General features: G+C 43.7%; 1 protein-coding gene across 6 annotated transcripts; it reads left to right on the top strand.

Moving 5' to 3' along the window:
* The first annotated feature begins 26,163 nt into the window (after positions 1-26,163).
* LOC119177290 (inactive peptidyl-prolyl cis-trans isomerase FKBP6) lies at positions 26,164-109,372 on the top strand. Of its 6 annotated transcripts, none has more exons than XM_075878351.1 (7): positions 26,169-26,450; positions 26,983-27,066; positions 41,822-42,047; positions 52,403-52,533; positions 80,658-80,907; positions 92,116-92,546; positions 101,601-101,717. In XM_075878351.1, exons 2-7 carry the CDS (start codon positions 26,993-26,995, stop codon positions 101,608-101,610), a joined length of 1,122 nt encoding a protein of 373 aa, XP_075734466.1. In that variant the 5' UTR covers positions 26,169-26,450; positions 26,983-26,992; the 3' UTR covers positions 101,611-101,717. The 6 variants fall into 6 exon arrangements, with proteins under 6 accessions (XP_075734468.1, XP_075734466.1, XP_037284641.1 ...); XM_037428744.2 differs by lacking the exon at positions 101,601-101,717 and adding an exon at positions 108,945-109,372 and having other exon boundaries at positions 26,173-26,450; XM_075878350.1 differs by lacking the exons at positions 26,169-26,450; positions 101,601-101,717 and adding exons at positions 37,643-37,743; positions 108,945-109,372.
* Positions 109,373-109,981: the final 609 nt, after the last annotated feature.

Below are 109,981 nucleotides of genomic sequence, written 5' to 3'. Positions count from 1 at the left end.
CATTACTGGCTGATAGCCCCGCCGCGGTGGTCTAGCTGGTGGCTAAGGTACTCGGCTGACATGAGCTTCCTCCATGTCGGCTGCTGACCCGCAGGTCTCGGTATAGAATTCCGGCTGCATTTTTTATGGAAGCGAAAATGCTGTAGGCCCGTGTGCTCAGGATGTGGGTGCACGTTAAAGAACCCCAGGTGGTCGAAATTTCCGGAGCCCTCCAATACGGCGTCTATAATCACATGGTGGTTTTGGGACATTAAACCCCACGCACTGATATAGCTACGCCTTTCCTCTGCACTTTCGATCAGCTTCATGCTTGACGAAATATATTCGTAACTTTTACGCTCACTTTTACGCTCTATAATATTTCTAGTAAAATAGAGCTGTTGTACGTCGAGAAAGGTTCAGACGCAGCTTGGCAAAATGTGCTTTATCAGGCAGGTCTGGCTAATGGCGAGCGGCGTGCGCGAGCTACTACAACAGCCACCGATCCTCATCGTCTTCTTCATTGCCAGCAGAGCGTCCGTTATTCAGATTCATTAATTCATTACACTAGGTATTTCACATAGAAACTTCGCTCGGTGAAGGCACGCAGTCAGCGTAATCTTGACAAGTGTTTATATTCACTACAAGACAAAATTTACTTATGTTTCACAGTGCAGCAATCACTCAGTGAGCTCATGATATGCGCGTGCTCAACTCTTACGACTACATAGCTCAATTTTCCGCAATATTCAGACTATAACAATCTCACATTACAAAACTGCTATCCCCTTCACACAACTCATAAGAACACCAAGGCTATCTTAAATTTAAAAAAAACAAGACATAGCCTAAATTATCATTTTTACAGCCTTTCTAGTTGAAAGAGAGTGGTCACTTAGTAATGCCTTTAATCAGGCCGTGAAATGTGACATTTCCACAGCCTTATGAAATTCCCTAGATTCAACAAAAAAAGACGCCAGATCTCTAAATGAGGTAAAAAATCTCGAGATCTTAGGATAAATCTCTAGAGTTGGCATCACTGCAACTTACGGAACACAGTCAGGTTATACGAGTTGCGAAACTGCAAAATACACGTCCAAGTCACAGAAAAAATCGGTAAACATCGCTGCTTGAGCTGGCCCATAAATACACAAAACGCGCAGCTTGAAGGATGATAGGACAAAGCCATTCCGTCCAATACAGCCATAGAATACATGGTGATCGCGTGTTTAGAAAAAACTGGTGACCGATTTAGAGTACTTGGTACTCTACTATAGGAGAGCACTAGGTCAACTAGGCCGTCCCGTGGGCCTCACACTGAAGAGTGTTTAGAAAAAGTGGGTAACGATTTTGAGTACTATAGGTACTCTAGTATGGGAGAGCTTAAAGCCATCACGTCGCTGTGGCTACATAACAAAATGCTTTATGAAATACACGACAGATTCGCCGGAGCAAGGAAGTAATCACTATCTACATACACGTTTGTAAAGCTAGTATAGCGACAGAATATAAACAAAAACATTTATCTGAAATAGATTGTTACATTAGTCTTTAGCAAAAAGCAGAAATAATTCGGCCAGAAAATGTAAACTTTTATTTGAGAATACACATAATACTTACTTTAAGCATGCTTTGAAGAATTCCATTAGCACTTTTTGAAAACGAGCATTTGTCTTCTCACAGAATCCATGTGGGTAACTTGAATCAGGGGAAGCTTTCGCCCCGCTTGTTCCGTAAAGATCGCCTAAGTGCACTACTTAGGAACACGTGTTGAGTTGTTTATCCTCAGGAAAGCCTGTTGCTTGATAGCGCGTGTGTTGTTCTTGAAGTTCGTGTGCGCGCGGATGGTGTCTTGCCGGCGAGGTGCGTATGATCGTGTACTCCTGTCACGCTGTCGCTCTCCGTCTGTTCCGGTTTTTACGAACATCGAACGTATCGAGATTGCTGGTTGCTTTGTTGCTTTATCTGAAGGGCCTGGCAATTTCTGAAGTCGATCGCGTTGGCGAACTCTTTGCACGTGGGTATATGCACTTGAAACAAGTAGCGAATCTGAACGAGGCAAGCTTGCGCTCTGGACTTCGGGACGTCTGTTTACAAGTGAACACGCTGCGTAATTAGTGCGGGGGCAGTTGAACAGTGGGCTGTTGGAGGTCTAATCCCGCGTACATTCATGCATTCCCACCACTGACAAACATACGTCCTTAACACGAACGAAAGCAGCCTTGCTATACTCACAACATCCATGAAGATGTATTCTTGTCACTGTATGTCCACACGCTACCAGTTTGGCGTAACAGGCAGTTGCAATTATTTTAGGTTACCAGCTCACATCCAAGGACGTGCTCAGTTTTTGCTTTTTTTTTTTTTCTGCCATTACATATAGTTCACGTGTCCTATAGACTTCTCGCATTACAATCACAGGCACGGGGCACTTTTGATAACGATCAGGGTCGACCTGGGCCGCATTTTTTTATCGCGATATACAATCACTGTTGCTACTCGGTTCAAAATAATCCGGATCGAGTTTGGCGTAGCAGATCATTTCAATCGCGATCCGGGAGCTAGATCACTAGTGCGCAGATCGCGATTAATAGTGACCATGAATGAACACACAGCACAGTTCAAGCCTTACCGCGATAAAATTTGCCCGTGTGACACGACGATAAGCGAAATGCTTTCGTTCATGCCAATTTGCTGAACACCGGCCGATACATAATTACAAGAAAACGCATCTGGTGCCGTCTTTGGAAGCTCTCGAAGCGGTAGAAGGAAGTAAAAACAAGCACGGACTTTAAGTGACGGCACGGCAGGGCTACACATCTCCTCGGCAGATCATGTGCACCGCACCGTCCGCCAGCAACATCAACTAACCTCGTGCGATAACCCCGTAAAAATAGCAACAATTAAGCTCGCCTAGGGATTAAATGCCATCGCGCACGGTCGGAGACTATATATGCAAAGCGCCTACCACAAGTGACACTAGCGACCGACAACATTCTAAAATGAAGGAGGGAAAGGGTGTGGCAGTTGTTTTTCTACTCACGCGGCAGGCATCTATATAGAGGAGGCGTTGACCCGAGTTATTGAATGATATGAATTGCGAAACTCCCCATAGGCTCCATGTATCAAAACAAGAACACGTCATTAGCCCCCTTGTGAAAAAGGAACAAACTGTCTCGTCATCTGTCAATTTGTATGCCTACTATTAAACACATTATTTGTTTGTATTGTTCTCAGGCATAGAGTTTCATACAATAATGTACTATTGTAGGAAACTCTATGTTCTCAGGTGACGCAAAAGTCAGCTAACTTTTGAAAATTTGGGCGAACCCACGGAGGAAGGATCCTTTCTCCGTGGGGCGAACCGCAGAACATCTATATACTACCAACACCTAGTAACCAAGAAAGTTCTATAAAACGTCTGGAGTGGCAATCCCGGCTGCCGCCAACGGGAGCAAGTGAAGCCGCCGGCGGCCATATTGCTAGAGGAAAAACAGGGCGGAATGGCCATAGACCGCAATAGAATACGCGCGTTGCGCGCGTCGGTTTACAGTTCTACGATAAAAAAAAAAAAATGAGACGGAAACCACTTTTAGGTTACACCAATGAATAAATGCCTCTTCTTCTTTGTTAAACAAATCATTTCACGGGACCATTGTCAACTGCACGCTTTCAGATCAATCTGTTGTCGAGGGATGCTTCGCATATCGAGCTTGCTGGCGCACTATTGCGGTGCAAAAGGGTTGAAGTATATATTGGGGTTTTAAGAAATGTGCCTGCAGATACTCAAGATCAAGGGGAAGGTGACATTTGCTCGCCTCTTTCATATATGTGCTTGTGTGTGTGTGTCGGCAGATTACCAGACAGTATATATAAGGAAGTTGATATAATTAAAGCTAAAGTTAGAAAAGATAGGTAATTAAGTAAACTGGGAGTCACCAGTCATTTTTCTATAGTTATCGAATTCTAACCAATTTACAGGCGGAACCAATACAGAAGCACCGATGTCGCGTGCAACCGACAAACTCCAGGAGACATACCCCTAGTGAACGATTGCAGTGGCGTTAGTTATGCATAACATTTATCACCTTCCGTTGGCGACGTGTGTTGTCATGGCAAGCGCAGTCTTCAGAGCCTATAAACGAGGTAGCTTGATGGTTGAAGTATGCCACTCACCCTGGCAACTTCGTCTATCGGCGTTTTGCGTTCGGTTTCATCGGCAAAATAGAACGGATTTCAAAAGTTCGTGTCTCATCTTGTTTCACACGCAATTGCTTATTTTTGTGACTACATTCTATTGAAGCTACGTCAAAGAGGTAGAAACTGGCAGGTTTTTTGCAGATGCGCTTGAAAAGCAGGAAAAATCGAAGGTGCACTGCCAGGCCGCAGTCTGGTTGTCTGCCCCGTTCTGTCGAAGCAGCATTCGTCTAAGTGAATAGAACAGACGTGGTCACCGTCCGTAGCCCTCCAACTATTTCTTCGAACAGCACGTTCCCAGGCAGAACGCAGCGCACTGTCTTTTGGAAACCTGTAACACGAATAATCACGGCATGGCATTAATTGTTCTCTACGTTTGCTAATTCCTCGATAAATATGCATGCACGCCGTCAGTCTTGCCTAGTAAAACAACACCAGAAAACTTGAAATTCAAAGGTCATTCAGACGTCCTACTCATTCCAATGTTTCATAAGTGCAGCCAGACCGCGAAAGTCCTTCGTTCATAAACTTAAAACACAGGGACAACGTCGTGTCAGCGAGCATTTAAAGCTTCAAGTTACCTTTCATATAGCTATACACATGTATTAGACGCATGCACACCTTTGATATTGTTTCTAATTTAACAAAATACGCGAAAAAACAGGTGATCCTCAGCGAACGAAGCGAGAATACTTACACGTGCAAAGTGATCCCAGGCGTATTCTTGATGCGATTCGTGCAGCCATAAGCGACGGACAAAGTCACCATGGCCTTGTAAACTCTTTAACTGCTTTACAAAAGCATGTCACAGTCTCCAAACGCCACAGCGAGGGTGGAGCTAATAGGCGCGCTTTGTCGTCTGCTTCCGAGTCTTTCCTTTTTCAATATGGCGGCGACCGGCGTCACTTATCAGGGCGCACCTCAACTCCAGAACATAGAGTTTTCTACAATATTTTGAGAAACTCTATGCTCCAGAAGACATAGTATAGAACCTCCTTGCAACGCCTTCTAGATTTCCTGTGCCTGCCGGATTATTGCTAGTCACTTGAGAAGCGGCAGTCATTGAAGCTACGGTGGTGGCGCCACTCAAATAAGGTGTCTTCAAATAGGTTTTAACGTTTTTGGAGCTTACATGCAACAAAAATAACTTTAAAAAGTTCTAAAAAGACGTAAATGTAATTAAATTTAACCCTACGTAAGTGACGCCATCATTCAGCAAACAACTTTTTAATACAAGGCATCCTCTGAAATTAGTAGCAAACGCCAAAGTTGCACATCTCAAAGGCTGAGAACAAAGACTCTTATTCCTACGTAGGCAGCGCCGCTGTAGATGACTGACGTTTCGCGATGATCCGGCAGGCACAAGAAATCTAGGAGGCGTTCCTCCTTGCTAGTAACCACGGAGGAAGGAAAGGTAACACACGAGATGGCCCTCTGTGCACGATGGCATTTCATCCCTAGGCGAGCTTAATTGTTGCTATTTTTACGGGGTTATCGCGCGAGGTTAGTTGATGTTGCTGGCGGACGGTGCGGTGCACATGATCTGCCGAGGAGATGTGTAGCCCTGCCGTGCCGTCACTTAAAGTCCGTGCTTGTTTTTACTTCCTTCTACCGCTTCGAGAGCTTCCAAAGACGGCACCAGATGCGTTTTCTTGTAATTATGTATCGGCCGGTGTTCAGCAAATTGGCATGAACGAAAGCATTTCGCTTATCGTCGTGTCACACGGGCAAATTTTATCGCGGTAAGGCTTGAACTGTGCTGTGTGTTCATTCATGGTCACTATTAATCGCGATCTGCGCACTAGTGATCTAGCTCCCGGATCGCGATTGAAATGATCTGCTACGCCAAACTCGATCCGGATTATTTTGAACCGAGTAGCAACAGTGATTGTATATCGCGATAAAAAAATGCGGCCCAGGTCGACCCTGATCGTTATCAAAAGTGCCCCGTGCCTGTGATTGTAATGCGAGAAGTCTATAGGACACGTGAACTATATGTAATGGCAGAAAAAAAAAAAAAGCAAAAACTGAGCACGTCCTTGGATGTGAGCTGGTAACCTAAAATAATTGCAACTGCCTGTTACGCCAAACTGGTAGCGTGTGGACATACAGTGACAAGAATACATCTTCATGGAGGAGAATTATTGTTGTGAGTATAGCAAGGCTGCTTTCGTTCGTGTTAAGGACGTATGTTTGTCAGTGGTGGGAATGCATGAATGTACGCGGGATTAGACCTCCAACAGCCCACTGTTCAACTGCCCCCGCACTAATTACGCAGCGTGTTCACTTGTAAACAGACGTCCCGAAGTCCAGAGCGCAAGCTTGCCTCGTTCAGATTCGCTACTTGTTTCAAGTGCATATACCCACGTGCAAAGAGTTCGCCAACGCGATCGACTTCAGAAATTGCCAGGCCCTTCAGATAAAGCAACAAAGCAACCAGCAATCTCGATACGTTCGATGTTCGTAAAAACCGGAACAGACGGAGAGCGACAGCGTGACAGGAGTACACGATCATACGCACCTCGCCGGCAAGACACCATCCGCGCGCACACGAACTTCAAGAACAACACACGCGCTATCAAGCAACAGGCTTTCCTGAGGATAAACAACTCAACACGTGTTCCTAAGTAGTGCACTTAGGCGATCTTTACGGAACAAGCGGGGCGAAAGCTTCCCCTGATTCAAGTTACCCACATGGATTCTGTGAGAAGACAAATGCTCGTTTTCAAAAAGTGCTAATGGAATTCTTCAAAGCATGCTTAAAGTAAGTATTATGTGTATTCTCAAATAAAAGTTTACATTTTCTGGCCGAATTATTTCTGCTTTTTGCTAAAGACTAATGTAACAATCTATTTCAGATAAATGTTTTTGTTTATATTCTGTCGCTATACTAGCTTTACAAACGTGTATGTAGATAGTGATTACTTCCTTGCTCCGGCGAATCTGTCGTGTATTTCATAAAGCATTTTGTTATGTAGCCACAGCGACGTGATGGCTTTAAGCTCTCCCATACTAGAGTACCTATAGTACTCAAAATCGTTACCCACTTTTTCTAAACACTCTTCAGTGTGAGGCCCACGGGACGGCCTAGTTGACCTAGTGCTCTCCTATAGTAGAGTACCAAGTACTCTAAATCGGTCACCAGTTTTTTCTAAACACGCGATCACCATGTATTCTATGGCTGTATTGGACGGAATGGCTTTGTCCTATCATCCTTCAAGCTGCGCGTTTTGTGTATTTATGGGCCAGCTCAAGCAGCGATGTTTACCGATTTTTTCTGTGACTTGGACGTGTATTTTGCAGTTTCGCAACTCGTATAACCTGACTGTGTTCCGTAAGTTGCAGTGATGCCAACTCTAGAGATTTATCCTAAGATCTCGAGATTTTTTACCTCATTTAGAGATCTGGCGTCTTTTTTTGTTGAATCTAGGGAATTTCATAAGGCTGTGGAAATGTCACATTTCACGGCCTGATTAATGGCATTACTAAGTGACCACTCTCTTTCAACTAGAAAGGCTGTAAAAATGATAATTTAGGCTATGTCTTGTTTTTTTTAAATTTAAGATAGCCTTGGTGTTCTTATGAGTTGTGTGAAGGGGATAGCAGTTTTGTAATGTGAGATTGTTATAGTCTGAATATTGCGGAAAATTGAGCTATGTAGTCGTAAGAGTTGAGCACGCGCATATCATGAGCTCACTGAGTGATTGCTGCACTGTGAAACATAAGTAAATTTTGTCTTGTAGTGAATATAAACACTTGTCAAGATTACGCTGACTGCGTGCCTTCACCGAGCGAAGTTTCTATGTGAAATACCTAGTGTAATGAATTAATGAATCTGAATAACGGACGCTCTGCTGGCAATGAAGAAGACGATGAGGATCGGTGACTGTTGTAGTAGCTCGCGCACGCCGCTCGCCATTAGCCAGACCTGCCTGATAAAGCACATTTTGCCAAGCTGCGTCTGAACCTTTCTCGACGTACAACAGCTCTATTTTACTAGAAATATTATAGAGCGTAAAAGTGAGCGTAAAAGTTACGAATATATTTCGTCAAGCATGAAGCTGATCGAAAGTGCAGAGGAAAGGCGTAGCTATATCAGTGCGTGGGGTTTAATGTCCCAAAACCACCATGTGATTATAGACGCCGTATTGGAGGGCTCCGGAAATTTCGACCACCTGGGGTTCTTTAACGTGCACCCACATCCTGAGCACACGGGCCTACAGCATTTTCGCTTCCATAAAAAATGCAGCCGGAATTCTATACCGAGACCTGCGGGTCAGCAGCCGACATGGAGGAAGCTCATGTCAGCCGAGTACCTTAGCCACCAGCTAGACCACCGCGGCGGGGCTATCAGCCAGTAATAGAGCGCCCACTTACACACCTTCCGCTTTGTACTTACGTCATCTGAAAATATTGCAACAGGGATTGCAAATGTGGAAAATTAAGAATAGCGCCTCAGCTGTCAAGCTGCAAGTACAAGAAAGGCGCGACAAACTTGCGGTTGACCGAATGATCACATCTATTCTTCAATGCGAGTGCAAAGCGAATTCGACGTGCAAATCCGTCTTCGGTGGCAACAGGTGCCATTTGCAAGCACTTTGTCACAGAGCACACTATCTTGATACTTTTTTAAAACTCAATTAGTCTGAATAATGACATTAAAAAATATAATCTAAGAATTTTCCTTGCAATCTAGGAATGTTTTGAGGATCAATCTAGAGATAAAACGCCTCCATGGGTTGGTCGTACGTGCTCAAAACAGGTGTTCTGTGGCTGAAAATGCTCGTGCCACCCGGGACAGCAGAGGCAGCCGCGTGCTTTATGATCTATGATAGGATCTATGATAATACTCACTGTAGTCCTCTACTGTTTGCAGACAGGACGGCAGTATTGCGAACCAAGAGATATCGGGCCAAATACAAAGAGTGTAGACACGGTATGCAGTGCATGTGGAGAGGAGGAGGAAACTGCCGAACACTTGATAATGTTCTGTAGAGGACTTTACCCTATAGTTTAGGATGATGGCGCAGAGTTTTTCAAAGCACTGGGGTATTGTAGCTAGAAAAAAAGGTGTCAGCATCTCCCGGCCCTCGCGGCCGGGACGCGAGTTTACAAAGGCGAGCGGATAGACCCACCTACAATGCACTGCGCCAGGCGCTCTTACGAGGCTCTCGGAAGCTGCGCGCTCATTGGTTCGTGCGTGATGTCGTCAGCGAACATGGCTGCGCCCGAGACGATGCTGCAGGCAGCTGCCAGGCAAGACTTCGCGCATGCTGTGTCTGCTGAGGCGATCTTTATCGAGAAAAACGCGTTCCGAACATTCGGAGGGACGCGTGAAAACTTCAAGTGTGCCGAGAAACGCTGTGAGCGTGCCTCTACCGAAGCTGCACTTCACTGCCGCCGGCAGTGATGGCCCGATTTCAATGACTGGAGGAGACACCAAGAAGTGGACCGTCGTATCCAGTAAAGATTAAGTAGACGTTGAGGTGCTGGTTTCGATAAGTTCTTTTTTGCAGTTCCGAACAGAGCCATAAAATGCTTGCTTACGAGACTGTCGGTGCGGTCAAGTTCGCAAACGATGCTCGCGCAGGCACAGCTTCGGTTACTACGCTACCCAGCGCGAGCACGACTATTGCTGCTGTTGCACAGTGGATTTAGTGCGCATAGACTTCAGTGGAATAAACTTAACCACAACAAAAAAATTAAACTGCAACCCACAGCTTTGAGTGTTTGTCAAAAGCTATAAAATAATAAAAAATACGCACCCGTTATATGAGGCTTCACCGCAGAGCTGCTATGTATTTTGGGGAAGGCATGTCGGAATCTTTACGCTCGCGTGCCGAGAGTAAGCATCACGTTGCAAAAAACTGCAGTTAGTGTGGGAAATAGTGCAGTGTGTACATCAAAATGCAATCCGGAATCGCTAGCGGTTTGAGCTTGCATTCTTTACACGTAAATTAATTGACAAATGCCCTGTGAATGAAGAGAATAACCAGCTGCAGCTAAGTTGCACGTAGTGTTAAAAAATGCACCCTCCTTGGCATTCCCTTTTACAGAGAATGCATGTTCGCGTAAGGCAGATGAATTATGATTGTGTGCCGAGTGCACGTGACAGGGAGTGCTACACTAGCTGTAAGGCTGTGAATGATCAGTTGATAACCAGCTGCAGTTGCACGTAGTGTTAAAAAATGCACCCTCCTTGGCATTCCCTTTTACAGAGAATGCATGTTCGCGTAAGGCAGGTGAATTATGATTGTGTGCCGAGTGCACGTGACAGGGAGTGCTACACTAGCTGTAGGGCTGTGAATGATCAGTTGATAACCAGCTGCAGTTGCACATAGTGTTAAAAAATGCACCTTCCTTGGCATTCCCTTTTACAGAGAATGCATGTTCGCGTAAGGCAGATGAATTATGATTGTGTGCCGAGTGCACGTGACAGGGAGTGCTACACTAGCTGTAGGGCTGTGAATGATCAGTTGATAACCAGCTGCAGTTGCACGTAGTGTTAAAAAATGCACCTTCCTTGGCATTCCCTTTTACAGAGAATGCATGTTCGCGTAAGGCAGATGAATTATGATTGTGTGCCGAGTGCACGTGACAGGGAGTGCTACACTAGCTGTAGGGCTGTGAATGATCAGTTGATAACCAGCTGCAGTTGCACGTAGTGTTAAAAAATGCACCCTCCTTGGCATTCCCTTTTACAGAGAATGCATGTTCGCGTAAGGCAGATGAATCATGATTGTGTGCCGAGTGCACGTGACAGGAAGTGCTACACTAGCTGTAGGGCTGTGAATGATCAGTTGATAACCAGCTGCAGTAGCACGTAGTGTTAAAAAATGCACCCTCCTTGGCATTCCCTTTTACAGAGAATGCATGTTCGCGTAAGGCAGATGAATCATGATTGTGTGCCGAGTGCACGTGACAGGGAGTGCTACACTAGCTGTAGGGCTGTGAATGATCAGTTGATCAGTTTATGAACAGTTTATAATCTGTTTGCAGCAACTTGCTGAGAAATTCCTTGGGCCCTTTGGAACACTGCTAGTTTTGGCTCCATGAAAAAAAGAAGAAAACATCATTACACCTCAGGCTGACAGGTAATGTTTGATTTGTTCAGGTTATGCTAACATTATTGCCATAATTATACTCAAAGGTGTAACTAACAAAATGGCACAATGCTATGCTATTGACACATATTTGTTATGCATTGTTTAAAAAACACATACTCAAATTTTGGTGATCTTGCAAAAGTTAGTTCACATTTTTCTTTCAGTGCACACTAACCTTGGCCTATCGTACAAGTTGCTAACAGGTGGTATGTAAAAAGACTGCACATAATACAGAGACACATTTTCTTCTTGTCATCATTTCTAACTTCTTTATTTAATACCTCAGTCCTCACAGTTGCTTATGCGAGAAATCATTTGTCTTTTGCAACTGCTTAAGCTTGCTTCACTTCCGCAGCACTTGTTTTCTAACCTCCCCGAATGATAAAGGGGTACTAACTGCAAAATTTTTTATTTTCTTGTGGGAAATGAAAGGCCCAACCTTCAAGGATCTAGAAAATGTACTGCAAAGTGCGAGTGCACTCTGCAAAAGTAATAACAGTATCATTTTAAAAGCTAGTTTTCATATCTACAGTGCCCTGACATCGTAACACAATATGAGCTCCTCGTCATGTGCTTGTGTGAGAAATCGTGAAACTTGCTCGGCTGCTACGCACCGTGGCTCCATTGCCAACCCACAAGCAGTAATTTTGGCAGATTTTCTGACGCTGAGTGGCCGTTTTGGTACCTGATGTCATCACAACTAGCCAGATCGCAGCACAAAGTCCCTAGAATTGCCTGATGTGCCATGGGAAACCTGACTTTAATATAAGAAATAATATATCTTATCACGATTTCATTTGCTTCTCATTTGCTCAGAGTGATCTTTGTATCCATAAAATTCGCATGGCAGGGTAAACTCACCTTTGAAAAGTACTCCTTTAGAATGTTGGCTGTGGAGGCCAATTCGAAGGAGTTATTGAGGCCAATGTATCGGGCAATCTTTAAATGTCCCTGCTGGCTTGCCATTTTGACAAAAGAGAATGGCCTTCTGTGACTCGCTGCTGAGTTTTGCAATTCTTTCATCGCTAGCACCTAGTCCCGAACCTCAATTCTTGGTACAGCTATATTCTATTTTTGGCCGATGTTCCTTTTCACTCTCTTTCTGTACTTAGCTTTACCCTCTTTAGTTCCCTCTTCTGTCAGGCTGATTATCATTTCAACTCACAGTCACGTTGGTTGGTAATTAAGTTGCTTTGCAGGAGCAGTCAAAAGTCAGTTCATGAATGTTTATTTTTGTTCTTGTTTTTTTTCCCCACTCCTGCAATAGTTTCATTGAAGCTGCAGTATGTAAAAATGCATAAGAAGTGTGCACCCAAGAGATGCTTTTTAGGGCTGTGCACGATGAGCTACGTTGTTTAAAGGCAGCTCTTCCATCCTTCAGGGAAGTCTGGACACATGCTGAAGTATTACAACATGTCTTAATTAGCTGGCTTCACTAGCCCATTAACTGCTGAATGACATGGAGCAGTGAACCTGAGCGCAATTCGCTGTTGGTCTACCCGTTTATTGGGTTGATGACTCTGTGAATCTGGTTCACTGTCTCAGTAATACTGGCTTTTTGTTAGCCATCTTTTAATTTAAAAAGGATATCAGACTGTTGGTATGGCCTTTTCTGCATTTGCTGCCACCAACCATTTACAAACCATAACCTTTGGATTTTTTTTACAAAATTTTCCTAAGTCCATGTGAGTGACCTCCAACGGTGCAGAAAAGTGCTGTGGTACCATATGTTGAGTCAGCTGCCTAAACTTTACTTTATTAATCTGGCACTCATATGATTATCTTGTTGTTTCTTCTTTTATGCCAGATCATGTGAACTGCTTGGTTATCTTCATGTATGTCCACTGGATGCCGTCATGACCGCCCAAATGACAGCAGTTATGATAGAGATTGAATATTTTGTAATTAGTATGGATGGCACTGTGATCAATCCTGCTTGTGTCAGTTTTAGAGCTTCAGTTTCTTCTCAAAGCTTGACAGCATTTACTGTTTCACACGTCAGCTAGCGGGATCCTCAATACAGATACTGCACCACCGTCTTTCGTGGAAGCTTCTGGGTGCCTTTAGGATGGCCGGTGCTTCTTTCTTTGTTGTCGTGCAATTCACTCTCGCTTTGTTAAACGTGTAGCTGTGGCAACCAACCACACAAAGTTAGAAACTACTTGGCAGTCTTTCATCTCGCTATTAGAGTATCGCTCCTATTCACTATTGTGATTCATGTGTATTCAGCGTAAATGGTAAAGCAGTCTAGTAGACTTAATACGGGATTATGTCACATAATTTTTTTAACTATGCAAACCTCTCTCTGCTTCCATTCTTTGCGTTCAGTCTTTGATTTAGCCACTTGTGCAGCTGTCAGTTTCATACTCGATGCTATGCCATCTCTGTGACTTGCTCTGTGATCTTGACAGACCTAAAAGTGCAGACTTCTTCGCATGCAACTGTCCTAAAAAAGAACTATAAATGTCGCTAAACAGCAGGTTGCTGAACTCGAAATTTAAAACAATTTTGTTTTATCCTCTCTTCTTCTAGGCTGGCCCCTAATAAATGTAGATCAGTGACCGGAGCTTGGATGCTGCAGCGTACTGCTGCTCGGCTCAGTGTGGACAAGTACTGCAATAAGGACAGTATCTGTCTTTGTGGACTTTTTCTGAAGGCGTTTAGTACACATAATTTCTCATTCTGCTTGACAAGAAACTGTTGTGCAACATAACCTTTGCTAACATTTGAAAATGTAAAATGAATCCATGAATTGCCAGAGCAAACCTGCTCCCATGGAGACTTCATATTTACTTTGAATAAAAAAAATCGCAAATACAGTTTGTAGTGCTAGATGTTTTCACCTTCACTTAACCTAAAACAAGCAAAGTCTGGTCTGTTAGGTCATCTGCAAGCACAGTTACACCACAGTACTGTCTGTCATCAGAGGTGAAATCAAAGTCGAACCCACCTCAACTTTTCGAGGGCTGGGTGTACTTTCCACTGCGCAATGACTTCAATTTCTAGCATGTTCATAATCCTTGAATTGAAATGCTTTTTGCTGGTGATATTTTAAACTATTAAAATTCCATAGGGTAAGCCATTCGGTCTGTCCTGTCAATTTGTCTGCTGTGTTATGGCTATGTAGGTCAGTTGGTCAAAAATGTTTATGTGTTGCAAAAAACGTAAACGAATATGTGTTAGTATATACAGAAGGAGGTCCCATAGCACAAGGCTTAAAGGCTCCAGGCTCCTGTGAAAAATATACATGTTAATAACTATAAAAAAATGGCAACTAAAAAGTGGCAAGTTATTATGATAGAAATAAAGACAAGGCATACTTGTAATGTGAATTCTAGCTAAAATGGTAATAAAACAATCTTCAGTAATTATACATGGCTATGAAAAAAATGGCGGTAGAATATTGAACAAAAGGGACTTCAATTAATGATACACCAGACATCCGAAAACTTCCTAAAAATATTGAATGATAATTGTTTAGTGCATAGTGGTATTGAATTCCAAAAATGTATGGCAGAAAATACGGTAGTGTGTTTGCCGTAGTTAGTGCGTGTATGTGGCAGTAAACAATTGTTGTTAGAGGCGAACCTGGTGGAATTAGCGTTTACCAATTGAAATTTTTGTAGGACATTGGCTGTTATGGAAGCGTTAAAAAAATTAAATAGAAGAATCCTCAGTGTATGTTTGAATAAATTACTTACTGTTAGTACACTATGTCACTGAAGAAGCGGGGGCACGCTGGTGAATAGAGTACTGAATGTTAGTACACTATGTCACTGAAGAAGCGGGGGCACGCTGGTGAATAGAGTACTGAATGTTAGGATGCGAATGGCTTGGTTTTCGAGACGTTGAAGTGGGAGGATATGAGATGGATAGGTGTTGGTCCATGACGTGATGCAGTAGGTAATATGACTGTGGATAATGGCATAGTATAGCTTAAGCAAAGTTGAAGCATGGTCATTCTTTAATTAATGTTCTGATACCATGAGCTATCCTCTGTTTTATAAGTGAAATGTGATGATAGCACTTTAGATGAGCATCTAGGAGTACTCCCAAGAATGTGAACTTAGTGAAACAAAAATGTTTGTGGCTCTTGATAGTAATAGCCGGGGTAGGTGAAAGAGCATTATGACTCAAATGGAAGATAATGAACTGTGTTTTATTTGTGTTAATTCTTAAACCATTAGCTGTGCACCATTTCTTTAATAATAATGGTGTCCAAGGACTTCGTCTGTACAATTATAAGAGCTCTTTACATCCCATTGCCAATCTGAGAAAATAGGGGACCGCAAGCAGGCCATTGTGACCAGCACGTCATTGCTGTCGTGTATTCAAGACCAGAGCCCTACACCAAGAACGTTAATGTTAATTTCTACCGCTCGTTCCCTCCCATTCTTCTTTCTCTTTGGTTCTCCTGCTTGTTCTCGCTCTGTTGCAATCATCCGCAACAATTGCCTCATTTGGAAATTTGTTTAGAAACCTTCACTCGTACACCATGCTAGACAGCTTGAGATGCAAGCTGCTTTAAGGATCAATGGGCTTTGTCACATAGTCTCCATCAACAGTGGCACTTATGTACTGCTCTGCTTCACCAAATGAATTCACAATAAAACAAAAAAAGGTAGCTGTTAGTAGTAGACTTCATAATTTAGCAGTTGTACTTCTGCACATTTCTAAAAAAGGAAATTTCAACTTTCTGGATTTATAGATGTAAACACCTTTGGAGAGACATAAAAACTAATATTGTCACGTGGCCATGATGTTGAAGACTGCAGTAGTCGGCGGTGTTGAGACCAAACTTTTTATTTTAGCGAAACTTTGCCTGAAGTATGGAAAGCCAAACTACAAGCAATACATAGTCTGCCCTAATAGTGGTAAACAGTGCGTCGGGCATCAATATTCTGACAAGCAGTACAGTGCATCTGCTTTTATACAAGTGCTATTGAAAATTCTGGGGCTATTGCTGGTGGCTGCGTAAGCACTAGACTATTTGCGTCCTGTCCACAAACTTAATAGTGTGATCTCAAGTTATCACGGAGCTCCTGAAAAACTGCTGCGCCGAGTGTTGCTTAGAGTCTTTGTGGATGAAACCCGACTTTATCGAAATAAAACACACGTGGCAACACGCATGTACTTAGTTGTCAGGCTTGTCAATTATTTGATAAATTTATCCCAAGCAAAAAGATATTTTTATCCTGAAAGGCCAAAAAAAACATCTGAATATGGCGTGTTGTGCTGCATGTGTTATTGCTGTGAGAAATATATAAAGCAATTCACATACCTGTAATAACAATATACGTGAAATTCACATTCCCCAAGCAGTTTGCAGTGGCAAATATGACAGCCTCAATTAATCTTCTCATATCCAGAATTCTCTGGCAAAAACAATTAACATATGGCATTTCATTTTTTTATTTCAGGACAACATTGAAATGTTGATGTGAGGTTTTACATTTGTTTTTATTATTGTCTTGCAACAAAGCACTCAGAGTATGTAAGCATTTAACTCAACTTTAGCCAGAAAATGGATGCTTCTAAAGCTTCTCAAAAAATACATTTTATTGATACTAACAATTATAATTTATCCAGGTTGCCACTCGTGATTTTGGCAAGAATTTTGCCAATGTATTGGCACTCCCTGCATTTTCTGTCTGGCATGTGCTGAATATTAATATATACTTTTTTTGTAGTTTGCTTAGTTGAATTTATTCCTATCTCAGCAGAGTTATTTGTGCTGTCTGACCTTGTGTTTTTATCATTATTGCACAAATAATGCAATAATAAACAAGTAAGTTCTTATGAACAGGCTTATGCTTAGTTAACTGATGTAAGCTAAGAGTAAAAAAGATGTGCAATAAACTGATCCTTCTTGCTAATAGACGGCAAGATTAAGAGCAGCTTTCAACAAATCCACTTATGTTTTTACTTGCATTGCATGTCACGAATCGGCATCACTTGTAGCCAGGTGCGTTTTCTTTCTTACATTTACATACCTTGAGGCATGTGCAAGGGTGTGTTCAATGAGAGATGGGATACAGCACAAAAAACAAAAACCACTAGTGATGTTTACAGATGCCCAATCACATTCACACAAAAAGATGGTGGGTCATTGGTAGTAACAACACTTCTAGGGGTGTGCAAATATTTAAATAATGGACCAAATAACATTTGCTAGTCAAATTTAATTGTACATACACGAAATAACCAATATTTAAAAAATAATTAGCCCCGATGGGACAACCTTGAAGCAGCAAAACATGGGATCAGCTGAAGGTTTATTTTCTTTTTGTAATCCCTGAACTACCGCAATAAATGCAGCTCAACTATTGGCAGCACAATTGATTCTATAACCATTACCAGATAAAGCATTTTTGCTGAAAACTGCACTTTTACTCAGTTTTTTACTGTGGTTGAACTGCATCACATTAATCCTTTCCTGTTTTCATCATTTAAGTTAGGGACTATGACTGCAATTAGCTTCACGAATGAAAACACATGCCTGTCTCTTGTTCACGTAAATTGTTCTTACAGATACAGCTTTCAATACTTGATTTTTACATGCTCTCTGTGCCAGGGTAGATGTGATAATTTTGCCTGTTCCAATAAATCTTTAGCTGAATGCATGGTGTTCGGTTCAAAATTGTTTAGATTTTACGCTGAAATTTTACTTAAAAGCTGGCAACAGAGTTTTAACTTGAATAATGGAGTTGCTGAGGCGTTTTTACATACGGTTGAAAAGTATTTTGAAGGCTCTGGTCGCTGCTGTATACAAGCTTATCACAGTTTTCATAGTTGTAGTATTATTTGGTGACAGCTCGTGAATATTTATTTTAAATAAGCTGTTTTGAAGTTCTAGGATTATTTTTAAAAAGGTTTCCTTTCTATTTGAAAACTAGCAGAAGAGTATTGGTTAACTTAAGCATTATTTTTGGTTATACCATTATTGGATTCATATTGAATTCGCTTTTGAAATTTACTACTCGCAAACCACTTGCTTGCGCGCGCCTGTAGTATGACAGTGTTCATGCTGTCAACGCTTCACCGCTCTACATGCATGCATCGCGGTGAAGTGAGCAAAAAAAAATAAACGCTGGTTTAAAGCGGGTTTTTTACATGTACAACATACAGTAGATTTAGAAGTGTATTTGGCCTAGAGGGAATACGCTGTCACCCGTGTCCTTCTCTTCTAATAATAGCGCGGCCTCTCGCTCCTCATGTGAACGGAATTGCTTGGCGTATTGATAGAGTGACGCTACGAAGACATTCGTTTGCAGGTCTATCGAGAAGCTGCTACAGATATTCGTGCTTCTCATATGGCATCGCTATCATAATCAGTAGCGGTGGCATTCACTACGAGTAGCCTAAGATATGCCAGAGTGAGTGCAAGCTGAGCGATCGAGTGACGTGCGCGACGTAGGCACTCAAGTGTTCCAAAACCGGCTCTTTGAGCTGCAGCAAAGTTCATTTTGCCGCGGAGCGGCGCGCAAGTTGCCACCGTGATCGGTCGAGAGCTCTCGCCAGCTGCTAGCGCGGCACTTTTAGTCGCTTGCTCGTGTGCTCTCGACTTGCAAGCGCAGACATTGCGCTTGCAAGTCGCAACGTCTGCGCTTTGCCTATTTGGACTTGTTCTAGATCAATACGTGCCAATGTGATCATGCCACAGTGATGGATAAACAGCAAAGACCCAGACAACACTCGATGTCCTGAGGTCGTCCTCATATAGTACAATCGTCCTCGCACAGTTCTCATTGACCTTTGTTCTTACTGAGGACGACACAAGCTGGTTTTACCCGGAAACGTCTTTTCGAGTGCTTTCTGAGGACAATAATTTATACTGAAAAAGTAATTTTAAAGACGTTTTGAAGAGGACAAAGGCAATCCACTAGCACCGGTTCAAACGTCTTTTCGAGTGCTTTCTGAGGACAACAATTTGTCCGGTAAAGGTCCTGTCAAGGACTTTTAGGGGATGACAAAAGCATTGCACTGAGCATTTACGTATAATTCCTCAAGACCGTTGCGCACTAAGTACTAGATGCATTTCATATGTGAAAACTTTTTCCACGCGTATGTTTCATGCAGTCATAAAGTTATTGTATATTTTCGCCTCGTTGGTTTTTTTTTTGGCAGACATTTTGAAATTACACGTTCCGCTTAATGAGACACACGTAATTAATTGGCTTAGGTATCAAACCTGGCATTGTGAAATGTCCTCTTGAAACAGGGTGTTTTTAAATGTCACAGCCTTAAATTAGTCATTATACGCCGCTGTAGCGCGTAATAACAAACTAGCAGCTGGCAACCATTGACCATGCGGCATAGAGTTTCCCAATATACACTAGAGGGAACTCTGGTGTTAGTGTCTATTGGAGCTGCGATGCACGGCACTTCGGCGAGCATGGGAATGATGGGTAGTACACACATTTGTCTAAACTTCGTACTTCTGGCCTGCATTTGGCTCCGTGTGTGTTCGTGTGGCTTGAAACTATTTTCTCACGAAACAAAAATCAGCAAATGTTCAGCGATTGCGTTTCACAACCTTATTTTTTTAGGTTTACCATTTTTATTCAAGTCACCAAGTTGAAAAGGGTTCGTTTTTTCTTTCAAAACAAAATCAAAACACAGCATTAAATGAAGCCGCAAGTACGATTCGCCGCCCGCAAGTACGAAGACTAGGCAAATGTGTGTACTACTCATCATTCCTATGGTCGCTGAACGATCGCAATGCCAGAGTGCCCTCTAGTTAATTTTGAGAAACTCTATGCCACGCGGCACTATTCTGGATAGTCAAGTAGCCAAGCCATTCCAAACCAACTGACTGTCAAAATGGAGTCTGTCAGGGAAGGTGCAGTGTACTAGTGAAGGTTCGTGTCCTTTGCAAGCATGGTTAAAAGTGAGATATGTGTGAAAGTGTAAGTCGTAGGTGATGATGGGAGATAAATTGCCATGTTGATGGGTGCACTGCGCTGCCCAGCGTTCAGACTGGTCATGGATGTATTGTCACCAGCCGACCGCGGCGAGGTGTGGTCCAAAGCAGCCTGGAACACCAGCCAATTGCGATCCATTGTGCTTTGAAGCAGCCTGGTCCAACGTGAAAGGATCAACTTCTGCATCTGACAGATGGCCCGACCTCGGGCAAGTCAAGTCAACGCCCGTGTGTAGTGTACTGGTAGGATGTCAGAACGGAGCCTTTAACACTAGTGAGTGCATCGGGCATGATACACGTGGTCATGAAGACACTGTGTCAAACTTTCGAGGAAGATTACAAACGTGGTTAATTGAGCTGTGTTGACTGCTTTGATACTGCTTTTCTTTTTTTTAGACTATAAGGGGACTCTAATGCCTTATAAAGCTGCCAGTTGTGATTAATTAGGTAAATAAACTTCAGTCAACAAACTTTGTTTGTTTTACTGTAATAGTCCAGCACTGTCACCACTCTGTTGATTGACACAGTATATATAAACGAGACCTCACAGGTGTTTTTCTTTTGATGTATGGAAATATCATGAAAAGAAGTAAATCCTAAGTAGTATCACCGCCCACAGTACCGAACCGGCCATGCTATCGTCGTCCTGAAAAGATGCTGAGAAAGTCCTGAAGTGTTGTTTTGAGGATGTGCTGAGGTTGTTATGCGTGTGCACAAGGGTACGGGATTAGTGCCATTCTAGTACCATAAGAGGAGATTCTGAGGGCGTCATATTGTCCTCACGGAGGCATACTGAGGACGTCCTGAGATTGTGTTCGTGTTGTCTGGGGACACTGCTTTGCACCTGGATGCAATGCAGGATATGTTTCGCCCCGCAAACAAGGGAAGAAAGCTTATCTCTTCTCTGCTCTTGCCGAGTATGAACAGCTCAAGGCTTGGGAGCGTACGATTCCTCGCGCTGACTAATCACTGGAAAAGAACTGCGTTGTGTGCGAAGCTCATTTCGACGAAAGATTCATCGTCCGTAGCTACAAGCATGTTATCAACGGGTTCTTAGCAACTTGGGATGAAGCTGCACCTAAGGGGGGTGGATTCCTGAGTGAATCAACTGCCGAAAAACTCCGCGTCACTCTAACCAGCACCTAGCTTTTCCACCCGGCACAATGTCATGAAAACCTTGGGCTATAGATACTTGATGACGTCTCGCCTCTGCCAAGACACGCTTAAAATCTTTTTTGGAATTCTGAAGCAAATGTCTGACTCGAATGATCACCCTCTCCGACAAAATTTTTGATCTCTGTGAATTGCCTCAATTTTTACAGTTTGGCAGTCACCCTCCAGTGGAAACATACCTTCTGGAGTTCTGAGCAGTCTTCTATGTCAGGACGCATCCATAATAATAATATGAAATCGCAGAATGAGCTGCTAGATGTGGGGTGCCTCAATGAGGTTCATGAAATTATTGTTATTTGTGAAGCCCTTCCTGACCACATTGATCTCATTAGATGCAAAAGTGACTCCCGGATCACTTATTACGTCAGTGGCTATGTGGCCCGGAAGATGGTGAAAAAGACAAAGTGCAAAGAATGTAGCAGGTTGTTGCTCTGAGAATTCCTGCTTGCTTCCAGCAGAATCATGCCTTCTGTGCCCATCCCAGTCCCTAACAGACCTGGTCAAAGCTATGGAAGACGCATTCACATATTGCTTCTATTTTAACAAGCTGAAAAGTGACAGCATAACAGACCTTACCTATTGTCTGTCTGTGAAGAGGTTAAATATGGTTGGCTGTGGACACCACAAACTGGAAGTGACAAATGAGATAATTAGATTAATTTATTTACACTGACCAGACGGCATTGTCTCGTTGCTAGAGAAAATGCGTCCTATAAAAAAAAAAGAGAGATAGAGAGTGAAAAAAAATGAAGTTCTTGAAGTTTAGACGATTGTCTTGTTCTTGTTTACATTGTTACAATTCTCCCATTAACAACTGTGATGCCACTGTCTGGTTGTGTTTCACATATGCAGAAAGCAATTTTTTGTGAACTGATTTGTGACTGTATTTATGTTTGCAAATCGAATCTCAATGTCTTATGTGTCTATGTATGCCTATTGTATCATTGTATATTTACTGTTCTTTTTACTTGCCTCATTCACTTGCTTTGGCTGAGTCTCGTATAACTTGCAGTTCTCTCCGACCTTAATGCATATGTCGTGTTTATTTTTCATGTTGTTTTTCGCTTTTGTGAAAATAAATGTCTTGCTTGTAAAATTAGACCTTGATTGCGCAAGTCATAAAAATAATGGTTGCCGATACCTTTACGTGCATTGAGACTTCACAGAGAATACTGCGGCACCAAATTTGAAAATTGCACGGGCTTTGTTTTGGTGTCAAGCTCACGTCAAGTCACTTGACTCTCTATCTTCTAAGCTTCGTAGCTGATATAGTACGAAGTGAATTGAAAACACTAGTTTCCAGTGCCAATACATGTTGTAGCGTGTCGCCTGAATTGTGTAGGTAGACTTTGTTATAATCTACTGGGTAGCGTGAAATATTTGCTACAAAAAACGACTGATACTCGCGCGTGGGCGCGCCCGGGGCATCTCGAAAGCGACTGTAGCGCCGCCGCATCCGGATGAATTCTCGCTCGCTCTCCGGCGTGCCGATGCTGACACCTCTCCTTCTAGCATGGAGGAAGGAAAGCCTTCCTCCATGAGTGTGATGAACGCACCGGCTAGCGCGTAACGCCTTGGGAGGAAACCGTCAGGTGACGCTGGCACACGTTTGCACGTGTGCAGCGAAAGTGGAAAGGAGACAAAATGAGCAACTACAGGAAAATTTTCATTCAGAAAGGCAAAGAAAAATTGCTACTAAACAAATTGAGAAAGTAATCACTGAGGATAATAAAACTGTGTGGACATACACAAATCTAATTAGACTGTTTGGGCTAGAGCTTGCTAAGGCACGCGACAAGTCACCCTGGAAAAGAAGACACAAACCCAAGAGTTGGCGGGATGAGGAAGTTAAGAGAGCCATAGCAAAACGTCAGGAAGCCTCTAGGAAACACAGACATGCTAAGCAAAGTAACGGGGTGAACCGACAGATGATGTTGAAAGAAAATGGAAAATCTTTCTAAGATCTAGAAGGGAAGCATCCCTCCTGATCAATGAAAAGATTAGAAGAAAGGGTGCTCAGTGACTGGCAGATGTACATAAAAAGGACAGAAAGGCAGCTGTGAAATTTCGAAACCATCTAAACTCCCTAAGAAATGAAACAAACCTAGAGCAGAGGTTTATAACTACAGCTCAAGGTGCTAGGCTAGAAAGATATGAAGCTATTGAATATATAAGAACAAGGGTGACAGAAAAATTTCAACAAAGAAGTGCCTTATGCACCACAATAGACAGGGATGGATAAAGTGGCACAATGGCTCTATTTTCACAACGAGAGTGGGAAAGGGCTGAGAAGAGGGTTCCAAGTAGTACATCAACTGGCCCAGATGGCATTCCAATTATGCTGATGACATTGGGTCCGAAGTCTAAAGAGACTTTGAGAGAGGCAGTGAGCAGAACAATAATCGATGGTGAAGTCCCTGATGGATGGAAACTTAGCAGGATGAGCATGATCTATAAAGGAAAGGGGGACAAAGCTGACATAAACAACTACCGTCCTATAACAGTGACATCAGTGGTCTACAGGCTGGCAATGCAGATTATAAAGGAAAAACTGCAGGCATGGATAGAGGATGAGGGGGTGGTGGGATAACTGCAGAATGGGTTTCGGAAACACAGGAGGTTGGAAGACAATCTGTTCTCACTGACGCAGTGCATCGAAATAGCAGAAAAAAAACTCAGGCCCCTGTGGCTAGCATTTTTGGATATCAAGGGAGCGTACGTTATCGTGGTTCAAGAGGACTTGTTGGGAATACTAGACACACTGGGTGTGGAAGATGGAGTCACTAATCTTTTAAAGGAAATCTATAAAAGTAACAAGGTAGTTATAAAGTGGGAAAAACATGTATCCAAGCCCACAGAAGTGAAACGGGGACTTAGGCAAGGGTGTCTACTGTCACCCTTGTTATTCATGATGTACCTACAAGGATTAGAGGCGAAATTAAAGGGAAGTGGACTCGGCTTCAACCTCTCTTTAGTCAAACAAGGAAAACTCATTGACCAGGCACTACCAGCATTAATGTACGCAGATGATATTGTGCTAATGGCTGACAACAAGGAAGATTTGCAGAGATTGATGAACATCTGCGGTGATGAGGGAGATGGGTTAGATTTCAGATTCAGTAAGGAAAAATCGGCAGTCATGGTTTTTAATGATAATGAAGGTAGTGAGCTTAGAATACAGGAGGTCACGCTAGAGATAACTGATAAATACAAATATCTGGGCGTATGGATAAGCAATGGGACCGAGTACCTAAGGGAACACGAAATATACGTGACGACTAAAGGTAACAGGAATGCAGCAGTGATGAAAAATAGGGCACTGTGGAATTACAATAGGTATGATGTTGTGAGAGGAATATGGAAAGGGGTCATGGTTCTTGGGCTGACGTTCGGCAATGCGGTCTTGTGCGTAAGATCAGAAGTTCAAGCAAGATTAGAAATTAAGCAACGTGGTATAGGTAGGCTTGCTTTAGGAGCTCATGGGAATACACCAAATCAGGGAGTACAAGGTGATATGGGATGGACATGATTTGAGGGAAGGGAAGTTAGCAGCAAGATAAAATTTGAGAAGCGATTGAGAGACATGGGTGAGGAGCATTGGGCTAGGAAGGTTTTCAGCTACTTGTACATGAAGAATGTCGATACAAAATGGAGGAAGCGAACCAGAAAATTGACTGGTAAATACTTAGAAAACAGCAGATGGCCAAACCAAAGAGAACTATCAGTTAAGAAGAAAGTGAGGGAAACGGAGACTGACATGTGGAGAATTGGCATGATTAAGAAGTCCGCACTAGAGATCTATCGAACGTTTAAGCAGGAAATTGCCAAGGAAAGGATCTATGATAATACTCGGGGTAGTTCTCTACTGTTTGAGGCCAGGACGGGAGTATTGCGAACCGAGACATATAGGGCCAAATACGAAGGGGTAGACACAGTATGCAGTGCGTGTGGAGAGGAAGAAAAAACCGCCGAACGCTTGATAATGTTCTGTAAAGGGCTTCACCCTATGGTTCAGGATGATGGCGCAGAGTTTTTCAAAGCAATGGGGTTTAGGGACAGGGAGGGCAAAATAGACTTTAAGTGGGTAAACTTAACTAGAAGGAGGTTATCTGATTGGTGACTAAAGTCAATGCACGAGTGAAAATAAACCCTTCACTGCAAAGTACGAATCCTCAACCTCACTATTTAAAGGAAAAAAAAAAAAGATAAATCTAATGGTTACTTCACTAAGTATTACGGCTAGGTGGCGTTAGCCGCCGCCCGATCTTAAGGGTACAGCCACATCCATCCATCCATCTATTCATACGGGAATCAACCACGCGCGCAGGCAAGGTGACACATTTAAAATATATTTTATTGCTCGTGTGTGGCCTCAAATGGCCACCGAGCAAATATGTTAATTAGCTTCTGGAATTACGGCATGCCTACGTGGGTCCGTCACTGAACTGAAATATCGACAGGGTGCCGAAATTGAGCGCTGCTCCGTGCCTTCTAGCCACCATAACTGGGGTTTAGACATGGCTATAGTTATAGCGCGAGAACAAAACGACGACACAGAGACAAGAAGAACACGAAAGACACGAGCAGTGTGGGAACTTGGGCTAGTTGGTATGGCATGACGATAGTTTTAGCGCGAGAACAAAACGACGACACAGAGATAAGAAGGACACGAGCGCTCGTGTCCTTGTCTCTGTGTCGTCGTTTTGTTCTCGCGCTATAACTATCGTATGGGGTGTAGGGACAAATAGACTTTAAGCGGGTAGAATTAACGATAAGGAGGTTATCCGATTGGGGGCAAGGCACGAGTGAAAATAAACCCTTCACTGCAAAGTACCCGTCCTCAACTTCATTATTTAAAGAAAAAAAAAGTATATCTCTAAAATTTTGGTTCACTAAAGTATTACAGCTAGATGGCGTTAGCCACCGCCCGATCTAAAGGGTACAGACACAGAACACGTACAGCCACATCAATCCATTCATCCATGCTTGTCTTTCCTGTTGGTTACTACCACGTGAAAGCGCTCTGACAACGGCACCACGTGAAAGCGCGCTTACTGTGGTCCACCGGCAAAGTAAGTGGATGTTAATTTAACCTCGATAGTATCCGTGACATAAGTGCATATAAGATCGGGTTCCTATCATTTTTTTTTTCTTAATAATGACTGGTATTTTTTTTTCTCGTCAAGCATTCTTCCCGGGCGCCGAGCATGTTACGCGACATTGTTTGCGCTAACTAAAATGTGTTTCTTTTGTTAAATTATCTTTTCTCAAGGCTTAATTATGAAATTGGCAAGTGCTGCAACTAATTTCGCCTTCTCACAAGCGATCACAAGCCAGCATCGATTGCTTATTCAGCGTAGCTTCACAGATACATACTAAAACTCAGATGACAGCAAGTGTATGCTTTTGTTGATACGTGCGCGTTGTGCGTGATTTGACATGTCGCCGTAATAGTTGCTATTTCGGCTGTTACGTGTTAAGATGAACTTGTGTGGGCTGTCTTTAATCATTTGCGCTTTTAATACATTTTCAGGAATCTACTCATTTACGTGTGATGCGCCATTTGTGATAGTATCTTGTGGCGTGTGTTGTGCTGTTATCCAGGTACTCGGTCATGGAGAAAGACCTACCAGAAGAGGTAGAGCTGGAATATGTCCGCTCCGTCTTGAAAGAGCCGTTGACATACGAGTGAGTTGTGTTTTCTTTGAAGCTCTTGACTTCCAACACGAGAACGCGTGACCGAAATAGTTTTAGAACAACGGCACGCAAAGCTTAGCGTTTGCGTTGCGCATGCGTTTTACGCTAACGCTACGCCCGCAAGCTTTGCGTACGGTATTTCAAAACTCTCATATGATCACTGTTTGGAATAACAGATGGCTGAGCTACTTGGTACATATTCGTGTTGAAATACTGGGCGTGCAAATATGGACTAAAGAGATGTGGACTAATATGGACTAAAGTACGCTGACTAGCCACTGCTGAGGCCAAAGTGACCACATTCCGCAGAGTCCTACGTGAAGGGGGGGGTGGGGGTGGTGGTGATTGAAATGACTGAAAAAAAATATAACTCATAACTCGTACAGAATTGTAACAGCGGAGCTGTATTAGGCTTGGAGTGAGTCTACGTAGTGTATGCAAAGACTCGGGCGTGTATGCACCAACTGAGTACAGCTCGGAAGATGCGACAAAAATCGATGAAATTAGAGGAAGCAAGTGGTGGAAAGCAGTGGGGAAGGAGGTAGAAGCCTCCTTCCCCACTGCTCTCCACATATTGTTATTTAAATAACATATGTTGGGTTTAATGTCCCAAAACCACAATATGATTATTAGAAATGCCACAGGGCCGGGCTCCATAAATTTTGACCACCTGGGGTTTTTTAACGTGCACCTAAATGTAAGCACACGGGCCTCAAGAATTTCCGCCTTCAAAAAAAATGCAGTCGCCATGGTCGGATTTTTTCGGGTGAGCAGTCGAGCACTATAACCACTGGACCACTGTGGCGGGGGTTAGGGAAGAGGAACGTTTAGTAAAACAAGAAGTGCTGAGGCTAGTACTCTGGAAGGAGAAGGAAGGCGAGCGTTAAGAGAAAACCCTGCTCCGTGAAGTGAAGCTTGGAGAATAATTAAATAAAATGCAATACGAATTCGTGGCACAATTTGTACTCTGGTACCCACGGTCCATAGGAAAGCATCATAACAACTTGGTCTAGAGGTAATAGCTTCATGCATTTATGGTGATCATTTATGATTGTGTTGATATTGTTGAGAGAATAATAAAATATGCAAAAAGAATGAAATAGAGATATAAAGAGAAAGGAATAGAAAGCAGATCATACCAAAAGGGTATGGTGACCCGGCTAGTTGACTGCGACTGCAAGCTGGCTTTTGGCCAAAATGATAAAAAAAAACTACCTCAGCTGCTAAATCAGGTTGTCTGTTCACTTTAGCTAAAGTGCAAAATGGCGGAGAAGAAAGAAGGTACAAATGCTTATTCGTGCATGCCGAGACATTTGATGATATCTATAAATCCGGCATGCATGGGAGTCTGCGAGAGAAATAGCTTTTAAGGCATTTGATTTCTTTATGCAAGTTCTTGGATAATTGACTCATGCATGCATGACCACTATTATTTATGTGCTATGCCTCAACCAATTTGTGCATTTCTTCATGCCTGTGCGTGTACAAAACTGTGCATTCATTGAATTTCTGCTTGCATTGACACTCCACAATGTAAAGATAGATCAGGGGATGAGCCTCTGGTTAGCGATCTTTTATAATTCAATAATCTCGTTAACACAGCTGCCCGTGTGAATTAGGCCGGAGTGGCCACAGCTAAATGGAACCTTATATGCCATACCTGTGTGGCAGTTGGTGAATTTCTTGGTGTGTTTTACAAAACAAATGTCAGTCTGCTTCTAGTCTATTACTCACTCATTCTTTCTCCACACTGGCATATATCTTACCTAGCTTATTGGTAGCCATGAAAGCAACATTAATGCTATATGTACATCTCACTGTCTCAGCCTATTAGGTATTCAGGTAATGTGAGTAATATGCACTTTTTTTTCTGTTGCTTCCTGCAGCCGTGCTCAGATTCAAGAGAACTGACTTTTTTCATTTTCAGCAACAGTGGTCGCTGCAATGTAATAACAGTCACTGAATTAAAAACATTACTGGGCTGGGAAAGATTAGCCGCTTGAAGGAAAAACTTGAGGCTAAAATGTTTCCACCGTATTTTTTATAATCAAACAGAAATTGACAGTCGCACCTAGAACCATCCTATGTTTCAGCTAATCCTGACCACTCCAAGACAGTATACGCATTTAGTTGCTACACAAATAATTTTTCCAGGTCTTTTTTCCCACAAACTGTACGAGATTGGAACGTGTTACCGGAAAACTATGTTTCTATATATGATAATCATGATTTTTATTTGCAATTGTGTTTATAATAGTGTATAATTGTCCTAGTGCTTTTTATTTTTTTTAGCTTTCTGTTAATTTTGAACATGCTAATCTACCATTTACATTGATGGTGACTTTGTTGTAGAATGTCATGCCAAACATGTTTCCCCTGTGATAATGCCTTTGAGACAACGCAGGTATCCTGTAAATAAACAAATCTAAAACATGCGTAACTGCGTGCTGGTACTCGTTTACTGCTCACACAACTTGGAAGACGGAAGACAAAGGGCCAGTTAACAAACCTGAGGTTCAAAAATTGTAATGAAAAAAAATATGTGCACGTTTGCTATTTGAACATGTCACCACAAGAATTTTGCGAAAAAGTGCTGTAGTAAGGATGTTACAGGGGTTAGAACATTCGTTTCAGCTGGGTTCAAATTCTCGTATGGCCTTTCCACCCACCTCCGCTATAGGGAGGTGAAGGCGTAGCCGTCGTCGTGACTCTACCCACTTTGGAAACGTCACCAGACGTCAGGAATACGTCACTGATGCGCGACCAACGATCGAGCAGGACTTCCACCATGAACACGTGTCATAGCGGCATAGGGAGGAAGCGTGGTGCGAGGAGCATATTTCCCCTTGCGGTAAATTAGCAAGATGCCTCTTTATCTCGAAGGCTTTCGTTCTGGCAGTACCACTTCTCCTGCTAGGCTTGGGCTTTACAAAACAGCAGAGGGCAGCACAGGAGAATGAAACTGTGGAATGCGTGGTCAAAACTGCATCTAAGGTGCCATTTCGTAGAACATACGACCATTTGGTGAGCTCCTGGGTGACATGTCAAATTGCCCATAGGCAAGATTGCGTCACTGTGCGTATGAGAGGGATTGGTCAGGCAAAGGAAAGAGACGCTGGTATTGCTTTTTGAAATGAAGGGTCTGCATGGCGTGCAGCGGGAAAGTTCGATCAATTGCCGCAGTCTCCTATGCGAATTGCCAAGCTTGTTTGGGGGCTGTTAAAGGGCCTCTCACCAGGCCCCATACCGAATTTTAGTTAGACAGTGGAAGTTGTTGGGTGTTCGATGAGGAATGTATTGCGACAAAAATTTTTGGAATCGGTTCATTACGAGCGGAGAAGACAGGTCTTTTGAAGCTGCGTGAAACGAGGGTGAGAGGAGACGAGCTCGAAACCCTTGCCGCTCCTCCGCGTAGCCTTCGCAAGCCGAACCTCTTCCCCACACTCTCCGGCGCCCGACCAAGAGGTGACGTGTCCGAACAAGCCCAGCCCCCGTGCTCGCGAGCGGCGTTTCTTTGTTGACCAGCGTTATTTTGTGGTCTTCTGCCTGTTTCTACGGGATTGTTTGGAAACGCTGGCTTAGACGCGGTAGAATACATGAGCACAGAGAGTGCGCGAACGCGTAGGAGCGTTCCACGGCGGTCGTCTGCTCAATGCGCTGACTGAGGGAACCCGAATGCATGTGAAACGCTGGCACATTAGCCCCACATCTCGTAGCATTCCATGGGAAAAAAAAGTAAGAAAAACGTGCAAAATTTTTTATTGCGTCTCATTATTTATTTCAAGTTTTATTAATCTCTTAAAGCAACAAATACATAAACTACGCATGTTGGGTTAAATAATTTTTGCCATGTTACGTGGTATACTGTTGACAACGTCAGAGCAGAGTCGTCTACGTAGAGGACCAACGTGACCGCAGTGCTGTGTACGTAGGGCCATTCCTACGCCCACGTCATGCCCTCATTCTCTACGCGTGCGCCGGTAGAGGGGAGGGCGGGCAGCTTTCATCTTGAAATTAGACCCATTTCCGCGGCGCGTAGCGTTGCAAATTTTGGCAGACGTGACCATGAACGCCTCGTCTACGCATTGCGCTTGTCAGCTCAAAATTGTCAAACCTGGTGAGTGGCCCTTTAAAGGGGCGGGGGTCAGAGCCTGTTGACTGGTCCTGTAATGCACGAGTTTGTCCAGCGAGGTAACCACGAGTTCAAAGTCATCACCACTACAAAAATATCAAGTAATTGTTCACAGAGTGAAAAAGCTTAATAATATAATTATCTAAACCAACCTATAAACATTTGGCATTCTTGCTAAGGTATAAATTACTAAGAATCTAAGCAACCTTAGTACCAATGCAAATCCGTGATTGCCCATATTAACTTCCTTTCAACTTGCCAGTGTTTACTTTGAATACATGATAAGGAGTTTTAGAGAAGCTCCCGTAGGAACACCATTTTTCGATAAAAACTGTTACCTGTACTTGTTGAATAAATGCGTCACGAGCTCATTTTAACAATCATTTATGCTACGGGGATGCAGAACTGCTTAGTCTCATTAGGTTTTTCAGACCACTTTTATGTGGGTTATTGTCTGTCCTAATTCAGTTTCTCTCCGAGAACCCCTACAGCAGTGAAGCTTTTAGTGCAGATGTAGAAGACCTTTATTACTTCTTGCTGCATAAGGATTATTAAAATGTTTTAATGACTGTATTAATTAAGAACAAGTGCAAGAAACAGTTTTTACTGATAAATGTGGTGTTTTCATGGGGGCTTTTCTAGAAATCCTTTCCATGTATTTAAAGTTGACACTGGCGAGTTGAAAGGAAGGTGTTTATGTGCAGAAATCAGGAGTTCGCATTGGTTCTAAAAATGCTCCGACACCTTAGCAAGACTGACAGAATTTCAGATGGTGCCTTCTTTAATTCTATTAAAAATGTTTTTGATTACGTGTGAAATTATTTCATTTTTGTAGTGGTGAGGACTTTGAAGCCATTGGTTACTTCGGTGAGCAAAAAGTTTGAATTATATAAAGGAAGGTTGTACTTTACTTAAAAAAAAAAAGTTAGGATGACCTTAATTTTAGGTCTGGCAGTCCTATGCTGTCAATTTCCCACGGGGTGGGTGCCCTCCTGAGCGACTACAACTTTGGCACCAGGCTGGAAGTACACTTGTACCTATTTAACCGGTAGGTACCTGGCGGCCCCAATTCTTTGCCTCCCACAGCAGCGGCAGATGCTCAACTATTTCACCGAGGCTGGGGTGGGCTAAGGTACACCCAGGGGTCTTCACAAAACCTTATGGGGCTACCTTTAGAGATTAGTACCCAGAAACAACAGTGCCAGGTCGGTGTACTCTTCTACGAATTGGGAAAAACTTGTGGATTCTCGGTCGGCCCTGAGAATCGAACTTGGCGCCTCGTGCATTGGAAGCAAACACTCTAACCAAGTAGCCACCGCTGCATTGGGATGATGAAATGCAATTTCTAGACATTCCTTTAGCATTTCAGAAGAACCACGTATGGTGGCAATATTCTCCTAGGTCTTTAAACCACTGTGAAACTTCTTACCGAAGCAGTCTAAGGTTCTATAAAATGGTATGACCGTGCCATTCCTTAAGTATTGTTTCATCAGGTCCTGTGAGCACAAAATGAGTCCCAGCTTTAATGTGCAGGTTATGTGTCTTTGATATGTTTGTTATCCTCGTATTGCAGTGGCCGCTGTGGCCACTGTTGCTGAATATTCAAAGTTCTTTTAGTTAAAAAGGAAGCTGAAAAGGTTTTAGAATTTGTTAATACTTTGTGGTTAGCAAGGACTGACGTTATTCTAGACAATGTCGTAATTTTCTTTTTTCTTTTTGTGGTTGCAGCAGGAGCTTTATAATATACGAAAGAGAAGTTTGTTTTGCAATAGTAGACGCAAGCTCTGGCTGCATTGCACCCACTTAACAAGGTCGTGAAGTGCCTCGACGTGTGCGGGTGGCACGGGCATCAAGGCACCCTGCTGGTCACACTGCGTTGAATTTAGTGGCACCATCTTCAGGATCTTTGCAAAGCAGAACCTAGTCGCGGAGCAGGTAGTCCTTGCGATCACTCACCTAAAGTGTTTCTTGCACTGTGGTTGAGGCGCAGGAATGAAGGAGTGTGTCTCATGGTTAAAGGCACCGACAAGCAATTGTTATGGTGCCGGAGTTTTTTTTGCCACGGGAAGGTTATCATTCAGGGAGTCTAATCGTGAAATGGTAAAGTGTGAAACACTGCAAAACATTTGGGATTAGAATTGTTTCATCTCCGGTAGATGTGAAGTCGTATACTCGCATACTGCTTGCGATGTGCGTTTTTACTTGAAATGTTTGAAAAAACGTCGGAGGTGGTTTAGGGGCCCTTTAACAGTTCTTTCTTACGTAGACTGCTACATGGGCCGAATTTATAGGTATTGCCTTTCATGCCTGGGTATGCGCAGACACATTTTTTTGCCTTCTTTCTTTTCCGCCCTTGTGCTCCTTCACAGTTGTCAATGTCTGTTTGTGGTGTCGTATGTGTCTATGTTTTGCATCGCCTATCTTAACATGCTACCAGTTGCCCTTAAGAGTTGTCTCATTTCAGTAGCATCTAGAAGCATGGCCTTGAAGCTTCTTTGGCCGCGCGTCATTTTGAGCTCAAGGCATTCACTTTTGCAGAGAACACGCTTTTGATCTCAACTGCCATTTTCGAAAACGATGTAGAATGGTTTCACAAATTCTCAAAAGCAAACTTGGCAGACATTTTTTGTGACCTAGTTTGCTAATATTATGCTGTTTGCTAATATTATTAATAATATTAGTTTGCTAATATTTGCTAGTATTATGTTGTGTAAAATATTGCAAGTATCTGAGAACAAATTGCAATATGGGCTCTGCCTTTCGTGTGCCTTGCAGTTTGCAACCCTCAAACACTCCAGTAAATATTCTTTAATATATCAGAAATAGATTTTTTTCTGGTAAATAATAAACCAAAAACAAGGTAAATAATTGTTTCTACTAAGTGTGCTCTATATGGGTCACTGTGGTTTTCTCCTAGCAGCTGGGAGAATTCCTGAAGAGAATGTAAAGCGAAGTTACCAGTATCTGATAAAAATATTACTTATTGGTGAGCAGGCAAAAATCCTCCGTGCACGCAACCTTGTTTGCAATGAACACTTTCTCAAAGCATGGTTTTGAACACTCAGTAAGCAGTGTGCGATTATTCAGACTACCTAGTATGCACCTAGTAAAGGTAGCAGTCATAGGTGGTTTTGCCAGTGTTTGCCATTTTTTGACAACATTGTGCCTTCACCAGAAATGTACTATAAAAAACTTCTGGGTATGCTTGTATTCATGTGCAGCATTTCTGGTAGCCGCCGTTTCTTTTGCAATGATTTTTGTGGTTGAAAGGATTTTACCGTAGCACTTGATGCCCAGGCATTGCTGTGTAGTGGTTAGGATGCTCTATGCGGTAATTGCTTGTAGTGCGCTGGTGCGGATCACAAGAATTTCGTTGGCTAACTCAGCCAGAGATTCCAGTGAGGATGATGAAGACTTGGTCAGAATCATGTGCACCTTGTGGAAAGCACTGCAGGAAAATTTCTCAAAGTGCGTTGCGAGATCTGGCGCCAAGGTTTGCATGCAGCGCAATAAGACAGAAGGTTTACGATCACTGTTCCTCTAATGTAAGGAGTTCCTGCAGTCGATGTTGTTTGGTGTCGGTAGGGCACTTGATGAGCGTCTCCTTGAGATGATATAGAGTTGCGGCTGGAGGAGGGTGCAGGACTTCACGAACGACCGTAGCAGTATGAGGCAGGAGTACCCTAACAACATGGTTATGCATGGTCAACTGTGAAGGGAGATGATTACGATGGAACAATGACTCCACGATGATGAACCAAAGTTTCAAGTTCGATGACCAGCACTCTGGGAGCTTGAGAGCAGAAATTTCGTACTCCTGGGGTTGTGGCGATGATGACTATACCCGATGAAATGTCATGACTAGAGACCAGAATTTTAGGCACGAAAAAAGAATGTTTTAGATGTCTATAATAGGCCCTAAAACTGCCATTTAGGCATAAATAGGCATTAAAAGCTATCGTGTATGCATATATAGACACAATTCTTAATTGCTTCAGTAGCATGCTCAGGACAAATATTCAACTTCTAACACAGCAGGCAAATTTTATGCTCTAGGAAAGCTAAATTTATATTTTCTATGAAAAGGAATAGCAAGAAGCACAATCATTTGAATAGATTTAGATGAAAGTGGAGGTAATTTGACATTGTGGGAAAGGCTATGAAAACAGTGACAAACCAGTATCATCTCAAGGTTTTCAGCCCTGAGTTGTACTTGCTTTCAGTCAGTATTTGCTTTTATGTGAAAAAGAACGCTCAATGTCCACTGGGGTTAGTGGCGCGTACTTGTGGCCTAGCACTTTCAGTGCTTTAATTACATACAGAATACTTGAATCAGCACCACTCGAAACTTTAGACATTTGCTTTAGCACATACAATCTGCGATTTTTTTCCAAGGCAGATTCAAGCTTTGAGGCAACCCGGTCAGCGACGGGTCTATTGGGGACAAGGTGAACGTTTCCTGCACGTCCGAAAAAAAAAAAAAAATGGGTGTCCTTAAGCTTTCTCTTTAAGCGGTGAACGCGATATCGATCCTGTCCCTGATGCATACTTCCGCCACTTAGTGCATACCTTTATTGCATGATGATACTCGACAAGTTTAAATTGTGGACTACTATACAGTATAAACGATAAAGTTGAAAGTGGCTTGTGTCAGTGAAGCTTTCACATATGGCTGCATTCTGTGTAATAAGTGCATGCAAGTTCTGTGCATGGCAGTTCACAGATGTGGATATAAAAATAACAAAATGAATCTGTGTGCTCATGGAATGACCACAAAATACATGTTATTTGTGCAGATTCAGGTGTTATTTAAATAAATTGGCAGTTGCGTAACCAATTTTCGAAGCTTTATGCCTATGCGTGTTTCAGAGTGGGCTTCAAACTTAAAATATTGTTAACCTTTCCAATTTCTTCTCCTCAGCTTCTCGCATGAACCATTTCTCGATCGACGAAGTAGCGCTGTGATCTACTGGTCCATTGCCTGAGAAGGTCATTTTACGGTTTCTCTTTATTCCGCATTGCTCGGCACACTTCCAACAGCTGCCGTTATGAAAAACATAAATGCCTACAAAACTTATCTGTAGGCTGTAGTTGGCAGCATTAGGCTAGCTTAGTTTCGGCTGATTAGCGTACATTATAGATACACTGTACTCTAGCCTCCCAAACACAACCGTCGAGCTGCACTGCTCTCAAACATAGCGACGGGGATCTTCAAGGGGCAGTGGATACATTAGCGTTAGCCTCTCCTCGCTTCGCTACAGTACACTCTAGCCACGCTCACGCAACCATGCTGCACTACTCTCGAACCAAGCGACGGAAATTTTTTAGGGGGCCTACTAGTGCTATAGGGGCTAGCCTCGCTTTTCCTCGCTGGGGTACAAGCCCCGCTCACGTAAAAGCCCGTTTAAAGAGCGATGTTGTCGGAGTGCATTGGCAGAGTCTAGATATACGTTGGCTGTGGCAGTTCGTCGACTTATGATCTGATTTCGTCGATATAACACAGTGTATGCGTGCATTGACCCTACTTCAAACCATAATCGCACCTTACCAGTAGCTAAAAACATCAACGAAAAAAATAGCGCGCTATGCACGTGTTGTCGTTAATATGGCCAGGCCACACCAAGTGCTTCTTGTTTTCCTCTATATGAACAGCTCATTTAAAGCAAAATGTTTACTCGACAAACGTGAAAAGGCATTTATAGGCACTGAAAAGCTCATATAGGCACGAACCTCAGAATAGGCACTAATTGTCATAATAAATACGTGATCAAAATGTTTGCCATTCCTTAGTTAGGGTTTATGTATGAAATACGCTCGAAACGGACTCCAGGAAAAAAACAGGCATTTTGCCTAATGTTCCGTCCGGTCTTTAGTCGTGACCATCTGACTTTTAGGAAGGGCTACGAAGACTGCAGTGCTCGAGTTCCTGGCTGCTATAGGCCAAGTGAAGTGACTAAGGCAAGTGCAAATCAGGAAGCGAGAGCGATGTAGCGATGTCCAGGTCACCAATTTATGGAAACAGGCAAACTCGTATCAGGACTGTGAGACCAGAAATTTGATATTTCATCTGAAGCCATTTTAGTCAGACGTGAACCAAAACAGGCACAACTATCTCATGCTTGGTGCGTCGGCATCGTCTTCTCCTAGTTGGATTCTTGGGATCCGCACTAGCGTGCTATGTGCTCTTGCAAGCAGGAACATTCAATATTCCAAAAGAACAACTGGAATGCGGCTAATCAAAAGTGATAACTTGACTTGCATGAAAAACTTGTATGTTTTGTCCTCTTCATTCAAAGCAAGTAAAGTTAAAGGGACACTAAAGAGCAAAAGGATTTTTTTATGTTGTAGTAAAGTACAATCTCGTTATTCCGAAAATGCCACTCTCGGGATGACATGATGCTTGGTAAGTGAGGGAACATGCAATTAATATTGCAGATGGAGACGCCACCTTGAGATTACCGCACCAAACACAGTGACGTCATAGATTGCGAAGTTGTCTACTGGGTCCTGCGCAGCTTCTGGTCGATAAAAATGAAGTATACATTGTCTTGTCATCTGTGGGTGCCATAGACCTAGCATATGATGTTTCAGAAAATTTCATTGAGCCAATGTTGGAAAATACTAAATATGTTGTTTGAAATTTCTGAACTCACGGTGAGGTTTAGCACAAAATTAAAAAAAAAAAAGAAACTTCAACCTTGATTTTCTTCGCTAATAAGGAATTTATGATAGTAAATCATGTGGCATTAGAGTTCTCAGAGTTTAGTTTGTCAATCCAAAATACGTAATTGCTTCTATTTAGTGTCCCTTTAATCCCTACTCTAGTGGCACTGATGCTATGCTGAGGCATTAGTGAACCAATTGCAATCCAATTGCAAACAACAAATTTTCCTGCACCTATTCTGTGGAAGCCACTGTCATGTGCGCATGCCAGATCACAGCACTTTCTCGTATTTGGGAAAGCTGCCTGAGGCTGAAAATTAGTTTGAAACTGCTTTCTCCTCATGATTATAGACACTGTTTTCAATGTTCACTTTCTGAAGCAATGTTTGAGGAACATGCAAGGTTGCACTCATAATGTACCATCACGCAGTATATCTTGCTGTTATGGTGGTGCCCGCAGTTATTGTTTGTTATCGAGTAATTAAATTCAGTTACATTTCTTAACGATGAGAGCAGTGCTAACTAGATCATTTATATAAATGCATGTTTTCTGTAAATGCACATTTCCTGTATATGCATGTTTTCTGCAAAATCTGTGCCACCAGACACTGTGAGGATGTGCTAATCTTGCCATCAGCAGTCATGTTTGGTTTTTATCGAAGAGTGTAGGAGCACACAGATTACAATGAAATCTACATCCATCTAATGCATTCGCGATGTGCTCATGAGAGCGCAAGAGCAACCCAGTCGGCCTGGCAGCCTAACATAACGAGTATGCTATGCATTGTTCCTATCACACTGGATGCTTTAGATTGGGATCAAGGATAATTGTATTCAGTCACTATTGAAAGTGCCCAGGATACGACACTGGCACTATAATAAGTGGTTTATACGGATGTGGTGGGCTGGAACAACGCTGCTGAACATTTTATGCAAGTGCTTTGAGCTTACGTTCACTAAATGCAACTTGTACCATTGCTATACATTGTGCTAAACATGTGTAGGGGGTAGGGTGAAAGATAACGGAACAGTAGAAACTGCTGGACCCATTGAGCAAACAGTACTGGAAGCCCCTCACCACGTTTCCTGGGACATGCTGTTCAGCTGACACCATTTTCTTTGCTAACTGCAAGACTGTCTGTGCTGGTACTCTGGTACATGGGCAGGTTTGCGGGTTGGGGCTTGTTCCGCCTGTAAGGGTGTGTAGAATTGACGGTTTTGTATCCACCAGTTTTGCCAGTTTGTATCATCCAGTTTTGTATCCGAAACCCCCTGGCATGCTCAGCCCATGGAGGCCACAATCCCACTCTCCACCCTGGTTCTAATATTGAACACCCATCTATTCTTCAGGTGCGTGCAGATACTGTGCCACCCACTTTATTATATTCTTCCAGTGCTATTCTGAGGCCTCCTTTGTCAATTGCAAAATCCTCCCTGGAGAAATAGTTGTAAGAACATAATCTTGACTTTTGCAATCATATGCTCATCTTTCGAAATGCTCTGAAAATTGAAATGAAGAACAGTGCTTGGCAGAAAAATTAATTGCAAGCCACATGGAGGAAACATACATCAGGAAAGGCCCCGGCGGTACATTTTTCGAAATGGAAAGGGCAGCCATCTTCCTTTGCTTCTCTAATGAGCTTGCCTACGGCAGATGGACGCAAGGCTGGAATATTTAGCGTGACAATCCGCTGACAGTGAGCACTGCTGGGGCAGTTTAGGCAAGATCCATCAAACTTTAAAAAATGGCCATGAAACAAATGCGGCCCCGCTTCTTTTAATGGCCTGGTGAGCAAGATGGTGGTGAAGATTCATGCTTTGATTGCATGAGAAAGTGCATTTAATACTTGCTGGCATGCTGATGTTCACACTCACATCACAGATTCAGAACACAATTTAGAAGTCCACATACAGCGTGTAGACACACCTTGTGTTAAACAAGATGGCTCTTAGAAATGTTTGTTGCGAAATCCATTTTCTTATTTTCCAGAAGCCCAGAGCAACCAAAGATTCTTTGCACAGTTGCGAGAAGTGACCGTTTGGCCCAATAGTCCCAGTAATTCTTAGTGAAAAAGTAACAACTGCAATGCAGTGGGTTTAGCTTGTGGGGATGCTATCATCTCCTGTAATGTTTGCGCTGCGTGGTGCACACGTGTCTCGTGGATAGGCCGCGCTTAGGTTTAACAGCTACCGAGCGGTAGGTTGCATCATGCTCTCACGCAGGTTATGGCTAGCGCGGTAGCACAATCCAGCGGAGAGATTAGGCCGGCGGACGAAAAAAAAGGGGGGGGGGGGGGGGCGAGCCTTGGCGTCTGGCGGCTGGTGTGGACAGACACCTTCTGCAGTGAGTCCATGGGGACAGCATCGTGCGTTGTCACCCGTGGATTCCTCGTGGTAGGTTTACCGTCGGCGACTGCAGCCTATCTGTGAGATACACGTGCGCCACATGGCGCAGACGATTCTACATGGGGTGATAGCACCCCCACAGGCTAAGGCATCACCTAACCTTTCCTTCCTCAATGGCTTGCCAGGATGCAGTAAGAATTCCTGACAATTTGTCACGCCACTTCCAAAAACCAATCACTGACTGACTGGATAAGTTGTTTTGAAAAATTCTCCTGACTGCTGGGTGAATAGACGCACTCTGTTTTATGACTCTGTCGTAGTTGTGGTACAAAGCCCCAAATTCACGCCAATTTTTAGGTGATGTTACACCTGTGTTCTTGTAGACGAGGCATGGATCAACAGCTGGTTTCCTGAGCAACTCTATTCGTATAAATAGGTGAAATGTTATCTTACTACTGACCTTCAGAATTAAACCAGCACTTGCTTGTCATAGTTGGCAAATATAATGTGGCATGAGAAATAGTAAACACCACTATTCAATGCTTTGGTCCATCTTTGCGCACTTACAGTCACAGAGTTGGGAAGTGATTATCTGTTAAAGGGGCCCTGGGACACTTTTTCGTGTGCACTGGAGTTTGTGTAGTGCTGAATACTGAGATGAACACAAAAATATTATTGAAATTGGTGCACGCAATGAAAGTTATTAGCCTTAAAACTTCAAATACATCAGCAGACGACGAGAAAAAAACGTTCCCTTTCGCATTTCACTCTCCCGCTGACGTCAAAGGCCGTTTCCAATCACAGCCAGCCTCTTACAGAGATTTACCGGACAACTTCCCTCATGGTGGCTATTTCGCGTCACTCATAGCATAGTTTTGCAATTGTTTTCACATTTTTATATTTAAAAATGGAAATCCTTTGGTATCTAAGGAAGTATAAGGAGCACTTTTACGATTTTAAGTGCACAATAGTGTGGCCTGTCTGAGACTGTATGGACAGTATGTGTGAAGATTAATTGGTAATGATCAAATTTATAATGTAATCGTAACTGCTCACGCATTTATTATAATTTTCTTTGTGACTTGTTGCATCGAATCTCAATATGCACGGCCTAAGTTGTCACTGCCACATTGTGAAAGGTCACTTCTGATTACAAAAATTGCTGTTGCTTGTTGCCCTAGTTAATGATAACTTTATATAATGTTAAAATAATATTATAACAGCTATGTTTTAGGCATTTCCACTCATCCAACGATAACGGTGCATTTTACTGTTTGAGAGGAAGCCATAAAAACATACTTAATTTGTGTTGTAGGGCCTCTTTAATGCAATTTTTTCGAAAAGTGATGCACCTATGCATTCGTTCCCGGTTTGAAGAACGTGTCTGGCTGCAGCTCACATTGCTACACTTTATTGTTGCTAGTACGTCTGCCTCAGTTCATTGTTAGTGTTCTTAGTATGTGTTTATTACATGTGGCTGAAAATGCAGAATAAACTGGCAAATCTTCCGCTCAAGTGAGAGGTAAAATAGCACTGGATCATTATTTTCACATCATATTGTGGTTTTGAGATGTTAAACCACAGATATTATGCTCCTTTTCACAGGAAGGTTCAACATGGAACAGTATTTGAAATAACGCCAAAGCCAGCAAATGAGGACAAGGAAGAAGAAGAAAAGTCAACGTTTGAACCTGCTAAACTTATGAAAAATTTGCGCCTTGACTTGTTGGGTGGAGATGAAGAAGACCCAGACTCTGAAATAACCCTTCCATTTGAGAGGATAGCTTCATCTATGCAGCCCATCACAAAAGATAGAGGGGTGCTCAAGAAAGTAAGTTCATTGATATGTGATTAATTAGTGATGAAAAAAGTATTTTAAATTTATTTGAAGTAAATAAAACAAATTTGCTATGCATTGAACATGAGCAACAACAGGCTGCTTCGGCATTACTTCTAAGTGATTTGGCTACTTGACTTAGGTGTACATATCTGGTTGTCTGTAGGGCATACTCCACTGTGAGAATGCGTGTGTGTCAACTCGTTGGACTTCACAAATTTCATGAAAGTGTGAGAAAGTTCTGCTGATCGCTGTTTGAGCCATCTGCTTCAGTCGAAGGATAAGAGATGTACTTGCTTCAGTCAACTTCATGCAGACAAGTTCCTGAAGCAGGCACTGTTGGCTACAGGAAAGTTGCTAAAAAAATCCATCAATTTAAAAAAAAACATAGTTTATCAGTATTTCCTGTGGTATGTTTGTTAATTATCTTATGCTGCATTTAAATTTATATCCTTTATGTAACGTGTGTTTCCCAGGAGAACGATGCACTTATATTTTAAAAAAGGAGATATTCTGCTGCTCTTGTTGGCGTTCTTCATAAGCCTGATGCTCCTCAGGCATTCTCACAGTACACAATTGATCTATACTTGCAATACATGATCACAACAATATAGCGCCAAGACTCAGCTTTTGTGGTAAGACAAGTACAAAAGGTGTTTTGCGCTTTCTGCACCTTATGTGGTGTTGCACTGCTTCCGGAATCGCCTCACTTTTGATCGAGTGATGGGGTTAATTTATGACATGATTGTCTGATGTCATGATGAAATCACTAATTCTAGTGATCTGTGTTGTCAGATGGTGACTTCATGACGGGATGTCATCGCTTGCTTGCATGAAGTCACGTGGGAGCCTTTTGGTATGCAAAAAGACACTGCGAAATCAAGAAATCAAGCCAGTGTGACATTAAGAGCTCTGCTGTAAAAATTTTGTCAAACAAAAAATGGAGTTTATTTAGAGTTTTGCTGAAACGGACCCACAGTGCAAAAATGGTGAAAATCTATGTAAATACGTGTTCCCCCAAGCATACGTAGTGTGCCTTTGTGACCTATAAATCTAGCCGGATGTTTTTGAATACAGGGATTACTTGTCATTTTCACCTCAGAAATTCAGTCTGAAACTTTTAAATAGAGGTGCACTCTGGTTATTTCTAACTATTTATGTGGGAAACACCTACATGAGAGTAAGAAAGCAAACTTTTTCTTACAGTAAAAATGAAGCCAATGCAGTGTTTTTGAAGCCTGTATAATCTATGTGTGCATGTATTTGTTACTCATCAAATAACCCTGAATGGCCTTATATTGTCACTAATTTCCAGTCAAGTATGCTGCAGCAGCACTGGGAGAAGTGTGTGTCAAAGCAGATGATGTGAATGCACCCTTTGAGAGGGAATACTTGCAATGAAGTCTTAGCGCTGACACTGCTTTGCAGGGATTCTACCCACACTGTTATACGCCAAATGCCAGGTGTACAAAAGTGCAGGCCTGGCGTTTTTTTTTTGCTACCACAGCATGAATAAAATTCATTTGCACTATTATTACAATTTGCATGCATAATGTGGCTTGAGTGGCAACGGCTAATCTGCTCCAAACTTCGAATTTGCCTGCGTGAAACTGTTTCGATATGAAATTTTACCTTCTCCAAATTCCTCCAAAACAATATCACTGTAGCCAACAACCCTTGGCGCACATTGGATAACAAACCCATCTGTTACTACTGTCGTCTGCTTGGCCATGTTGAGCGGTTCTGTCGCCGGCGCTTCCCTCATCCAGGTACCATTGATAAAACCTATGGCTACACCCACACAGATCCACCACAGATGCTGCCGCTCCATGCTGCTTCGGACACTCCTCTACCGAGTCGCCGCGCCTTCAACCCACATTGATGTTCGCCTTCACTGATGCTTCGGCGTGCACGATCGGTCCAAACGGAAAACTGACCATCGCAGTTCCGGGGGCAAGAACTGCGCCATCGTCGAACTCTACAAGGCCTCATTCTCTACCCACCAATGAAATAACTGTGTTTATTGAAGGTGTTGCCGTTCAAGCATTAATAGATAACGGAGCTGCCGTGTCTGTATTTAGTGAAGCAATGTGCCGCAAGTTAAGAAAAGTCATCATTCCGCTTTCTAGTCTCTCCCTGCGTACGGCAACAGTGCATCACGTAAATCCTTCTATGACGTGCATGGCTCGGCTACTGATACAGGACGTTCTGTACATGGTTGAATTCATCGCGTTTCCGCGCTGCTCACACGACGTCATATTAGGCTGGAACTTCCTTTCCACACATCATGCCGTTGTTGATTGTGTGCCAGCCGAACTAGAATTATCATCACTCTTCGACGCCAATTCTAATAAGCCTTCTATTTCTCGTGTTGTCACCGCGGAGATGGATATCCCACCTGTGTCTTCTGTTATTGTGCCGATCTCGTGCGACCATGCCTCTTTTTTGAACGTCATGTTCACGCCGTCAGAAGACGTCACTTTTCGAAAAAACGTTCTTCTACCTTTTCCTTTTCTGATGGTTTAAAACACTTGCGCCATCATTTATGCCACGAATATTCTTTCAGTACCAGTCACATTATTCTGTGGCGAATACTTCGGCCTTCTTGAGGACATTGATTGTGTTTGCACTAGTCAACTGCCCGATCACGCAACAAGCATTCAGATCACCAGTATTACTCCCGCTCCCATGTCCGCCACCTCTTCCCTGGACGCCTTCCTTGCATCGATTGATTCGAACCTTTTTGTTGTCCAACGAAGCCAACTCTTGACACTTCTCGACCGTTTCTGAATGTCTTTCAACTTCAAACAAATCAATCTGGGCAAAACATCTGCAATTATTCATCGTATTGACACTGGCACCCACACAGAATTGCGTCAGTGTTCATACTGGGTCTTTCTCGCCAAACTCCAAGTTATTGACACTGAAGTGTCTGATATGCTCAATCGTGGCGTCATACAGCTGTTCAACAGTCTGTGGGCCTCTTTGGTGGTACTGGTCAAAGAGAATGATGGGAGCATCCGATTCTGTGTTGATTACAGCTGCCTTAACAAGATCACGTGCAAAGATGTTTATCCGCTCCCCAGAATTGACGACGCTCTCGACTGTTTGCAAGGAGCAGAGTTCTTTTCCTTGCTGGATCTTCGATCAGGATACTGGCAGGTACTCATGGATGAAGGTGACCACGCCAAGACTGCGTTTGTAACTCCGGGCGGCTTGTACGAGTTTAACGTGATACCGTTCGGTCTTTGCAACGCCCCTGTCACCTTCGAGCATCTGATGGACAACATACTTCAAGGCTTCAAATGGCAGACGTGTCTTTGCTATCTGGACGACGTCGTCGTTTTTCCAAAAGACTTTGATACCCATCTTCCGCGCCTCGCAATTGTGTTGGATTGCCTCACAGATGCTGGGCTCGAACTAAATTTGAGAAAGTGCCATTTTGCCGCCCGGAAGCTCACCATCTTAGGGCATGTTGTCACCAAGGATGGTGTTCTACCTGACCCTGGAAAACTTCATGCTGTCACCCATTTTTCGAAGCTATCGACACTAAAAGAGCTCCAGAGCTTTATCGGCTTATGTTCATACCTTCGTCGATTTGATCATAATTTCGAATCCGTCATGGCTCCTTTAACACAGCTACTTTCTGACAGCGAGGAAATTTCAGCATGGTCCTCCGATTGCAATGACGCATTCGCGAAACTACGTCATCATTTGCTGACATCTCCACCAACTCTCCGTCACTTCGACCCAGATGCCCCTACCGAAATCCACCTCGACGCTAGTGGAGTCGGCCTTGGCGCTATTCTTGCTCAACGCAAGTCTGGCTTCGACGAGTACATCGTTTTTATGCCTGTCGCCCTCTTACTAGGGCCGAAGAGAATTATTCAGTCACAAAAAAGGAATGTCTGGCCGTCGTTTGGGCAATCACAAAATTTCGACCCTATGTCTATGGTCGCCCATTTGACGTCGTGAGTGATCACCATGCCCTCTGCTGGTTATCACCACTAAAATACTCATCTGGCCATCTCGCTCATTGGGCATTACACCTCCAAGACTATCATATGCCTGTTGTCTACAGGTCAGGCCACAGACATTCAGATGCCGACTCTTTTTCTCGCTCTCCGCTTCCCCATGAACATGGAGGTGCTTCTGTTTCCAGCCTCGATGCTGCGGCACTTTCGTACACTGACATGCCCTATGAGCAGCGCCAAGACGCTTGGATAGTCTCTATGATAGAGTTACTGTCTCAGCCGTCCCAAGTTACCGTCAATCGTTCACTGCAACGCACAGCTCGACACTTCATCATCCAGGCTGGACTCCTGTACTGTGTCGCAACTACCTTTCCGACGGCCGCTAATGGTTGCTTGGGATTTCTCGCCACCTACGTGCCAATATTTGCGACTCCTTTCACGCGGATCCTTAATGTGGCCACGCCAGTGTGATAAAAACGTATGCACGTTTCCGGCTGCGGTACTATTGGGGCGGAGTGTACCGCTTTGTCTAGTATGTACATTCGTGTTCCAAATGTCAACGCCGAAAAAGCCCACCGCACATAGCCAATGGACAGCCGTTGCCTTGCCCCTCCTGACCTTTTGACCACATCGGAATTTACTTCTACAGTCCCCTTCCCTACAGGCCTCATGGGAACCTCTGGGCAATTGTTGCCATTGATCACTTGACACGCTACGCTAAAATTGCTGCGCTGCCAGAGGCCACATTACGTGAAGTTGACTTGTTTAGCCTTCACAATCTTGTTCTACGCCATGGCACGCCTTGTGAGCTACTCAGCGATCGCGGACGTACGTTCCTCTCCGAAGCCGTACAAGCCATTCTGCGGCAATGCAATGTTGTGCATCGGCCAACCAGCGCGCACCATCTGCAAAGTTATGGAATGACCGAACAGTTTAATCGCTCACTGGGCGACATGTTATCCATGTACGTGTCCGCTGACCACACCAGCTGGAACCACATACTCTCCTTTGTAACTTACGCTTGCAACAGCGCCACTCAGTCTACAACAGGATTCTCTTCGTTTTTCCTCCTCTACGATGGCGAACCTTCCTCATTCATGGACACCATTCTCTTGTATTGTCCGGACGCTTCGGAATTCACAACTCTCTCCAAAGTCGCCACCTATGTAGAAGAATGCAGGCAACTTGCACGTTCTTTAACCGCACAAAATCAAGCGTACCAGAAGGGCTGTCCTGACAAAAACCTGTCTTCGCAGTTATATTCGCCTGGCACTTTGGTATGGCTTCGGGTTTCCTCATCTGTTCTTGGTCTTTCCATCAAGCTACTGCTGAAGTACGAAGGCCCCTATGGAGCGCTACGTCAGGCTTCGCCGGTTAACTATATTGTTGAGCCGGTTCAACCATCGACATACCGATGCCGTTGCGGCCGCAAGACTGTTCATGTCGATCGATTGAAGCCCCACTACGACCCACCGGTCCTACCCGTTCCATAGGTCGCCAGGATGGCTCTTTTTCTGGAGGCGGGGGGGGGGGGGGAGTGATTTGTAGCATTGATATATGACACAGGCAGGAACGCTAGCGAAAGAAGAAGATGAATGTTGTTGCTGCTCGCGCTCGCTCGGCTTGACAACTGGTCTGTTTTACCTGGGCGTTTTCCCCAGTAAACGTGTCTTCGGCTCACCGCTAAAGGTGAACTATCATTAGGCATGCTTCAAACTGTTCTAATATTGAATTTAACTTGTTGAAAAAATTGCCGTAAAATGACTTTGAGCAGTCTCACCCCTGAGTGTGCCGCTTTGCTTTTTACCAGACATGAAGCCCTGGTGTTTGATTGTATACATGATGATGAGAATAAAGTTCATATTCTATCAAACCTTTTTACTGTCTCCTGTATTATGAGAGCAGAAAGGACTTTGCAAGATTTATATTGGTTTAAAGATCATCATCAGTCATTTCTCGCCGTCTGCCACAGCGTTTACGTGTGTTTTTGTTGTATGCAGTTGAGTATTTGGCAAATCCTAGTGACCCCATGGCTTACATGAGCTCACTGAGATATTACATGGTGGCCTGAAAAATACTGTCTAATCGTTTTATGTTCTGGTTACCTTGTCTGGTATTACTTTCTACTATGGTTATCATTAATTAATGCTCTATTAAAGCACTGTATGGCATGACTGAAATAATAAAAGTTAAGATCTTCGCTTCTAAAGAGCATTCGGCTTTAAACTTTCTTGTTACTGTGAGATGAGTTCAAAAGGAAAATCACATTTATGATATTTTTCTTTCTTTCATGAACCTGAAATCTTACCACACCTTGCATGTTGGAGCATAACTGACTTGCCATAGTCATTGTATGTGTGCTTCGTGTTGTTAATTTGCCTTTGTGCTGCAATCTCCTAGTCTCATGGTTAGCTCATCATTGAGCAACCATGCCAGAAATGAGTTGCTCCTGCGCTGGGGTCTCAGACCAAGGCAAATTTTCGTCTATCAGGAAGTTTTTTCTGAGAAACTAACACACCTTTTTTCACATATGTCCTTTGTATGTTTGTGCTAGAAAAGGGTGGGTGACAGTTATTTTCTGTCAAGGTTAAATTTGCAAGCACCATCTCAAACGCAGTAATTGTGCAAGTATCTCATGTCTGTATCTTGAATGTTTGTCATCTTGGAATCTTGTATCTGCATAACATTGCAATTGCAAAGTAATGTTGCATAGCCTCGATTTTTGAACAAACTGGTGAAACGAACTCTGCTCACATACATCCCGAGGGGGCTAATATAAACATGTGTTCATGCTGTCAGATGAAGAAAAGTAGCTTAAGAGCACAGCTGTTGTGTCCCTATTCCTGGGATGAGTGTCGGTGCCCTGGCCAAAACCGAACAAACGAGGAAATGAAAGATTTCCGGGCTTGTGCACCTCGGGCCACGTGACGCATCTTGTTTTGCTGAGCCTGGTTGTATTTCTCTGGAACCTTCGCTGCTGAAACAGAAAGTAATAAGCAAATTAAGGTAAATTAAGAAGAATTAATAAAAATAAGAATTGACATTGTTGATTTACGTGCTTATTTTTTTGGTTACTAATGTGTAATATGATATTTTTTATACTTAGATGGTAATGCTATGTTTAACTTTATTCTTTAGATCTGAAGGTATTGCTAAGGGAAAAAATAGTTCAAATAAGAACTAATTTAATGGTACAGCTGATATCGAACTTGGATATGTAGAATTATTCGCTATATTGAATAGTTGATAAATCTCCTTGAATTTTCCCTGCAAAAGTATGGGACAGTTGCACACGTATAACGAATTCCCACAGAACACAACATCCGATGTATCAAACAATGCGCCAGGCCGAAGCCCAGAAAGTGCATTTATTCTGACAAAGAGAGCTTATTTTTCGGCCATGTTCTAACAAGGTTCGATCCCTTCTTGGGAGCAGGTGTCGAAAAGGTGGTGTGATTCATTGGTTGCGCAGCGTTTGCGAGGGCACCGGCACGTGATGCGCAATCTGTTGTTGGTGGTAACGCGTGGGAACAGTCCAAAGGGGCTAATTGCCAAGGGCACCAAAACCAAATGAATGTGAAGTGACTAGGCGGCCTTGTCACGTTGTGGGCATTTCCTTTCTTATTTGCTCATGTATGATGGCATGCGGGCCCAAAAAGTATGGCGTTCGATATCAGCAACCTAGTGACATATTTTTGGCGTTTTCAGTTATATAGTACACATCTCGGAGACATTTCTTCTTGCTTTTTTGCTTGCTGCTACAAAGCCTGTAGTGTCATCGCCATCACCAAGATAACAATGGTTGATTACATGATCATTTGAGTTCTTGTTTGTGGACAGCATTGTCACTTTTAGTTTCTGCTCTTCAGTAGTTCTTGCTTCATCGAGCTGAATTTTCTATCGGAAATGGAACTAATTGTTCTATCACTCGTAGCGATAAAAATGATGACTGGTGTATGGAACGACGTCAAGCAAGGAACTGTCGGGCAGTTTTCTCGTTTGCTTAGGTGACAGGTGACAACCTAGTGCACGTCATCTTAGCTGACAGCGGCGTACGGTGCCTTCTGCTATTTATTAGCATTTTCAGGTACCACCTCAGACCAAAGTGCAGAAAGTGCCTTCATCAGTGCAGATAATGAAGTCGGTTTTTAACTGCATCGATTCTGATATCATGGAGGAGGTTGCCGGTGCCGTGAAAGTGGACCTGTGCGGCTCTAAAGATGCTAAAGCTGCTGCTAAACATATTACTATGCTAAAGAACTTAGATTGGTGCTCACTGTCAATCACCACTTTTGTGGCTGAAAGAGCTGAATTCGCTTAGTTTGAAAGCTTCAATGCTCAATTAATAACAATGACTTGAAGAACATGATGACTTGCAAGAGGCAAGACAAGTCTACAGACTTTTTTCATGCGAAATAAAGTGGAGAAACTTGCGAAAGAAGTTGTCACCTTTTCTTAAGCTCACTGTGTGCGAATCATCATGTTAATGCTTCTCACGATTTCCGAAAGCCATTCCGAGAGTTGCAGTGCATTAATATAAGTCTTAAATATGCATATTTCTTATATTGAATTATCGATATATCGAACTGTTTTGCGATTATCTTTGCACTGAGAGAAACAATGTCTCGAATAGAAATAGTTGGTCTGTGAAAATGAGTTTAGTCTTACAAAATCTGTGCGAGAAATAAGCACAGGCAAGCCTTTGTGTTAATTGTTCATTCTGATGTAATTACTGTGATTGATGCCCGAGTGTTGTTAGACGTCTACAGCTCTCATTTTTGCGAAATACTTATTTTTTGTGAAATAAAATGTACAATGCTTGTGATGGGATGCAAATGAGGGCAAATTAAAGGTACTTTTGTGTGTTTGCAAGCTAGCTGTTAGTTAGAAGCTGCTGGTATTGCAGGGTTAGTTATAAAATTAATGTGCATTTTATAGGAAAAGTAGATTTATTGATTGAACTTGTACAGATAGTTGAAATTCTTGAAGATACTCTCCCCCACATCAGTAGACCTGCAAGGCGTGTCTGCCATGCCTCAAAGGTGCCCTGAAAGTCTTCGACGGGAATGCTTTTCAGGAGTGTTGTCACATGCTTTTTGATGTTCTCACGATCTTACAATGCTTGCCTTTCAGCTTTCTCTTCAGTAGGAGAAACAGAATAAAGTCACAGATCCAAGTGAGAACTGTAAGGGGAATGGGGGACCACTGGGGCGTTGCTCTGGGTCAGGCACTTAGTAACGATGGAAGGCGGGGGACTGGGGGGCATTGTCATGGTGGAGCTTGACCGTGTCCTTGATGTCAGCCCTCACGCACATGATCTGGTGTTTTAATCTTTTGAGCACCCCCAAAAATGCAGTGTTTATAGTTTTTTCCTGCGGTACAAGCTCAATTTTCTAGATTCTCGTTTGACGGTCGCAACGCAAAACTTCAGGCACATGATTCACATTTTCATCGTTTCTGGCGGTAGGGGCGATCGCCCCCCCCTCCCCCAAATCGTGTTAGCAACCCCTTTACCTCTCTTCAGTGCTTGCCGTCCACCTGCTATCCTCAATTAGGACAAATGAGCGGGACCACTTTGAGCACACGTTAAAAGTATTTGTGCTCTGAGAGAGTTTTTGTGGTATTAAAAACAAAAAATAATGACCACGCCACTCTTTCCAATGGTACTGCAAGCAACCGCCCCTCCCCCCCTCTAAAATGACTGGCTGGATCCGCCCTTGCCTTATTGACACTCGGCTTGGACATTTCAGCATACTTTAGGTCATGAGATGAATGTACCACTGCATAATGCTATTGAGATTTATGTTATAATAAGTGAAATCAAGACGAGAACCTTCTGCTTTTGTTGGGGTGTTATTTCTGGATGTTTCTAGTATATAGCATTGGTATATTGAGAAAGTTTAAAGTGCAAGCGTGGAAATGCTGAAGAAAAGGCATAACAGTGGGGAACGGAAAGCAAAGAGAGACGACATGAGAGCAGAGTGCCAACTGATTGCTCACGACACAATGTAAACGGCGGGGGGGGGGGGGGGGGGGGTTAATTTTCTAGGCTACTATTCCATGTATTCCTATGGGAGCGGGGACTGGGAACTTTAGATCTCCCCCCCCCCCCCCCCCCCTTGTACATATATGTTACAGGTAAAATATTTTATCTAGAAGACATCAGTGATCTGACACATTTCAGTTGAATGTTCGATAGAACAAAGGTACAAGTTGGTAGTTATTGCTCGTGTTGTCCCTTTTTGTTTTTCAATCCTCAATCGTTACACCATTCCTTCAGAACTTCCGTCATTGCACTGCAAACCCTTTCAATGTGCACTTTAGCCAACTAGCCCAAATAGCGGTTCATCTTCAATAGTATGGGTTCTTCTGCAGGTATTGAAGTCAGGTGTTGGGCCCGTGGTGTCACCAGGCAGTGGTGTATGTTTCCACTACAATGCCTACCTGGAAATGGCTGATGAACCGTTTGATTCCACGCAACTGCGGGGCCGTCCCTTCCGCTGCCTGTATGTAGTCTTTTCTTAAAGGTTGTTGATTAAGGGGAGAGGCTACACTTGATGGGCAACTTTTTTTTATTTATCTATAGATCTGAACGAAATTTTCTCAGTTTGTGTATTTCGATGTGCATATTCTAAAAATGTAATTACTTTTTTGATAGGTCAAGTAGTTTACAAGATACTTCACAATCAATGTAAAACCTGGGTCCTTTGTTTGCAGCCTAATTAGCATCTAAGCAGGAAGCACCAAAATACTGGGGACAGTGTAGAAACAATGTAGGATGTTTAAAGAGTGCAATGTGCTATAAATAAATTTTTTGGGCCAATTCAACAAGAATTAGAGGACATCACTGTTCAGAGAAAAAAAAAAGCTACCTTTACCTGTGACACATGCGACCCAATTAAAAAACTTTTAGATCTGTATATTGCTTTCAAAATAAGCATATTGCATACTATATGCATTTATCTTTCTGGCAAAAAAAAAAAAGAATTATGCTGATAGCTCGAATAGAACAGAAGTTATTTTCCCTCCAACTTGGCAATGTGCCAAAATTGATGTTTTGAGAAAATGAGGAAGAATGTTTCATAACACCTTTATTGAAAAAATACTAATAAAATCTTATGAAAATGCACCAGGGGTATAATCTGGATGCATCCCATCCTTATGCTTCTTCTTGACCAGCTTTCTCAGACTTTGGGACGCTTCTATTTATTTGAGGTTGCACTCTGACGACAGTCCTTCTCCCTAGCCCTCAGGTATGTGCTGCTGAATATCGTGATGTCCAGCTGCTCTAGAATTGCAGCATATGTATTGACACTGTCCGTGTTGAAGCACAGCACAGCTTCTGCAGCAGCAGCTTGCACAGCAGAAAGAGAAGCGTGCTGCTCCTTTAATACCAAACTCCAAATCACGGATTGGAGGCTTTCGTGTGAATTCTGAGTCTTACCTAGTTGGCATCTTGTCTCACTGCTGCGCCACTGGACTCCAAAAAGCGCTCGATTTTTCGCATTGTTGCCGACACCGACGAAAGACCCTCAAGTGTGGTGGTTGTCCTGCGGGTGTGTCGTCGCATACTTTACTGGCATTGATTACATCAGCGTCTACCCGCACACGGCCAAAGTTGACATAGCGCACGCTGTCAGGAAGGCTCGTGCCTACGCACTCTTCACTGTTGCCGATAGCATCGGCGCGGTCATAATTCACAAAGCGTCCGCTATCCGAGGAAGCCGTCTTGCACACTCCTCCATTGATAACATCTTCAGTACACAGGCGGCCAGCGTCCACGCCGCGCACGCACGAGGAACCGTCTTTGGTTACGACGGCGTTATCAAACAACGTCAGCGCTTGCTTCCGCGACACAGTAGCAGCACCATTGGGCTTTCTGCCTTTTTTCTGTGAATGGCGAAAATGATGCTGCGATCAGAACTTTTTTGCGCCACCAGGCATAGTGAGACGCACAAGCACGTTAGGGATACAAGTTGCGATACCGTCGCAAGGGCGATACCCTTTCAAAATGGCGGCAGACACTGCGAGGGAGTTTTCCTGGCAAATCGGGAAGTGCCATTTTGTTCACGTGTGTCAAGCAATCAATGGAATCACGTGCTGAACGTATTTTTGATTTTGCTTATTTTGCTTTTGCTAGGGGCACATAGTTGTCTACTCTAAAAGAAAAAAAAAAAAGCTATAAGCGCGAGCTTTCCTACAAGACCAAAATGGCTCTGTAGAGCACGTAGTTCGCGTGCTGTTGGCGATTGAAGTACTGCTAGTTTACACTACAGTATAAAAGTCCGCTTGCGCGCAGTTGCTCTCTTTATGGGTTATAACTTGAGCAATAAGAGGAATTTCGGAGCCAAACTTTGCTGATAGGTGCGGAAGGGCATCGGCAACACGAAAATGATGACAGGGAAAATGCGGTTTTTGGGCTGATTTTTCGACTTCTAAGTGCCATGTCCCTTCTTAAAAGGAATAGAAAAAACAAGCATAGTGGGTGATAAATAAAATAAATTTCCAGAAATTTGGATTGGGGAAATGTTTATGTCATCATATACGTTAGTAAAATTGTCTCGCTTAGTTTATGTAGCCCCGCTGCGGCAGTCTAGTGGCTAAGGTATTCGGTTGCTGACCCGCAGGTCGCGGGGTCAAATCCCAGTTACGGTGGCTTCATTTTCAATAGAGGCGAAAAGCTCTGTGGACCCATCAGGGTTGCAACAGCTGCATCAATTTGATACGATTCCTCATTGTTGTGCCGAGTTGCGCCAAAGTCATGAAGTTTGCTGAAATTGCACTACGCTGCGCCAGAATGCCCAACCCGCCTCAGAATCGTCTCAGGTGCCCTAATTTCAGCAAAAAATCGAACCAAGCGCACAGACCCTTACTCATTAGGGAAGGAAACTCGAGAGGCAATCGACCAGAATATGTATAAGGGAAGTAACAATGCCTCGCGCCCATCGTTACGCTGACCACAGTGGATACCTATCGATGAAATGGTGAAACTTCAAGCGAAAACAAATGTTTGTATGTATATATATATATATAGATGTGTTGCCGTAGCCATTAAAGGTACGAACACACTAGCGGCGCCACACTCTCCCGCACACCGCTCGCGAGACGCTGCTTTTCTCTCTTTCTCCTGCCGAGCGTCGTGGAATTTCTGCCGCCAACGGAGTCGCTTGCTGGGCTATGTTTGCCACTTATGCCGGCTTCCACGCAAGCAAACCACTAATGAGCCCATGCTTTTCCTCCCTTCCTTCTCACATCTGCGGTGCCTCCTCACCCATGCCTTTTTCTCTCTCTGCCTGTCGTCGAGAAGAGAAGCCGCGAGCCGGCAGCTTGCAGGTGGGTGCACGCGTCTCGACATGTCCATTCTTGTCTCACTTTTCCCGTGGCGCCGCCAATGTGGACAGCGTGCCGCTGGCTGCCGAGCAGAGGCACCAACGGGCAGGACGCCGCCGTAGCATGCTTCCCACCTGTGTGTTCGTACCTTAACGCTTCGTGGGAAATATGAATTTCCTGGTCAGAAAATGAAAACGCTGTATAGAATGTAAGGAACGTATGCTGCGTTTTCCGCTGCGAACAAGGTTGACGTGCGGCGAACACCGTCGTTGCCAGCCGTCATGTTGGTTTCCATAGCAATAGAACATAAAACATTTTTCTGGCTTGAAGTTGCGTCGTCCCGGCGGCAGATATCCATCGCTGGACCAGCAGGTGCGCGCCATTGTTACTTTATCTGGTCGAACACGCCTTGCAAGTGAGCCTAAAAGTTGTGCCTTAAACCTAATCTCACCACAAAATAAAGAAGGGTTTGCTGGGGTTGGGGGGAGGGTGGTTGTAGCGGTTCAAAAATTGCTTGGCCTTGTTCAAGCCTGCGCAAAACGGCGCTTGAGCCATCTTCGCCACAGTACACTGGTGTCCTGCGGAAAAGGCTAATAAGCTTTGTATGGGGCTGTTAGTGGTAGTCACGGAACACAGCACATTTTGTTCAATTACTCATGCAATTATGCACAGCATAATTGAGTACTCCTATGATCACTGACATCTAAAATAGTTACTGGCAATCATTTGGAGCAGCGAATAACATACCTGCGGCCCTAAAATAAAAAAAATGTGCATCAGTCTTTTTTTTTTGCCACCCTTACTTTTCGGTTTTACGAATCTCCGGAATTTCAAGGTCGCCAGCTTAGCAGAGCCTTATTTGAATTCACAGAGTCTCTCAAAGGGTTCAACAGGCGCAGTAAATGCTCGTTTGGACTCCATCATTGTTTGCTCTGCGGTGTAATTCAGAATACTTATTTTATTGATATAGCAGTGCTTGTTCACTCTGCACAATTAAGGTGGTTGAATGTTTTATGCCCAATTTTCTTTTTAAATCTAAGCCTTCTTTTTTATAGTCGTACAAATTTTGTCTTTCATGATAAAAATTTTTGCATTTTTCTCACAACCTGCTTCAAATTTGGATTTTAGTGCTCCAAAAGTAACATTTGGTGCTCCGAAAATTGCTCCAAATTTATTTTAGCTGTTGCACCCCTGGCCCGTGTGCTCAGATTTCAGTGCACATTAAAGAACTCTAAGTGGTCGAAATTTCCGCAGCGCTCTGCTACGGCGTCTCAATCATATGGTGGTTTTGGGACGTTAAAGCTCTCATATCAATCAAATCGATCAGTTTCTTATGTAAACTTTTAAGTCGGAAGAACGTGTTAAAATCTGGGAATGTCCTTTCCATTTATGTTAAGTGAATGCTATAAGTCTGTGATGGTTGTCAAGAAGGTTAAACAAAAACCATGTGTTATTCAAGGCACCCATAACATTAGTGGAAAACTCCCATTTTTAGCAAAATGTTTCACTAGTATGTTATAACAGGGCTAAGTGTGTGGTACTGTACATAAACCAAAACTATGTTCAGCCAGTTGATTTCTCACATTAATTTACCAGTAGTTTTCGGCAAGCACTATTGGAAAGAGTGCAAAATAAATGAACATATGCCGACTTGTAACCAATTTTAACAAGGGAACCTTGAAACTTTATTCCAGTATTCAGGATGCTAAGGGCAGTGGTAAAAAAGCCTCTAATGGGCTTTACTGGAACCACGACTTCTTATAAATGGGTGGCATAGACAACATTTTTATTGCAATGAAGATGTACAAATTTAGCAAGCAGTTTAGTGACAGTTTATGCAAGTCAAATAAAGCATGAAGATTGAAGACAATAAGCTTCAAAGGTTAAACTGAAAAAAAAAATACAAATGATTGTAATTGTTTCTTATACATATGAAATCAATACTAGACTGCAATGATATAAGAAGTACAAGATTAGCACCAGTCAAATTGGGCATGGGCCCATGTGATAAGAGACAAATGTTTTGAAAGAAAAAAAAAAAAACTTCTGTGTAATTTTACTCAGATGGCAGATATGGCATTCAATCTAAACGGCAAGAGAAAGCGAAAAATTTTTTGCTGTAGTTAGTGCGCCTGCGTGCGATAAACCACGTGTGATTGAGACAGGTGTTATGATTAACCTTGTGGTGGTTTAGGACTGCAATGGTTCCTAAAAAGTTGTTGCCTTTTAATCCTGTGCGGTAACATTTCACAAGCATTACGTGACAGCAATCTGGCAGTAATCTGGTTCAATCTGGTTCTGGTTGAGTAGGTTCATGTCCTCAAATATGGGAGTGGTGTGACTGCAATAAGAAACATTTGCTATGGCCTGAACAATCCTTTTCTGTATGACGTGCAATTTGCGGATATTTGCTAATGTTGTCGTACCACAAACCAGATGACAGTAGTTAACATGAGATAAAAACAAGGATTTATAGATGAAAAGTTTCACTGTCTTAGGGGGTGAGAAATGCACCAGTGATATTGTGGCTGAAATCCTTGATATAGTGCCAGATACCTTTTCAGTATGTGCGTTCCAGAACATGCTCATTGAAAATTATTCCAGGGCACTTAATACGCTGTACTATCTGCAGTTCTGAACTACCAAGTTTTAATGGTACATGACAAGGGGTTTGTCTATTTGTCGGCCTTAAATATACAGCTTTTGTTTTGATGTGTTTAATTTTAAACAGGTAATGCTTGTCCACGTGGCCAACTTTGCCCGTATCTCATTTGCATCATTGAGTTTTGATCATTTTTTCAGCAGTAAGAAGCAAGGTTGTATCATCAGCATATATAATACATTTTACCGACGTGGCAATATTTACAATATCATTTATGTATATTCAAAAAAGATACCTCCTGCTGCAAATACATTAGGTATGATTTATTTATTTAATGAGTTGTAAGAAGACACCTCAAAAGCCATAGTGTGCACATTTATTTAGCAGTGTAGTATGATTTATTGGGTCAAATGCCTTTGAATAATCTACGAAAATGCCTAACGTGTGAAGTGCGCTTTCAAAAGTGTTTAGTATAAATTCCTTCCGCTATAAAAAAGCATGTTCGGTCGCACGGCTTTTATAAAACCAAACTGCGAAGGAATGATAGTGTGGTGCTTATCTAGTAAGGAAACCATGCGCTTTTGAATTAGTTTTTCCAGTCCCTTTAAGCCGGTAATTGTCAAGTGCATTTTTATCTCCTCCTTTTTACAACACAACCACTTTTGTAACTTGGAACTTATGTGGAAAATTCCGTTGGAAAAAATGAAGATTAAAGATGTACTTCAATGATCCAGCAATGATATCTTAAGTGTTTGATCAGATTAATCTGTATATCATATGCATCACAGCACAAGCTGTTTTTCACAGACGAAAAAGCATTTGGAACTTCGCTGGTTGTTGTTGGCGCCAAAAATTCCAAACTAGAATAGGCATAATTGTGATGAAATATTCAGGAAAGTGTTAATTCATTGGTAGAATTCTATGGGACATTAGTTCTATCCAATTCTGCTCAGTTAAAGCATGATGCTTCTAATTCGATGGTTTACTGTGCATGTTGAAAAACACTTCTGGAGGTGCACCTGTCTTCTTATGTGTCCTTGTGTATATGTGCATTGAAATACCGTTGAACCTGCTTACAACGAACATTCATATAATGAATTCCTCGATATAACGAAGTTTTTCAATTCCCCACCGTTGCTCTATAGAAGCACATGTATTCGCAACCTCTATGTAACAAAGTAACAGCGGGAGGCAACCTTGATATAACGAATTTTACCACAGACAATTTAGGAATTTCGCTTCGCATTTTGGCTTCTTGGTACGAGCGGGCATCTTCTGCGGCTGCCGTGCCGTCGACGAGGCAACGGCGGCGCACAAGGCGAGTGTGGGTGTGCGCCAGGCGGTCAGGCGGGCCTGCACTCCACGAAACGGCGTGGCCGCCATTCTCGCCACTGCGGGCACATTCGCGAGTGTGCCCCCCTCCCCCCCCCCAACTCTTAACCGAATCAAAACAAAAACAAGAAAACTACTTTTGCACGGTGGCAGTGCCACGCTTTTAGTTAGCGTCACATATGTGGGGCCATGTTGCCTATGGAGAGCGCTTTACCCAATAGCTTTCTGCAATATCCGTGTTTGTGTCCTTGACGTTCGCTCTTCATTTTCGACGCCGCGCGCGCGTGCAGTTTCACTGTGCTTGCATGGTGTGGCCTTGACGACGTTCAGCCTTTTTTTTTCTTATTGTGATAGCAAATATATGGATAGTCTCGGCTGAATTTTGTTCTTTCGCTACCGCCGCCATTCACTGTATATATATATATATATATATATATATATATATATATATATTTTATGAGACCACGTCTGGTACAGCAGTAACCAGGTTATCTTTTTAATCCAGACGCACAAGCCAGAGAGCCAGCCCGCGTGACATACGATGATGATCACTACAATGGTTTGGTCATACAGATGAAGATGAAGTACACAGTCAGCTATTTTCCCCCCTTCGTGAAAGAGGGCAGCAAGTTAGAAAGGGTTGGCATGCCGAATATATCGTTTCAGTCGAGAGATGTGGGCGATCTCGGTGTGGCGGCGACGGTGATCAGGAGCCACGTTGACAGGAGCAACGCGATAGTTGGCTTCAAATGTTCGTTCCAGGACGGTGTATGGACCGAGATATTGGTGAAGGAATTTTTCGCCGAGCCCAGGTGCACGAACAGGTGTCCACAAAAGGGCTTCGTCGCCTGGGCGGAATACAACTCGACGCTTTGCATCACTGTCGATTTTTCTCTTGTCCTGAATGGTAGCAGTGTTGGTGCGGGCAATTTCACGGCAGCGGGCGACACGAGCGGCGAACTCTTCCGGGAGAGATGAAGATGGATTGGAAGATGTGGACAAAATGGTGGTGTCCAGAACAAAAGTCGGTACACGGCCATACATCAGAAAAAAAGGGCTGAAATTCGTCGCACGCTGTATGGCAGTATTATATGCGAACGTGACGAAAGGAAGTATAGTGTCCCATTTTTTGTGATCCGGTTGAACGTACATAGAGATCATGTCGGACAAAGTTCGGTGAAAACGCTCAGTCAGACCATTAGTTTCTGGGTGATACACTGATGTGGTCTTGTGGATGGTGTTAGAGGCCTGGAGGACTTCAGCAAGGACATGTGAAAGAAATGTCTTGCACGGTCACTAAGGAGCACACGCGGTGCGCCATGTCGTAAAATAATGGCGCAAAGGAAAAAATCGCCTACTTCAAAGGTAGCACCAGACGAAAAAGCTGCCGTCTCCGCGTAGCGAGTAAAGTGGTCTACGGCAGTAACAATCCAACGGTGACCGGCTAGCGTAAGCGGAAGAGGTCCGTATAAGTCTGTGCCCACAAATTCAAAGGGAGTGGACGGGCACGGCAGTGGTTGCAATGGCCCCGCGGTAAAAGACGTGGTACGTTTTCGGTGCTGGCATGAGGCGCAGGAAGCGACGTACTTGGTGACAGAAGTGGAGAGGCCAGGCCAAAAGCAGCGAGTCTTGAGGCGGTCGTAAGTCTTGTGGAACCCTAATTGGCCAGGTGTCGCATCGTCATGAAACGCTTGTAGAACTTCCAAACGAAGTGAGCGAGGAATGACGGGAACCCATTGGTTACCGAGAGGATGGTAAATTCGCCGACATAATGTTCCATCTTGAAGCTTGAAACGGGCAAGTTTTTGTCTTAGGCGGCTGTTTAGAGCACGCGATCAGCCAGTGAGTCGATCGATGATTGTGTGGCAGTAGGTATCGGCATGTTGGAGTGAGGCCAGGTCTGTGGACGAAAGAAGGTCCGCTGAGGCAACTAACTGTTCCGAAGAAGCAGTCGTCTGTTTGGTCACTTTGCTGGTGGTGACGAACATATGGAAGGTGACACTTCGGTGCTTTGCGAGGGCGGGCAACGTGACAAAGCATCGGCATCTTGGTGCTCTCGACCCGACCTATATGTGACGTTGTAGTCATACTCTTGCAATCGTAGTACCTAACGGCCAAGGCATCCTGACAAATTTTCGAGAGACGATAACCAACACAGAGCATGATGGTCAGTCAATATTGTGAAATGCCGGCCGTATAAATAAGGGCGAAACTTTTGTATGGACTACACAATGGCGAGACATTCTTGCTCAGTGATGCTCTAATTTTGCTCAGCAGGTGACAGAGTACAGCTCGCGTAGGCCACGACTTGTTCTTCGGAAGTGTGGTTCCGCTGAAGAAGGACAGCACCGATGCCAAGTCCACCTGCGTCAGTGTGTAGCACAGTAGGTGCTGCAGGGTCGAAATGGCGAAGCACTGGCCGTGATGTGAGGCATTGCTTGAGGGTGTGAAAAGCGGCTTCGCAGTCATCCGACCAGACAAAAGGTGCGCTTGTGGTCAGAAGTTTGTGCAGAGGAGCCGCAATAGTAGCGAAATCACGTACAAAGCGGCGGAAATAGGACCCCAAGCAAACGAAGCTGCGGAGGTCTATGGGTGTGGTTGGTGTAAAAAAGTGCATTACCGCGGCAACCTTGTTGGGATCGGGCTCAACGCCATGTTTACTGACGACGTGACTTAATGTGACTTTTCCTAATTTCGGACAACCGTGTCCTCACCACCGTGGGGATGTCAGATTAGGCGCTGATGAAAACTCTCCATGACCACGGTGACAACATATCTTCGGAGGTCGGCTCGTAACACGCTTCCATCTTGCACCGCGCTGCGAGTTCGCAGTCTGGTAGCTTACGCGATTTCGCGGCACCATGTTGGTGCGTTGAATGCAATGCTGTGAAGGCGATAGCAAAAAGTTGTAATGTTATAAGAAGTAAGGCCTGCAGCCAATTCTTTTCGATTCAATATCGCAGAACTCGTACAAGACGCTGGTGTGAGCAAATACGGCCCTCCAGTCAGAAGTGCTCGTTCAAGACCGGTGGTTTACTTTTTGTTTGAGCATGCCACGACAGTTCTAACACGCGGGAGATGTTATCTTATGCAGTTTCCAGGCGATATGGGATGTGCCGGCTCTTATGATCTCTGCTTCAGCTGCGCTCGCGCGCTTTTACCCGCTCATGAAAGTTGCGATGCACCCGTGCGTGTTATGGAACGTGGCGGCGACGGCGAAAACTCGCCGAGAGTGTCCATACAATTGCCATCGCAACAGCAAAGCAGTTTTTTATGTGTTTTTGGTTAGTTCTGCCTTCAGTCCCCCTTTTGTTTATTTGTGCATTTATTTTTCAAAATTTCAGGCCGAACCTACATATAACGAAATCCTCTTTATAACGAATTTTTCCGGGAATTTATCGATTTCGTTATATCTAGGTTTAACGGTTGTACAAGAAAATTAATATGTTCAATATCACCCAGCTTTGACATGTTTTAAATAAATGAATGTTGGGCTAAAATTGTATAATTGAACATCATCTAACCAGGTGTCCGGGTGCGACATCTGAAATAGTGCGCGCTTGCTTGCATCCAGGTTAGCTGTTAACATAGCTTCAAACGAAATTGTTGTAAAGATGATCGCCTTTTTTGGGGTGCTTCAAGGTGGAAATTTTCTGTCTATTTGTCTGTCTTTCTGTCAATTGATTCAGCCACCCGAGCAAAAATTTAATTTTTTGCTGAACAACCTCCCATCCTTAGCTTGTAGGGCATGCTATTAAATATAGGCTCGACGTGACAAACGTTTCATTTCAGAATCAACAGAATGTGCGAGTTGGCAAGTATTTCATTCGTTCATGTCTTGTTCTATCTATCGTTTCAGTCCTCACCCCTAGGCGCATCTTGTCTCTCTGTCCACTTATCTCTGTATAACTTACTTCACTCTTGTTTCCTTCATTTTTGTCTGTCAAGCATGTAGTGTACGTGGTTAGCACACTGTAACGATGTCAACACTTGCTAAAACTACAGAAGTCTCGGCACTTGTCTTGAACCTTTGTTGGGGGTAGGAAGCTACTTTAGATGACATCAAGGCTACACTTTTCTACACTATGATGATATGGTAAAAAAGTCAAGCTAACAACCTAGATTGTGCGTAGTTTCTAGAGTTGCACCAATAGCCAATTTTTCGGTGCAAAGCGAATTCGAATATTGAAGTGTGAGTGCGAATAAAATAGAATATTTTTCGAATACTTCGAAGTGAAACTGCAGAAAAAAGTTGGAGAGGGTTCATTAGCATATTCTCATGAGATAGCAAGATAAAAGTTTCTTTTCTCTAGGTTGATCAAGAGGAGATGCTACTCGAAGATTTTTTTTTTTTTTAATATTCGCCCTGGAGCAATGGAACTTGAGCTATTTATAGAACATTTTATGCCGGTTTCAAATATATAATTAGTTTTCTTGCAAGTTGCAAACATTTAGTTCTACTACATGACAAAGTGGAAACCATAGGTCTTTTACCCCCCCCCCCCCCTCTTTCCATCACTAAACTTCCATAATTTTTTTTGCCATGGATAGTTCATGATGTTTCTAATAAAGTGTAGAATGCAGAAAACTAGTTAGCAATACATAAAAAAATATGTAATAGAGGTGAATAAGCTCATATTTACTCAATTCTAAGCAACCCCTTTTTTTCACGATCACGATATTATACGCTAGGGGGGTTGCTTAGATTTAAAAAAATCTAAAAATGACCGCACAGCCCCACCCCATTTTGCGACAACATATCAAAAAGGTTCACGCGAAAAATCACATTTAATTCTAGAAAAAAAAAATGAAAAGAAAAATAGGTTCACACAGTGAACCCACTACTTGTGTATCAGGTCAGTCACTATCACTGCCGCTCCAGTCCATCGCACTGCTAGAGTACATCACACCGTTCAAGCCGTCGCTCTCCGTGTCCCACGGCAGATCGTCTTCGATGCCGTCCAAGTTGTTCGTGATGCAACATGTCTTGAACGACTTCGCAACAACGTCGACTTTGATACATTTGAAATCCATGTTGCCACTGCGGATGGGGATGCTTTCTGCAACTTTCCCTTCCGCGTTCTTTTCCGGTCGAGGTTCCGGATCCATTCTTTATACTCCTGTCGAAGGAGGGCCTTGAACGGCTTGTTTACCGAGACATCCAGGGGTTGCAGCACTGGTGTCATGCCTCATGGAACCACGACCAAGGCGCAGTTGCTCTTTAGCAGCTTGGTCTTCACACCCGGGGTGAGGTGGCCGCGAAAAGCATTTAGGACAAGCATGGATCACGTACCTGAAGCTTCCCCAAGCAGTGCCCCAGGGCATCGCTGCCACACAACCTGGATCCAATCTTCCATTAGCTCGACTGTAATCCATCCTTTCTCATGGACTTGAATGATGACATCCTTAGGAAAACACTCAATTTTTGGCCTGTTTTTTCTCTTCAAAATTATGTAGGGCGGAAGCTTGCGGCCGTCAGCTATAATGCACAGTATGACTGTGACACGCTGCTTCTTGTACCCTGTCTTCACCCTCACTTCCCGGGCTCTTACCTCGTTTAACGGTGCTTGCTCTCAGCATATCGAAGAAAATGGGTGTCTCATCGGCATTGCTGATCTGGCTGAAATCGTAGCTGTTGAGTCTGCGGAGATCTAGCACATGTTGCTGAAAAGCAATGAGTTTGTTATTAAAATCAGTTGGCCGCTTTTGGCATGTCGTGGTCCGGCGTGTCAAAGAAAATTCATTCCTTCGCATAATGCGCTCCGCCCAGCTACGGCTAGAACTGAACACGGCGCGACGAGTCTTCATTCTCCTCGCGATCTCCATCGCCTTCGTCTGTAGGGCATCGGCAGTGACAGCGAAGCCCTTGTTTCTTTCACTGCAAACTCGCAGACTTCCTCTTCGAGTTCAGGGTGTCGGCCCTTGCGCGATCCCGTAAATTTCTTGCGAGTCGTGGCGCCCTTGAGAATCTAGTCCCGCAGGTTCCTCCACTTGATGATACTGGCTCGGTCCACGCCGAATTCTGCAGCAGCACTGTGGTTGCCATTGTCCTCGGCAAACGTGATCGCAGCTTGCTTAAACTTCAAGTTGTAGGATGCCTTCTTTGCACTCATTCTGACCAATGTCAGGGCTATTGAGAAACTGACAAAGATTTGTGCGCACACCAACCGTCAGCACAACCTGTCCGTACCTGCAGATGGGCCGCCGACTCTTGTGCTGCCATCTCTTGTGTAAACCTAGGAACATACGACATGGCGACTTCCGAGATTAGGGATGAGAGAGTGCATTTGGCGGCCCTGGCTGCGCCATGTTGGCAGAAAGAAAAAAAAAAAAAGAGGGGTGCTTAAATTCGCAAACAAACTTTTTTGCAAAATATTTATAATAACAGGGGGGTGCTTAGAATCGAGTAAATACAGTAATAAAAATATTGAAATTTAAACATGATAATTGCATTTCTCATACTTAGGAAAAGGTTTGGGTAAAATTTCATGCATATCTGAGCACCAGAAGTGCCCGAAAAAGGAAGGGTACTTTGAAAAAAAAAAGGGGGGGGGGGGGGGGCGAAATCTGTGTTTTGAGTAAAAGAAGTTTTAGAGTTAAAATTGGGTGACTATTTATGAAAGGTGTCATTCAATGCGATGAAATTTGCACACAAAAAAGAACAATTCTTGTAGTGGCCACTGGTCGCTACTATGTGCCGGGTCACTGCCACTAAAATGCGCCAGCACCAGAAGTTGTCATTAACGATAGAGCACTGCCCGGGCCCAGGTCGGCCCAGGTAAGGCATTTTTGGATCGCGCCCAGGCGGACAGAGCTCGGGCCCATAAGCTTTGGGCTCGGGTCGGACCTGGGCCTGACTCGGACCCGTATTAGGCCCAGGTCACCATGCAAGACTACTTTAGGTGAGTGAACCCCAGGACTATCCGCTGCCCAATAATGTTCTGCTTTGCAAGCAGCCCGAGAGAAAGCGCTACAAATTTTGCTCCGGCTTCCCCCCCTCTCTCTCAGTCTAAGAAAGCCCCGTGACGTAGAAAAGTAGCGGTGCTCATTTATCGTCGCCACAACACCCTCGCCGCATCGCGAACCTCCTCTCTTATCACCCCCTCTCACGGTGCCATTCTATGCGTGTCGCGTGGTTGATATCGCGTAATAACCTGGTTTTCTCACATTTGGAAACCGTTGTACATGTGCCGGATGTGCTTTGCAAATTTTCCTAGCAGCCTGCCACAGTCCTCAGTCCGGCGAGCCATCTATCAGCATGCCGCCAGCGAGAACATAATCAGTCTCTCCCTGCCAACTCTCGCTTCACGGCGGTTGCTCACCTAAAGTATTCTTACAGCGTGACCGAGGTCTCGTATATAAGGTGTTTCAAGAAATGGATCATCATGATGATCATTAGGCTGACTACGCCCACTGCAGGGCAAAGGCCTCTCCCATGATCTGCCAATCAATCCGGTTTTGTACTTTCCATTGCCACGTTATACTACCTGCGAACTTTTAAATCTCATTGACCCACCTAGCTTTCTGTCTCCCCTTCGTGCATTTGTCTTTCCTGGAAATCCAGTCAGTTATCCTTAATAATCAGCAGTTATCCTGCCTACGTGCTACGTGCCCACCCCATGTCCATTTCTTCTTCTTGATTTCAACTATAATATCCTTAAAAGGGTACCGACACAAAAACTTTGGCCTCGCGTTTTTCGGCTGCAATGTGTTGCTGGGGGCCTGTTAGTCATGACACGACACATCGTTTGTTGTAGCACGCGACAGATACCTAACTACAGGCCCCTCATTATCGATCAGTTTCAGTTTCGGTTTGAGAGAGCTCCAAAAAACTGGGTGAAACTGTCGCCATCTAGCGTGTGCAGATCTTGAACACGTCACCACACAGAACTGTGACACAGTTCCGCACGGTCCGCATCATGAATTACTTTCGAATAGGAAATGGTACTGCAGTGTCACCAAACACAAATTTTTCTAAGCGTACGCCATGGCCACGCACTCGCAACCAGCCATCGAAAAATATAGCCAGTGGGTAAAAACGTGGTGAAAAAAAATGGCGGCTATGGCGTCATCATAACTTGTTTTCTTGACTGCAGCATGGTGACGTGAGGGAAGTAGGGGGTCATCTCAGGGTCCCCTTCGATGGTGTCAATGGCGCGATGGAGTCAAGGGCTCATGCAAACTTCAAGATTCTTTTAAAATAATTAGATATATTGTCATGTATATGCTGTTTGGGTTTGTTCTTTTGTGCTGTTTAACTTACCGAAGAGGCTCAGGTTACTTAAGATGCTGTGGTTGGGGGCTTCGGCTAACTTAGACCATCTGGAGTGCATTGCATGCACTGAAATCAGAAAGTACATGACATCTGGCATATTGCTGCATCGGTATGCTAGAAGTTTTTTTCAAGAAACTCACAATATAAGTTTCCATCATTCCATTGAGTGAAAGACGCTCTTGCATACCGTAAGGAAAGGTTTGCCTGGAAGTAATGCTGCAACAGCAATAGTACACTGCTAACGTTATATAGTGTATATGAAATATGCACACTTGTATTTAGAGAAACATCTTGAATATGCAGATACACTCGCATGCTCTCCACGTCTTTTTCCACCTCATCAACATGACTTGTGAGTCCTGAATGTCTCCGGCGTTGTTGTTGGCACATTTTGGTGCAAGATGCAAAGTGACTCTTATGGCAGGTATTCCAATAAATTTTTTTAATGCAAATGCATTTTTTAGTCGGGGCATGTCAGGCGTCTGCTGGTCTCTGCGCACCGGCAGGTGTTAAGCCCAAACTCCATAAGCGCGAAAATGCACGCGACAGCGACGAGCGACGCTATGAGCGACGAAACAGGGCGTTCGCGCGACGTGTCGCGTGCTCGTTTTCGCGCGATCGCTCGGTTCTCCAGATTTGGAAACCGTCGCTCATCGCCCGGAAGTGCTGGGCTCAAGCAGCCAATAGCGAGAAACCGGAAAAGACGAAGACTACATAGGTGCACGTGACCCTGCCCGAGTCACGTATGCGCAACAAGAAATAACGCAATGTTTATTAAGCATGCGCATATAAAAAATGCTGCAAGGCAATAATAAACACTTTCCGTTCCATTACACAACAATATATCTTATTTTTCAATTGAAAACCGCTCGCTACCCGGTTTTCTTGGTGCGAGTTCACGGCCTCATGCCAGCAACAGTGGAATTCGCTCGCCGAAGCCGTCGCGTGAATGAGGTTTGCCTGCGCTAGCGACTGATCGCGCGACGCCGATCTACGTCGCGTCGCTCGTCGCTGTCGCGTGCATTTTCGCGCTTATGGAGTTTGGGCTTTATCTCTCCACTCTCACTGCCTCTCCCATAGCAACAGCTGCTGGCGCACGGGCTTATCCTCGCCCCAAGCAACCGGAGCAGGTGGTGCAGGCGGAGTAGCGGAGAGCAAGTGGAGAGGAGGTGCACGCTCAGGCTTGCGAGGGCAATCTCCACACACGCGGGAGCTCCGCCGAGCTCCCGCGTGTGTGGAGAGTGCAGGAGAGAGTAGGTGCAGTGCTCCGCTGCTCCTTCTCTCTTCTCTCTCTCTCCTCCCTGTGCAGCACTCTCCCGTCCGCTCGCTCGTACGTATATATAAATGGAGGGAAGCGTGCTCTTCGCTCTCGACTGTTTGCTGGCTGGTGAATGTGTAAATATATGGTTACAGTACAAATCCTCGTCTCATCATTAATTTACACCATGAAAATTACTACGCTGTTTACTCTCTTGGCGCAAGTGATGAATGCGCATTTTTTTGCGATTTCCTTCAGGGAGGTGGGGGCAATTCTTTGTGCTAGCAAAGCAGTTGCAAATATTTAGCACGTGGCAATTAGCCAAAAATGTTTACCATTTTACGAGAATGCCTATCATAGAGAACAAATTTTTGCCTATAGATGCGAAGCAGCTCTTTGACTAGCCTGTGTAATGCTGTCAGTCCGTGTTTTCGTGCCAACGCGTCGCACCACGTTCCCCCTTCCCACAGTTGTTGGAACGATGCCAAGTAGGTCAAGTCGTAGCTGCAAACTGACGTCACTCTCTCTCTCACCCGCAGCAGCTGTCAGCTCCTCCCAACACACCTAGGTGGTGTTGCTCCTCCGCCCACTCGCAACACACTTCTCTTTCGCTTCACCATCTCCACCGCCCGCAACGCTTGGTCGCACATCGAGTGGAAACACTTTCAGCTTGTTTATCTGCGATGAAAATTACTTGAAACCCAAACCGCCTCCCGTGTCTTTGGGTTTCAAAGAAACGTTTACTCAAGTAATTTCGCTTCAAACCGTTCTTCCAGCACCAGCGTCACGCTCGTTTGAGCCGAGTGAAAGGCGTGCGCACCATTGCTGCTTCGCATTCTATCAAATTTTCTTCGTGGAGTGTTCTATAATTTTTTTACGGCCACCTGCGTGTTTTTTGTAGTTCCAGAGCAATGCATAACGCAAGTGTTCTCATGGAGCTCGAAAATGTGGAAGTACTTCCGTGGGGGAAGTAAAAGCTCTATATAAGGAAGGTATTGATTATGATGTTGATTTGCTGCTGTACACCTTGAAATAGGGGGGGGGGGGGGGTGTATAGGCACGGGTGTATTGGCACCTTTTACCGCATAAATGTACGAAAGCTCCTGCAGTACCCCGAGTTCAGGAATTATTTATCCCTTCAGAATTTCTGCTGTTGTTGGATATTAACAGATAAGTAACACACTTCAAAACTGAAGACATGAGCCCCTACTCTTGTAAGAAAATTTAACATATACAGGTTGCTCGCGTTTAGCTTATATTTCCTTGGTATCTGCAGAGGGCCAACTGTCGCATAGTTTTGCAAGCTGTACAGTTGCTTCGTTAGGAACCTGAGGGGGCCTCGTGTTATGCACTCAACATGTTTGTTAAAATTTCAAGAACGGCTGTCGCTTGTCTCGTTGAAGCATCTCTGGCGGACATGCAGCTTCCTGTTTATTCTCCACCTTTTCTTCACATCATATTCATCACTTTTTCTTTTCTGCCATACATCTTCATCTCCTACATTGTCGCTGCCGCGAGCTGAAAGCCTACAGCCATAGCCCCACTTTGCTGTCCTGTTCACACCTAGGCGTTCGGCCATCAGCGAGTAGGCAACCTACTCTCCTGCTTCCGGACCCTGAGGGGGATCGCCCTTCCAACACCCGATACGCCGCATTCGACCGGGAGCACTAAAGAAGCTGCCGGCTGGTTCACTTCATCGCTTTAATTGACCAATGTTTTGAAAACCCCGTGTACAATCTTGTTTTAAGGCTGTAGAAAATAGCACGCTACATGGACTGAACAGACAAAGAAGGGTAGTGGGACCGAGGCTTGTCTGTTCTTAGACTGTTCGAATGTACGCATCCGGTTCTTGGCCAATCCCCCTTTGTGGGTGGGCGCCACAGATTCAAGGAACTTGACTTGTTGCCATGTTGTGGACGGCACTGCGCTGAGCGCCAATAAAGGCTCCAGAGAGATTCCCCACGTCATTTTTCATGCTGAAGACTCGGGAAGCGAGATTCCCCACGTCATTTTTCGTGCCGAAGACTCTGGAAGCCGGCATTCATCTCCCCGAGCTGTTGCTTCTGATCATGGACATCTTTCTTCTGCCAGACTGTCATGGAGCATGCCAAATGCAAGCGGGCACCTTGTTGAGCCCAGAGTACAAGTATTGTCGATGAGGTGAACCACCTAATCCACTCTACACTGTTTGACTTGTCAACACATCACGTCCTCCACAGCCAGTCAAAAGACGGTCCCAACAAAATTAGCTGCACTGAACGCCAAGCTGGATACCTTCCTCACAGACCAGCAAGTAGCAGAAGACTATGAATCCGTCATAGAATGCAAAGGCGCTGCTATCGGTGCTTTGGCCCTGTTCAAGCATCACATGGGCAGGCTCAAGGTTTCCGCACTCCCTTTGACGGCAGGCACACCCACCTACAACCGCTGATGGAGACCCGCCAATGACCTTGGCAACGGACACGCCACGATGTCAACGTGACTTTGGCACAGGGTTGCCAAAGCTTGAACTGTTGTGCTCTCACGGCAGCTTAACTCGGCGGCAGCTGTATTGGGACATGTTCCGTGACTCCGTTCATGATAACCTGAGCTTGCTTAACGCGGATCGGTTCCACTATCTAGTCTCGCTACTTGACAGAGCCGCTGCTCAAGCCGTTACCAGCATACAAGCCACAGATTAATTGTACTGCGACGCACGCGACATATTAAAACAGTGGTTTGGAAATACGAAGTGGATTGAGCAGAAACATCTTGAATGGCACCGCACCCTGAAACCTGTTTGGTCGTCGAGCGATGTGTTAGGCTTACGGTTGTATGACGAGGTTCAAGTCAGAGGGGATTGCGAGCCTTGGGGCGCAATCCATAGCAGCGTACGCCATAGCAGCGCTATGGCGTACGCTGCTATGCTGAACGAGGTACTGCTGAAAGTCATTCTAGTATACAAACAGGAGAGCCTGGCGTCAGGTTCACTCTTAATGGACGCCAGCTGTACCCAGTCTTTGCAAAAGGAGAAGAGTCATCTGCTTTAATTGCTTCGAATTGAAGTGGATTGTCGTGAGAGAAGCGTACAGGTTTCGACTTCAAGTCTCATGAACCATCGTATCGATACCACTCAGAGCTTCCACAAGCCTCCGCCGTCTCCGGCTGCCAAGGTTCTCCAAAATAATACAAATATTTATTCCACGTTTTCTTTGCGGCAACTGACCATATTACTGAAGATTGTACTAGCTACTTCAGTGTAGCAGAGACAGCGGATGGTCGTTGCTACAAGTGTACCACCAAAGGACGGCTGGCACAAGACTGCTGTCACAGAATACAATGCAAAGTATGCAAACGTCATCGTGCATCTACAATACACACCGTGGGGACAACTGAAAGTAAATGTGCAGAAACCAAAAGTTCTTCTGTCGTTGCTATGTATGTCGGTATGAATGGCATGACTTCTGCGCTCCTCTGACGTTCTCCTTTGGACTTTTCGCACTTGGCTGATGACACTGACGCATTGCTATTACGTACATGGTGTTTTGGACAACGGTAATCAAAGAACATTTCTACGAGAAGACATTCACAGGAAGCTCAAGCTCACTCTTATACAGGAGATGGATTTGGTCACAAGCACGTTTGGACATCAGTTGACAACCCTCGAAGCTCGAGGGTTGTCAGTGTTAAGCTTTGTAGTCAACACGACAACACTTTAGTTCACATAGAAGCTGTCGTCGCTCCTTTCATCTGCGGCGAGGTCATTGAATCTTAAAAGACGAATAAACTTAATGAAGTCATTACTCCAGAAGGTAAACCATTTTACAGATGCAGTCCTTTTTCCGAGCCTCACCTGCGACCCCTCTTCGAACGGAGCATGTGAGTACCCTTCAATGTCAAACTTGAAGAGGCAGTTGAAGACAAAGATGCTCTTGGTGTCAGCTCTCTCTTCGACAACGCGACAACTTCAGAAGACTTCAACTGGCCTGAATGGCTGCCACATTATCAGTATTATACACAGGTCAATTTGGGTAACATGCATCGACGCTGTCATCGTGGTTGCCGCCTTCATGGCACTCTCGCTGAGCTATGTGAATGGTTCTGGTCACTAAGACGACACCCACATGTTAAACAACTCGCAGTAATATTGATTCATGCGTGCGATTTTCGCTTGGTGCTCTCTCAACTGCTACAACACCTTTCTAAAAGACAATGTGTGTTATGATTAAAGCTGCTTTAAGCTACCAGTGTCTACAGTGTTGTGCCGGTGGCTGCAAGGGGAGACTCTCCCGTGAAAGCGTAAATTGTCATCATTAAACGTGTGCCAGTTAGAGCAGTGCACATATGTGAAGTGGCATTAAGGCTAACACATTTCTGAAGGCTTTCCATCTTTTTATCGCAGTTTCATATTCTGTTAAGGAACTAACGCTCGAGACAGATAGTCGAGAACTGAAGTCGAGGCTGTTGAAATATATCATTTTAGGACGTCTGTACACTCGTGCAAATAAAGTAAATATTGTAGCTGAGCATTATGCATTATTGGGAGGATTCGTGGAAGGATGATGCAGACTGTAAAAGGCTGCTGCAGAGAATATTACAGAAATGTTAATGAACTTATCGGGGTAGAGAATGTAGAAAATCGCGCGCGACACAGACTGAAGAGACGAAGAAGGCTAGAAGGGCAAAGGCTTGTTTCTTCTTGGACTGTTCCGATGTACACCATGTTGTGGACGACACTGCGCTGAGTACCAGTAAATGATTTAGAGAAATTTTTTCACAAAGACGTAACTTTGATGGGTTTCAGAGGCTGAAGGCTGTCATAAAAAGACAAGATAGGCATCTTCAGGGAACAATGAGGATGCATGCCTTGCTTGCTTGTGGGTGTGGCTCGCTTTGACAGATCCATGGAACTGCAGTGGTGGCGACTCGGAGAAGGTTGGGCGAAATAACCATCTTGTTTTGAGCGTGAAAGCATAGTATACGTTGGAGAGCTGAGGAGTCGACACGCAACTTTATGTAACGCTGCTCAGCCTAGCTTTAATTTATGTAATGCTGCCCAGCCTGGTGTAATCCTGTCAGAAGTAGCCAGAGCGTGTTTTTTCAATGGCATAGCATAATAAATGATGTTTGCAAGAGACTTGTTATTTTTACTCAACAGTCCCAACTCGCATGCAATTTATGTAGACTCAAGCTCTAAATGTCTGCCATTATTTCCACTTTATGAGGGTAGTATATTGCTACGTAGCTATCGCATGAAGGGTGAACCATTCTGTGGACAGAAGACGATAAAGAGGACTGATTTGCTCGCTCTGTGTGCTGCGCTCCGATTTTATCGGTGTAAATACACTGGCAAATGGTCACGTCCCGTCTCATTTTACGTAACATATTTGTGGTGGAGGTGCTGGGTACAGGGAAGGATCAACGGCGCCTGGGAACCCTCTACTGACGCTGCCCACACACCACAGTCTCATTAAAGTAAAAGTCGACAATGTTCCTGTTTTTGCCCTTGTTGACACAGGCGCCCACCTATCTATTATGAGCGCACATCTACGCCGTCGTTTGCAGAAGATCATAACGCTCTCTACGACTCGGGCTATACGTGTTGCCGATGGCATCGCTGTGGAAGTCGTCGGAATGTGCACTGCTCATGTCAACATTGCTGGTCATCACGCTGTAGTCCTTTTTGCCGTACTAGATCGTTGCCCCCATGACCTCATACTAGGCCTTGATTTCCTCTGGCCACACTCGGCTTTAATTAACTGTTCTTCTGTCAAGCTCAGCGTCGACCTTCCCCTGCTCTCTGATGCTTCTGAAAAGCCCGTAAGCTGCTTGGGTCCAACCACTTTTGTTCGCTTGCCGCCTCGAGCTGTGACATACCTCTGTCTGTCATCGACCCTTCCAGTTCCTGACGGAGACAACATTGTTACACCAATCACAGACGTACGACTGACGCACAGTGTTACAGTGCCGCATACCATCAACACCATAGTGGACAACTGTGTGTTTTTTCCCCTTCTAAATTCCTACTATCGACTACTGCACCTCCGCCGAGCGAATACGCACGTGATGCTGTTGCTCATGCCGACCACGCACGTCAGATTGCCCGGTATAGGTTGTTGGCTTCACAAGCAACCCAGAAGGCTCTCTACGACAGCAAACATGTCGACGTTGACTTCTCACCTGGTTCTCTAGTTTTTCTCTGGAGCCCAGTTCGTCGTGTTGGATTGTCAGAGAAGTTGCTATCTCCGTACAAGGGACCTTATTGTATCATACGACGGGTAACGGACGTTACCTATGAGGTCATTCCAGTCTCTGGGACCAACTTTTCTGCAAACACCCCCGTAGTCTACGTCAGTAGGTTGAAACCATACCACCCTTCTTCTGAAGAACACGTATAAAGTGCACCGAGCCGGTGCTTTTACAACCGGGGGGTAATGCTACGTAGTTATCGCATGAAGGGTGAACCATTCTGTGAACAGAAGACGACGAAGAGGACTGGTTTGCTCGCTCTGTGTGTTGCGCTCCGATTCTATCAGTGTAAATACACTGGCAAATAGTCACGTCTTGTCCCATTTTATGTAACAATACTTTGTAGTCATTGTTTAAAATGCAAAATTAAGATTGTTCTAATAGCACTGCATACATGAGATGACCAGCTATGACTATAATTATATTTTAATTACACTGTAATTATTTTGCGAGAGTGTGAGAGGCATAAATAACTGAAAGTATACATAGTGTACCAGCGAAAAGTCGTGACACTGGAAGAAGTTCCTAAACACTCTCTAGAATACATCTTGTGTGAGGCAGGTATTTTCACAATAACCGAAGAGTGGACAGTGCCTCGTTTTTGGTCAAGGTATAACAGGCTGAAACGGGCCGGGCCCAAACCTTTCGGGCCCGGGCTGGGTACAGGCCGTATTTCAAGGCACTGGGCCGGGCTCAGGCCGGTACCAGTACGTGGCACAAATGACGCGTTTTTTGCCACGTACTGCCACATACCGGGATGACATTGCCGTTATGTCATCCCGGCTAACTTTCCTCACTGTGAGTTCTCTCGATCTCACAAGATTGGCACAGATTGCATGCGTTGCCGCATCACGGACCTTCCAGCTAATGGCTTTGAATGACCTATGATTCATTGGCTATTGCAACTAACAAATTGCCGCAATTTGAACCAGCTGCTCGTAGCCAATTCCTACAGAGTGCACTGCCACAACATCTTTCACATTGACAGTGTAGTTATCGTGCGAGCTACAGCTTTCTTCATCCATAATGCAGATAAACACACGCGAAAAGCGTGATTCAGCTGTGCTGCTCGATGAGACATGGACCCTGCAAGAAGTCTTCACAGCACACACAAGCGCACAGCGTCCAAAGGCAGTCCACGATCTGTACCACATGATTTAAAAGTCAGTTGCGGCACTCGAAAAAGGCATTAGAAGCGTGCTTCTTTTTATTATTTCTTCCACTGGAGCAGCGTGATTGATTGATGTGTGGGGTTTAACTTTCCAAAACCACCATATGATTATGAGAGACGCCGTAGTGGAAGGCTCCGAAAATTTCGACCACCTGGGGTTCTTTGACGTGCACCCAAGTATGATCTCACTGGCCTACAGCATTTGCGCCTCCATCGAAAATGCAGCCGCCGCAGCCGAGATTGGATCCCGCGACCTGCGGGTCAGCAGGCAAGTACCTTAGCCACTAGACCACCGCGGCACGGAGCAGCGTGAGAAACTGTCGTTATTTAAACAGTGAGGCTCGGCTCTTCCCCTCATGCGCGACGATCGAAATAATGAGCGACAGAGCCTAATCAGCGGCAAACTGCTCGAAGACTGCACACTTTTGGCTTATGAACAGCCACTTTGTGCTCTTTAGATGCAATTTTAAAGCATTTACAATTGAGTCTTGACATAGTTTTTTTTTTCAACACACTAAAGGCACTAACTTTATCAAAACAGCTGTAAGCAAAAGATAGGTAATTTTTTTTTTGAAAACTAACGTTCTTTAATTCGCATCTCCCCTGTCAGGGTGGTGTTTCATAGTTGTCATATCAAGAAAGAAGCAATGCACAGGCCGAATTGTATTTATGTGCACCCATAGTAACAAGCCTGGTTTTATTTTAACAAGACTACGTGCCACCCTTGGGTACAGAACAGTAGACTCAACAGTCGCACTCTTACATACCAGATGGTACTACACGTGGCTGTGGTTTATTGTTCCTCTCAATGCCCTCACAGGAATGCTGCTGTGTACTTTTGTTATTTCATGATTTGTGCGACAGGTGTCACCGCTGATGTCTTTGCAACTCCTGCTCGCCCTCCTTGCATAATCACTGCATCCGTTCCCCCTTGTTTTTACATTTTTGTTGCATTTCATATTTCACGTGACTGTCTGCCTGCCTTACATCGCCTGAGCAACATATGTGAGGCTTAATGTTGGGTACGCCTGAACCGACTTTCGGCATAAACACGCATGGGTTAGCAGTAAAAAGAATTCCATGGTAGATTTCGGGTGTCCCTATGTTACATTTTCAGGTTTCAAAGCACTGAAAAACTCCTTTGCGTTTTGATAAACTTCCTGATTCAGAAGGGTTTAGTCAGAATTTGAAACATTGTTGTAGTAAAAAATCATTCTGTATTTTGTGTACCTTCTTCTGTCTGCGTGTGGTTGCACTGCCATTCCATTATGAAGTACGACCAACTAGCCTGAATTGGTCTTCTTATACTAAAAAAAATTCTCATTCGTATGCCATTTTTGGGTCCTTGAAAAACACGTAAGAGGCCCTTGAAATTTCTTGAATTTCCTCTTTTGAAACCTGTGCGAACCCTGTTTATATCTCTCTTTCTCTTTGTATTCATTTTCCCATGCTCCATTCCATCTTCCTCCTTACTCACTTGCCATGGTGGCCTAGTGTTTATGGTGCTTGAATGAATAGCTGCAGGTCATGGGATCAAACTCCGGCTGTGGCAGTCAAATTTTCGATGGAGGCAGAAACACTTGAGGGCCCATGTATTTAGATTTAGGTGCACATTAAAGAACCCCAGGTGGTCAATATTTCTGGTGCCCTTCATTACAGCATATATTATAATTGTATGGTGTGTTCTTGGGACATCAGTGCCCAACAACTATTATTATCCCCCTAACCCCCACATCTCTCCATCTAACACTTCCCTTTACCACCACCTTGCTGTATTCTACTATACAAAGTTATGCTCTGTTCTGCCAGTGTGCTTGAATGGCAGAGTGGTTAAGATGCTCACATTTGGCTCGTGGGTCGTCATCATCATCATCAGCCTAACTGCGAGTTTAAATCTTGCCTCAGCAAAGAGTTTTTTTTTTTGCCAAAAAATTTTCTCGTTCTCATTTTCTTTCTGCCTTTGTGCTTGTTCTATTGCCCATGAGTTTATTTCATACCTCGCTGAACAAATTGGCACATTACTTCTGGTAGCGAAGCAGACGACGAAGAGGAGGAAGGCAATGAAGAAGGGGATGATGATGAAGATAGCACCCAACCTCAACCTTAACAACCCTGCTGTAAAATGGAATATAGAGGGGTGCAACAGCTGGGCCAAGTATGCAAATTGAATACTATTCTGTTTGTACCGAACTGAGCCAAAATCATAAAATTTGCCGAAATTGTGCCACGCTGTGCCAAAATGCTGAGCCAGCCTCTAAATATTCTCAGTTCTGGTAATTTCAGCTAGAAACGGAGGCCACAATCACTACCTGCAGTTTAGGCATCATCAACCTATCCAGGCCAGCAGACCCTAAACCACGGAGTAAGATATATGTTCTTAAGGTGTGGTGACTTGAAGTCAGTGGTTCCTCTGGCCACTATACTTTAATAAGTGAGTATCTGTCCCATCTGTCTGCTATCTGCAGCGGGTAACTATCGGTGAGACGATGGTACTTCAAGACAAAAATGAATGGCCGTAGCCGTAGTGCTTCATGAGAAATATGAATTTCCTAGTCGGCAAATGTGGCTATGGCATGTTGGAAACAAAAGCTAGGAGCATGTCCGCATTTTCCACAGGCGAACAAACTTGACGTGCTGAGAACGCCATCGTTGCCACCTACTGTGTTGGTTGTCATAGCAATGGCACATAAAACGTTTTCCTGTCTTGAAGTTTCGTTCAGCCAATTGATACCTGGTGCCACTGCCAAACCAATGGACGCATGCCGTTGTTACTTTATTTGGTCAAATGCGCCTTCCGAGTGAGCCAAGGAGCTGTGCTCTAAACCTAACCCCACCGTGAAAGAGAAAAGAGGGAGGGGGGCATGGGTACGGGTTCCAGAATTGCTTGGACTTGTTTCATCCCATATAGAATGTTCCTGAGCCACCTCCACTGCTGTACACTGGTGTTCTGTGGAAAAGCATATTAAGATTTTGAAGAGGCTGTTAGCATTAGTCACGGGACAACGCACATTTTATTCATCAATTACTAATGCATGTGTTTGCTGCATATATGCAGTGCTAGGATGATTACTGACGACTAAATGTGTTACTCACAAACATTTTGAGCAGTGTATGATGTTTCTGCAACCCTAAGAAACAATGAACCCTACAGTGCGCCAGTTCTTTTTGTGACCCCCACTCATTACAGCTTTACGAAGTTCACGAATTTCGAGGTCGCCAGCTTGGCAAATCCACATTTGAATTATCAGTCTGTCAAAGGATTTGACAAGCACTGCAAATGCTAATGTGGACTTCATCATTGTTTGCACATTGGTGTGGTTTAAAATACTACCTTGATTAAAATAACAGTGCCCATGTTCACTGTGCACAATTTTGGTGATGTTGAATGGTTTGTACATATTTTTTTTCAGAATGTAAGGCTCCGTTATGATGCGTCTCCAAATTTGTGATTTTGGGATTAAAAAAAAAAACCACCGGGCTTTCGAGGAGCCTGTTTTAAACGCTATTTGGGTAACTGCTACAAGCACACTTGTAGGGTACCTACAACGACATAAAACATTCTTCAGTTCTTTCTTCGGTGAAGCATGGTACCGGCTACACACTTTCAAGGAGTTTTGTATAATTGTTTTATACTCTGACTGACGACAATGAAGAATTATGCCTAGCGCTATTGTTATAGGTTGTACCATTCGACAACCCACCCGTTACGCAATGCGCATTGTGTAATGCCTGGTGTTCCTTTGCTGTTCTAAATTGCTTTATTGCATATAATAATGTGATTCCTTTCCCGGCATGAAGCCTGCCTAAGGTCAGTTTGACACGGAGTTAAGCACCAGGGTAGCTCAGTGGTAGAATACTGGACTGGCATGAAGAGGACCAGGGTTCGAATCCCATTGTGTCCTTGGTGTTTTTTATTTACATAATTTTTCTTACTTTGCGTGATAGTGGTTACGGATGCCGGCGGCGGCGGCGGACAACTACAGCACATGTGACCCATGTGGGGATCTCATAATAGCTTTCGCTATAAAAAATATAAGTTTCTTTTTCCTTCATCTGCTCCATATTTAGATTTTTATGTTCCAAAAATAACATTTTATGGTTACGAATTGCTCCAAAGTCTGGTTCGGCTGTTGCATTTCTGAATATATGGTGCATTTATATGGAGTTCATCTTTTTCATTTCTAATAAACTGGGAATCAGAGCGAAAAAACTGGTTTTGTTCAGGTTCGACACATGCCAGTATTGCTCTGGTTGAAGTTCGGTATGGAGGAATAAAAAATGCCTGTGGGCTTGTTCAATCAACTGTATCCTCTCTTTCGGTGATATGTTGTTGAGTGCTACCCACTGGCACGCACGTAAAAGTTATGACATGTAGAGGGACAGATTGACTTTTGGTTATGCACAGCTTGAAAACATTGCTGTGTTTTTTTGCAGGTTGGGTGACATGATCATCCCTGGACTCTCCTTAGGAGTGGCCACGATGCGAAAGGGGGAAAAGGCACAATTTCTGGTGGAACCACAGTATGGGTTTGGCCGTATGGGCTGTCCACCACGCATTCCAGGCAATGCTACCACCCTGTGGGAAGTGGAGCTGCAGTTCGTAGTGACTGCCTTGGATGAAATTGAGCTGAAGAGCTTCATGCAAGAAGATGAGCGGCGCATGCCTTTCCCCGAACTTCTCGAAGTAAGAGTTCCACTGAACATACACACCTTATGTCTTCGGGTTTCTGTTTTTTTTTTTTTTCGTTTCTTTTTAAATGTATTTGGCCTGAAAAGGGGACTTAACCCTCTGAGTTTTCTGCCGTACATGTATGGTGGCGGTTTTCTGTCCTGCAGTGTCCTTACAGTGGAGGTACGTTTTCAACCCTTCGCTTGAAATTTTGCGTCATAATCGATGGATTACTAGTCTCTAAGAATAACTAAAGTAGCTTAAGGATCATGGCTTTTGGACATAAAGAGGGGCTGGTGCAGTTCTTCCTCTAGAGGGGCCAAGGGCACATCAGTTCAAAGTGACGCAGTGGGAAAAGTGCAAAAATACAAATAGTATGAGAAATAGTGATGAGTACAACAATCTAATACACCTTATGTCTTCGGGTTTCTGTGTTTTTTTTTTTTCGTTTCTTTTTAAATGTATTTGGCCTGAAAAGGGGACTTAACCCTCTGAGTTTTCTGTCGTACATGTATGGTGGCGGTTTTCTGTCCTGCAGTGTCCTTACAGTGGAGGTACGTTTTCAACCCTTCGCTTGAAATTTTGCGTCATAATCGATGGATTACTAGTCTCTAAGAATAACTAAAGTAGCTTAAGGATCATGGCTTTTGGACATAAAGAGGGGCTGGTGCAGTTCTTCCTCTAGAGGGGCCAAGGGCACATCAGTTCAAAGTGACGCAGTGGGAAAAGTGCAAAAATACAAATAGTATGAGAAATAGTGATGAGTACAACAATCTAATGTGTTGCAAGAGGCATATTTTCACGGTGTCTGACCGTATAAAAATGTACAGTATATAATCTTTTAATACACGAAAGCTTGCTTCTGGTGGCAGCGTCACTGCAAACTGTGGTGCTAAGCAATCACTTCTTTTTTTAAAGAGTGGCACACTAACCTTATAGAAGACTGTGCAACGCCATTGTGTTTATTCACGTTCTGGTTGTTTACCTGATCGGTGCTTGGTGTGAGGTCAAATGCACTTGAGTCTGTATGGTGGTCCTGGATGCTTCAGTATGCTTGACCTGCTGTGCCAGTGATAGGCAGAATGAAACTGTTTTGAACTACAGTGGGGAAAATCTATAGTTTCCAGCAGAACACACTAGAGGTGCTACTGCAGCTTCTGGGAGAGGAGGCAGAGGCAAAGGGATAAAGTTGGCACTACTGTATATTTTTATGGACTTAAGCGCTCACTGGGAGGTGTTGCCACCGCCTTGGACTAGCGGGAAGCATTGGAAATGATTTTGCTATTTTCTTTCAGAGATAAACAAAACTGATTTTTAGCGTCAGCGTGTCACAGGATCCGAGGCAATGCTGGCGGGCAGTGCCCTTTCGCGGTTTCAGTTTTGCTGTGTGATCACACTGGAGGTGCGCAATAATTAATTTCTGTCTTTATTGGCACTCCCATGGAGGGGTGGTAGAAGTCAATTTCCATCTTTATTGGCGCTACTGTTAGCTTGTTTATCACCGGCTCTCACGAGGTATTCTCGTTCACCGTAACTACCAAGTCTACTGCATTTTCTAGTGTATAAATCGCACCTTCGTATAAGGCTCACCCCTTTTTACTGCTTTTTCGGGAAAAGGGATGTATAAAACACACCTTTTTGACAATGTTGATTTTGACACTGTCAACATAAAACACAATGGCGTGTGTTGAGTGTGTTCATTACGAGATTCGTTGTTATGCACAGAATTGAATATCTTGAAACAGCAGTATAAAACTTGTAAAAAACACTGCCCTGAGGTGCAGAAAACCAATAATTTGACGCCTTCGGTGCACTGTCAAAATTCGTCCGTGTCGTTTGGCAGCATTGCGGGTTTGCCATTGTTGGCCTCTGGGTAACTCTTTTATGTGGCATTCAAAGCACCTTGGAGCACGTCATTGTAGTTATCTGTACAGAATTATGAAGGCTTCGTAGAAACACGTAAGCAACGATAGTGTCACATGTTTAACACCGACACACACTCACATACAAAGTGTAAATAGCAACCGGAAGCCAGAAGCTGTGACTGCTGCAGGGCTGGAGTGATGCCTTACAGGGGAACTGATGATGATAATGAAGTGGTGCTTTTGTTTCTGTAACTGGTATTGCAGGTGCTATAACCTTACAATCAAACATTGTGGTGTCCTTTATTTATATATTGCCACAGTTCGGTAGGTTTAACTATCTGTTTAAGAAGAAACGATTTGAATAATACAATAGTTTGTGTGATGATTGCGGCTGTAATCTCCGTGGTCGTCGCAGTGCTTGAACAGCAAGTAGCTGACATCTAAGACCGCACCTGCGTCATTGTTATAAAAACATGAGATTTTTTTTTATGAATGCTCTTACGCTCATTTTATCATACCATCAAAGGGAATATCTACATTTTGGTCTCACAGAATTTCATAACTTTTTGCGTATAATATGTTTCGTTGTGCAAGATTCTCCAGCAAAAATATCGAAAAAAAGCTACGTCTTATACACTGAAAAATTCAATACTCTGCCCTTACTCTGCCCAAGGCAGCCACATGCAGAGGAGATGCTGTGTGTTCGCCAGCAGGACTAGTTACTCCAAGAAGAGAACGGAGATGTGTGTTATGTGTGCGGACAACAATAATGTGCTGTGTGTAGTTTCAAGGACTACCACGTTCTGAAATACAATTGAACGTTTTGCCAGTGTGACTAATGCTGATACCAAAAAACTGTCCATTAAAAAAAATCCCTACTTTACTTAGTTTGTACATTCAATAACCTCAATAAAGTAATTTGATCACCTGGGAAAGTTAGTCTCAGAAAAATTTGGCACTAAAAGGGTTAAAGAACCCTTGAAGTCATTCAAATGTCAAAATATATATTTTTCACTCTCAAGAGGTGTAGCCAGTGCTTGTTCTTGGATGTAATTAATATGCTTGCTTTGCTGTTGGTGTCCCTGATACTAAAGCAAGCGAGAATGTATCATTAGTAGAATCATCATCATCACTGAATTGGAACGGAGCAGCTCTTTTTTTTTTTTCACTTGGAGATGCTATGAGGCTCGTGTTTGTCTTGCACTGGCTGAACAAAACTGGTTCTTGCATGCACAACTTTTCAGGGTACATGTGCTGAATTCTGTTTTTGCCTCTTGCAAGGCAGAATAACAAAGCAGCAAATTTCCTCAGTTTGCTGATTCATAAATGTGCAGGGTATCATACCAAAGTCGATAGATGTTAAAAGGAAATCTCCAGACAGAAATGGTTGATAATATATAGTTGTATTGTGTTGGTTGTGGCATTGGATGGCATCCTTTAAATTATCTTTGAGTTTCACAGCACTGTTATTTATTTATTTTTATTTATTTATTACATACTGTAGTCCTATAAGGACCAAGCAGGAGGGCAGATGGGAAAGTTACATGTATCGCATGGTAGCGGTGAATACATATCAATTAGCATGTTTTGGTCATACACACGAACAGTATAGATATATAAACAAATACACACAAACATACACTTATGCACACATTTTCAGGTAAAAAAAAACGTTGCACAGTGCAAAACTCATTGTAAACTAGAAAGTTGCAACGATCACACTGTCTCTAGGTCAAGCAAACAAAATCATTATACAGTAGAAAGTTATGTGTTAACTAACATTCAGTGTTTTTTTCAAAATATGTACAAAATTTATGTTAGAGGACCCCTGACTCCAAATTTGGAAACTCAGGATGCTTGTGTTGTTTGATAGTCTTGCATGCGGGGCCACCTCTGACCATTTATTAGTGGGGAGCGTAGCCTAGAACATATTTTAATGTGGTTTTAAAATAAGGGTACATGCTCTTCCAAGTATTCAGGTGCAATCGACATTTTTTGTGGTTTCACATAGACTGGGACTCCCCTTGTGATGTTGCAGGGTTGATTGATATTGATATGTGGGGTTTAACGTCCCAAAACCACTATATGATTATGAGAGACGCCGATGTTGCAGGGTTAGCATTTGTAGGGTGGTGCCGGTCGGGGTATTGTGCACACCCTACAAATGCTAACCCTGATGTTGCAGGGTTAGCATTTGTAGGGTGTGCACAATACCCCGACCGGCACCCGGCGAGGAATATTGTTCGTCACTCCTTTCGGTCACTTGTTGGGCTGCTCTCAGGGTGATTTTGGCTGCTTTCGCCAGGAATGCTTTTCTTTTTTCTGAGTGAGACGCACTCAAAGAACCCGCATCGCTTCATTCTTCACTGCACGTGGGTATCCCTGTTTGAAAACAGTCTCGGGCGCTGCTCCGTTGGGGGCGCTAGTTTCTTAGGGTATTAAGGTGGGCATTTCAAACTGACGGAAAATTGTTCTGAATTAATGCTGCTAACATTAATTATATGATGCATTATAGCATTTACGATATAACTTCGGCATTACCAGACGCAAAGCATCAAATTACTGTAAAAACTCGCAAACAAAACTTTCGCTGTCAGGGTCTTTAAGCAAGATCTATGCACAGCCTCGAGAGGAAACTGATAAGTATCATGGCACCGTTTCCTTTAATTTGTAGTTTATCTGTTCACTTCACATAGTGTTGCTCAGGTCAGCGCATTATCCAAAAAGTTGACCAGTTTAGCTTAATATATCAACTGCAATCCTTGCTTAAATTTCTTACCAGCAGTTCTGAGAATTTTTATCTGTATCAGGTGTACATTCATTTCCTAACCAGCAGTTCTGAGAATTTTTATCTGTATCAGCTGTACATTCATTTCCTAGCATCAGCTAATGAAAATATTTTTGCAACACTTTCTGTTCGTCAAAAATTCTGAAATATGTAACCAAAACATTGGTTAACTCTTTCTTTACTGCGCAAAAATGGTTCTTTTTCATATGTCTCTGCAAGATCGCTTTTGCCAGTTTGTAAAGTACTCCAGCGAGCATTGCAGCATACCAAACTTTGCACAATGAAATGCTCTTTCGAAAAATTATATGCTGTAGAGCAACAAAAATATTTTAAAATGAATAAAAAATGTGAGAACTGTGTAATTTTTGGTTAACTGGTAAACAGTGCAATAAAAAACTATATATGCAAAATTATTCAAAACAAGGAAAATTCAGTATATACATTTTGTAGATAAATGACCCAGGAACAGTATAAAAAATAATTAATGTTGTACAAAATGTTTCTCAGAATCAGATCCAAGGTGCTGCTTAATTGCTCGTGCCTTGCAGTGATTCATTGCATGGTTTTTCGTGAGGCACAAGTGAACTCGTACAGTTTCTCGGTAAATTTTTGTTGTGTTGTGGTAAGAGTCTCCAGGTGTCCCAATATAGATGGATGCCCATAAAGTGAATAATCTCTCAATAAACGAGATGTCCACTGAACATCGTTATTTTAACTAGCGTCACCTCTTTCCATGAGCCACCTCACTTCATACAGGTTGGCGTTCCAATATATGCATCCAAGAATATTTCTTTGCATTTTTGAGCATATCATATTTAAAAAAATAGACAATATCGCACACAGTTCTAAAACGTTTCTCACTACTCCGTAGTATGGGCCAAGATGTTCTCCGGGGGCCTTCTTGTTGTTAGGAGGTCTGAAGCTGGCGCCAGCACACCACGCCAAAGCGAAGTGTGGTCCTCGCACATAACCAGAGTAGCTTTAAGAGTGTGCACAAAGGTCAGAAACTATGCGCACATGCAGCGGAGGAATTAACTTGAGGATGTAAACAAAACAAACCCATGAACGGCTGCGGATGTCTCAGGCTGATGCAAAACATCTTTGCCATAAAACTTCAAGCTGAAATGCGATCGTCCTTGAACTCTAAGCTCGCCCTCACTTAATTCAGGTGGGGTACCAAGACAGTTCTGAGCAGCGCATGCGTTTTGCAGCGCTGGTGTGTACCCATGCGTGCGAGACGACGGCGTCATAGGAGCGACTAGTGACACTAGATGAGAATCTGTGTCTGATATAGTGATGCAAGCAAAACCAAAGCTGCTGGAAACTGTCAAAGAAGGCCGCCTCGGCTCTTTAAACACATGGTGGAACTTTGTAAATATTTTTATAGAACAAATGTTCCATGAGTCCTAGGAACAGATATCTATTGAATAGCTGGCATAAACTTCTGGCAATAATTACTGCTCAACATTGTGAAATTGCAAAGCTGACACTTTAATAATTGAATATTTGGCTTGCAAAGATTCTTATTACAGAATTTCGATGTTACTGTAGCATAATCATGAGGGGCATGCACTTCTTTCAAGTTCGCCAGCCAACTGCACTTTTCCAACAATACACGCACATTGGTTCGCTAAAATGTCTCTCAAAAATTACTATGTTGCCAAAACGGGCAAATTCAAATTGATTCTGAAAGTTGAGTGGCTGGACTAACTGCTAGAAAATGTTGGGTGCACGAAAAACAAACCTAGCTTGTCAATATCGACGATCCAAAAGCGTCAATCAGCAGTGATCGATTTGAATAGGCGTAGTAACGAAAGAGTTAATATGGCTGCATTTCTACATTTTCCGTGCCATTACTTCAGTAGAAAAAAACACATCACCGTATTAAGGAGAGATTCGGGCTTAAGTTTTAGACATGCTTAGAGATGGCATTTGACTTACCTTTGACATTATTAATTTGTATGATTATGTTAAACAATCATCGAAGCTTAGTCATTTAAGTTTGTATGGTTGTTATTTTAATGTTATGCCCTCGTGAGGCCCAGTGTGCAATATATATATATATTGCACACTCGTTCTTAGTGCCAATGTAGCGCTGCAACTGCTGCATTTACAAAGCCCTTTTGTTCCATCTGGACGAGAACGAGAGAATTCGAACGAGTGACAAGCCTGACGAAGCACGTTCAAAGGTGGTGTTCACTCTGTCGAGCACGTTTTATACACCTTCATACAACCACCACCAAACTCTGTTAAACTTCGTCAATGGAAGTCTCCCCTAGGGAGTTCGACGGAGATGAACTTGTGGCAGCGTCACATGGCTCTGACAAGATTGTGTAGTTGCCGCGAGGGGCTCACCCGGCGCTGTTTTATTTTTGCAGAAATATCCTAATTTCATCTCTAATTGCTTTTCTTGTGAATCTTTACAAAAACATGCTATTAAGTATGTCTGAAGCGAAGAAAGCATTAAAAATTATTTCAAATGAAAATGCATTCGCTAAATGTAGCAATGCTGGCAGCAACGCTGGCAACCTTATGCCTAAAATGTTTGTTTACAATTGTGCCGTGCTCTACAACTGGTTGTTTTGAAGCCTATGTACAAAAGTTCTTGTGTTTCCTTGCCTCGTGAGTGCAGATTTTGTCTTTATACTGTATACTGTGCTGTGTCTTCAACTGGTGACAATGATGCAGCGTTGTCAGTCGTTCCTCTCACAGGCAAACGCAAACACTGCGACGACAACAACGGCACACACGGACGAAATATCCAAGCTCTACACGCGAGGCACAGTGTCGAGAATAGCTGCACTCCGGCGGGCGTGTATATATGTGAAGAAACACACGTTATGAATTATTACTGCTACGAAAGAATGTTTAATATTGCCAAAATGTATTACTGTTTTCAGTGCGGCCATTTTAATGCTCCAAATTTCTTTCTGACCTGCAGACTACTGGGGACGAGAGTACCTTGTTGCACTGCAAAGGAAGGTCGCCAAACTTCCTTTGCGAAAGGCTCCAATTACCTTCGCTTGCGTAAAGGTTGCCGTGTGACACGGAGTGCAACTCCCTCGTTGTAAAGACGAGGGAGTCAAGCGGTGTTCGTGGGTGCCCGTGTGACAGGGGTATTACTTAGCGTGGCCAATTAAGTTGCCCCTTTTCATTTACCACTTTGCTTAATGTTCTTTGTTTTGTAGTAGAATAATTCATGAGTGTGTGCTGATTATTTTGAACACAGTTTCTCTGGAGGCAAGTGCATAACTTCTCTATGGATTTTAGCGAATTGTTTTGTGTACAATGTATTGCTTACCAGGACTGAGTGCTGTCGGTATTGAGGGTCCAGTGCATGCTAGTGCGCACTTGCTTGCATCCAGGGTATCTCTTAACATAGCTTCAAAACGAGTTATTTTAAAGATGTTAGCCTTTCTTGAGGTACCTCAATGCAGAAGTTTTGGTTGGTTTTTCTGTCTGTCTGTCTGTCAACTGATTCAGCCTCTCGAGCAAAAGTTTAACACCTTGCTGAACAGCCTCCCATCTTGATCTCCTGACTGTGTTCATTCTAGTGAATATTGTCAATCAAAAAGGAAAGATTGTGCAAATTTGGTGCAACATCAATACGTGAGTACTAGGTAGTGTGTGTCATTGTTTATGAGATGCATAAATAGGTAATTTTAAAGACCGCAGTGTTTCTTATGCAGTTCTGACAATGCGGTACTTTGCTAAAATGACAGTGCTGCCACCTACTAGTTGCGCTTTGTTCGCAAATACTTTAGTTTCTTGAAATCACTGCCAAACGGTGCCCATATTACGCAGTGTAGATGCCTCGATGTTCTCGCCCCCCTCTCCGCAGGCAGGAGTGCCTCAATGTCCTCCTTGCCCGCCTGTTGCACCTCTTCGTAGGCGAGAGAAGAGGGCGAGGAGAAAATTGTGGCATTCTAAAGCAGGGCTTGCTGGCAGAAGACTGTTGCCTTTCAGTGTCTTTTGCAGTGAAATAGGCAGATACAGAGCCGATTTTTTTCTTCTTTTCATTATATGTGCACTGCAGCGTCCGGGAATGTTGTACTGATGCAAGTTTTCTTTCAGAAAGATACTTCTATTATCCCAGAAGCATTTCTTATATTCTTTATAGCACAGCTACACAAAACTGTTTCATAGATTGCACAAAACAGCTTAAAATATTTTCATCAAGAGCCAGAATCTATTGTATGCCGAGTCTTTTTTTCATTGAGTTCCAGTGTGTGATATGTAGCATATGCTTCTGTACTTGTACCAAGTGTCGTACGTTTATGATACTTTTTCACCGTGATGAGGTGGTTTTTTTGTGTGTTATTATTGTTGTTATTGACTGACTTGTATTGAACACATCTGCTGTTGTGCTAAAATAAATATAGATTACAGTAGTGACATAGGCAGAGTTATGAGCCTAACACTGTCCTCCAATTTTCAGATGTACTGGTAGATATAGGATGTATGTTCTGTCGGAACCTTATGGCGAATGCCATTGGGAAACCAGGAGTACTCAAAAGCCCGCTGAAAGTGCTCTCGTCAGAGCCAGGATGTTTGCGATCGAACAGGACTAAGAACACTGTTAAGGGCCAACCGCATGCGCGCGATTTTCTAGCGACAGTGACAAGCGGCGGTGATGAGCAACAAGGTTTGCTGTTGAGGAAGCTCATTTATAGTCATCGTGCTATACTGGAAAACTAAAAAAGATCGCTTGTCATCTGAAAGCCAGCGTGACAATTTCCGGCAACATGGCTGCACCCCTGGTCCTCGATTTGGTTGCAATTTGCTCCCGATGCTTGTTATGCACAAGCGATTCAAAGAATGCAAGGTATCGACCACCTTTCTTTTATTCGCATCTCGTGGAGAGAGTGGGACAGCGGTCAGATTTTATTGTGAATCTTGTTCTCGAAGGTTTGTTTCGATGTTTCGATGGTAGCCTGTCACAATTATGGCTGCTTGCTGCAATCTCAGATCATCATGCGAAGTCCATCGTAGTCGTTGTAGCATACGTTTCTAGGCACCTTGTCGCAGGTAAACAAACCACAGAGTGCGAAAAAATAAGGTCGTTAAACGCTTTTGTTGCATCTTCATGTCACATAAGAGTAATAAATTTGGCATGTTGTCATCAACCTACTTTTAAACTTCTTTTAGCAATTTATGGGTATGCCCATGATAGTTTTCAATCTAATCACAATGACCCTTTGTTACCGACATGTGGTTGCAGCCGTCGTGACGGCACAAGTTTGTCGCTGCCGCTCATCGCTTGCGTGCATGTGGTTGCGCGCATGTGGTTGGGCTTGCGTGCATGCGGTTGCGCTTTTATGCGGTGGTAGAACGGGAGCGCTTTTGCAGTGCCGAGAGCAGCCAAGAGCAGCTTGTAGTGCTTTTGCCTAAAAATGGAGTAGGCACAGTTGATGAGAGTCATGTGACCTTTAACGTCAGTCGCCAAATTATTCTTCAGCTGCAAGTGCACTGGCAATGGTAGCAACCATATGTAGTTTGACGCCGCTGTTGTTGGCTGTATTGGCTCCATTTGTACGGGTGGCAAAGATGTCTGCTGAATGCTTCATTGCACCAACATACTATGTATTTGTGAATTAGGTTAACGATGAACATGTGACTGATAGATTTCAAGCATATTTCACTGCTGCCTCAAAGAGAATGCTGGGGCTCGGAACGTTTAGATCACAAGGTCTCCCCACTCAATGGAATTCGCCGTGTGTTTTTTTAGACAATACAGATTTTTTAAATAAAAATTTTACGACAGTCATGCTCTTGTCATTTTGGCACACATACTTGATGTGGAGGCAGAAATACTGTTCTGTAGCTAAAATGGCGATGCCATTAACAAAAAAAATGTAAATAAATGTTTTAATTATGTATCTAATTGCAGTTGCTTGTGTTAGAAAGATGTAGTGCATGGTAATTTATGGCATACCAAGTTTTTAGAAGTCACAAATGTTGAAATATTCATGATCGAATTTCGAGGGTGAAATTGAAACTGATCTCCCAGTGAGTTAAAGCACGACTGTTCTGTAACGTCAGACCCGAACTAACAGGGACATCAAAGTGATGAAATTTGAATCAAGGTGTGGCATCCATGGTGGCGGGCTGTGAGCAAGTCCCACAAAAAATTAATTTGCTCAGATCCAGTTACTATATTCGTTTATTTTTATATTGTCAAGCATTTGTTAGTGTTGAGGGTTGTTCAATTTCGCTGTACACTATATGTTTGTATTGCTCTTTTTAGATGGAGAACTTGAACATTCTTACAAATTTTCTCAGATTCTGACATCAGTATTCAGCCAAAAGGAATTTATAAAGTTAGGAAAATGAAACTTTAATTTTTAAGTGTGTCGAGTATTCATATTATCAGACTGGAAGTACTCACACTTCGAACAAAAGCCAGTTAGTGTAACTTTTTTTACAGATATGAAGAACAGGCACACCTACGTTTTCTTAATGAAGCTTATATTTATTATTTTGTAACCATGGCACAGGAAATGTATGCATTTTATTTTTTGTGTGCTTGTTGATGGTTTCATTCGTATCATATACCTCTTCTTGTTTCAGAAATGTGTTGCCAAAAGGCAAACTGGCAACACCTTCTATGAACAGGGTGAATACGCCCATGCTATCAGGAGCTACACGTCTGCCATAAAAGCCTTGGAAGAAGCACGAACAAGCAATGAGAATGAAGACAAAGAACGTGCTGAAGTGCTGCTCATGCTTTACAACAACATTTCGCTGTGTTTCATCAAGACGGGCAAAGCAGAGTCAGCTATTAGATATGGAAAGCTAGCACTGCAGAGCCATCCTGATGATGCTCGTGCTCTTTATCGAGTGGGCGTAGGACTCAAGATGATGGGAAAATTCGATGGTGCAGCTAATTACCTGCGAAAGGCCCTGAAAAAGCAACCAAACTCTACTCATGCTGCTGAACAATTGCGGAGCATAGACTGTATGAAACGGAAGCTGTTCGCCGAAGAGAGTGCCATGTGCAGGTAACTCACCACCATTTTACAAGCAGTGAAAGCTGTCTTGTGTATTTCTCTTTTTTTCTTTGCGGTCTTTTAAGCAAGCACAGATCCTTTCTTGGCACTGTGTGGACATTTGTAGGCATAAATAATCAAAATTTCATGTGTACATCTTGATATTTATTTGGCCGATAATGCAGGTTTAAATATGTGTGAAGCTCTTTAGAAATTATGTTTTGAAGTGTTGTGTATTGAAACCAAGATCTGATCAGGCATACACTAATAAGCGACTCCAAATTGAATTTTACCTCACGAAATTCTTAAAGGGGCCCTGAAAGAAATTCAGAAAGCCTTAATAATTTCTGAGACGAGGCTGCCACGATTGTTTGAGCCAAATTTTGTACTGCATACAGCTGAAAACTTTTTCGATACCAGCCCTAAATAACTTGCTCTCTTCTTCGCAATTTTGTTGTCAGCTTTGTAAGAAATTGTAGCAAGTAGGACAAACAAGTATTGGCTGAGTTCTTGATTGCAAGAATGCTTTCAGTCATAGTATTATTACTAGTAGTTGGCTAACTAAATTGAATATACATGCCTTTAATGCCAAAAAGGAACAAACGATATTTTACTTCTTCTGGTGGCATCTGGCATACAAGTGTGCTCTTTGAAGCGCCTGTGGCAGCCGCTTGTCTTGCACAGAGACTGCTCAGTAGCATTCAGGGAACTTGATCCATGTGCTGGTGTAGCTCACCTGCTACTGTTTCAGCGTTGACCATTCTAGATTTTTTTCACTGTAGCTGGCAGCCACTTCTCTCTTTCTTCGATGGTGCGAGCCTAAACAGGAGTACCAAAGCCCAGATTGCATTCTTGTTCAGTCTGCGAACAAATGTGAAAAGTGAGAGGCAGTGAGGGCCATGTGTCTAGCCGAGAATGGATCTGATATCCCAACAATTGTTGAAATAGTGACCTTCCATCACCTAGATGTGTTCTCCAATAGCTAAAGAGCAGTTTGGCTATTTGCTTGAAAAGGTCACTTGCCCTAACTTTCTTCAGGCTTTCCCTCAGTGTCTTCGCACCGCATTAAGTTCATTTGATTCCGGGTAATAGCATATTCTACTAAGATACCTACTTGATGTTATTTCCTGCTAGAAACCTGGTAAAGGTTTCTGATGTGAACTGAGTACTGTTGTCTGCCATAGTCTTTGATATGCTCAGCCTAATGAAGATTTCTTGTAACTATGAAACAGTTGATTGTGCTGCAGCACGTTGTACTTAAATCACTTGGATTAGTTCTGAATGTGGATATTATGCCACTAAGACTATTTTGTTTTCGGTGGACCCCTATAATCCAAATGCACATGTGGCCGATTCTGGGCATTAGAAGCCAGCTTACTGGGATTTTCGCCGGTGCATTGCTCTTGATTTCATGCCTATAAGGCAATTTCTATTCATTTGTTCAATAGCCTCGGCAATGCTAGGCCACCACACAATGGTATTGGCCAATGCCATCATTGCAGGCGTTCCCTGGTGCATCTCATGCAGGAGTTGGAGCATGTCGTCATGAGCAGCTTTGGGAACCACGACTTTAAGGCTCTCACCCCATTAAGGGAGGCCTTTGTGAACTTTTAGTTCAGTCTGTTTAGCTATGTATAGTTGCAATCACTGGTCAGGTTTTTTGCTCTCCTTTGGCCACCCAATTATCGGTGGCCAAAGGAGAGCAAGGAACCTGACCAGCGATTGAATTAACGAGAGTAGATATTGCAGGACCCACGTTCATGTAAAACTATGGTGGCGCTAAGAAAGTGTATATCATGCTTTTTTTTTCTTGTGCACTTGTGAGAGCCATTCATATAGAGCATGTACTAGATCCTACCGCAAGTCGTTTTCCTTATGGCATTTAAATGGTTTCGCGCTAGACAAAACACACCGTGAAATGTCTGTTTTGACAATGCCAAACCTTTTAAGAAGACTGCAAAAGAATTATATTGTATACACTGTAGTATACACGTATCCCAAGGGAGTACGGCCGCTAGCGTGGGTCTAGTCTTAATGAGCTGCAGGGCACGCGTTAATCGTCACCCGGGCGAGAACACGGTACTGCTCAAGGTTGCAACGCTTTATTGCCTGCGGCAACACCAAAATGCAGTACAGAGCGTGTTGCAAAGGCGCAGCGGGGAAAGCAAATGGGCTTATCCACACCACGGGTGAGAAGCTAGCGCGAATCTTGGTAACGGTGCACCAACACTGCCTTGAAGCACTGTTTGGTGAGCATGCATAATGATGAGATGGTTTACCAGTTCGATAGTAGCAACGGTCTGTTCTTGTCGCACATGAGATGAGCTACCTCAAGGCATGTAATCTGAGAGTAAGCCTGTCGTCTATGCATGTGTTTTCTTGTTCCAAAGAAAAATTTTTTACCGTTCCTGTCAGCTTGGTAGTGCATTATTGCCTTGTAGTGTAAAGCTTTAGCTCTGGCTGTGTGGAAAAGTGTCAAGCTGAATTGTGAGGTCGTCACATAGCAACTGCTCGATTATTTGTTGGCGTGGAGCTTAAAGTCTCCAAAGGAAGTGCGACTTGAAATCGCTGGTCCTTGGGCTGTATCTCCTCGTTGAATGGCCGGGCTGTTTCTTTCTCGCAGTTGTTGATAAGCAGATCACTGATACCAATGCGCTTGAGATGCGAGAATTGTTGCAGAAAGAGGGACATGTATGTGTTGACACAGCTCGTGTGAAGTACTTAGATTTGTGAAACAGCATCTGAGAAATTTCTTCTTCGCATGGTCTCAAACTTTGAAATTTAAAACGTCCATCCCAGCTTGGTGTTTATCACAGCTAGGCTTAGATTCTGCTGATGCAGGTGAACTTGGTTGAGCATAAATTTACACATCTGGTCCGATCTTACAAACAGACTTATGCCAGCTGCTGCTTTCAATCCAGGAAATTGCTGTCATATCAGCAATAAACTTCTCATATAACAGCTTCTGCACAAACTGGTTTGGGTCAGAAGTTCAAACAGCTGCTCAAAGTTCAAACAGTGTGCAATGTTGGTAGGCTGAATTCTTTAGAGATGGTGAGTTTCACGGTGTGAGAACATAGGAAAAAATTGAGACAGAGTAGAAAGGAGTGCTGGTCTCATGCTTTGAAAGGAGCCATCATTAACCCAGACCAACTAGCCAAAGCTTCTACACTCTTAGAGATATCTTCTTTAATAAATGTCCGTTGACTTCCATTGTCAAAGACACCTCTAATAAAGCCAGACTCGCATTTGTTTAGCAACCACGCTCAGAATGTTTGTAGCAGAACCACATTCTCAAATTTTGCGATCACGACTCATTCGTTTTCACGTGTAAGCTAAGGGCCCTCACTTTATTTGAGCACTGCTTCTGAGCATATCAGGGTTGCAAACTATGGCTATGTGCTTCCTGTTACACTGGCATTCTTAGCAATGGCATTCTTTAGAGTGATGTCCTTAGCTCGTGCACATGAAAGGTCTGCCGGCCTTGGCTCGGTGACTTTTTATTACAGCGAAATCTGTTATGAGATCACTTTTCAGCTCATGCGCAGTTGTTCTCCGCCATCGCCGCCGGTGTCCGTAACCACATCACGCAAAATTAAAAAAAAAAAAAACCTTGCACCAATGACACAGTGGGGCTTGAACACAGGACCGCTGCGTGCCAGCCCAATATTCTACCACTGAGTTACGTTGGTGCTTATAACTTGTCAAACTTGCCTTAGGCAGGCATGACCTAGCGCCAATGGCACAGTGGGGCTCGAACCAGGGTCCGCTGGGTGCCAGTCCAATATTCTACTTCTGAGCTACACCAGTGTTTGTGACTCATTGTCAAACTTGTGTTAGGCAGGCTTGATGTCGGGAAAGCAATCGCGTTAGTATGTGTTATAAAACGTTTTACAACAGTGAAAGAACAACCAGTTGACGCACAATGCGAATAGCGTAACTAGTGGGCCGTCAAATGCTCCAAACTATCACAAAAAGCTTGTTCTTGTTCCCCTATTAACTGTGGTGCATACCCACTTCAGCCATAATTCCTCATCTTCGTCAGCCACTGCATGGACAATTGGCACAAAATTCTTTGCAAATGTTTAGCGGATACCACGCTTCTCAGAAGAATGACGAAAAATAGCATAGCGAATGCTAGTCTACTATCCAAAACTTTATTATTAATGCCCTAGTGGGTACCAAGTAAGTGTGCTTGCAGTAGTTACTCAATGAGTGTTTTGAAAAGGCTCTAAAAGGCCGCTGTTCTAGCTTTCGCTATAACTGTGCTGCGCCTACCGCGCAGGCCTGGCATTTTTTGTGTATGCTAATGTTGAAAGAGCATGACCCCGTAGTGAGGGCTCAAGAGGGGGTGGGGGGAGGAACGCTTTTTTGGTTTTGGGCGTGGTTGCTCAGAGCAGAAGTTGTAGGTGAAGCGTTGTGAAACACCCTTTGTTGATCGTCTCCGAACCACCACCATAGATGTCTGCAAAGGCACTTTTCTCCCAGCCCTCTACCACCATGTCGACGTAACCCAGTAGCTTTTGCAGTTTCGCCTCTGATGTAAGCGCTTCGACGTTCGTCCTCCGGCTTTGTTGCTTGAAGTATTCCATCAAGACATCACCTGGGGTCACTTTTTTCAGGACCTCTATGAGCATGGAGGCATAGGAGAGCTTTGGGCATTCGAGTGCCTTGAGTCCTCTGATGTTGATGTGGACGGTGTCCAATAGGTTGCACAACAAGGCCACATCAGTGGAAGACTTTACTGGCTTAAGCGTTCCCAGGTTCGCCTAGTATTGCTGTTCGATGATTTTCTTGTTTTCACATCGATTTTTTAAAAGGGTGATGGCGTCTGCATATCACCCCTTTGTCGCTTGAATGCCGTTGATGGCCTTTACAGCCTGTCCAGTCATAAGGTTCTTCAAATAGTGCAATCGTTTTATGTTTGTCAGAATTGGACAGTGCACTTAAACATGCCCCAGAAAGGCCGCCACTGCATTGGGCTTCCATTGAATTGAAGCATCTCAAGTTTAGGAAGGCAAGAGCTGGTGACCCCGTGTCTCATCAAATCTCCAAGAGCACAACTTCCTGCTGTAGTGGTGCCTTTGTTCTCGACATCATTAGTGGCAGCACAGACAGCGATCCATGACGCTGACGCCTTGAGTTTCTTCATGTGGTGACAGAGCAACAACGGCATAGCAGCACCAGCAAAGCCTTCATATTCTGCAATCTTCTGCGACTTGATCATCTGTGAGGTGTCCTTCAAGCTCTACATCATGAGCCCGCAGGCTGTCATTTGATGCCCTTAGCCTGTCGTGCACTGCACGAAGATTCGATATGGAGACCCTGTTTGGTTCGGTTAGTTGTATTGCCTTGTTTTGTAGTGACAAGTGCAGAACTCGCTGAGTAGTTTGCTTGCCTTTGATGCGCTCCATCTTCGTTGCAGGCAAAGTTCTTTCGTCGGGTCGCTTGGGTCGCAGAGTCCCAGGTTTCGGCACCATAAAAGTTTGGAAGAAAAGTGCCTTCGCCGCTAGAGGGGAACAGAACAGAGGGTTTAATGGCGCAAACATATGAACAACACCTATATGTAAGGCAAATGTTCTTTTTGTGCACACCATGCGCGAGTTCTCTCTCTCGTACCCATACTTCATTGTGTTGTTTCTTCAATTCACATCCTGCACAGTGTTAGGGCGTCTGTATTCATATTGTCCAAGTCAAGTTTGAACTCTTTGTTCTGGCACGCTCCCAATAGAAAGGACCAATGCTGTAGCCATGCAGCCATGATGAGTGGGGGAGTGATCTTTGCGAAATAGGCCCACCAGTGGCTTGTGGTATGTGTTCAAGGTGAAGATTCTTGCCAGAAAGCACTCCTGAAACTTTGAAACCTCTAAAACTAGGGCCAGCACTAGTTGTGACTAATTCCTTTCTGCTTTTGTAAGTCTTCGAGACCAAAAGCCTATTCGCAACTCCATAAAACTCCATATGCTGACAACGCTGGTTGAAAAAACAAAGATTGCTATGCTTAACAGGGTCAATACGGCATTTTCGCTTGGCGCTGTGCTGATGTTTCTTGATTGTGGTGCGGATCGCGTTGCTTTGTAGAAGGCGAAAGAGTGCTGGCTTTCAACCACCTCATTCTCATCAGCATAAAGGATTTCACTGGTGAAACAGCAGAAATAGTTGCACTGTGTGTGCAGACGTCGAGCTTCTACGGCGGACCGCATCAGATTTACTTTAAGTTGAAAAACTTCTCTAGTGAGCTTGAGGTTGAAGTGTGCAACTGCTAATGTGTAGCGGGGCATTCCGAAAGGTGCAAGAACTTGTGCGCTGTGTTGCTGCATTGCTACAGGTAAAGCATTCTCAGCTGCAACTCGTGTTGACGATTGCATGTATCCAATTGAGTTCAATTTTCTCGTCAAAAGCTGAATACGCTGCCGTTCTTATGATTACAGAATGGAGCTATGATCGGGCAAGCATATCTTGAGATAAGGCAAACAGTAGTTGCACTTATAATAGGAGTGCTCCTTTCTTTTCGTTTGCCAATTAGTGTTATTAGGTTTCTAATAAATGAGGCCGTGTGCTTCTGAACCCTCGCTTTTTCGTGTTGGTAGTATTTGATATTCGAAGCAGATAGATACAGTAGGCCCCCTTTAAAGGCCAACTCCGGCAATTTTTCTAGGTCGATAGGTCTGAATTAAATTCACTGGGTACATTAATTTGCACGTTTGCATTATTCATGCCATATGCAAGCTTGAGAGTTTTTCTAATTTGTTTCAGATGAATTTTATACCTTGCCTCCAAACGCTCACCTTGCTTGCCAGAATTGATGGCAATATTGTGCATGTGATGTTGAGTTTTGCATGGTGGAAGTGACGGATCTGATGTGCCACGGCTGAGTTTGTATGTCTGTTATAGACCAAAGCGTGCCTATCTCGCACCCAGGCGCATTGTATACTCTTGCTCCCAGAGACGCCATAATTTGTTTTGTACTGCCAAGGCGCGCCTCGCTAGCATGGCATGCAGTGGCTTTGAGAGTTTAAAAAGCGAAAAAGCCTGTTCACGCTGCGCCCGCTTGTAAAATGTCATCTGGGTACCACTGCGCTGTTATCTGATATGACAACAACCAGCGCAAGAAGAAGAGATTGCTTAGCACTGCCTGTAAAGTTCACAGTGCATTGCAGGAACTGTGCCGGTGCGTTGTTTTGTGATGGCAGATTTCCGTCCATAACTAAAAACGCTGAGCTCCGCCGTCTTAGGATATAATCATAACTGGCAGGAAAAACTACGAGCCCAGTAGAGTGTACAGGTAAGTATACTTATTGGGTTTATTCTAGCGCGACTCCAGCTGTTTCACTTTACAGCAGCGATTTGCGTGCAGTATGCCTGTAGTACGCGGCACAAAACTATTGCCGTACTCTTTCACAGGCCGCATGTTAATAATAGGATATACATATTACGACTCACGCGTGGATGCACGCACTGCGCATGTTTAGTACAACTGTAATGGCCTACTATCGCAATGCAAGGAGACGTGAACGGCGCGAAAATCATTTTGACTCGTTCGCACTGCGACATGCCTTAACTGTCACTAGGCGAATCTACATGTGCTTTCGGCCGGCGTCACCGTTGCATTTTAATATCTTTTCTGGCTGGCACTTTTGCACCGCATGTGTGTTTCGAGTGCCCGGCAAGACAAGCAATTCATACACATGCGGTGCATAAGCGTAAGTTGGAGCCAGATTCTAGCGCTACGCTCACGTCAACTTACTGCACAAATTCTGCCTTGTCACAGCCAAGGCACGCCGTAGTTAAAGCTTTCCGCTGTTAACGTTTCTTTCAGTTGGATAATACGTAGTTGATGAAGTTGCTTCTGCAGTCTGCAATGCACGTGCTGCAGACATTTCAGACTGTCTAGGAAGGTCTCCTCGACGTTTCACACGAAATCAGCATAAAATTCCAGCAAAAGAACAGGGCGAAACATGCTTACAGCCGGACTCGGGTTGTGAAGTTTCGCATTTAATTTGCAGAGCGTCTGCTTGCATGGCAGTGCATGGGTGTTGCTTTGCCACAGATGGCACCACGTGCCTTTCAATATGGCAGCAAGCACAGAGCTCGCTGTATTCTGGTGTATTTATTGATTGTGCAGGTTTGGCTAGCGCTTTCTTAGTTGAGCGCGCGATTTCCTTTTCCGTGTTGGTGGGCGTGCGATAGGTGACAAGTGGTGTTGCACTCTGAGCCGTACACGATTCGCCATATATTCACCATAACAGTGTAAGCGTTTTAGTCTATCGCGGCGGACGGCGTGGGCAGGTAGTGCCATCAGGCGGGCATTATCCGCAATCAGGCAGGTTCGGGCAAATGATTACGTCACACGTAGAAGCGCACTTGGTCGGGTTTCAGTTCCGGTATTACGGTTTTTCGGTAATTAAAAATTATTTTCGAACTTGAGCATTTCAGCTATCAGACGGGTGACAAAAGTGTCTCAGTAACATATAAGCACCATTATTCTGACATGGTAAAAAAATCGCCGAAGTTAGCCTTTACGACGAACTTGAAGGGACCGCTATAATTTGTTTGTCTTATCAGGAGTTCGTCCTATCAGAAGTGCCATCAAAAACCAAATGTCAACATCAAGTATACCCAAATAGGTTGATAGAAAACACTAAATGAAGTATGCTTACAATTGAGTGGAAAGAAACAAGAAAAAGCATTTATTTGACTCGGCTCGATAAAAACTGTGCTTTCAAGTAGAGTATTGGACTAATCTAACGAGTATTTGATTTTGCGAGTTCATAATAAATATGCTCATTAATAAATTGCTATCACATTTTAGCAATAAAACTATAGTGCGACATATTTTGATGATTAGAAAAGGGTAAAAAGGGGGATACAAGCACAATTTTCCTTCAAGGAATAGAAATTTTATTCTTCTAGTCATCCACTTTCCGAGAGGCTGTTTTAGTCGCTTTGCTATCACTGTTGGATATGCCTCTATTGCATATCACTACCTTGACAAAGCCTATATATGCCAAAGTGCTTATGAAAATCTGCAAGCTTTTCTTTGAGGTTTGGATCTTTTATTTTCAGCCCGTGGTAACAATACCTGAAAAACATGCAGCTGAAGATCTCCGTTTACACTACTCACGATCGCAAGCTTCCGGCACACAATAAAGAGGACGTAGTTATATTTAGTGTGCAAAATAACCTTCCCTTGTTGTGCACTTTGATAATGAAAATGGCGAATCACAATTCGCTGCATTTCACTGAGAACAGATACAAGGCGTACAGGCCTTATGCAAACAAGAAAACGCAAACTGGCCACAACATGTGCTCAGGCGCCATTGTGTGACGGCGATGACAATGCATTTGACTCCTCTGGTGGGAGTGCAAGTGCTGCATATGAGGCTTCAGTTTCATGTAATTATAATGGACAGACCATCTTTTTTCTGTTTTCACTTTCATTTAGCTTTTTTTTTCGCCTTTTTCCTTTGCATTTTCCCCTCTAGCCAAGCTCTTGTGTTTTTCTGTTCTCCAATGTACTCCTGTTGGGGAATTGGAGAGCACAAGGAGAATCCAAAAGGACGAATGCTTTTTGTTGTTTTCTTTGCTGATAAAGCTGGTCCTTTCTCCACCTACCTGCTAGGGGTGAGGGAGATACCAGCTCTATGCACTGATCTTTCTTTTCCACTTACCTCGCTTTCTGCCTTCACGTTGCAGTTTGCTTTTGATTTGGTTTGAGTCTTTGTGCCAGGGTGTCCCTTTTTTTTTTCATTTTGCTTTTTGTTCACCTGAATGCCCCTATTAAGGGTATAATGTTTGTTGCGCAGAATCCCCGTCATTGTTGGTCACTGCGAGGGTTTTTCTTAACGGAATAGGCCTATTAGTGGTTCGTCTTAAGCAGATTTTTTTACATTTAGTTTATGTGAAACCAAACACTCCTGTGTTCGTCTTAAGCAATAGTTTGTTTTAACAGAATTCGTCTTAGTGCGAGTTTACTGCATATGCGTGTGCACATGCGCACACACACACATTAGAGTTGTAACCTTTTCTCAAACAAAAAAACTGGCCCTTCGGCAAGGGGAGGGGGGGCATGAGGAGGAGCTACCAGAAGAATAAATGTCAGGTCTTTGTCATGCAGTGCCATTTAATGTGACATTGCTTTCCTTGAGTCAAATAAACCTGATGTACAAACAAGAACAGCACACAAAGCCAACCTACTATGGTCCATTTGCTGGCATAAAAACTATAAAAATACCCGTGATCAGAATGATGCTTCGTTTACTGCTCTGAAAAAAAAAAAAAAAAAAAAAACGGCCAATGACGGTAGATGCAGACCAGCAACTGGCCTGCAGTCTGAAAAAAAAATATCAGCCAAGCCAGTTTAAAGCCGAACAGGTGGCAACCTTTGTGTGTGTGTGTGTGTGTGTGTGTGTGTGTGTGTGTGTGTGTGTGTGTGTGTGTGTGTGTGTGTGTGTGTGTGTCGGTGCGTGTCGGTGCGTGTCCATTAGGTATGCACTAACTTAAGTATGGAGTGGTTGAACCCCACCTTGTCCCCCGAAAAATGTCAGCCGTACGACCCTGGTGAAAGCAATAATAAATTTAAGGAACTCATAACTAGTTGAAGTAAAAAAATATTTTAGTTACCTATGTTAAGTTTCTAGAAAAAAAACTATCGTCTATTCAGGGGAATGGTGATAACTGCATCACTTTGAAACAAGCCTGTTTCAACATGAGTTACATTGCACTGTGTCGAAAATGAACCAAGCGATGCACCCGCAAGTCGAACGCTTCAAAAGGTGGAACATACGCCTCTTGCAGTTCCTTATAAATTTCTTATGTGCTGACAAACCTAAACTCTCAGGGCGCTATGTTTAATGAGAACACAGCACCATCTGTAGACACCGCAAAGCAAATGCAGGCATAAACATCGTACATTTGTCGATAATAAATATATTTTATTTTAGGTTTCACTACTATAGTTTCACACTGAAGAAAGGTATGTCAGTGACAGGGGCATCGCGCGAAATTTTTTTTGGTTAGGTATTCCTATTTTTTATGTATATTTGTACAAATGTACACACATCTAAAACCAAAAACTTTAGGAGGGTAGGATGACAGAAGCTTAATTTGAGAATGGGTAGGACTACTATGACTTGACAAAAGACAAGCATACGCGAAAAATACACTGAAACAAATAAGGCAGCAAATTTTCTAAAGCGCTTGCTTGTATAATGAAAATATATACTCCCCTTTTTCAGAAGCCCAAATATTGACAAGAATGTACACATGCAAAATAATTGGTGGACACACCAAGGAGAATGAAGTCATCACGAGCGAAGTTATTACAACAAATCACCACAGTGTCCCTCCCCTTCTTTCCATTGCGTTAGTTTCTTATCTAAGCCGTTCTCTGTCACGCGTCGTCTGCATTCTTTGGAAAGTGATAGAACAATACGATGTCACCTTGCAGCACACAGCAATGCTCTTTGGACATCGCTTTCTTCTTTTTCAGGCTTGGGCGCACGCCATGGCCAAAATAATAGAACTATGCGGCCGCTTCTCAACGCGCTCATCGTGGTAACATATCTCTTTTCAAGGTTGACCCTGCTAGTGCCGTTTCCAGGTGCGGCCGCTATGTGGCGAGTGCTCAGTTAGAATCGTGAACAGGCTTGTCAACCTGGCCAATGTTGTGGGACTGCACAGCTCCAATTTCGGTCAGTCAGCAAGACCAGCTTGCTCGATGTTGGCAGTAGACGTCCCAGGACACTTGTGGGAATCGAGGTTAGCCCACCCCCTCATTCTGCGTTCTAATGTCCTGACATGACTTTCCCCTCCTCCGTGGTCTGTCGTGCTGGGAGAGCGGGGAGTGACGTTTAACCCCTCTCACCCGGTAGCGGATGTTGACTGTGGTCCCATGCGCGGAGTCTCTCAGGACGTTTCACACGTGCACGTCGGGAGTGACAGAGAACCTCTCCTTGACGACATGGATTAAGCACGTATATTTTTCCCGTCAATTGACCCTCTTTGTTTGGGGCTCATTCGTACTTTGCCAAGGACGCCTTGCGCCCGTGAACGCTTACCTTTTGTCGCACCTCCTTTGTACCCTAGGCCAAAGAGCGGTGCGGTGTCCCAGTGCGTGGCCAGGCTATTGCGCCGTTGCTCAGTGCCAATTTCTGCTGTAGTTACTTTCATGCAGCCCAACATTCAGTAGCTATGTTTCCCTTTTTCGTACATTTTGAACACTTGGCATGCTTAAAAGCACAAATCACACCAGTGTATTTATGGCTCTCACGCTGGGGATAGTCTTTCGATAATGCACTAACTTGACTGTAGTTTGTTCCTGCCTGTTGCTGCTGTCTATTTCGGCTAGTATGGGAAGCTCTACCTCTTCCTTCGATCCCATCTTTTTCATAAGCAAAACGACCTGTCCTGAAACGTCTGGTGTCAGCATAATGTTTTCTACATCGTGCAACATCAACTTCGTGTGTGAAAGTAGGGCCTTCTATATGTCATTACTGCAAATACCGCACACTATCCTTGCGAAGCAGGCTTTTCAGCGTGGCTCCGAAATTGCATTCATCTGCCACGTGTCAGAGCTCCACAATAAACTGCTCAGCTGATTCTTCTTCCCTTTTAATACTTGTGTAAAGAATTTGAAGCTTGTAGCGATCTCATTTCACTCGGGCACATAAAATTCAAGAACTGCAATTGCTTCCTTGTAGGTCAGGTCACTCACTTTTTGTGAAGCACAATGGCTACTCAGTTCATAGATAGGCTTTAAAGGTCAACTCCGGTGATTTTTCAAGGTCAGTGGAACTCAGTGAAATTTGCTGCGTACGTTCCTTTGTACATTACCGACATTTATGCCAACTTAACAGGCTTGAGAGATGCTTTGACTATTTGCAAAGGAATTTTAAAGATTGCCTCGAATTGGCTCAACTGGCTTGCCATATTTATTGGCAACACTGGCTCTGTGTCACGTTTGGCATGTCAACATGACACAGTCGGTGGCTTCGCTAACTTTGGCCACTGCAGCGTTTACTGTGCTAGCCACAAGGCGATGGCAGCGGTGTTCTTCCTTCCTTCGTGGTGTTTGATTTTCTGTTGCCTGTGGATGAGTGTGCAAGAGGTGGTAGTTGGTGTTGCATTGTGGGCTGCACAAACCACTCACACAAGATGCAGAGTGTCTATCATCACAGCTTTCCATGTGACAGTGCCCTCTGCGAGAAGTGTGGATTAGTGCGATCAGGCGGGACAGCTGGTTACCGAGCAAAATGGCACGCGTGTGTTCCGATCATTTCTCGCCGGAGTCCTATCAGGACAACATTTAGCCAGCATTTGGCCGGCGCCTGTGTGTCTATTCATTCGTGAATGTGTCTGTCTGTTTGTCCATCTATCTAGTGAAGACTAAATACCGCCCTGTCAAACCTTTTCATCATATATTCATCATATACAAGTACCGCCATCCAGCGTACATTCGAAGGACTAAAAGAGAGGTGGCTACCTACTACTACTACTACTACTACTACTACTACTACTACTACTACTACTACTACTACTACTACTACATACAATGCGGACGCACGACCCACTGTGTAGGGAGCATCACCCCTAAAACGACGAGGTAACAGCATCATTTGCGTCGGAGTCGCCACTGTGGGATAGCTATGAAACACTGTCAGTCTCAGACATGTTAGTTGACGTTCGGCGTGTTCACCTTCGCTCCAAGCTAAACCCCGAGCGTCTGCTCGACCTGGCATGCACAGTTTTCATACACCGCACCGGCAGGACCAGTATGCCTTGTACGACATCCGGTTCTAGGTTCCTGCAAAACGTTACATCATACGTAGACTGTGCGCTCAGTTGGGTTTCGATATTGTGCATTTTTGCTTATTAAAAATTATTTTCAAATTCGCTCAGCATTTCAGGTATTGGGCACATGACGAGAGTGTGTCAGGAACACAGAACCACTATTACTCTGACACGGTAAAAAAAAAATAAATCACCAGAGTGGCCTTTAAAGGGACACTAAAGCCAAATATTAAGTCGATGTCATTGTTGAAATGGTGGTTCAGAAACCTCGTAGTCTTATTTTCGTGCCAAGGAAGGGCCTATTTTAAAATAAAATCGCGTTTTACAGCGCCGCATCGAGTTAGCGCACTTCAAGTTACCCGTCTCAATGAGCGGACCGACCGAACTGTCTCGCGTCACTGTTGCCGTGCACATGGTTGCCCGGCTTTACTGCGCTAGTAGCAGCAGACTGAAAGCAGCAAGAGCCACAGCAGCAAAACGGCCATTGATCAATTTCCCGCCATTGGCTTCGAGATTGCAGACACTTTTGTTTCCACTGTGCCCCGCTAAATGGCACCACCTGTCCCGTGTAATCACGTGAAAATTGAATTTTTGAACTACTCGCACCAATCTGCATAGCAACATCGGGCGTTTTTTTTTTTCTTGAATCAAATAGAAACGAACAAGCAGCATTTTATTGCGTCTCTTGATGCACGGAAGGTTTTTATTTAGTGCAGTTAGATCGATTACTAGTGATTAATTGTTGGTGGTTCGTCTGATGTCATCGGGATCGTTTTGAAAATGTCCTGCTGAGGCGCTTGTGTTCTTGTGCATTCACCTTAATTTCTCGGTAAGTAGGGCACTGTTGTTGATAATATTGTCGTTTTAGTTGTTGTCATACATTGAACTTTCACTCTGACGTAAATTGTTATTTGACTTTAGTGTTCCTTTAAGCCCAATGCTGAAGTGATGAGTACTCTCTTAGTCTTTTCAACTATGTCGTTACCCTCAAATTACGGCTGCACTCGGCATGTAGTACAATGACCACCTGTCTTTCGCATCCGCAAACTAGTGAACTTGATAGGCCATGTTGGAATTTGTGATGCAGGTTTACGAATGAGTAAATTGTTGCTCGGAGAGAAAGCCTCGGAGCTAAGAATTGACGAAGCTGTTTAAAGTAAGAAAAGAAAAGTAGGAACTTTAAGCATAATTAAGAGAAAAAAAAGAGATGAAGTTACAATGTACAGGCACCGAGTCTAAACTGACAAACTAAAACATGTCCTTTAAGTTGTCCAGCTATAATGTTTATGAAAATCAACAGTCACCGGTGGCGTTGATGGTGGCGGTGGCTTGGTGGGTAGAGGTGGCGGATGCTGGCGATGTCTCAGCAGCTGGAGTCACGCGCTGACCAGCACGGCGATGTTGGCAGAAGACGAGGTAGCCCTTGCCTTAGCAAGAACTGCGGCTGCTTACCGATGCTGGCTCGTTTGGAGGAGTTGATTACCACCCGTAAGGTTCCGCCCTCCGCGGGTAGTTCGGGACCCGAGTCAAAGCCCGGACACCTGGGACGTGACCTTGAACAGTCACGGCCGGAACGGACACCTGAGACGTGACCTTGAACAGTTATGGCTGGAACTCGGGAAGGCCGCGTACCTACCAGTACACCATGGGCAGCTGGAGCGTCCTGGCCTTGCCTGACTTCACGTTTTCGGGTCCGGAACCCGACACCGCAGTCGCGCGACACCCAGGATCTTCACTCCAGCCAGCTCGATCTTGTTCTCTTGCTTGCTTGCTTTTCTCAAGGTGTTCGTTGGTTGCTTGTCGCCACTGCTATAACTGTAACTTTATTGCTACACCTACGGCCAGGCGTGTAATAATGCTCACACAGGAACAGGAACACTATGCATGGTTTATTCTGTGGCAGTCTATATAATGCTGTTAGCAAAAAGTGTTTGGCCATGATGACACTATCGCGACATCTCAGTAAATGTAGGTTTCATTCTTAGTTCTCACTTTGCAGCACAAGGCCAGACTGGTGCTGTGAGTGTGTGTGTGTGTATGCATACGAGCTCTTTTGTACACATAGCAAAGAATACACACTGGGTCAACAGCATTGTGTAGATTCCACAGCTGCCAAGGGGTCCTATTGTATTTTGTATTAAGTCATCTATACTGCAAAACAACATTCATACAGTTTAAAAAAAGAACATATTATTGTATACGAAGTGCTGTATCTGTGTATTAAAACACAGACCAGAACAACTCTGTCTTCAAGCACTGAAAAATTCGGACACTCATATCACAGTAAGCAAGGACTGTAATAAACGAGTCTTTTAAGTAGTTATACTGCTTTTTGCCTTTTATGGAGTAAAAGAAAATCTATGTTGCAAATCACTTCTAAAACAGGATGATTGTTGTGGACCAGCTGGGCTTGTCTAGTATTTACCAGTATTCGGCAAATTTTTTTGTTGTTCCTTTTTCTATAATTAACACAGGGAGAATTGGAACTAACTTGAGAATTGACTTATCAGATGAATTGCTGTGTAAGCTGCATGCATTTGAATGTGTAAGACATCATGTGTATTCTCAAACTGCTTTTGGTAGCCATTTTTACGTGTTTTATTTTTCTCTGTTTATCAGGAGAATGTTTAACACTGGGAAAAGCAGCATTGCAGAAGAGGAGGCAAAGCGTATTGTCTCTATGGAGCAGTTTGGTGTGACCCCACAAATGAAAAACAGCATTCGTCAGCGCCTGGAAGAGTTCAAGCAATCAGCATCTAGCACTCCTATAACCTTCACAACTGGATTCAGCCATACTCATTTTCAATATATTCGCTCTGTTTCGACAAGGTTGGGGCTAAAATGTGCGGACTTGCCAGGGGAAGGTGTAAAAGTGTTCATTGAATAAGTTCCACGTTCTGTTCATTCATTATGGTTTTGTTGCAAGTTCGCACATTTCTTCTCTTTATTGTCTCTCAAGAAATCTGGCTTTATTTAATTGGTGTTCTATGAACACAGATGTTTTGTAGAGAGACGAATAAAGGTCTTTCAGTCATTTGTACTTATCACTTGCTGTTGTCTGTGTCTATGCTCTAATAATTATATAGGTCAATTCATCATCATCAGCCTGACTATGCCCACTGCAGGGTAAAAGCCTCTCCCATGATCCGCCCATCAACCCGGTCTTGTGCTTTCTGCTGCCATGTTACCCCTGCAAACTTTTCAATCCCATCAGCCCTCCTAACTTTCTGTCTCCCCTTTATGTGTTTTCCTTCTCAGGGAATCCAGTCGGTTACCCTTAATGGCCAGCGGTTATCCTGCCTACGTGCTATGTGCCTGGCTCATGTCCATTTCTTTTTGTTTTCAACTATGATATCCTTAACCCCGGTTTGTTCCCTGACCCACTCTTCTCTCTTCTTGTCTCTTTAGGTTACCCTATGATTTTCTTTTCCAGCACTCACTGCGTCGTCCTCAATTTAAGCTGAACCCTTTTTGTAAGCCTTCAGGTTTCTGCTCCGTAGGTAAGTACAGGCAAGATGCAGCTGGTATATACGTTCCTCTTGACTGTTAGTGGCAAATTACCATTCATGATCTGAGAGAAGACTTGCCGAATGTGATCCACCCCATCCTTATTCTTCTAGTTAATTCACTCTCATGGTTCGGCTCCATGGTTACTA

This window comes from Rhipicephalus microplus, chromosome X (genome assembly GCF_043290135.1).
Source record: "Rhipicephalus microplus isolate Deutch F79 chromosome X, USDA_Rmic, whole genome shotgun sequence".
Taxonomy (NCBI): domain Eukaryota; kingdom Metazoa; phylum Arthropoda; class Arachnida; order Ixodida; family Ixodidae; genus Rhipicephalus; species Rhipicephalus microplus.
The sequence above is the reverse complement of the archived record's forward strand: the minus strand, read 5'-3'. Positions and strand labels throughout refer to the sequence as shown.

Excerpts from the sequence above, each read along its gene's own strand:
- LOC119177290 (XM_037428744.2), top strand. The coding sequence starts at position 26,993 with ATGGAGAAAGACCTACCAGAAGAGGTAGAGCTGGAATATGTCCGCTCC. Across the intron at positions 42,048-52,402 it reads ATAGAGGGGTGCTCAAGAAA|GTATTGAAGTCAGGTGTTGG; the intron begins GTAAGTTCATTG and ends GTTCTTCTGCAG. Across the intron at positions 92,547-108,944 it reads GAAGAGAGTGCCATGTGCAG|GAGAATGTTTAACACTGGGA; the intron begins GTAACTCACCAC and ends TCTGTTTATCAG.